General features: G+C 38.9%; 3 protein-coding genes and 1 pseudogene across 8 annotated transcripts in view; 2 read left to right on the forward strand and 2 right to left on the reverse strand.

Moving 5' to 3' along the window:
* The first annotated feature begins 361 nt into the window (after positions 1–361).
* On the forward strand, positions 362–76,752 carry RHOJ (ras homolog family member J). Its single transcript, XM_016141795.2, has 5 exons — positions 362–1,191; positions 52,568–52,626; positions 62,289–62,453; positions 64,307–64,402; positions 72,192–76,752. Exons 1-5 carry the CDS (start codon positions 948–950, stop codon positions 72,336–72,338), a joined length of 711 nt encoding a protein of 236 aa, XP_015997281.2. The 5' UTR covers positions 362–947; the 3' UTR covers positions 72,339–76,752.
* Positions 47,717–47,835, forward strand: LOC118600882 (annotated as a pseudogene).
* A 9,411-nt stretch (positions 76,753–86,163) lies between the features above and the next one.
* GPHB5 (glycoprotein hormone subunit beta 5) lies at positions 86,164–91,500 on the reverse strand. Its single transcript, XM_016141796.2, has 2 exons — positions 89,867–91,500; positions 86,164–86,478 (listed from the first exon to the last, which is right to left on the reverse strand). Exons 1-2 carry the CDS (start codon positions 90,068–90,070, stop codon positions 86,290–86,292), a joined length of 393 nt encoding a protein of 130 aa, XP_015997282.1. The 5' UTR covers positions 90,071–91,500; the 3' UTR covers positions 86,164–86,289.
* A 32,874-nt stretch (positions 91,501–124,374) lies between these two features.
* Positions 124,375–144,179, reverse strand: part of PPP2R5E (protein phosphatase 2 regulatory subunit B'epsilon) — a 128,133-nt gene continuing 108,328 nt past the window's right edge. For 3 of the 6 annotated variants that reach the window (XR_001596505.2, XM_016141789.2, XM_016141788.2), the window contains 8 exons: positions 144,060–144,119; positions 142,963–143,071; positions 141,476–141,529; positions 141,329–141,379; positions 139,509–139,628; positions 135,187–135,314; positions 132,978–133,079; positions 124,375–129,046 (listed from right to left, as the gene is read on the reverse strand). Coding sequence is in view for 5 of the 6 variants with exons in the window: in XM_016141789.2 (XP_015997275.1) it covers positions 128,947–129,046; positions 132,978–133,079; positions 135,187–135,314; positions 139,509–139,628; positions 141,329–141,379; positions 141,476–141,529; positions 142,963–143,071; positions 144,060–144,119 (724 nt within the window). In the remaining variant the exon portion in view is untranslated. The remainder of the gene's footprint in view (positions 129,047–132,977; positions 133,080–135,186; positions 135,315–139,508; positions 139,629–141,328; positions 141,380–141,475; positions 141,530–142,962; positions 143,072–144,059; positions 144,120–144,179) is intronic. The other 3 variants (XM_016141790.2, XM_016141792.2, XM_016141791.2) reach the window with 3 other exon arrangements.

The raw sequence follows: 144,179 nt of genomic DNA on the forward strand, positions 1-144,179 counted from the left end.
GAATACATGTTTGAGTGTTGTGCTCAACTGTGGCAATTCATAAACCTGATCACACATTTTACACCTCGATCTACAGGAATGTCTCCCTTTGAAATAATATAACTCTGGAAGGTTTTCTTCTTCATCAAAGGGACGATTGCTCAAGGTTTCTCATTTAAGTATGTGAAGAACTGTCCATTTTTAATTTGCAGAGCTTTTAGCTGGTGACTCAGTGAGGGATGATGTCATATGTTATCCTACAACGGCTGGTGTGGTTCTCTCTGCTCACTTAAACCATTCCCATTTCTGTGGCAGACAGTACTCCCCAGTTTTCATCCTTTCGTCAGCCCCTTCCCAGCCAGCCACAGGCAAACAGCCTCCCCAGCAGTGGATGAAACAGGAAGTCTGACAGCTTGAGTCTGCAGTGGGACCCCTAGTGTTTTCCCACTCCATGTCCTGGCAGCGTTCCCCAGAAGTACAAACACACACACACAGAGCTCCCATTGTTGCAGCCTTCCCCAGCCCACTGATCCTAATATGGAATGCAGCAGGAAACCCATGATTTCCTGACACTCGCAAGCTGAAGGAAGCAAGGGGAAAACTCCATTAAAAAGCCCAGCTTTCCTCCATGTTAGATGTGAAGTGGAAAATGGGGAAGATTCAGCAATATTCCACCGTGTCTTCAGCCAGGCTGGAGAGGGGGAGAGCGGAGTGAAACCCTCAGGCTGTTGAAGTTTCCAGACTGCGAGGAAGCCCCTAGAATTCGGTGAAGATGAGGGTTTCTTAACTCAAACTGATAGGGAAAAGGGACAGACCCTTTTAATAATCCTCCCAAGTGTGTTACCTTTCTTTACCAGTATGGTAAGCAAGAGGGTACACGCCAGCTTCCTCGGACAAGTCAGTATGATCCCAGGTACCCAAAGTAAGGCAAAGTGATCTCAAGCCTGCCACTGGCTTCCCACTGCTTCATGGGCTTTGGGAGAAGCAGGAGAAGCAACAGCATCAGCACAGTCACAGCAGCTGGAGCGGCAAGAATGAACTGCAAGGAAGGAAATGACAGCAGCTGCAGCTGCGGTGACAGCAAGGAGAAGAAGATGTTGAAGTGTGTGGTGGTGGGGGACGGTGCGGTGGGGAAAACCTGCCTGCTCATGAGCTACGCCAATGATGCCTTCCCAGAGGAATACGTGCCCACTGTGTTCGACCACTATGCAGGTAAGAAAATGTGGGAAACCTGTTGCTGCATACGGGGTGAGTGATGCGGGAGGTGACACCCCGACTTCACAGGGGCCTGGCTTATGTCTAATGTCAGTAGTGGGTGCAGGCCTGGACATAGTTAGGTAGCTTAGCATAACTTACAACGAAGGACTTTGCTGGTATTATTAGGAGAACAATTTGTACATCAATTTGTATTGTCACACTTTTGTTTTCTCCCTTAAATCGAATGAATAACACTGGGAGATACCCTGAAATATCCCTCTTGGCTTTGAGGACAGAGATTTTACTAAACATTTGCCTGAGATTCATCATTTTTTTTATTGTGAACATTTTAAAATGTAGAGTAATTGTATCACAGTTCTTTTTTACAAAAAAAAAAAAAAATCACTAATCACAGAATGGTGAAAGGGTTCCTGCCACTTTTGCTATATTCATTTCACACCACCCATAGATGAAAATGCTAAGATGAATAAATATTACAACCTTCATTTTTCTATAACAATGGGTATTGTACTACTATATTTAATTTTCCTGGGGTTGTGGGTCGGGGGAAAGTATTAAAAGGTTTTAAATATCCATTAGACAATCTGTACCTTGAAGGAAAAGAAACGTTTTAATTGATAGTTTTTAAAAAGTAAAAATAAAGGTAAAAGTACTATTGAAACATTGTAAAGTATGTTCCAAAATTGGGGATAAAATATTTTAAAGTATGACAGTCAAGATACTGTATTCACAACTTAATTCTTTCGAGTTTATATCTTTTTGAGTATTCTAAAGTTTGTGGTATGATAGCTCATCAGTGTGATAGCTTATCTAAATTCTTCCACTATGACTCTTAACTTTTTCTCTTCATTTCCAAATATTATTAAATTTCTTAAAAGTTCATGAAATTTTTCAGAAATTCACAATAGCCTAGATTTTATAACTTTTGAACACAGTGAGTGGCTTGATAAGTTATCTGAGATTTGAGATTTTCATAGGAGGAAAATTTCTCTTCCTTTACCTTGGCTTTGGGTCAGATTCAGCAAAGGGGAAATGGCCCACAGGAAACCTGTGTGAGTGTTGGCTTTGTTATGTGGCCATTTGAAATCCTCTTTCTGCAGGAAGTAGCTTCTTTTCCAGAGCTGAACAATCACCTAAGTCCCCTCCGCCTACAGTCACATGATTTATGACAATATTACACAGCCGGCAGGAAGAGAACCACCATATCCATTTCCCAGCAGCTTTTTCTATTTGTAGAAATGAAGAGCAAATTTAAATGCGGGCTCCCTTAAGCTTTTCTGAAAATATAATGACTATGCCCGGAGAAGAAAATTTTTATGAGAACAGAATAAAGTGAACAGGTAGACTTTCGCCTTCAGAACAAAAAAAAAGAAAAAAGAAAAAACAATAATAAAACTAGGGGGTCTGTGACTTAAGAAAGTTACTAGGGTACTGACCTGTAAACATCTTAGCAGAGGTTTTTTATTCTATGCCCTCTTTCTGTCAGGAAAGGGAAACTAGATGGTATCTATTTTCAAAAACTTTTAGATCAAAGATGGAACCTAAAATCTACTAATAGAGGTTTCAAGCGCTTTTGAAAATTATGTATCTCATTCCCATCTGCGGGCGAAGCAATTACAGTGTAGTATCAGGACGAGAGAGAATAAAACCATCTTTAGAGATAAAGTAGGCCTATTAAAAGATCAAAGGCTGAATCACCACTAGATTCCACTAGCGTCAAATTATTTTATATTTCAATTGTGTACATACTATTGGAGCATCAAATCATCTTAAAGATTTTGGCTACTCTATAATTTTAGCTCTCAAGAAATCACAGCCATTATACCCAAAGCAATACTTGGCACATAGGAACATTATTGCTTTGATTTATACTTTGTACCTTTTAAGTATGCAGTCTTTTCATGTCCTTTCAATCAGGTTTTTAAGGAAATGAAGACATGACCCACATACATCTAGGACGGTAACGAAGTGGACATTTCCATTAGTAGAGGGATCTTCTCCATCACAAAGACTCTAGCTCCTTTTTCCCACCATCTTTCCCGTAAATGAGCTAATTGAACATAAATCCTTATACAGTCACATGAGAATCTACAACTAATTATAAAAAAAAATAACAAGAAAAAAAAAAACACAAATGTTTTCTTCTCCATGTGGCGAAGTATCCTGTATCCAGTCCCTGGGTCCTACCAGCCCATTCTAAAATGACAACCTACAACCGGTTTACTGAGTCTTTAGGAAATTGTGGTTCAAGTCAAAGGGAGCCTATCTCTTGAAGAAGTTTCCTAATAAGCTGCTGACCCCAGGAAGGTAAAGATATATCAGTAGGAATGGAAGAACAGCACACCGCTCAAGAGTACGAGCTCTGAAGCCAGAAAGCCCAGTTCCAATACTGTCTCTACCATTACCATGCGGCCTTGAGCAAGTTACTTAATGACTCTGTGCCTCAATTATCATAAATGGGAAATAAAGGAAAATAGAGTTTTTAGGATCACTTGTGAGAACAAAATAAATACATGTAGGTCTTAGAACAGTGCTTTACACATGATAAGTATTAGATACAGAGTAGCTATTAAGAAGGGGGTCTCTACACTTATTCACAGCCCTAAATACTCCAATCCCTTCATACTCGGATCCCATCATTTATCGTGATGTACAAGGCACTCCATGATTTGGTCCCCGTTACCTCTTAAACCTCCTCTAACTCTCTTCAGTATTTCTGCTCCAGCCACACCAGCCATTATCAAACACTCCCAACTCCTTCCTCCCTTGAAGACTTTATACTTGCTTTTCTTCCAGACTGACACTATTTCTCCAGATCCTTCTCAGCTTCCATTAACCATGTTATTTAACACATTCGCACACGCAAACGCGGAGTCACTCTTTAACCTTTATATCTTTATGTTTTATCCTGCCATATCTTTCTTTATAACATTTAACACTACTGGCACTGTGCTCACATTTATTTGCCTACCATTTTTATCCCACACTGGAATGTAAATTCCATGAGGAGAAGGACCTTGTCTAGTTCTACCCCCAGCTTCTAAAACAGGCCCAACAGATAATAAACTCTTGACAGTCACTGAACAAATGAATTAGTATATTTTAATTATCTTAGTCCCTCCAGTGCTGAGATAATTCTTGATCCATTAAAATTTTGATGACTCAATGAACAAATTGTTGGTCCAGCAGGTATCTCGTTAGGAGGGAACATATAAAAATATTTAATAAATTTATTATGTTTTTGAACCATTTTGTTCACATCTTATTTTATCTCTACTGGAATTATAATACATCATTGAATTTTCTTGGCCAGTATCTAAATGTGTATATTTCATTTTTAAACAAATGGAATGTACTCAAATGCCCCCATTTGTATTATATCCAAAATCCTGCCTAAATTTTAGGTGGCACACTCAAACACTTAAGTTCTTATATAAATAGTATATTCCAGAATAGCCCCAAGTTCAACTAAGGGCTAAGACTAAAAAGTGAGGGCAGTAGAATGAAGGTAAAAATTGTCGCTATGTTTTTTACAAGTATGCCTAAGAAATATCTCTGGGCCTTTCTTCCTACTGCCTTCTAGGATGACTGAAGGTGTCCTAATAACCTCTGGAGACTTCACAACTACCATGGAGCAACCATATCTCTTTTCCCATCCTATCTTTATCCTACATTTAGCTTTGAGTTGTATAGCAGACCCCTCATTGATAAATTATTGTTAATTAATGTTTCACATGAAATATGACATAAGGATAACACTTCCAGAGTTTAGTCAGATTGTATGTTGTCAGATTATGTCTGTGGTTTGTACGTTTATACGCATATGTATAAAATAAGCCCATTCGAAGTGAAACCTGTGCGTGACATACTTCATTCATCATTTCCATCATCCTCAAAATTTAAATAGATTTTTTAAAATTTCATTAAATTCATTGGGGTGACATTGGACAATTATATAGATTTAAGTGTAAAATTCTATAATAAATTATCTGTTAACTGCATTATGTTCACCACCCAAAGTTAAATCTTCCATCACCATATTTCTGACCCCCTTTTTATCCTTTTCCACTTCCCCCCACCCCACTTTCCCTCTGGTAACCACCATACTGTTGTTTGTATCTAAGTTTTTGATTTTTGTTTGTATTGTCTGTGCATTTGTTGCTTTCAGTTTTACATCTCCCATGAATAATCTATGGTTCTTGACTTTTTCCATCTTATTTCTCTTAGCATTATGTTCTCAGGATCTATCCACATTGTTGCAAACAGCATTATTTTGTCTTTTCTTATGGCTGAGTAGCATTCCATTGTATATATGTACCACACCCTCTTTATCCAAACATCTATTGAAGGACTCTTTGGTTGTTTCCATGTTTTGGCCACTATAAATAATGCTGCAATGAACATAAAGGTGTATATGTGTGTGTGTGTGTGTGTGTGTGTGTGTGTGTGTGTGTGTGTGTGTGTGTATATCTTTTTGAATAAATGTTTTCACATTTTTTGGTGTAGATACCGAAAAGAAGGATTTCTGGGTCATATGGTAACTCTATTCTTAATTTTTTGAAGAATCTCCATACTGTTCTCCATACTGGCTATATCAATTTATATTCCTACCAGCAGTGTATGAGGGTTCCTTTTTCTCCGCATCCTCTCTAACACTTATTACTTGTCCTGTTGATAAAAGCCATTCTAACAGATTTGAGATGGTATCTCATTCTAGTTTTGATTTGCATTTCCCTAATAGCTAATGAAGGTAAGCATCTTTTCATACATCTGTTGGCCATTTGTATGTCTTCCTGAGAGAAGTGTTCAGGTCCTCTACCCATTTTTTAGTTAAATTGTTTGTTTGTTGTTGTTGCTGTTGAGTTGTGACTTTATATATTTTGGATCTTAACTCCTTGGCGAAGGTGTTGTTTGTAAATATTTTCTCCCACTCAGTTGGTTGCCTTTTTATTTTGTTGGTGGTTTCTTTTGCTGTGCAGAAGCTTTTCAGTTTGATGTGGTCCCATTCATTTATTTTTACTTTTACTTCGCTTGCCTTTACGGTCAAATTTATAAAATTCCTCTAAGACCAAGGTCCATAAGTTTAATACCTGTTTTCTGTTAGGTATTTTACTGTTTCATATCTTATATTTAGTTATTTGATTCACTTTCAGATAATCTTTGTGTATTATGACAAACAGAAGTCTAGTTTCACTCTTTGCATGTGGCTTCCCAATTTTCCCAACATCGTTTATTGAAGAGGCTTTCCTTTCTCCACTGGATTGTTTTTGGCTTTTTTCTCAAAAATTATTTGCCTGTATAAACATGAGTTTACTTCTGGACCCTCAATTCTGTTCCACTGGTCTGTGTGTCTGTTTTTCAGTCAATACCATGCCGTTTTGATCATTGTCACTTTGTAGTATAATTTGAAGTCAGAGAGTGTGATACCTCTAGCTTTGTTCTTTTTTCTTGGGTTTCCTCTGGCTATTTGGGGTATTTTGTGATTCCATACAAATCTGATGGTTTTTGTTCTATTTCTTTTAAAAATTCCATTGTGATTTTGATGGAGATTATATTAAATCTGTATACTGCTTTGGGTAATATAGCTATTTTAATTATATTGATCCTTCGAATACAAGAACACAGAATATCTTTCCATTGGATAAATTTGATTTTGTCTGCAGCTCTTTCTTCTGTCGCCATCCCTCCTACAGTTTGTCGAAAACCACCCGTGTTTGCAAACTCATTTTAAGTCACTATTTGCAAACCCAGGCTGCCTATGCAGGAAATTAACATAATTTATGGAAAGGGGGGGCAGGAGGAAGCAGAGATGGTAAACTGGGAGCTGCTTCTCTTAGGAGTAAGAAAAAAGAAAAAGAAAAAAAGAAAATTAAGTATCTGTGACCAAAGTGACCCAAGAAAAGCCATGCTCCCAGGAGTAGAAACTGTACCTGCAGTACATAACCATCCTGCATCCCAGCTTGGGCAAGCAACAAACCAAACTGTAACCAATTCAGGCTTCAGTGGACAGGCTCCCACTGACCAAGACTTTTAGTTCCACATGCCTGGCTCCCTTCACTGTCCAGGAGAGGAAATGCTTCATAAATTTTACTACTTAACTGCCCATTGAGGTTGGGCTTCAAGTAGATAATACTTTATTTCTGGGGCAGCTTTTTAAAAAATCTTCTTCTTATGGAGTAAATAGCAAATACGGCTCCAAGATGACTCAGTACATTGGATGTCTATGTTTTGGGATATAGTTGGCCTATTCTACAAAGGCAGCATAAAGATGGGCAACAAGGCCTCTCAGGAAAGAACAGGGGAAAAAAACTCAACAAAACTATCTCCTTCATCAGTCCTGAATACAAGATTGCAAGGATCTATGGTAAGGATTCAGGTTCTAATAAGGCTGAAAATTTACATTTCCACAAACAAAAATCTACACTGCCCTTTTGGTTAGTTAGCAGAATCCAAACAGTTGATTTTCTGGGTATAACAGTCATGATAAATCTCATCATGAATGTAATAGGGACTGACTGTGAGTTGCAGGGTGGCCTGGCATCATTCCTGAATACTCTGAAGGCCACCAACGTTTTCAATGTGTCCAATTTTCACAAAACAAAAAGAGCTGATTCATGTATATTCACTCAGCATTTTGTCTTGGTTCAAGACACAGCTTTTACTCATGGTGTTCTTCATTTCCAATCTCAGTAGTATCAATTATGAAACTTGAATGCCATAAGAATATGTATTAACCAAAAATTAACAATAGCTATATACTTCCATAGTCCTTCAGGCATATATGAAGAATTTTCATACATCAATTCATTGCCACCTCACAATGATCCTATGAGGTGCTATTATTTTTCCAATTTTACTAATGGGGAAATCAAGGCACAAAGGTATTAAACAATTTTCCCAAGGTTAAATACCTTGTAATGGAGTTAGTGGAGGTCATGAAACAGTAAACAAACAATATAAGCAGCATATAGGTTTTTCACCAACAACTTTAATCAAAAAGGTAATGTTAGGGTACACTAACCTGCTATAAAAAAGAGACACAAACATATATATAATTAACACCATGGCTGGTGTTGCTTGCTAATATTATGGTCCTGAGCAGGTATTCAAGTCAGTGGGGCTGCTTTCCTGTATGTGGTAATTTAGGGGACCTGGGCTCTGTCCATCTTGTGACCCTGCTACCCCCTAGGATCTCACAGTCTTGCATCCTACCTGCCTAATGAGAAAGATCACGGAGAAACCTAAATAGAAATTTTTATGGGCCAGGATTAGAAGTGTCACATATCATTTCCAGTCATGTTCCACAGGAGATAACAGTCACAATGCCACATCTCACCCAAAGAGAGGCTGGGAAATAAAGCCCACCTATGTGGGAAGAATGGATTTTGATGGAAACTAGCCACCCCTGCCTCCATCAGTCTCTCCAGCCATCAAATATCCCTCCATTATTTTTCCCACATATAAAATAAATTCAAAATAAATTTAAAATAAATTTTTCCCAAAAGGGACTATCCAGAGTCCCATTCTGTCACTGAACCAGGTCAAAGTTGAACATCTACAAGTGATGCACGGTCCTTTCCATTTCATGGAGATGTGGCTTCTTATGGTCCAACAGAAGATTACTTATATTATCTGCCCTACATATACAAGTTCCCCTTAGACAATAGGGATAGGATAACCAAAATATTCAAACATCCCTTCCGAAATGGGAAGAATGGGAGACACACAGCAGTAACAGACTCTTGATGGCAAACATTGGAAAGACGCCCTGCCCTGGCAGTGGGAAAAGTTTCTTTAACTGATCCTTATGCTGTTCTCTAGAGGAGATTCCTCCATTCACTATTCTTGACTTTCCTTGGCTAGACTCTCCAGGTTTTTCTTCCTCATCCATTATCCTCCAGGATACACATCTGAATTGGCCCTGAGAGTATGCCTTTCTTGGGGGCTATACAGTTTCAGGGTCTGCTACTTGCCTGTGCAACTAGGGGAGCTCAAGTGTTTTTTACAGTCATAAACATCATATTAGTCCAAGCTTGGAATTTCATTGGAAATAACAACTCTCCAAAACTTAACAGGCATCTGCTAAGTTCCATGTGTCAGCAACCACATCCAAGACTGAAGTATGTGTTTCCCAGACATATTTATTAAATATGCTTTTTCTGCTTCTTCTAGCCAATGCCTTTTGCTCTCAGATTAACAATAGCTACCTGGAGGCCACATGAAGCAGTAGGCTTAGATGGGAGGGCAATATGCTGGATCTAATCTTTGTCACAGAGCTGATCCTACTGTTTAAACAAAGAAATGAATGTTTGTTGCTCAAAATTTTTTTTAATTGTATCTCCTATTTTTGGAATACAAAATAATCAATTGCCAACTCTATAAGGTTATTAATATCTGTGTCCTATCAATTTCTGCTTAAAAAAGACAAACGATTCATCTTCTTTCTTGTAACATCTTGCGAAACACAGTAACGATTAACATATATCAACATTATGGCATTTCCCAATCTTCTGAGTGCGCTAGACTCTGTGGGAACTAGGTTTACCTTTCAGGTTTCACAGACAATCATTTTGTAAATATCGTTTCATAGTATGACATAGATCTTAATCTTTCCGGTCTGTTCTGTTTTTTTACCACCTACCACTTAACAGCAAACCAACACTTTTTTATATTTTTGTAATGGCAGCACATGAGATAGGACAGGATGCTGTAACAAATAGGTTCGAATATAAAATTATTTAAACTATCGGCATTCTGTTTCTTGCTCCTGTAATAGACCTGAGCAAGTATTTATGTTGGTAACATGGGTCTGTTCCATGTGGTCGCTCAAGGATCTATTTTTTCCATCTTGTTTCCTTGCTATTGCCTAGGGCTTTGTAGTGCTCTGTATCTAGACAGTGAAAGATGAAAGAATATGGAGAAGTAAAGGCAAGGAGTGGTGGTGCAATTCAAGTCTATAAGTGCACACGTCACTTCGGTTTACATTTCACTGCACAGAAGTTAGGCTCTTAGCCACATATGATTGTAAGAGAGCTCAGCTATATGCCCCCCCAAAAAAGAGTGAACAGATTTTAGTGGATTTAATAGTAATCTTTACCACAATTACTAAATTGAAATTTCCTACATTAAACACAATAGACCCACATAAACAATATAAACTTCCCTAAGCACCATATTTGGTTAGGTGTTTATTCAACTATAAATGGCATACCTGTATTTCTTAAGTTTGCCTGGTCATCAGAAAAACCTCTTGTTAAAAATGTAGATTCTTTGGTCTGTGCTAAGAGGAAGAGCTGTAAATACAAATTTCAACAAGCATGCTAGGCATTTCATTTTAATGGAACCTATGAAACTTCCATTTTATAGTTCAAAACCATTTGGATATCAAAAGTTCATACACAATTTTTTGTACTCTAGCAAGTTCAGAAAATACTTTCTTATGCTATAAAGGTGCCTATAAATCAGGTTAAGAGGAACAATTCTATAATCAACCATCAATCAGTAAAAAGCAATTTTAAAATAGGTACACATATTTAATTTCTTGACTTGGAAGTTTCTAACAGGAGAAACTATGTAAAACTAGAGGAGGCCTTCAGAGCAGCTCAAAAACAGCTAGCAAATCCCTAAATGAGGAACTAGCAAATTCCTAAATGAGGATCTGTACCCATAGCTGGGACATAGAGAGACCCTGGAAGAAAGAAAATACACACGGCTGAGCATCATAAAGTGTTAGGAGACGGCTGGTGTGAGGTGGGGAGCGAAGCCTCGAAGACTCAAAATAGAGGTAAGTGGGAACAGTAAAACATAGCAGAAAGGAGGCTGACTAGGCAAACGTGGGTACACCAAGTACCAGCTGCTGGGAGAAAAGACTCAGATGTGACTGGTAAAGCTTCATACGTATGAACTGCTGTTGGCTGAGCTTGCTGCCTGTATACAATAATCAGCATGGCTGTAAGACCTTCAGAGGGGTTAATGAGGAAAATTAGGGAACACCTACTCTCATGGGAAGAAGCAAAGGAGTCTTAAAAAACAGGAAAGAGCCTGGAATCCTTGGGGTGGTTTTGGTGTGTCTTGGACGCTATTATTATTCTTCCATATCCATCCAGCCCTACGATTATGAAATGAACATAAACATCTGTTTCCCTTCTGCAAATCTTTCTGTTCTTCTTCAAGCTTTGACCTAACATTTGGGGAAAAGGAGAAAAAAAATGGAAAGTTGCCTAAAATTCAATTTTTCAGAGTCCAAAAAGTTTCTACTTGGGCTAGAATCTGGTTCATGAAAGAGACAGCATGTAACTTCTGGGAGAGGCAGAAATTTTGTAACTGGGACTCAGGCACTCTTATCTGAACAACCAATTGAAAAGCACTCTTGCTAGTGAGGACCAAGCCTTCCTTTGGAGCTTCTCCAGCACCACCTTGTAAATCGGGACTCAGAATGTGATTCTACTTGCCAACAAGAGACAAACAATGTTCTGTGTGGCCTACACAGAATGCACCATAATAAATAAAACTGCTTCCTGATCCTTTTGCAGTGGTATTTAGTTTATTAATAAAAATAGTAATTAGCTAAGTATTTAATATGTGTCAAGTCCAGTGTTACCTTTGCTATCTTCCTTGAGCTTCACATTATCTCCAAGTAATAAGTATCATCATTTCACAGCCAAGAAAAGTAAAACTCAGAAAAGTAACTTGTCCAGTATCATAATCATATGGCTAAGAAGTGTCAGAATTGATATTCAAGTCTATCTGGCTCAAATGTTACCTCCTCAATTAGGCTACACCGCCCTAATTAATCTGACTCTCTTTCAAACCTGCTTATTTCCTCTATAGTTATTATCTTATTTGTCCATTGCTTACCTTTCCCTAGAATATGCATTTCATGAAGGCAAGGTTCTTTCTGTCTCATTTACCTTTATGTCCCTAACACCTGGGACTGAGCCTGCAACACAAGAGACACCCAGAAATGTCTACTAAATAAATGACTGAATAAATAAATAAATAAATAAATAAGTAAATGACATCCAAGCATCTCACAGTCTTAACCACTACACTACATGAAAGTTAACATCCTGTATGTATGAAGAGTCAGAGTAATTTTCTTTGTTGAAGTTTGACCCTTCCCCACCCTAAAAGGATATATCCTAAGCATCATGAACATACACTCATAAATATTGCATTGGCTTTGTTTAAAACTTATAAAACCATTTTATTTTTCTAGGACAAAAAATTCCAAAAGGTTTTGCTTTCAGTCAAATTTCAAACTTGTGTGTTATGAGTGACTTAACTACAAAAAAATTTGTTTTTCCAATGAAAGATTTCTGTTTTAAATCTGTTTTTCAGATGCCATACACTAGAGGCAAAAAGAAAAAATTAAATTCCTTAAAGTATGTACGGTGTAAATTTTTTTCAAATGAGATTAATCAGGAGAAAAAACAATAAGTCAATAATCTCCTTAGTGTATACAAATGTAAACCTCTTAAGAATCATGAATGAGGTCTACAGCCATGCCATTCTGAACAAGCCCAATGTCTGATCTCAGAAGCTAAGAAGGGTCAGGCCTAGTTAGTACTTGGATGGGAGACCACCTAGGAAGACCAGGTGCTATAAGCATAAATAATAAGAAAGAGAAGAGAAGAGAAGAGAAGAGAAAGAATCATAACACTATGACACTATGACACCTGCAATAGTTTGAGATGGTAAAAGCCTTAATTATTTTCAATAATAAACAGGTTTTTAACCAAACTTTTCAAAAAAGACAGAGAATGAAGACAGAGAATGAATGTTAAATCTTGTCAATATTAGGCACAAACTTTGCTGGAGAGGTTTTACCCTATTCATTTCATTCATTTACCCTCCTAAGAACTCTCCCTTTTAGACAATCTGTCAGGCTGAAAATCAAAGCCACTTCCTCTCACTCAAGTTTAGCAAAGATAGAGAAATTCTCATTATCATCCTCAGAAGAATGGGTCTTAATGTATTTGAAGATGAAGAAAATTTTCACCCTTGTCATCTTCGGATAACACACCCAGATTTTTCCCACTTCCTTTAAATATTTTACCTATTCTTTCCCCGTTTTTAATGGGCAGCTTCTCAAGAATTCACTTCAAGTCAATCATGAACAATTTGTATTTCAAAGTCATAGCCAGCACACATTGGCTTTTGTAACTTTTGTGGTAGGAATGGGTGTCTTGTCAACATGGTTAGGTGCAATTCTAACAGGATGTGGAAGTCTAGATCAAATAATCTTTTAGATCACCTCTATCTTACGTGTTTCTCCCCCTGCAATTAGGGAAATAATATGTCCTTAGGTTGACACATGCTTTGGTATTACAGGAAACACATTGGTCCCTGTGGTTATCACAGATCGCTGTGTTTTACAGTACTAAATACTGTCACTGTAACAGATATGCTAGTCTTACTAGGATTTGGTATGTAGTAGATTACAAATTACCCTAAGTGACGCTTATGTTTCATTCACCTCCTACCAGTTAACACGTTAAAAGCTTTTTAAGAGTAGTGCACATCAGCCAAACATCCCATTTAGCAAACTCACCAATTACTACAGATTGAATTCCAGTTTCACAAAACACATTCTGTTCCAGGCTAATCTAAAACTCAATGGATTTTTCTGGACATGGGAAGAAATCTTAGGCACCAGGCTATAAACAAACCCTGAAGTACCTATAAGAAATCATAAGTGCTTTTAGACCCTACTACATTATCAACTAACCTTAAGTATAATAATTTATGCAGTAAATCACTTCACATTGTGTCTATTTAAATGTATGGTCCTATTTAAATGTGCTGTCCAAAATTTCAACTAATGGCCAATTTCAACTAATGGTGGGGAAGAAATAAAAGGGGTTGGTAATAGAGATTAATAGATGTAAAGCTTTCAAAGATTCACACAATATTTAGAGAAAAAACACATTTTATTTGCTTTCAAGATAACAAAGAGTTAAATCTATTATGCTTTTTCCTATCTGATATCATCACTGCTTCAGCTTTCCTATCTTTCACCATGTCATGAAGAGTTTAAAAGCCTGTTTCCTGTGAAATGAGGAAGAGAATTTCTATTCCATTGACCGAGACACTTAGTTCCACTTTTACGGCCAATATCTGGTTACTCCCACAAATCCTGCAATTAACTCAAAGCCCAGAGGAAAAGAATGCCATAAAGCATTTTGAGGGTGAGAAAACTCAGACCACAGAATGATGCATTAAGTCCATTAAAAATTATTAACATTTTTTCTATTTATTTGTAAATGGGCACCAACAACCTTTAAACAAGTGACTGCAAATGGTGACTCCAGAGGATTTAATGCACAATTTTTTCTTTTCATGATTCTTAAAATAGATAATCTGCTACTGAAAGATATAGGAAATAAGAAAGAGATCCAGAAAAAATTGTTCTTGTTCTTAGTCTTCTTGTGTTCTCCTACGTTTTTTTTTAAAGACCCTAAACTTTCTTTGGTATGTGAAGTTTTCCTCCCCTTCTCAAGCACCTTTATCTGGTGAAAGAGAGGCACATCTTCCAAAAGCAAGGCAGTGGTATATTAACTTGACGAGCAGCTTCTGATTAGCCAAATTTCATGCTAATACTATTTAAATGTTATCCTTTATTAAGGAATAAAATACTTAAGAAATATTTAAATGGTATGTGTGAGATTCACAGAAATTCACTTATGGAAATTACACTGTGATGCAAAAAAAAAATGAGGAAGGACTGAATATATCTTCCTTGGTGAAGTAATCAGTGATTCAGAAGGAATAATACAAGTCTACCCCTGAGCAATGTCTATCAAATCTATGGAAAGAAAAAATTAAGTAAAATTTTTCTTTGTGCCTCTTCAAGGGCAATGGTCTTTCAGTCCCAAACCCTTGGTATTTTTCCACTAGAATCCATTAGGATCCTTTCTTAGGCATGGTCAGTGATCGCTCTCTGTCACTCTCCAAATCTCTGCTTTTTTCTCATTGTAACATCATCTAAGAAACAAGAAGGTTCTTGTATTCTAGGGATGAAGACTAGAAGAGGAAACACCTCGTCCCTGGAATCCCTGACTAGGTGACTCCAACTCATTCCCCAAAGAGGTACTATTTGAAAGCAGGATCTGCCTGGACTCCTGCTCTAGTAAACCAGAGCAGGTGCCTAATGTAAGAGAGCTGCATACTCTTAGAAAAGAACTGTGCATGTGCATGCGTGCGTGCTAAAGGAGAGACAGAGAGACAGAAAAAGAGAGAGACACCCCAAATCTCTTGGTAGGAAAAAGAAGGATGTATATTAATATATTCTTGAGGTATTGTGCTTACACAATACTGCTTTTTCAGATTAGGGTTCAGTCGCATCCCTACAAGATGACTTCAACATGTTTTGTTTTTAAGAAAAGATAGTATTATATATAAATGGTCTTTAAAAGTTTCCATAGTATTATTTCATAGTCCAATGTTACTCTATCCTGAGAGCCTCCGAAAATATCTTGTTGAGCAAATTTATTCCCACTATAACTCTAACATGTAATTCTGCATTAAAACTAGGTGTCTAGAAAGTAACCTGTCTTTTGATAACACAATGTTGTAGGTTTCCCCAGGCAACTTATCTGTATTACCCAAACATCTTCAAGAAATTACAAATTATATAATGTACATAAAAGCATTTTATGTGTTGGAAAACACTTTCAAATGTTACTGTTACCTACTAGCAATAAATCACTTTATTTATTAAATGCACTACTAGTATAGAATGGCATAAGATGTAATTACATACAAGGTACAGTAAAGGCATAAAACCAGACATATCCTCTTTCCCCAGAACTGCATCTCTAAGACTGCATTTAATTCTTATTTGTTCCTTCACACATGCATAAGCAATATGGATGCGTGAGTGCTAGAAATAGGGCTCAGAACCAGAGGTCTCCGCTTCGTGTACTGTAACTCGTGCACACAGCCTGCTTGTTCCTTTTATGGGTGGAAATGCCTCAGAACTGTTGGCATTAACTCAGCAGCAGATGTGGGAAGGGGACAGGGGGGTGGTTCTCCACAGCCCAGATCATCCAGCTGCAGTACCACAAGAATCGTTTCTAATCAAGCATGTAAATCTATTTTTATGACCTTAAAAAGACTCAAAATAAGAACATTTAGAGCGTAAAACACTCTAAAGGCATAATTGTAATTTTACGGTTTACTGTTTGTAATATACCTTAAACAATTTACTGCCTAATGAAAAATCCAGGAATATTTTATACCAAATTCAGAGTAGTTAACAAGTGCAATTAGTCCCTACTAGGGCAGATTCAGAAATTGGTTGTTTGAAAGATTTTGTCCATTTCCTGATTTTCCTAGCATTCTCTGACTTCTGAAGTTAGAGAATCTAACTTATCTCCCACCCCCACCCTGGGGGCTTCTTACTAATTCCCAGCCTTGTTTCTCTGCCACCCAATTCCACCAAATTTTGGAAGTAATTGAGGTCGATCTTTAGTGTAAAGCATTTTCCCCAACTGCTTCCAACTATCACTTAAACAACTCTTATTACTTATACAACTATCATTTATACATTTTTAAGCTATAGTCTGAAGCTGATGGAGCAGAAAAAATTTCCCTTGGAGCAATATAAATTGCCTTTAGCTTTCCAAGAGAGAGTTATTTCCTATCCCCAAAAAAGAAGCTAAATAATTAACTTGTGGTAATCTCATCCCTAGTCCCATAAATATTGAAATCTTTCACTTCTCAAGCAATTTTAACTCTAAAATGTCTATTGAGAGTTTGCAAAAATCAATTTAATATTTTTATGTTTACTTCTGTAAAAATATTTCACTGGGAATTCTGATACAACCATAATTGCATAAATCCAGTTTTCTCCTCTTCCTGAAAATCATCCAAAAGAAAAAAATGGAAAACAAAAATATAAACTATATTTTCATTAAAACCAGGACAGAGACTCCAAAATATTTTGAAAAGAATGTCAAAAATAACAGAATTCACAAAAGAAACAAAGGAAAGAAATAGAAAGAAGCTGAGGAGACAGAGCCCAAAGGTGACAAGTTGCAAAAACTTCCAACAAAAATATAATTTTTGAAGGTGAGGGACACACCTGGAAAAGAAAAGATCTATACCTCATGTATATATAAGAGTACAGAAAAGAAAATAATCTGAAGGTGTTAGACGCCTCCATAGACCTGATTCAGATCACAGAAGCTAAGGACCTCCTCATTAAGAATGAAGCCACGTGCAAGGGAGGTTCATTAAATATTTAAGGATTGTTCAATATTACAAAATCTAGTAAGAAAATTCGTTTCATTAATAGGTCTAAGGAGAAAAACAGTTTAATCATCTTCATCAAGGTTGAAAAAGCAATAATTAATCATTACAATTTGATTTAAATAACAAAATAGAGAATTGATTATATGACAGCCTGCAAAGATGACCATTGCAAATTTCACCCTTCCCTGAATAAATATGTCACTCCTCCATCAAAAGGTGGAGTTCCCCAAACCAAGAGAATAAAGAAATTGTGGGACATGGGGGCCCAACAATTCCTTCCCCTTAGAACCCAGCTGTCAATGCTGTGAAGCCTAAGCCTTATGGAAAGACCAAAACGAGAACTAAGGCACTCTGGTCAACTGACCCGGCTGAGCTCCCAGACAAATCAGCACCAACTACCACATGAATGAGCAAGCCATCTTGGAAGCTTCAACCTAATCATTCTTCCAGACAATGGCAGCCCAAGTTGGTATATTGTAAAGCAGAAAAACTGCCCAACCAAGCCTATCGACCCACAGAAATATGAGAGAATGATTATTGTTTTAAGTCACTAAATTTTGGTGTGGCTTCTTATGCAGCAATAGACCTCTTAAACACATAAGTATTAGGTTTCTCTTTCTATGTGTCTGTGTCTGTCTGTCTGTCTGTCTGTCTATCCATCCATCCATCCAAAATCTAGGATCATGCTTAATGGGGAAAAGCTAGAAATATTTTCACTACAGTCAGAAATAAGGCAAGAGTTCCTATATTACCACTATTATTTAACATTTTATGAGAGGTATAAGATGATGCACTTGAATAAGAAAAAATATTAGAGGTATTTAAAAAAAAAAAAAACAAGGTTTACTGGTTTACTCTCTCCTCTTCATTCATTCTGGTCTCTTTGCTATTTCTTATAAGCAAATTCTACTTTTAGAGATTTTGCTCTTACTGTTCCCACTGCCTGGCACTTATGCTCCTAACAGCCTATATGACTGGCTTGCTCACTTCCTTCAGGGATCCATTCAAATGTCACTTTATCAGCACAGTCTTCTCCAATCACACTAATAACGAACAACTTTCCACTTATCCAGCTTTATTTTTCCATAGAATTTATGACCACCTAATATATTGCACATACATATGGATGCACTCAAACATATGGATGCACTCGTCTATTAAGATGAGGAGCTACATAGCTGGCATCGAGAAGAACGTTTGGCACTTAATAAATATATTTTGAGTGAATGAATGAAAATTTACAAGGGTACAATGCTTTCACTTTCTAGTTATTATTGCGTCTTGGTTCTTCCTTAATGCTAACAATTTTTTGTATTCATCTCTACCCTTTCCCTCTGGTTTTACGAGTCTTTTATAGTAGCTATTAGAGCACACTTATGAATAAGCACAGAAAATCTGACCAGTTCCATAATTCAGTGAATCCAACCATCTTATCAGTTCCATAATTCAGTGAATCCAACAAGCTGACATTACCAACTAATTAAGTAAATCCAAATTACTTTATTTATAATGCTATGCTTGAACTATTGTTTTTCCTGGTTATGTGGGCAAAGAAGGAGTCATGGTTCTGCAAAGTGTCATCTTATAATTATGTTGCATAGCCATGTTAGGAATGGATGCACACACGTAGTCAAATATACCTAAATTAGACACTCGGCTCTGCCATTCAGTGGTGGTTTGATCTTAGCCAAGTCACTTAAACTCTCTAAGCTATAACTTCTTAGCCAAGTCACTTAAACTCTCCAAGCTATAACTATCATTTGTGAAATGAGAGTATAATAGGACTTATTTTACCTCGGACATATGAGTGTTGAATAATTGTCAGTGGCTTTTGCTATTGTTGTTTTTGTTCATATGGGAGAGATATTTGATACAACTTCTTTGTCCTTCTGTAACATCTGATCTCATAGACTGTATCTTCCCTAACTATGGTCAATTTCCAACATCCATGGAAGAAGACAGAAAATGTCCACAGATTAAACCAGTATAGAGTAATGTTGGTCTGGTTCATAAGACACTGAAATGAGGATGGGAGTTATGGAGTATACATTTATGAAGATCTCTTCATAAAGAGAACAGAAAGCCATGGTACATGGGTGCGTTGGACACTGGCATGTCCAAGTCAGTGGGTGACTGAAAAGACCTCCCAGTGTCCCTTCTAGACCTACATTTTATTTTTCTTGGTAAAGCCTTCCTACACTGTGGGTTTCATCAAATCATCTTCAACTAGGGAATTATTACAGCCACCCTCATATAAATTCTTAAATTTTTAGGTATTCGGCAATACTTTCTTCATTTCTGATACTTGAAAAGATTAGTAATTTTCATGAGTGCTTATTAAATTTAAAATCAGGAAAGAGAAAGGTATCTTACTTCCCTAAAACTATACTTTGCTCTACTATCATCTCAAGGATTATCCAGACAATGGAAGGGAGAAAGGTTTATGAGGGTGTCTGGGAAATAGGCAACAAGGAAAGCAGTATTTCTTAGAGCCACTTCACTGCCTGTCTAAGGAAGTTTGCTAAAATGTAGAACCCACACATGGTGCACAATTGGCCCCCTGTGGACAGCTCTTCAGCACAGTCTATATCCAAACTCAATAAACTATAGCTGGTTTAACATTAAGTCAGATTATCCTGTTTCTTGTAAACAATGAGAAGAAATAATAAAACATGATTTCTATAATCGTAATAATTATATTGATGCCTGTACTTTTCAAGTAGTGAGTCTTACCCATTTGGCTGAGTAATTAAATGGAAATTATCCTGACTCCCTTTGACAACAAAGTTTACCCCCAAACCCATCTACAGGATGGGGAAACAATAAGATTCTTGGTCCTACAAGCAATATGTCTGACCAAGAAGTAAGGAAAACATATTTTCATGAGTTTTCTTAATTCTTTAAACAGTGAGGTCAGGAGCCAAAGGACAGGTAAGGCATTCCAAGTTGAGGAAAATATGAAGATTATGAAAAGTGGTATATAAAAGAGAAATGGGAAAATTACCTGGGGGGAAAAAATAGGATGCTTTGTATTCTCTCCCAGTAGTCAAAAACATGGCTTTTGAGCTCATACAAAGTGGAATATAAAATGAGTCACTTGCCTAATCCTTCATTTCCTCACCTGTACAAAAGTTAAATACCTACCTCATGCATGTATCATAAGGAATAAGTGAGCTAATGTACATACAGCAGCTAACAAATATTTAATGCATTAATACATATTTAATAATAATTGAGAAGTAGCATCATTACTGAAAAGTGTTTATCTCTATCTGACCTCTTACACAGCTCCAAGCAACTGTACCTTCTCTTGGAACTCCACAGTCTTCAGAGGGGAAAGAATCTCAAAGGAGTTCTCCATTTCTCAGTCCATTCCCAATTCCCTGGCTCTAATCATGAGCAAACATGAAGATAGTAGCCAGTGGCAAAAGACAACATATTGTTAGATTCAGTTATATGAAATGTCCAGAATAGGGGAATCCATAGAGACAGAAAGTAGATTGGCGGTTTCCAGGGATTGGGAAAAGGAGTAAATGGGGAGTGACGGCTAAATTGCACAAGGTTTCTTTTTGAAACAAAAAAGTAATAATCTAAAATTGATTGTGGTAATAGTTAAACAACCCTGTGATTATACTAGGAAAACCATAGAATTGTACACTTTTAATAGATGAATCATATGGTATATGAATTATTTCTCAATTTTTAAAGCTGTAAAAAAATAATGGGGAATAGAAAAAAAGTAAAAATAGTAATGTGATCTCTTTGCTTATAGAAGTCAACTGAAACTGGATAATAACTAATATCTGAAATAACGAGAGATTTTTGCTTCTGACCCTCAGAAAAATTCATCAAAATTCTCAGTTTCTGAATACATATGCAGAGTTCTACTGAATAGCTAGGGTAACAACTGGCTACCAGGCCAAATCGTTCTTGAATCTATCCTCATTTCCAATTCTCCTGACACTGATTTATTCACTGCCTCTTCTCTGATTATAAGAGCCTTTTAACCAGTCTGACTTCTCTCTTTCAACTCATTCTCCACACCACAACCAGAGAGGTTTAAAAAAAAAAAAAAATCCAAGTATGTCAATCCTCTAGTCCAGAAGCCCCCAACCTTTGTGGCACCAGGGACAGGTGCTCCTATGAGAATGTAATGCTTGATGATCTGAGATAGAGCTGAGGCAGTGATGCTAGTGCTGGGGAGCGGCTACAAACACAGACAAAGCTTCTTTGCTAGCTTACTCACCGCTCACCTCCTGCTGTGTGGCCCGGTTCCTAACAGACCACAGGATCTGTAGTGGTCCAAGGCCTGGAGGTTTGGGACCTCTGCTCTATTCAGTATCATTCAGTGGCTCTCAACCATTTCCAGAATAGTTAGAAACCTCTAAAAAGGCTTTAAATGCCCTCATTTTCTTCACTGTGACTCCATACCCCCTCCCCTTCACTGCCCTGCTATGTGAACCCTGAGATTGGGCCAAACCGAACTATGTATAGTCCCCATACTCTTGTTTCCACGATTGTAAAATACACCAGATATGTCCAACCACCCTTGTCCACTTGGAAAACTCCTGTACCAACTTCAAGACACAGCTTAAAGTCTACCTTCTTCTTAAAATCTTCTATTCCTCCAAATGTTCTACTCTGTGATTCCTACTGTACAATTCTTTCATTCATACAGTTAGTCAACAAATATTTATTGAATAGATGCTGTGGGTCAAGCACATAGCGCCTCGACTGTCTCTTCATCGTACCAGGTCTCACATAGCTCTAACTTTTGACAGTTCTGTCTCCTCCCACTACACTATGATGTCTCAAGGAGAGTATATCTTTGCCTCCATGGCCTGAGTATATTGTTTGATACATTGTTAAGTGCTTAATAATTCTTCAAATATTGTCGATATTACTTACAAACCATCCTTTCACTTCAATATAAAATATCTGATATAAAAGAGATAAGTTTCATTGGTGTAACAGTAATGCCAGCTTTATGGCTGCTCAGATCTAAACTTGTTGGACATGCACCCACACACACATACACGCACATATAATTGCATATATTCTTTCATATTTGAACATGAAAGAGTTTAGAAGAGATGAAATAAACCATTCAAATATGATGATTTTTCTCATTTCTGACTTCTCATTTTTTTTCTAAAACTCATAAATGAATGCGAAGTTCCCTGTCCCCCTAGATCTCCATCCACACTACTACACATGCAATTGTTTTTCTTTAATCACAATTTCTTATGCAGGCTGCAAACTGGCATTCCCAGCCATTTGCTAAACATATCCACTGAGGAATGATGACCTGCTAAAGAAATTAGTTCCCTTTCTTTTGATTTTAGAATATTTAAAAACCAGAAAACTTGGAAACATCGTGGTCCAAAAATACTATTATGCTTCTTGCCAAATTTATTCTTTCTTATCTAAATCTCCTGGGGTTTCTATATTATGAAAGCATTCACCACTTTGGCAACTATCTCTACTAATACACTAGGCTGCTTCTTTGGTGATTCTAAATTATTGAAAGGCATATCAAAACTATAACTAGTTCCAGAATGTGATACATTGCATAAAAAAGCTGGCCTGAACTAAAAAAACAAACAAACAAACAAAAAAATCAATATCATAGGGAGAGAAAAAATGGTAGAGATCTCTTTAGATTAAACGCTATGTTTTAACTTGATTGGAACCTGACTTCAAAAAAATAAGGACATTTTAATATGGAGTAATTTAGATTCTATTAGGAAATTAATGTTAATTTTATTGGGTATTATAACAGTGCTGTGGTTATTTGGAAAATGTCATTATTTTTAGGAGAGGTTGCTGAAGTATTGATGGGTAAAATGTCACCATTTCTGCAATTCACTTTCAAATGGTTCAAGAGGGGGAAAATAGTGCACATAGAGAGAGAAAGCCTATGCAACATAATGTTAACATTGTTGAATCTAAGTGAGGGATAAAGGGTGTTCATATCATTCTTTCGACTTTTCGGTATGTTTCAAATTTTTCAAAACAATAAATTGAGATAAAATCTTTGAAGAAAGTTTTTTTTTAATGATAATTGTGCCCTTTTTCATACACTTTTTCAAACTGAGATGGTTATCTGGTACTAGACGTAAGTAAGGCTGTTATTGAAATTGATACTAAAGTGCTTTTTTCTGATTATTAACACTGGAACTGTGTTTAAATTAGGAGATTAAATTCTCTAAGCCTACTCTTGAACCTACCAAAAGTCTTGAGGTTAGAATTATTTTCACACAGAAAAAGAAATATCAAAAAGCAAATTTATTACTTTCTTTTTAATTTTTTTTTTTTTTTTGCTCGGGTAAATAGTTCCCCAGGAGAAACTATGCATATGGGACACGTGGAAGAATTTTCCCTTCACAAATACATTTCTTCATCATTCTAATGTTTTGAAAGCTAACCACAGCACATACAAAAAGTTTAAATTGTTTCTGCATTTTTCTACACATATCAAATCTCCCCCTTCTATATCTTTTCTCCTTACTCTGGCTCCAGAAAGTCTGTTAAATGGCCAGCAGGCTACAAGACAGGCTGCAGGTTCTAAGAGAGGATGCAAGTATTATGAATCAATTGACATAGTACCTTTGCTTCTAACAAAGCCTTGTCAACAAAACTTGCTATGTGAACCAGCTGTGGTGGTAGATGACCCAGCTGAATGCCATTTGGGACATTCTTTCCAAAGTCCATATGTGGCATGGAATGTTTTCTAGTGGCCAAAAAGCAATGAAGGGTCCATAATGCTCTCTTTGTACAAAGAAGTTTGAAATACACGTGCATGTGTACACACCCACACATATAATGCAGGAAACTTTATTTCAGTGAACATTTAGATGAAAGAGGGTGTTCCGTGATATGTAGTTTGCCTACAGAAATAAAAAGAAAAAAAAAAATGAGAGTTTATTGTTAAGAAAGAGCTTGACGCTAGCAGGAAACAAGATGACATAACCTAGAAAGCATGATCCAACAAAACATTAACAGTTCGGTTTATCTCATGAGAAAAAACTTTAAAACATAAAAAGAATAATTGTCTTTAGTTTCCTAAGTAGTCTGCACAACACTTGAAACAGTATGAATCTCAGATCAATACCAGTTTAATTTTAAACATTAAAACCTATCTGCTCTTGAGAGTCATTTTTATTTCTTAAACTCTCCTGGTTTCACTATTAGGCCAATAGCAGGAGAGTGGTGTGGAGCGTGGCATTGTGTTAGTGATCAGTCAAAACTCCTGGTACACACTTGTCAAGTTTGAGCTGAAGTACAGCTCCAAAGGGTAACTTCTTGTTCAGTTTTCCAAACGTTATCTAAACATGGACAAACAAGAAATATAACTGAGAAATGCTGATGGAAATGTAGGAATACATTTTGTAAGTCAGATTTTATTATGAGCTTCTACTGTACTTGAAAGTTAGGCTGAATTAATTAATATGTACCATCGGACCATCCCCATCACACCTGGTCTTGTTATCACAGCACAGTGAGATCAGGGATTTTTCACATGCTTCTCATTCTTTAGCAAGTACAACTTAGGTGTGAAAGGAATTTTCCTTGCCACTTAAGCCTGTTCCGCCATCCTGCTGTCCTACTGGCCCTGCAGTTTCCAAGTGTTACCAAGCTTCTGACCACATTCGGCATGCTCTAGATTCACTCTAATGGGTTCAACTCTTGGCCTTGGGTTCCAGCAGCAGCAGATTATGGCTTAACAGGACAAATCTCTCTTGTAGGGAAAAAAATTTTCTTGATAATGCAAAAGTAAGACATGAGGGGAAAAATACAGAGTTCAAGTATAGTTAAGAAGCTGAAGTTAAATACATTTTAGAAGTGTCATTAAAGGTAACACTAATGTTTTGCTTGCTTGTTTATTTTCTTGGGGGATTTGGGTGTTCTGGTTTTTGTTTTTTGTTTTCCTCAAGCATAGGGAAAAAATATAGTTCAGACCAGACGCAATAGTCATCAACAGCATTGTATAAAATTAGCTTTCAAAAATCAGGGCCAGGGGAAGTATACTTTTAGTCATGCTTAGAATGAGAATACAGGCAGCCTGGAGTTTTTGGAATACTGCTTATGCTTCAGGAACTATGCTGAGGATCCTGGGTGGTAACTCATTTTCTGGAGGTGAGGACAGTATAACACAATTAAGAAACATGCCATGGTCACATGCATGAGCAGACAGCTGAGTTGATATTCCATCCCATACTTAGAACCATAAAACCACAGTACCTTATCACACCCGAGGCTGGATGCTAGGGGTATGGGAGCCCAAACTCAGCCCTTGGTCTTTCTAGGTCATTATACACTGTTGATCATAACTTATTCAAAAGAATAACAAATATTTTTAAAGTAGAAATAGAAATAAAGAGTTCATCCAACAAATTTGACCTGTGTTACCAGAGAAACTTTGGGGGAGCCTGACAGAATTTCTGTGGTTCCCATGTCATTTTAAGAACATTAGAAGTCAGCAATCCAAATACTTTTACTGACTCCTTTGGGAAATTAAAATGGCTTCGAGTTGTTTCTGAAAGTTGCTTTGACCAGAACCGCTAATTGAGTTGTCAGAACCTGATTTGACTGACCTACTGCCCCGTTCAAGGGCTTTCCTCTATTTCAGCATCAGGTCAGGTGCTCTGGATGTAATTCTGTGCAGGTCACTGCTGACTACTAACAGGACAGAGACACATGAAAGCAGACTTCTCTCAAGATGAGCAGAGGAAGAGAAGGTTCTTTGCCTTTCTGTGTGTGATACTTTTTGGGACTAAGGGCAGCAGGAGAGAAGTCAGCTCTATGCTAAACAGCCAGAGATGAAATTCTGAAGAACTAAAGTAGCAACCTTTGTGGCTCTATGAATGTCGCCATTTCCAGTCCCCAGGGGCAATGGCCTTGATTTGCAGTTCCTTTATAAAGTGTCATAAAATTTTATATTTTAGTCTATATGGTAAGTACTCACAAAGTATAGTAGAATGATAAAATGAATAATTTATAATATTGCCAATAGGGCTGTTGAGAAAACCCTAAAGGAGGTAGATTTGGTTAATAGAAGAAACAAAGGCTGGAAGGTCACGTATGGTTAAACAAATACATAAAATGTTTTAATATTAAGAGTATGTGAATATACTTTCTTCCTAAAATAGTCTAAGTATATTTGTGTTTAAAAGAAAGTAAATATCTCATCCTTTTCTATGGCATGTATTTATTATTGTTATCAAAACCATTAAGTAGTTTTGGGTGTAAAATATTACTATATCAGTTGCCATGCAGAGCAATTTGGACTGAAATCTTCCCCATCCTTCTAGGAATTATAGCTTAATTCCTGCAAAGCCTATTACAGCAACAATATAACAAATACTTGCTGGTTGATTGATCTCAGAGGGGAAAAAAATGATATGGCTGGAGATGTGGAGGGCTCCAAGCAGCAGAAGTGAAATAGCGAATAAACAGAAAGATATTGGAATATTTACATCAACACATTGCAGAAGCAGTGAGGGAGGAAGCAGGTGATCAATGCCCAGCAGAAGCGGCCAAGAAGAAACAATCAAGCTCATAGACTGTAAGACCACTCTAGAATCTTGTTATTAAGTCTCACAGTGGCTACTTAAAAAATACCTACTGGCTTTATAGAACAAGTAAAAAAAATAATGAAATCAAGTTATGGCAGGATTTTCCCCATGAAATTAGATTTTTCAAGGAAAACTATTCAACTCATTCGATGTAACTAAAACATTTATAATGGAATTCCAATGTATTTGTTTTCCCATTTGTGATCATGGTTTCATGTAATGGAAACTGTATTTGTTAAGAATGTGTTCATCAGTGGGCCAAGTAAAGCTTTTGATTTCCAATTCCTCCCATGGCAAGTCCTCTCTCAATATTTCACTTGCTTTCTTCCCAGAGCACTCATGAGAAATAACGACTAATATATATAAATTCCAGATATCAAAGACATTGCTCACAGAAGTTCCTTTGAAGTTATTATCAGTACCAGAGTGGCTCACAAAATGCCCCTCAAGGACAGATCAAGCACAACGGGAGACCATGCCATACATGCATTCATTCCATGGTCACTGGACATCTACATTTTTTAAAAAATGTGGATTTTAAACAGCAAGTCAAAAATGCAATGCCATCCTAATAGTATTGATCCTTTATCTTCCAAAATTTCTGGGATAGTGAGGACCAAAAATCATTAGCATCCTCCCAAGTCTCTGATACAGCCATAAATACTTGAGAGACAGAGAGAGAGAAGAGATTTCTAATCTCCTCAACCACTTCCCAGCTTTACAGGCATATTTTAAACAAATACTTGTTCCCTCTGTCTCTGGATACACATTCAGAAAAATGACTTGCCAGTCATTTTTGGTCAGTTTGAAAGGAGGGTTTAGGATTTATTGATATAAGAAAAGCAAGTATAAACAAAAAACATATTAACTACCTTTATACACTTTCTTCAGCTTTGCAAATGACAGGGACATCAATACCCTGTTAACTTTGCAGAGCGGTTAGTTATGTTGTTAAGGGCTTAAGAGGAAAAATGTGCAGGCTGGCACCCAGGGCCAACTGGGAAGTCAGCCTGAGGCCTACAGGGTGTCTGCAGGAGCAGAGCCCCTGTCAGCACTGGTTGACCCAGAAGCTGAATGTCGAGCTAATTTATATTCAGGCCAGAACATTCCATGGTATCAAGATAAATGAATAAATGGTATAAGGAAACCATTTTTTAAAGACCACATTACCCTGACGTGAATTAAAGGGTAATGGTAGAATCACCAGCGCCTCTCGAAATTTTCCACCAGCACTGACAGTTGAGACGACCCTGAAATTTTGGTGGAAATGACTATAAAATAAATCCTTTGGTGGAAAGCCCAAAGTTGAAGTGAGCAACTTGGAAACAGTAGGGTGAAGGTGGAGATGTAATATAGGGGAGTATATCGAGCAATGACAAGTAAAAAATTTCTCTGAAGTTCCGTTTTTTCTCTAATGCCCTTATGAATTTGGCATTCTAGCCATAATATATCCTTCTTTGCTTTAAGGTGAAAATTAAGTGTTGCTTGTTTCATTGGGTGTTGACCCTACAGAAAGAAGTACCCCTCTTCTCTCTGTGCCTTGTTACTTACACCCAGTTTGAGAAGCCTGGCCCTGATGGAAAGGAACACATTGGCAATCACCTAAGCTTTTTTGCCATAGTTCTCTTTAAACAGGCCAGTCCCCACTCCCGTTCTGTGAGAAAAATCCATAAGCTCTTATCCAAACTAAATACAATTGTCAACAAACTCATGCAAACAGTTATGTTATACGGTTAGTTATACAAGGGAGCTAACTCAGAGATACAAAATGAAGTGGCTGCAATTATTTGCTACACGCATTATTTTTATATAAATGAAAAACTCTGAAAAATAATTCAAAAATAAAGCTTCATTTTCTATTGAGTTTTATAGTTCAGACCAATTAAGGGCATACGCCGTGTCATCCACATTGTACCAAACACAAGGAACTGACCAGATTCCAGGGGCCATGGGATGTATACTGTGGGCACAGAAATATTCAAAATGATAGGGTGGCCAAATAGAAAACTATAGTACTCGTATCTTCTTGTAATTTTATTGTAATTTAAACTAAAAGCAAATTGAAGAAACACTTCCAAGGACAAAAGGTGATAAAATATACCTTCGGTCTCTTCCCACTTCCAATCTGAACGAGTCCTTCTAAAAGCCAAGGAACAGAAAGTATTTCTACCCTTCATGTCTCGAGGTAACCCAGATGGCATCATTAATTGGTCTCTCAATTGCAATGTTCCACCCATGAGAACCAAAGCTAGCTCCTCCTATTCCCCTGTTCTTTGGAACAGCATGGTGGCATGAAATTTGGTATTTCTGTTGTATCAGCAAAGGATCTGACCCAATGACTCACATCATGTTTTCCACAAATGGCAAAGGTACCCTGAAAAGTACTGCCATTAAACAACTCTCCAGCAACCAAGGAAGGCTTAACTCATGACTCCTTAAAACATGATGTGGGAAACAATAACAGTAACTACTCTGGAGTGTGGTGATGTTTTGAATTAGGCTGTGAGAGCCGCAGATTCTTTCAAGACAATAGCAGTCATTTACACAGTGGTATAAACAGCTGTCTCTGATGTGATGTTAAAGGGGTAGTATCATAACGAGCATATTTTCTAGATGAACTCCTATGACTAATATTCATTGATTAACAGCACCTATTTCTACTTAGAACATGTACAATGTTCCTTTCTGAAACAGACGGTTCTATTAACTTCTCATCCTTAGTCTCATTGTCTCTAAGATGGGGATGATAGACATAGGCTATTCAGGAGGAATACATGAGCTACAACATGCTCAGAAAAACTGCTCTGCTGTTGGCACATTAAAAGAAGGCAATAAAATTTAACTATTATTGCTATTATTATTGGTGAAACTGTTAGAGACATCACCTTACCAAGGTAAGGTACCCAGTTATAAATGAGCAGCTTTGGAACTTAACAATGGCTGCCATTTTTTAACACCTGTCAAATCTCAAGCATTATATTAGTGATTTATATATTCTTTAATCCTTACAACGGTAACACAAAGGTATTAAGATCCCAATTTCAAAAACAAGAAAACAGACTGAAATGCATCAATTAATTTCCTGAAGGTCATAAAACTACATTAAAAAACTATGCTCACTTCAGTAGCACATATACTAAAATAGAGCTAAATAAAAAAATAATTTTCAACAAAGGAGTTTTTAGGCAAGCAAAGCCTTAGCTTTATACTTGTCTCTGACCAAGGCCACTCACACATGGGTATCTGTGTATACACAAAAGTAGTCCAGCTTACTGAAAACTGCATGAGCTTTGGAGTCAGACAGACACAGACTTAAACAAAATGTCCAGCATTTACTAGCTGTGTGTCCCTCTTTGCACATCGGCATCCTTAACTATAAAATGCACTAATACAAATGTTGCGAGTCAGCCTAATATCTTCTTTACATCGGCTATGGAAAATGCAGGACCAAATTCATGTCTGCCTCTCATGAGTCAGTATACAGGAGCTAAGATGGCACCTTTTGTATAATAACATCATCTTTACCTTTGCTTAATTTTCCTTCATTAGTTTTATTTTCACCCTGATTTCCTCACTTCAAAAAATCTTATATTTGCCCTTTCTGAAAAAGTATATTTAACACATAAGGAACAAAACTGAGTAATTTATCAATTATTGATAAACTGATCCTGCACAACATAGTATCAAGTCACTTAATAACTACAAATGAAACCTTTCTTCATCATTTCAATCATTTCTATGGAAATATTAACCCAAAGTGTTTCCATCTAGTTGTAAAAAACTCTGTATGCATTAAGGTACTGAATCAACTTAAACTCTTTTGATGCTACCGTTTCTCAACATTACTTTGCCCTATCTTTGAGTCATCACATTATAAACTCAATAATTGAAAAAGTTCAAGATTGCTTTGCTTCATTGAAAAGAAAATCAGAAGACTCAATTGGCTACATTATTATGTATGGTAGATTATTTATAAAAATATGTATTTTTTAAACTGTGCAAACCTGACCTAAGTGTAAATCAATGTATGAATCTGGGACTGTGATCGCTTAATGAGTAAATGCTTACAAACTGAAAACTCTGGAAATCTGGTAAGACCCATAACCACTGCTGGCAGGGATATCACAGAAGACATCCACAGTCACACACAGCAGCTCAGACCATCGGAGACATCAAAAGAAGGAAATAGTCAGAGCCCAGCCTTTAAATTCATGCAGACCTGGATTCTAATCCTGATTTAATCGATTAACTGTGTAGCTAATGTTAGTATTAGATGATTCATAACCATTTCACAAACCCAAAGGAGACTCCATAGTTAGTGCAAGGATTCCTGATGCTTCAAAGACCCAGTTTAGGGGCATCTCACACTTCCCTCTACCCCAATCCTTACTGGACTGGACCCCGGGGAGGGCCCAAACCCATGTCTGTTCCTCATCACCTTCTCAAAATCTCACTTTCTCCTCCTCCCTCCTCCTTATGTTCTTAACTTCTCACCACTCCTCTCTAACCCCCACCTTTCACTTTGGTCTTCAAAATATTTCTTTTAGTCTCTCTTCTCCCATTTCATGTGTAAGCTAAAAGCAAAACATGCAACATAAAAATCAAAAAAGTCTTGAGCATTTAGGAAAATTGGGCTTAATAATAAGCCAGTGACATTAAGAGCCTGGTTAAGTTTCCAGAAGTTTCTTCAGAATCTCTACAAAAACCACATGGTGGGTAAAGCCTGTGCTTTGAAATCGGACCAATCTACATTCCACTTCCAGCTCTGACTCTTACTACTACAGTGTTCTTGGAAAAATCATATAACCTGAGACTCTTTTTTCCTTAACTGTTAAAGGGAGAAATTAAATGAGATAATTCAGGTAAAGCACTTAGCACAACACCTATGTGGCAAGTATGCAGGGAATGTTAGCTCTTATTAATCCTGCTATTCTCCTCCCATTTCTTGCATCTAGCATGTCTTTCACCACTAAGATTCAAGACACATTTTTAACAATCTTTTTCTGTAACAGTGCATAGAATAAGAAAACTTTCCACTGTTTTTACATACATGTATAAGAATTCAGCTTTATTATGTGCTATTGTGGGCTAGCCTAGAAACCTGGCCACTGAGGGGTGACAGGGAATATATTCCACGTTGCTAATTCAGTTTGACAAATTTAGATCACAGTCTGTGTACGAGTTTATAAGAGAATACCTTAGAGTCGGCCCTTAGTGGAAACAGACTCATTAATTCCTTTTAACTATTCCCTGGGTTGCTACCCAGCTCCATGCCACAGGTCTGGAAACAGAATTGGAAGGGAGTGCAGAACAAGGCTGGGATCAGAAAGAAGTGGTGATAACCAGAGAGGCTCCCAAGAGACACATGGCTCTTAGCCCTCAGTGTTAGATGAAGTGAAGAATGGAGTAGCCAGATCAAAGACTAAGCAAAAGTCTGTGTAACTGTGTTGAAATAATACACTGAGGTTCTCTCAGTGTAGATAGATACTTAGGATTACATTGGTTCCTTAGACCCTCAACAAGTCTCTTAAGCAGTGAACTTGGAAGGATACATTCTATAGCTAGTATATAGCTGTAAAGCAGCAACTCCAAAGGCAGTTCCTGCTTACCAAATGTATCTAAATTTCTAAAGCATGAAACTGGAAATCAAACCTTTTCCCCTTTGCAGACTCTACCCTCTTTTTATCATTGTTTCTGCTTCCCTTCTTTCTGCAGCCCTAGAATCTAGTGTGTTACAGTGAGTAGGTGAAGAAAAAAAATAGAGAGAAAAATAGAGAAAAAAATAGAGAAAAAATGATGAAAATGTTCACTGCATATTGTCTGAGAAGAGACTATATAAGCATCTATTGGCAAATGCATACTATCTCTTTCTCTCATTTACAAAAGTGAACTGTCTCTTTCTCATATGTGAATATGTCCTTTGGGTAAAAATCATCATAGAAGTCACTGGTAGATCTTTCTTTTGCTGTCTTCTCAAGCACGTGCTGTGTGTGAAATGACATAGATTCCTTATGTAAGATGTCTTTGTAGACCCCAATAAAGTATTAAATGACAAACTGTGATGTGGATCGTTGAGTAGGTATGTTTATCTTTTGATTAGTGTATTGAAAAAGTAATATATTCCTTCATTGTCAAGTGATTCTAAAATTTCAAATATGGACAAAATTTTGAAAATTTAAGTCAAAGTAAAAGTGATTAAATGATGTGAACCATTTGTAAAGCTAAAGAAATAATAGTTTGGGGACTTAATGACTTACATGCCTTAAATCTGAGTCAGATTTCTCTCGATACTAGTGTTATGGAAAAAGGATTTGCTGCTTCCCATCGGTCCCACGGCCAGATTTATTATTTATTACTGCTCTCTTCCATTTTAGCTCCCTTTGTCACTGTAAAGTAATCAAAAGGAAATTCCATATTTTTCTATGTTAAGTAGATTTCAGAGTCAGAAAAATGATGGGAGTTTTGCCTCTTAGGTAATGGGCTTTTCTTCTGCAATTACAAAAACTAAATACTGATTTCTATTTCCGAACATTGTTCTCTTTCTTCTGTCTACCACTTATTCACTCGACAAATATTTATTGTCATGCTGGAGCAATAGCGAACAAGGCAGACATAGTCCCTGTATCACTGCAGGTTACACAGGTGATCCTGGCTTCAGATGAAGCTTTATACATGACTCACACAACACCATTCAACTCTGCCTTCTTAGGACTGGTTCCATTCTCAGATTTCTTTTCACAGTTCCAAAAGGGCTACCAGCATCTCCTGGAGCTATCCCACTCACTTCCAGCCAGAAAGAGGATCCATTCCCCTATAGGTCAAATAAAGAACCTGGAACTGAGTCTTGTTGGTCTCAGTTAATCTGACCTGGGTCATGTGCCAACTCCCAACCAATCAACGTGACCAGGACTATGGGATATATAATGGGCTTACGATAAACACATCTCACCCTTGCATTCAGTCAGAGCTCACTGAATGATGTTGAGAAGTTCAGGACACTTTTTAAGAAACAAAGGAAGGCATGAAATTGATACTGGAAGAAACAACACACATCCACTACACTCCCTGCCATTACACAGCTAATAGCTTCTGAAGAATTGGCAAGATGATAGGAACCCACCAACTCAGTTCATGCATAAACTAGTTCTAATACATAAGGACTAACAACAATGTGTAGCCCTGGTAATCTTCCCATAGCAACAGGATGCAGGCCAACTGTCGTGTTAAAAACTACCACTGAGCAACCACCTATGCTCAAAACTGCTGACCTCTGGCAGTGATTTAGAGATGAAATCTTTCACTTCCAATTAGCCCATACTTTTATACATTCAGTGCTTAAGAATTCACGTTTATTTATAAAGTTCAAAGGTGCAGATAAATTTGACAAGAGATGCTGAACGTGTTTTCAAGAATGTTTTTTTTCCCTCGGCTAATCGTGATTTCGTTCACCCCATAGAGCTGATTAGAAAAATCTATAAATATCTGGCTCCATCCAAACCTCACATTAGTAGAAATATTCCTTCTCCACCTTGTTTACAACCTTGAATGTAGGATTTAACTCTAACCTCACATGTCATACTTCACCATCCATCTAATGGTCTCAGTCAGCGGTTCTTAATCTTAGCTGCGCAATGGAATCGCTTGGGAGCTTTAAAATATGTCTATGCCTAGGCCTCCGCCCTAGAGATTCTGTTATCATTGGTCCAGGGTGTGGCCAAGGTTAAGGACAGTTTCTCTAAACAGAACCTTGTTAGAGAGGAAGATGTGTCTCTCCTAGAAAAAAATGCCCAATTTGTACATGCAACTAATTTAAATGCTAGTCAGTTAAGAAACAGTTAAAATTGACTTAGGATTAAATCAAGTTCCGAAATAGGGGGAAATGTTTTCTAGATCAACAGCACGCCACCTATCTGTGCCTGCTTTTGCCCCCACTGCTACAGACACATTTCCACATCTCTAATGTCACCACCTGGTCTAAGCCACCATCTTCTCCATGGGCCACTGCAACAGGCTCCCAGTTCTCCCTTGCCTGCTGTCACACAGCAGCCAGAGTGAGCTCCTTAAAATATAAATTGGAACATGTCATGTCCTTCCTCAAATACCTTGAAAAGCTTCCCACTGCTTATGCTACGAAGTACTTAAGCTCTCCAGTCCACTTTCTGCCCAAACCCACCCCTACCTCAGTCACTACGTGTTGCCTACACTGACCTTTCATTTCCACTTCTTTTCCCTCTCAGGGCTTCTTTGTGCTCTTCCTTCTGCCTGGAATGTTCTACACACGCGCGCGCGCGCGCACACACACACACACACACACACACCTGATCTCCTCCCACTACATACATAAACATTCTTTACCTTGCTCACTTCACTTATTGCTAAGGTCACAGCTTACATGTCACTTACTCAGAGGTTGTCCCTGACCCTAAAGTGAGCCCCATGTTATTACTCTCTCAGCACCCTATTTTTTATCTTCCTAGTATGGCATTACTTGTATAGTCTAGATGCTCCCTTCTCTAGACTATAAGCTCCCTGAAGACATGGACAATTCTGTTTTGCTCGCCCATGAATGCCCCAGCACTGAACCCTGCCCTGACCCAGAGGAGATTCTCAATAAATACTCGGCGTAAATGGAAGACATGTATTTTTATTTTACCATTTACTTACACTGAGGAATAGCTTATGAAGTACATAGCTGTACTTAAGATGGTGTTTAGAATCCTGGTCACTACACTCTGTAAGTGTTCTCTTTCCAAGGACCTGCAGAAGAGTTTTTCAGTCTCAGTTCTAGGAACACTTATGTTTCTTCTGAGTAACCAGTTGATGGTTTGCTACCATATTCCATAAATCATTTGACTTTGATTCTATAATGATTCTATAAATTATTAGTCGACTATGCTTCCCTCTTTGCTTTGACTGATAAGAAACTCAGAGGCAAATTTGTGACCCTCCCCAAGCTCACCCGCTGCCAGCACCAGAACAGACTCTCATGATATGTGTATTTCACATTCTAACCTCACTCTAGTTTCATCTAATCAATCCTTTCTCCATTTTCCCTCTCCTCCTCATTTTTAACTATAATGTGTTTATAAGCCATCTTAAATACTCTCTGGAACTAAGCAAGACATAATAAATAAGTTAAATAATGACAACTCAGTTCTTCAACGAAAAGGGAACGAATATCTATGCAAAGAGTTGTGTTTCCGAGGATTCAATAAATAACACCTCTTTTCTCTGCTTAAGAGAAAGAAAGGAGCGTCACAAAGAAAAGGACTAGAATGGACTCAGGCACATGGATAATGGCGGGCTCCCTGATCCATCACAAAAATCAAGGAAAACAAAGGCCTGTGTAACTAGAGAAAGAGAGAGAGAGCAGAGCTTTTACTTCTCTGGGCAGACAGACTCCGAAGGGAAAGCGGCGAGGGCGGAGCAACGTGCGCCCCGTTACTGCTCTCAGTTTACCAAGCAGATCACTCTCCACTCTCGCCACGCCCCTGGGGAGCATCGACACTAAGTGACACTCCTCACGTGGAAACACTAAGCCAACAGAAAGGATGTCCCATCTCCCCAATATCAGACTTCAAAGCATTTATTTCAGCTAGTAGATATTTTATAACAAAGTTACTGCTGCTGTAACAAATTACCACAGTTTATTATATTTCTGGAGGTCAGAAATATATCTCACGAAGCCAAAATCAAGAGGTCGACAGAGCTGCATTCCTGCAGGCTCTCGGAGGGAATCTATTCCTTGATTCTTCCAGGTCCTGGGCTGCCTGCAGTCCTCGGCTCATGGCCCCCTTTGCATCACTCCAACCTCCACGACCGTTTGGACCACCAGGTAACCTAGGATCATCTCCCCAACTCAAAATCCTCAACTTGATCAGATCTGCAAAGTCCCTTTTGCCACACAAGGTAACATATTCACAGGTTTTGGGAATTGGAAGGTGGATTGGATGGGTGGAGCATTATCCTGTCTACCATTATTACATGAACTAATTAGATGTCCGAGGTATGAATTTGGGACGTGCTTAAAGCCATATCAACTGTAGGCAGTATCAGGTGCCATCCATCCAAGCCAATTCATGTATTCCAACTGTTCAGTCCAAAGACATGATATAAAATACTTTTTCACCGTGGAAAAATAGTCCAGGGATATTTCTAAAGCTGATTTTAACCCTGAGAAAACTATCACTTCTTCCTAATCGATAGCCCTCTAGCATGCAGCTATGTTAAAGAAGCTAGATTATTATTCCTCCTACCAGGAATTCACCACCCTCTCTGTGGTCCCCCGAACCCCCACTGCCCATTCCACACACACTCCTAACATTTCCTCCTTTCTCTTCATGGCCCCACTCCCATGCCCAGAAACATAACGGCATCAGAACCAGGACATGAAGATAAGAAGCATCTCTTCAAAACAGGAAGGGGAAGATGAGGTAATATTCGACAGAAATTAGGAAATTCCCCAAAACTATTGAAGAATTTGGCTGAATTTTTAGACAGTTTTTCTAGCTCTGCTGCTGGCTCTGGATTTTTTTTACTATATACCGTTTATTCCTCTTATTTTTCCTTACTCTTGACCAAAAGGTATACTTCTCAAGGCGAAAGCTCTTCAGAAACCAGGGTAGTGTCATACAAAGGGACAGTCAATAGATACTTCATTATTAATCATGAGCAACCAGCCATTATTTGCCTACAACTGCCAATTCCTAATTTCCTCATCATCTAAAAGAAAATGCACCTGAAAACAGTTGTCTCTTGAACAAAATGGTTTGAATTGCACGGGTCCACTTACATGCAGATTTTTTCCAATGAATACAGTTGGCCCTTTACATCCACAGGTTTTGCATCCTCAAATTCAACCAACCACAGATGGAAAACAGTATCTTCACATTCCCAAGCTCAGATTCCCAACTGCAGAACAAAAACACTGTTTTCTATCCACAGTTGGTTGAATACTAAATGTGAAGGGTCAACTGCAGAGTCAAGTCATACGCAGATTTTTGCCTTGGCGAGGGTCAGTGTCCCTAGTCCTGCGTTGTTCAAGGGTCAACTGCACTTCAAAAGCACGCAGGTGTTAGATATTTTAAACCATCTGTTTAGTATTTTCTTTCACTGGATTAGGCCACTACTCCCTTCTCACCTACCTCTCCTTTCCTCCAGCCATTTATATTTTCAGTGGGGGTCAGCACTTACTTTGTAAGGCCAGTCCCTTCTCACTCCTCCTGGGCTCATGTAGCAAAAACAATGAATTACAAATGCCATACCTCATGGAGAGCCAGAAGACATGATCCTCCGACCAAAGTTTAAAAAAGAAAACTTTTTGCTGATCGTCGAAGGGTTGGTTAGCCAATGTGATAACTAAAAAGAAACAACAACAAAAAACTAAATTAGTCTGAAGAGGTTAGTTAGTTCATTTATTCTATTTTTAAAAAATACCTGAAACATAATTAGTGGTATTTTTCTCTCTGCTGCTTGGCTAAGAAGTCAGATTTGGAAGCAGATCAGCAGCTCCAGCACCATTTCCCACCATCCTCCCAGGCAGCACGGTGATTGGAATGCTGATGGAACCAGTCAGTGGCAGAGGTTAGGGCCAAGGGCTTGGTCAGCTCCCCCAAGTCCCTCGATGTCTGCTTTATTGTTATTCAAGACTGGATCAGGGTTGCCTCCACTGTCAGTGCTGGGAACTAGACAAATACTCCATCACTGTCTATTTTGGAGTGTGCCCAAGTCATGGGCTCAATAGTTTTCCTTGTTTTCTGGAACTGATCGCTTTCAATTTGACAATTGTGTCTCCTGGCACCCACGCCAGAAAGTATCACCAAGATCTCCTGCTCTGATTTCCTGAATGCTAGGAAAGCTGCAAGTCTCCCGGAACTCAGGCTACGCCGGCCTACCAGATGCTCCTGAGATCCCAGTTAGAGTTTATCAGTTTGGCATGATCCTCTTTAAAATGTAAACTCTCCATGGAGTAGGGAATGAACATTATAAGCTATCCGTTCATTCAACAAATACTCATTTATTGAATGCCCATTACTTCAAGTTACTATGCTGGGCCCTAGAAGTTTGTCTTTGTATAAGTAGTTCACACTCTAATCAGTTATTAATCATTTATAGAACCTCGGTGTGTGGAGAAAAGCAAAGGGGATAGAGAGAAGGGGAAAGGAGGATAACAATTACTGTGCGAGAGGGGAGAAATGAGGGCGAGGGAAGCACGTCCAAAGGAGGTAAACTAATCTGACTTCACCAGCAGCTCCTAAAGCCACGTCTGCAGGCCGTCATGGAGGACAGACAGCAATAGTCAGTACTTCCTAAAGCCCAGAAGCACACTTTTGTAAATTCCAGAACTTCAGAGAGATACTCAGAAATCCCCATATGATAATGCCCATTAGTTGTTCTTATGCTCCAAGTTGTTGGGTATAATCTACAAAAATACTGAAATAAATAACTGAGAAAACCAGCCCTTTTTATGGTCTCCTGGCCCAAATTGCTTGCTTCCCTCCCTTTACCCAGGCTCTCACATGCTGAGGTCAATTTCCCCTCAGTGATGACCCAGGGGAGTGAGACAACATTTTCCAAGCTTGGAGATTACTTGTTTATAATTTCATGTTTAATACAGTCCTCTTTTTTGGCCGCAGTCCCTTCCAGGCCTCAAATCCCCACTGAGGAAACTGGCAGCCCCCTCTGGAGGCTCCCCTGAGAGCAGATGCTTTCAGCTCTTTGGAGGCCTTATAATGTGATTATACCCCCACCTCCTGAATTTCCGAAGACCAGTGAGTGGATAGGTGAGAGTGAACATCCCTGCTGCTGTCCAGACCCTGGTCCTTTCTGCATTTCTTTAGTGGAATATACCTCCCTTTCATATATGTCTGTCAACCACCTGAGGGACTCAAAGAAGCCACATTTAAAGAAAGGATGAGAACCTTGTCTCTTAAGCGTGGCCTGCAGACCAGAAGCAAGGGCACCACCTAGAAGCTTATTAGAAATGTAGAGTTTCAAGCCCCATCCACTTTAACATGAACCGCCATCACCACCCAACCCCACCTCCCCACCCTTACCCACCATCCTTGTGATTGAAATGTGCTTTCAAATGACAGTAGGGGATGAGACAGCTCCAGCCCTGCTCTCTCCCGTCTCATACTCAACTGAAGGGACACTGCTCCACGTGCTATCTTTTCTATCTCTATGTTGGAGCCACATGGCTCTTGCCTTGACTTTGACCACGGTATCTCTTCCACCATCAATAGACTGGTCTGTGTCATTGGTGAGCAAAGCATTGGCAAATCCTTTATTCATTAACCTCATGCTTCTATACCTCATGCCTGTGTCCCTTACCTACCGCGATGTACACCTAATAAACTCTGTGACTAGAAATATCCTTTTACTTATTACCCGTTTGTTAAATCCCTATAGCTAAGAGCTTATACATCATAAAGCTCTTATATTAGTCAGGATTCTCCAGAAAAACAAAACCAATAGGATGTGAATGTACGTAGAGATTTTTATTATAAGGAATTGGCTCACATGTTTATGGAAACTGGGAGGTCCAAATCTGCAGTGTGGGTCAGAAGACTCCAGACACAATGCAATAGTGGTTACTAGTGGGGTGGGGGAGTAGATGAGATAAAGGGGGTCAAATATAGGCGATGATGGGGTAGGTGAAGTGGGTAAAGGGGATCAAATATATGGTAGCTGAAGAAAATTGGACTTTGGGTGATGAACACACAACAGAATATACAGATGTCAAATGATAATGTAAAACTGAAAATTATATGATTGTATTGACAATGCTACCCCAATAAACTTAATTATAAAAAAAAGAAGAAGAAGATTCCAGACACAGGAAAGCTGATGATACAAATGGAGTTCAAAACTTTCTGTTGGAGAATTCTCTACTACTTAGGGGAGAGTCAGGATTTTTATTCTACGCAGGCCCTCAACTAATAGGATGAGGCCCACCCACATTATGGAGGGCCATCTGCTTTACTAATTAAAATGCTGATCTCATCCAAAAACGCCCTCACAGAGACACCCAAAATGTTTGACCAAATATCTAGACATCCCATGGCCTAGTCAAGTTGACATATAAAATTACCCATAATCGCCCTTAGAAATTCATGACGAGAGGGGAGGGAGAAGCACAAGAGCTACAAGGTGGATCACCAGAGCTGCAGGAAAGGTAACAGACATGTCGGCGCAGCCTTCCCGACTGTGCCAACAGTGTTGTCCTCGGCAACATCCTTGGTCCGCCCTTTTCCCTTCACCAGTGCGCTCATAGAGGACAGGGCTCAGCAGCATATAATTTCATGCAGAAAAGAACAGGCCGGACAGAGTGACAAGAGTCTCTTTACCGGCCTTCCCTCCACCCCATTCCAGGCACCACCGACAGCTATTCACTTAAGAGCCAAGCCCAGGCCCGAACGCCCTTTCTGCCACAGCCGACTCGAATCTAGAGCTTAATAATCCTTTAGAACAGATTTGGGTTATCCCAGTTGAAGGGTCACAGGTCAAGATTGAGAGAAATAGAGAGAGACCACAGACAGTGCAATCTGGGCAACAAGGCCAGGTTAGGACAGCCCTGGAGATGCCATGGAAGCTCTGAGCTAGACCCGAAGAGCCTATCTCAACTGAACCAGCTCCTGGAATCTGCCCTGGAATGGAGCCCACACTGGGGTACCAAAGATTGGTTCCAATTAGAGTAAGCCACCCCCTCCCCAAGTCCCCTTTCTTTCCTCTCCAACTTCTTCCTCATTCCTCCCACCAATCTTTGTCTCCAGCAAATTTGACCTCTTTTTCTCCTCTTTGATATTGTAATTTCTCTGTAACTACTGACAAAGCCTCTGAATACCCCTCCTCCACAGCTCCACTGCCATGCCAGGTCCCGAATGCCTAACTTCGCCAGGATGGTGCTGGTTTAGTGAAGACGATTTCACCGCCTCCACACATGCAGTCCCGATCTCATGTCCTCATGCCTTCCACTAGTTCAATCTCATTTTGCTTCTGACCAACTAGTGGTGACTCAGCAGGGCCATCGAATTATCTCTTATTCCCCTTTGTACCCTCAGCCTTTAACCTTCTGATCTAGCAGGGATTGCAGTTCCAACTACCAGAGGTGTACTTGACAATGTGGTAATTTAAACTACTGAACATCTCTAGGTTCCAAGAGAAAGACATGATGCTACTATCCTAACAATTTGGCAAACAACCCCTTGAGCTGTCAAATAAGTACCTGTATTATACGTGTGTCGGGACACAAGAAAGGTTATTAAATTACAAGTGTTTATACTCTTTCCCTCTTTCTGTATCCCCGCCCCCCTACTCCCCCCCCCCCGCCCCCACCCCAGGAAAGAAAGCACCTTTGGCTATTCAGCTTCTCTCTTCCAAAGCCCACAGGAGGGGCCAGTAAAGCTCTGGGCATTCTTGTGCTGGCAGAAAGGAGACTGAAATATTTATAGAAGGTGGGCTGGTCAAGAATGGACAATAGGGACAAAGCCTCAAGGCTGGAAGAGGGTATAAAAAATATTGAGAAGATGATTTTAAGAAGTAGTGCTATGGTTTATGATTTAAATACTCCTTTGGTGTCTTCATCTTTCACTTAAAAGCCAAAATGGTCTATTAAAGACTTTGGGTTGTTAGTGTTTTGTGTCCTTATTGAGACCGTACCACATGGTTCCCTGCTTATTTGTTATACTTTTTAAAGCTTTGAAAATACACAGAAACTCAACTAGATTAAATGTGCCTCGTATAAAATATGACGGAAAAGCATCAGCAAAGCCAGCAATAAGAATTCAAAGCCTCAGATTACTAATTCATTGACACCGTTGACCCCAGAGGCCAAGCGCTGCATGAGGCTTCTTTCTTGTTTTGAGAGGCAATACAAACCACAGGTTCTGATGATAACGAAAACTTGGTGCATCCCTTTACTGGCTCTCCTTAATAGGACTGGCTAGCCATGAACTTCACATTGCTGATAAGCATCCTCACAATTATACCTTTATACTTAGATGTTGTAGTGAAAAACAATTGGGGAAAAATTATGTGGACAAGAACATAAAATTGGTAGATATTACCTTATAAAAATTCGGAGAAAATTCTTAATAAAGTTACAAGATAAGCTTCCATTCATTCATTTAAGAAATGATTCAAGAACTGTTTTATCTCAAATTGTCATACATACATCTTCTTTTAATCATTAATTAACCAGCAAATATTAATGTTTCTTGACAGTTGTTATGAAGTTAAAAAAAAAAAAAAGTTGTTACCTGAAAAGAACCCCTATCCTGGTTAGGGATATTAGACTAAGATAAATAGAGGGAAAACCCCACAAATACATAAAATTCTAGGATCCTGAATAACAATGAGGCAGAAGAGTAAACATAATCTGGGACAACCACCACAGACAAAAGTAGAAAACGGAAAAATCACTTAATGTTTTCCAAGTTATCTTGTACTGCTTTGGAAAAGAATTACTGGTAGCAGAAACACACCCTCTAAATAGTCACCTAGCTAGTTTATTTCACCAAGCCTAGACATTGTTAATAAAAGGCTGTGTTTAGAACCAATTTACTGCTGTTGTCTTTACAGCTCATATACTTCTTTTGGTTTACAATGAATAGGTGTTGGCAGATTCCAGCATCTTCAAATGCATAATATTTTCTTGGTGCCTTCAAAAAGCAAGTGTAGGTAAAGCATTAGTGGTTCATCATAATTCTCTGAAAAAGATCAGCTGTTCTGCAATACACAATTTATAAACTTCCACTGCAGATCTATTCATCACATGCTCCTACTCATTAAAGTATAAGCTTAGTCCTACAGCTTAAAACAAATCTAGGCAAGCCTAAGACAAAAATCAGAGTGACCAAGAAGAAATGGTAGAATTTAAGTGACAGGAGACAACTCAGATGACATTTAATCCAATCAGTATGTAACAGTAATAATAGCAACATAACCGCAATTGTTGAGTACCCAAATATCTTTTGTTTCCCCCATTTACATGGTAACAAATTATGGGAAAAAAATTAAGTGTTTTCTATAAAAATTTTTACATCTGCAATGTAGAATTTTATCTCCTACCATCTAGCATTATACCCTCAATATTTTACCACATTCCTCAATATCCTTTAAAAAGTTACATTGTCAGGTTGCTCCGTAACTGATGAGGACCAATCCTCAACGACTGACCATGCAGGTTGTTTCCAACTGTCTTCTATTATAAACACTTTGGTGATGAACAGTCTTCTATGTATATAGTGGTGTACCCATGCATAACTACTCCTGGGAACACACTGCAGAAGTACGATTGCTGAGTTAGAAGTAGACCCATGTTTAGGCTTCTGATCTATACTGCCCAATGGCTTGCCAGGAAACTTGAGCCAATTGACATGTCCTGCTGCATTGGGTGCCATATCATCACGTATTCACCAACTCTGGGCATCATTACCTTTGTCAATTTGATAGGTCAAAGATTGCATCTTGTCTAATTTGCATTTTTGTACTCCAATATTCAATGGCCCTTTATTTACAAATTGCCTATATTCTTTATTTTCTTTTGCATTATTATTCTTATTGCTTAGAAAGCACCCTTACGTGTCAAAGATACGCACTCCGTCATGTTTCCAACTCAAAACTCCTCCTGGAATTACTTTAAACTTATTAAATTGTGGCGGTATAACATCTTTACAATCAGAGCTTCCCACCCAAGATCATGAGCTGTTTCCCATCTGTCTTCTTTTATGTATCTTGGCAAAGTGCTTCCTGTGCTTCTTTTCATAAAAGTCTTGCAGATTACTAGACACATTATAGTGTTTGTTGTTGTTGTGAAGATATTTCCATCATATTTTCTAACTAGTTATAGCTGGTACCTGATAGAATTTTTATGAGCCTAATAATTCTTTGAAAACTCTTAACAGGAACACACTATTCCACTTTTATCATCACCTAGGTGTTTGAATATCCTTAGTGACTATTTCCAGACAAGGAGGGGAGAGCGCTGTTACAGACTGCCTTGTTCCAGCTTCGTGTGTCAGATATGACAGGAAAGCAAACATCTGTGTAGCATTTTATAAATTTATTTTCCTTGACATTACTTCATCTGCTATTCACAAAACCTGTCTTAAGTGGATGGGATACTCTAGAGTAATCGAAATATTATATTCTTGTAATAAAAGATGAGGAAACTGAGTTTCCAATATGAATCACTCCCCTGGGGAGCTTTGTAAAAATGTAGACTTCTGGGCCCCACCCCAGATGTATTTCCTCAGAATCTTAAGGGTGGGTAAAGGGAACCTGTGTTTTTAACTAGCTCCCCCTGGTGGCTACCATGAAACATTTAGATCACCAAGTCAAAGTCAAGGCTAAAATTCAAAGTTTCTGCCTCTAAATTAGGTATTTATTCTACCGTACCTCAATCAGGGCTTGATTATTGTGAGTTTCTAGTGATGTATAAATATAACTAAAGAGTAAGCATTTTTTCTTTACACAGGGGATCTGCAAAAATGTATGCTCTGGTTTGCCGAACACAAGTCTCCATGTGCAGGCTTCACTTGTAATTCAGTCACTTCTTCCCAAAATCTTAATTAAAAGACAGCTCCCCTGCACTCTAGGAGTAATGCCAGGTTGCCTAGCTACTATAACTTACACAGCCACATGAACCTTGGGACACCTTGGCAGTGGCCCTGCCCCACCAGCCTGGAGTTTAGGAACCCTATAGCTGGTGAAAGTTGCCTAGAAAAGGGGAAGAGTGCCCTAAGCACAGACCCCACCCAGGGGAGCCAGGTTTCCATGGCATCCCCCACAACAAGAAGGACAGCTCTAGCGTAAGTTGTCACTGCTCAGGACCCCATCCTGCCACTTAGTGTTCAGAAAAGTTCATGGTGACCCTTCAGGATATGCCAAAGATTCATCTAGAGAAAACGGATGGCTCAGAGAAAACCTCCAGTTTGGTTGGGAGTTTAATGCACTTTTCAGTCACTCAACCAATATTTATGGAGCTATATGCCAGGCCTATGCTAGCTGTTAGGACATGAGAATAAATAACACACAGCAGTTTATGGCCCAGTGGGCAAGTAAGCATGGAAGAGAAGCTGAAGGTATTTGGCGGCCATCAAGGAGGAGTAATGGAAGTGAGTTTTCCAGGTTATGTGAGTTTTCCAGGATGACAGGTATGGGGAAAGCATTCTGGAATTTCTTTTCCAGAATTCCAGATGGAACAGCTTAAGCAAAAGCATTATAAGTACAATAGATTGCAAGAAGTTTGGATTGTAGGAGGGTAAAAAATAGAAGATGTGAAAGGTAAACCAGAGGCCAGATTACAAGGACCTTGTACATTCCTGGAAGGTATCTGAAATTTATCTTGGAGATGGCTGGAGACACAGCTGCGTGAACTGGTTGCAGTAAGGAAAAGGCATCACAGAAGATGGAGCCTGGAGGATGGATGTGGATTAGGAGGAGCCTTTTGCAATAGACAAGGTTGGGGGTGAGGGGCTGCACTGAGATGGCTACAAGGATGGTAAAGAGGGATCAGATTCCAGAGGAACTTAGCTGGTAAAACTGGCAGGATGTGGAGACTAAACAAATGTTGGGGAAGGATGGGTGAGACCAAGCAAGACTCTGAAATTCTAGGATGTGGATGTCACGAAATCATGGGTCTGTCTTTGATTTGGCCCCATCCCCAGTCAGTTCCAAGAGTTCTCCCCAACCCTCCTCTTCCATCAGCAAACAAGTACTGACAAGGGAAGGCCTTTCCTGCCACCCAACACCCAGAAGCAGTACAACTTCATTCCAGCAAGCTCTGCTGCCTAAAATATTATTTTAAAAGCCATTTGCTCAGTGATGCCACCTTACGTTTGTGTAAGCTTTGGTGTACAAAATTTTCATATTCATAATCTCCTTTGCCAGTAAAAAAAAAAAAAAAAAAAAAAATGAGACAGGGAAGCTGTGGTTTGCTCAAGGTCCCAGAGTTCTTTCACAGTGAGTCAAGGGCTCTAAGTTCTTCTGCCTTAAAATTTGGGGCAGTTACAACTTGGAATAACTACAAACCAAGTCTCCTATCACAATAGGCATACCTAAAGAATGAAAGAGAAAGGACCAGCAATGGAAGATGCACAGCAGATACATTAACCTGTTCAAATGGACTCCTGTTACTGTAGGACAACTATATAGACCTCACAAAAGGAAGTCCTCAACTCAGAGTCCTAACATTTTCAGGAAGCCTATTTGGTTTTCTCCTCAGTCATTATTCTACAGAAACAGGATCTCATGCCGGTACATCAAATAACAGACTTTCCCAAGCAACTTTTTCTTTCTCTTTCTCAATCTCTCTCTCAATTTCTCTCTCTTTCTCTCCCTCTCTCACCCCCCCCTTTCTTTCTCTCTCTCTCTCTCTCACACACACAAACACCCACACACACAGAGACTACTGCTCAAGAAGCAAGAAGCATTCTTTGCAAAGAAGTGTAACAAGCAGGCTGAGGTGAGCCATGTAGATGAATGAGAAGGATTTCATACCACACTAAAAGAGCCATGTATATTAGAAGGATGGAACCTCACCAGGAAGGAATTCACCATCATTGATATTTATGAAAATGTATTGTTTACTTGTAGTTTCATACTGTTTTTTAACTTTTTTTAATTTTAGGGGAATCTTATCCCAGATGCTTCTGAGTTGGTTCCTTATAAAACATATGTGCATCTACGGCCATGCCACCCTGAACAAGCCCGATCCCATCTGATCCCGGAAGCTAAGCAGGGTCGGGCCTGGTTAGTGCTTGGATGGGAGACCACCTAGGAAGACCAGGTGCTATAGGTGTAAAAACTTTAAAAAAAAAAAAAAAAAAAAGGATTGTAAGCTGACAAGTTCCTTGCAATCTGTGAGGTCAACCAAGGGTTGCCTCACCTAAAATATACACATACACACACACACACACACACACACGCACATTTGCAAAGTTTAAACTACGTCACAAGCACACACGAGCAGCCCCGAAAGTGAGCACTGGAGCTAGGTGAGTCACTGTCCCAGACAAGATTTTTCAGAAAGAAGAGCAGGGAATAAGAGTCAGTTCAGAGAGGGAAAAGGTCAGTATATGCTGCTGAAAATACCCAGTCAGCAAGCATGATGAGGGTCAGAATTGTGAATTTTGATTTAAACCCTTCATTTCTTGTAGTCTCCTAGACATAGATAAACTGCTATGATGATTACCCTCAACTTCTGAAAAGCTCATAAAGAATTTTTATGACCCTTTTGGGTAAACACAATGTGTTCATTTTTCAGGTGAGAGGGATAGACCGTTATCCAACATCTCACCAAATGAGTAGCAAAGTGTGGACCTGAATTCAGGCATAAAGAAAAATTATCTGAAACTTGGCTATAAAGCAAAGAGCATCATGCTGAAGCAGTGTTTAACACTTTCCCCAAGGGTTAATAATTGAGGAGACACAGCTTTGTGAGGTGACAGAAATGATGCAGGGAGTAAACTCAGGTCCTGCCTGGGACATTTTCTCTCTAGGTGAAACCGACCTTTAAGAAATCGAGCCCACTACTTAGATCTCACTAGCACCTCACTCCAACTCACAAAATTAACCACTTCAATCTACGCAAAGAAGAAACACAGGGAAGCAGGTTTAATGGATTTGGAGAAGAAGGCCTTCATTTTACATTCTTAACAGGTCACTGACACTTTTCACACTTTACTGAGAGAACCATCTGAACCATTAGCAGGTCATTTGACCCACTCTCTTTAAAACCTATCTCAACCCAGAAAAAAAACCCTAATAGCTCTAAGAATAGAAGGTGATCTGGGATTTCAGCCTGACCACTGTCTATCAAGCAGATTTGCTGGCTACAGGCACTTCCCAGCAGTTAGTGTCTTACGAGGGAGCTTCAAGCTGCAGCTTTGCACATTTTGAAGAACTTTCTTCTGCCTGAATTGTCCCTGGTGTCCCATTTCTATACTATGTAGTCAGCATCTACTGTGTTTGCCAGGAACTGTGCAGGACGTGGGGTATGGAGATTCTTTCCTCAAGGGTCTTCCTGTCCAGTGGGAGATAAAAAAAACACAGACCTAAATAGCTATCATTTAGGGTAGAAAGTGATGAGTAATTCACAAATATTAAGATCCCTGATGTGCCAGTCAATGTGCACTAGGTATACAGTGGAGAGCAAGAGAGAACGGGCCTGTCCCTAGACAAGGTTCAACAAGCATTTCTTGAAGGAGGGAAAGTAACGATTGTCCAGCACCTACTACGGGCCAGGCTATGTGCCAGGCATTTTCTTATTTAATTTTCTCCTCACAAGTACTCACTTCGGTAGGTAATGTTATCACCATTTTTAACAAATAAGGAAAGAGGTACTCAGAGATATTAGGTGACTTTCCCAAGGTGACTCAGATAGTGACTAGCAAAGACAGGACTGGAGCGTGGAACCACCTGACTTAAAAGATCCAGCTCTATCAACCTTGCTACATTTACTATTAGCATGTTAGAGCATACCTGCCTTCTGCGCTATTGTGACTGATTCATTTCCAAACTGAGAGGTCTCCCAGGACATTGCAGCCTGTTGGCAAGCAATAAGGCATCCGCTGCTAGCCCAAGATAAGGACTCACAAAGCCATTTGTACAACCCACAATCTGTGATTAATGCTTGGATCTGTCTCTAACTGTCCCTAGAGATTCTCTATCATCAACAATGTGATCCACTTATCTTATCCTTCCGATAAAACAGGAAAATAAAAAAGACAGAGAAGAGGGAATAAAAGTGATTTCCAGAGATAGGGGCGCAAGCTCTGCCTCCTTCCTTTCCAATCCCTCCAGCATGGCTGGCCAAACACAGAGTAGACTACCACTACACAGCCAAACTGAGAACCGATGTGGCTTCCACCCTGACAGTGTCATACTTCTGCCTGCCATTTTGCCTTAAACCAAGGAAATTATTTTAGTTCTTCCTCTTTCACTTCTCTTCGGGGGGGGGGGGGGGGGGGTAGAGAGAATTCAGGACTTTCACAGCTTAAAAAAGCCTTCAGAATAAAGTCCAAATTAGTGGTTTAGGGCAGCCTAACCCTGAATGTCCAGCTCTTCTGCCCCATCTCCCCATGCACCCCTGGCAGCTCATGAACCACCCTTGTCCTGCCCCCAGTGCACCCTAGGTAGTTTGTGAACCACCTTTGTCCCACCTGCCAATGCACCTTGGGTAACTTTTGTCCATCGTCGGGACTCAGCTCAGACACGTCCTCCTGTAAGCCTTCTCTAACCGCGACCCAGCCGTGCGTGTGCGCAGACACAGTAGGACCCCGCTGCGTGTTCCCAGGCCCCACCGGCACCCACACGCACGTACGCGCACGCACAGTGATACCCCCGCCACACCCCTCCACGGCGCGCAGGCGTAGCGTTTACTACGCTGTGTAGTGCTTAGGCTTTGCTAATAAACCCATCCTCTCCACACCCTACGACAAGATTGAAAGTGCGTCTGGTCTTTCTGCTCCCAGGACTGAGCAGTCCGGGAAGCCAGTAAACCCTGGAGGAACGCAAGGCCGAAGGGAAGGGAAGGCTGTGCCCAGACTCAGCCCACAGCCCACCCTTCCTGGGCTGGCACTTGCCTCAGGCCTGGTACAGTTCTCTGTAGTCAAAGCTGCCAAGGAAGAAAAGGGTGAGGCCTGAGGACGAGCAGGCCGGAGGGAATGGTTGTTCTCTGACAAAACTCAAACAGTAGTTTCAGGGCTCCAGTGACAAAGGTCAGATCCATTTCTTAGAAACATTTGCATTGCCTAGTGGAGACGTGAGGATGACTAAGCTTCTAGCGCTCACTCCATAGTGGCCCTGGGCCTGTAGGTCATGGCACCATGCAACAGAGTCTCCGGAACAGCTGCCCCTAACCTGCATGTACTGGGTTGCCAGAGTTGGATGGAGTCGGGTTCCCCACTTAAAAATACACATTTAAAAGCTCATCTGAGTAGCTGTAGCTATGTTATCAAGCTGAATTCATGTTGATCGCTAGAGGCAGGAAATTCTATATATAATGGCTGAATTGATTCCCTTCATTTCTGATCAGTGATTAGGTAGTGAATTGGTCACAAAGGAAACCATTTAGACAGATTTCAGGAACATCTGATTAGACTCGAGCAGAAGCATACAGGAAGAGGAAAACAATAGGACAAAGAGCTCTGGGCCACACGGTCTCACCTTCATTTCCGTGGCTAGCCTGATGTTGGAAAGGAATAAAAACGTTTAAATGTCCCTCTTCTGTCAGTGTTGTTGCCAGGGTTGGATGGAGTCGGGTTCCCCACTTGAAAATACACATTTAAAAGCTCATCTGAGTAGCCGTAGCTACGTTATCAAGCTGAATTCATGTTGATCTGAGTAGACAGAAATTATGTTCTAAGTGTCTGGGGAAGCTGTGCTTTTAAACAAGTGCTTTTCATAGAATGAGCCATTAAGAAGCACTTTGCATACATGTAGCCCATGAACCTGAAAACAAAAGTAAAATCATTTTCGAATCAGCAACTCTGAGCAGCGGACTAGAGAATTTGGCTGACGTATGTTGGAGATATGGTCATAAAAGGTTGCTATTCAGTTTATCTTTTAATTCCTTAACAGCTAGTGGTAGGAGGAATCAAAAATGAGCTTTACATTTGCACTTGCACATTTTTTAATCAACTACTAAAAACACATTCTTCTTCATGTTTTACTTCCTTTATCCAAAAAGAGATTAAATTTTGGGAGGAATTTAAATTCGCTCTTTCCACTCACCAAGAGAATTGTCTTACTCTTGCGTTCAATCTGTTCAATCTCAGTTTAGTTTCAAGTAGAGATTTCATTTCCAGACATGTACAGAGTAGTCGGTATCCTTCTTTTACTTCTCACTTTCAGACACAATTGCTTGGCAAAGCAGTAAGCCTGCTGGGTACATCAAATTCTCCACTTTCCATGCTGTATATATCCTTGAGGTATGTGAAACCAAACCTGTACATGTTCTCCTGCAACTAAGTTTGAAAACTGTAATGAATCAATTGAGCAAAAGCACAGGAATATTCGAAAAAGAAAAACTTTTAAAAATAAACATTGTCTGACTTGTTTCATTATTAGCTTTGCCTCATAGATTACAAAATATGCAAGTGGGTTAATATTCTTTGTTTTCAGGGTTTTATTTACATTTCAAGGACAGATTAAAAACAGATTTCTAACAGGGAAATTGCTTGCACAATTCTGCACCTGAAAGGTGGCTCAAACAAAGGAAGAAAATAACCTAACCAAGAAAGGGTCCAGCAATCTTTTCCTTCAGGAGCTTGATATTCTAAAGCCTAATAAGGATCAATGAGCAGCCTACAGAGGGCCTTTAGTGGCACCAATACTATTCACCTCATTTGAGAAATTTGGACTTGGCTCAGCCCATCCACTCTCACTGCAGCCCAGGGTTGCCTTTCATTTGGAAATCATGCTGTCAGCTTGGTTTAGAATATACATGGATGAGGCAGATGCTTATCCTTGCTGCCCAGGGAGATGTTGGAGCTTGTATTTATGGACTCTCCTCTCCTTTTCTTTCCTAGTTACCGTGACGGTGGGAGGCAAGCAACACTTGCTCGGACTGTATGACACCGCAGGACAGGTATATTTTTATTACCTTGATTTATTTTTATTATCTTGATTCATTCAATAGATATTACCTCTTCTAATCATTTGGGGCAAATTTGCACATTTGACAACCAAAAGGACATTCTTAAGATCGTAAAAATATTTGTAATTACAAAAAACTGATTACATGATTCAATGTGTTGATAGGCAAATAATGATTGATTGATTGATTGATTAATGACTAACAATAACCAAAATAATATATTTGACCAAGACTTTCAATATTTTTCTACTCTATCATTTCCAGATCTAGGATTACTGAGTCAATTTCGTAAATTCGAATTTCACCCATTATTTTTTCCCTGTTACGTTATTTGCCCAACCTTTTTTGAATTGCCTAATGAGCTGAGAAAGGTCCAAAAAGAGATAGGGGATGGGGAACTGGTGTGGTTGGAAGAAGATGGAGTAAGTGTTGGAAGGAAGAAAAGCCAAGACTAAATGTTTTCTAAAAATGAGGATCAACCTTTGAATAACTAGGAGTTGACTCTAAATTCTCTAAGATTCTTGAAATATGTTCACTCTGTCAGATATGTTTCTTCGACTTGGAAAACATAGCCAACCAGTAATGTGAGGCAATGAACTAGAACTCTCAACACTTAATCAATTAGCACATGCTCTACTTGGGTGAAAATACCACTTTATCTTCCCTTCCTCACACTACATGCTCCATTACGAAAAGTTTCTAATGTTACAAGTTCATGGGTTAGAGGGGAAGAGGTTTAAGCAATTGATAGCTGTAGCCCAATTCTTTTGTTAGAGCTTTTGTTACCATATGTCTTGGGTCATTTATTTAGGTCAAAACCAGCGGTTGTTTAGTCTGTCCAAACTCATACATCCTAAGTCCTTCGACCTGAGCATTTGACCATGCTCTTTCCCACTGTGCGTTTCCTGGTAATTGTTATCTGTAGTTACACATTTGTTGAGGCCTTTATTCACGATCATCAACTTAAAATATCTATACTAGAAAAAACAATAATAAATAGCATTTTCTTTGGGATTTCTGTGTGCATTTGCAAGGCCCAATGCATACGTGTCTGTGAGACATCAAAGGCTGTTGTTGGGTAAGCCTGGGAGGTGGGGAACCTTGAAAATCTAGCACCAGACTCAAGGCATCCAGTTTCCCCTCATTGTTAGATGACTATTTGAGCCAGCTACTCTCATAAACAGGGGAGTTCACATCAATACCAAGACAGATAACTAGGAAAGGATGCCTCCAGGTGCCCAAATGGGAAAATTGGTTTGGCTGCTCGAACCTAAGTACAAGGGCCTCAGTGCAGCTCGAAGTGGGCTACTCCTATACCAGAAAGCATTCCAGCAATAGGGGTACACTGCTCTTTGGGCTAGAGTTGCCTAATTTAATCATGTACTCTTTGGGGTGTCTCCATTCATCAGGAATTCACAGCCTTAAAGAGAGAGGAGTTTATACCCTTCTGCCTTGTAATCAGATTTTACAAATATAATTCAGTTTGAAAAGTTCAGTACAGCAAGAGCTATTGCCTAACTCTGAAACCTCGCTCCCTTGCCTTCTAAAACGCTCTCTGTGCCTATCACGCCCACCCAGCTCTCCCCTCTTCTACAGCAATCCATGATGGTTGTAAGCTTCTGTGCGTTAATTGCCCCCAGAACAATCCCCTCACCCTCCCCAGGCCTCTATTAAATTTCAAATTCAATAAAACCATTTAAAACCTATGGTAGTGTTTAATTTTTCTCTCCTACTGCCCTTTCTTTTTGGAATAAATAAACAAACAAACAAACAAATAAATAATAATATAGGAATTGAAGCTCTAAGGCAGTGTAAAAGTATCTTTAAACTCCAGATGGAAGAAAGCAGAATAACCCAAACCTCTGAAACAGGAGAAAGTGATAAGCACTGGCAAAATATAATAAATAGGTTAGAGGTATTTCTTCAATTTAACTTTCACTTTAATGCTTTCCAGCAGCTATTTGAAAGCTCAGAGGTAGACAGGTTCATAGTCGTGCATGGGGAAAAGGAATCAGAACACATCTTAAGTTTTCTTCTAGGCCTCAAATTCTATGATTAGGACCTTTAAAAGATGACTTTCAAGAAAGTCTAAAAGAACTGAAGTAATTAAACAAAATGACTTGAGGCTACACCTAAGGGAGAGCTTTTACCAGGAACGGATTATTAAATATTGGTATTTGTTATACCAAAGTATGACATATAATTCATTTTTGTAGACCAGAGGTTCTCAGACTTGATCAGGCACCAGAATCGCCATAGGCCTTGTTAAAAACCAGCTGCTGGGCCCTAGCCACAGAGATTTTTATTCTATAGGTGGGGCCCAAGAATTTGCAGAATTTGCATTTCTAACAGTTTCCTGATGATGCTGCTATTAGTCTGCACACCATACATTGAGAACCACTGTTCTAGAACCTTGTCACTCCAAGTGTCATCCACTGACCAGCAGCATCAGCATCACCAGGGACTTATTAGAAATGCAGATCTCAGATCCCACCTCCAGCCTATTGAATTTAAAAATTTATTTTTTTAAGGTCCCCAGGTGATTTGTAGGTGCATTAAAATTTGAGAAACACTACTCTAGAAGCCTTCAATGGTTGAAGTGCCTTCCCAGCATTACCAGGAGGCGGTGGAAAATGACCATCACCCTAGTTGATTTCCATGGTTCTACAACTCTGTGAATAAGGCTTTGTATCAAATTTAATTTAAAGCATCTTCCCAAAATTTCCATTCCCTGCCTCAGGTAGAATAGTCCACTCTCCATAGTTATATTCTAGCAACGTTGCTGCAGCCACATGCCTAAGGAGCATCTATAACTAACTCAAAAATACTCATTTGGCCAGAGTTACTTCTAAGAAAGAGAGGTGATCTCAAACTTTGATTGCTCCTCGAACCGCAGAAGAGAAATGAGTCTCCAAACCCAGCTACAGAGTCTATCATGCTATGAATAATTAGATTTTTTTCTTATATGAATAAGCAAGGAGCAGTGCCCTTTCCTTTAACTTTGTCTGGAGCTACCTGTGGGTCAGACTTGATGAAAACAACCTTGAGAAACACATGTGTTCTGAAGGGTTAAGTGATAGGATTTTAGTATTTCTATCTTCAAAGTCACCCCTGAACAAAATCGTTTGACCTGGTTCCCACCTAGTCAGCCTTGGGCACAACAGCAGCCTGACCGGCCCTGCCTGAGACTCACTTCCAGCCCTTTACAAGCCAGCCAAGCATTCGCTAAAGACAGTTTATAATGAAGTCACATGCATACACTGCCAGCACATGACAGCTATTAAGCACTAACTTTCTCCCCAAACCCCTGAAACAAACTAATATTTGAAATTTGAATGGGAGTCCTTTGCATACAGAGTCTTTAGAACTCTGGTTCATCTGTTAAGTAGAATTCCAAACATTAGGTTAGGCAATAAAGTGAGGGCTTTTTCTCAGGGTGACTCTGCATGTTACCCCTTGGCTCACACCGAGGAGGCTGCAAGGCCAGGCCTGTAAGCCAGATCTCTTTAGGTCCTGCCAACTCATCCTGTTCAGCACATGCCCCTAATAGTATATTACTGAAAGTCTCTCTGAAACGGATCTCTAGAGTTCAGATCTTTGGCTCAGCTACAAAGGGCCTGAGAGCCAACTTTTCCATGACGTGCTTGCAGGCCAGTTTGTTTAGAGTGCGTCATGGGGAGCGAGATGTGGGGTGGGGATGCTGCAGCAAAGCCTGGGCATTCACTGCCTGAGGACTGCCAAACTGGGAGAGGGGTCTTTCCCAGGTCATGGCTGTGAGCCAAGCATCCTTTCACTCACTGCCGGCCACCAGAGTGGAGCCAGCGAGGGTACTAAGACATCTTGCCTCCTTCTCTGAGTGGGTCCTGGCTTACATGAGCAGTGTGGGGAAAGACCTGTTCAGATTGTGGCCACTCAGGCCAAACTCCAGAATGGACATATCACAAAGGTAACATTTGCAAAAGTGGCAGTTAGTGGCACTGCCAAGGAGGAACAAGAATCTTCTAGTGTCAGAAGCCTGGCTTCTCAACAGGGTAAACCCCTGAGTTCTCTAAGCACAGAATGGTGTCTGTCACTGAGAAACCACAGCTCACAGCAGCTCAGCTGTCACCAGTGACCGTGAGAGTGTGGGAGCAGGAAGGCCATCAGCTGCACCCCTCAGCCAGGGCTGCACAACACATGTCTTTACCGACCTTGATCCCTGAAGCTGCCTTTTCCCAATAGGCTGAAGAAAGAGCCATGAGGCAGGGAGGCAAGTACAGCTGGAGTTCATTAATGGCAACCCAAGGTTCACTTGGAAAGATGCCAGTCTTCCCCTTTGCTATTGGCTGACCCAATAGGATCATCTGGAGCACAAAATCTGGCATCAACACTCTATGGAAAGTTTGCCTAAAACCTCAAAATAAATGTTTTTTCTCAATAAGCAATTCGAACTTTCTTGCTCACATGCATCTTAATGTGGTTTTAGAAGTGTACAAATTGTGGAAAGTGGGGGCTTAGGAGGAAGTTTGCCCACATGACAAGTTATTTGCAAAAGCAACCCTAGGACATGATGTTAATTCTGAAATCATAGAAAAAAAAAATGGAGCTATAGGGACATTAATTCAGAGGATCAATCAGAGTATGCAGACATTTGGATCTCGTTACTACTCACTTTAGAAAAAGTTCATTTCAGATTCAGCCCTGGTATCCGAAGAGGGTAGGAACTGCAGCTGTTGCTGATATGGGAGGACAGACTCTTGGCCAATAAAGAACTTACTATGTTCAAGACACCGTTCTAAGTGGCCTACAAATACTAACACATTTTATCCTCATAACAACCCTACGAGGCCAGCGCGATCAACCTCACTTTAAATAAGGAAACCGAGCAGAGAAAACTCACCCAAGATCACATGCAGTCGCTGACAGGGCTGGGATCTGAAGCCAGAGAATGTGCCTCCCTGGCCCGTGCTCTTAAGCACGATGCTACAATCTCACCCTATACTTTTTGCCAGATTTTCCAACCCAAGCCTGATGGATATGAATGTATTTATGGGAGAATATGAAAATGAGACATGCTAGGAATCTGGAATAAATGTCACTAATCCCAAGAAGACTTGGAAGCAGGATTCTGTTTCCAGTTGAATGTGGGTATGGGGAGCGGGGAGGGTAGAGGGAGTGCTCAGTGCACCTCTCCTTGCCACTCAGTGTGTTCTCTGGACCAGCAGAGTCAGCATGACCTGGAAACTTTCTAGAAACGTAAATTCTTGGGCTTTATCCCAGACCTGCTGCTGAAAAAGAAGCTGCACTTTAACAAGATCCCAAAGGATTCAAATGTACATAAAGTCTGAAAAGAGCTGGCCTAATGGTTTCACTTACTCACCACCACCTGCACCATCTGATGCTGAGGCTGTCCCTGAACATTTCTAATGGTCACCCACAGTCACCCCAGAACTCTAGATTTGCCTTCAAACCAAACACTCTCCTGCCTGCAGAGTTAACTCGAGTGGGAAGTACTCAAAAGCCTACCTTGCCCCAAATCCCACCCTGCCCCTCGACTTCCCCATCCTTTCCCAAGCCTCACCCCAGCCTCCTTCTCCACTTTAACCCTCCACAGCCCCATTTCAGACACTCTTTTAGATTAAAACATTGTCTATTCAGAGAACACTCCAATGCTGGTCTTCTATTCTCAATTTCACATACCAGCTAAACTATTTATCTACACTTCATAGCCCCTTTACACCATCTCAACATGTGATCCTCCAATCTAGGTTCCAAACGTGCTCCATCATTCACACACACACACACACACACACACACACACACACACACTCCCTTAAGTTATCAGCTGGTACAAATTCAAATTCCTCAACCTCCTACTGGCCACCCCACAGTCCCAAGGGGACACTTTCTTTTATTAATCCTGAACCCCCCACCATATTTCATTGCTGCAGCCAGTGGCAAACGGAGGCTGGAAGGAGTCCACCGCCCCAGGTGTGAGCCTTATTTAAAGGTACCTTTGCTCTGTGGTTCCAATTTAATCACTTAATCTGTCTAGACTTCAGTTGCCTAAAACTATAAAATTGGCTGAGATGGTGCGGCCCCTCCCTCTCCCAGAGCCTTGGCCGCTGGGAGCCTGAGGGGAGGGCTGGGCAGGGCCTGACAGAGTACTTCACAAGCTCCCAGGTGATGCAGAAGCTGCTGGTCAGAGTCCCTGTACAGAATGACCTATCTGTAAGACCTCTCTCAGCCTTAAAATTATATCTTTCCAATTCAGTCAAATAAATGTTCTACATTATCAGAGAGCTAACAAAGAACAAAAGAAATTTCACCTGTCTTGCATAAATCAAGTTGTTTCCCACATTTTCATTTCTTTCCGTAAACTGGATTGCCAATTCTTATTCACCTTACCTAGTTCATATAACATCTTTAACAGTGCAAGACATTCAGGAGACAATTAATAATTTTTTAAATGGAATTACACAGCAAGACTAAGGTTTACACAGAACAGAGAGATCCAGAATATAGTGTAGGACAAAGCCCAGTGAAGAACACAGAAGTCACTCAGCAGGACAACCTTGGCTACCCTGCCAGGAGGGTAAATCATCAAAAACAAACAAACAAAAACTCTTTTTTTCCCAGCTACAGTCTGTCCAGCAACCCACCGCCTTTCTAAATATTCCATAATGTAAGCAGAACTGCTTTGATAGCTTCTGGATAAAGAATCAAATAAACATGATCCTTTCAGACTGCCAGTTACTTGCTCCTACCTTATCTAGTTGTGACATTTCTCCTGATTGTGTTTTGGCTCTGAGGTTTTAAATATACAGTGTCTGCTGCCATCTGGTGGTAATTTCTAATAGATGCAGGCCATGAAACAAATACTATACCCAGGTGGTCTAACATTTCTTTTCTCAGATCCCTGGATAAAGCATGAATCTAGATTACTGAATTTTCAGGAAAATTCTTCATCTGTGACTTAAAATTCTGGCCAAACCAAGTAGTGTGGTCACAATTACAAGCTAGAGCTGGATTCAGGCTAAATACCCTATCCTGGTATTTAATAGTTTTGCAACATTTGTCCATTAGTGAACTTCTCTCAAGTTTACCTTCCTCTTCTATGAAACGTGGATGTAGGTAATGCCATCTTTGTGAGACTTCAAGAGGATAATACATGTAAGTGCTTGAAAAACTGCCTGGCCCTTAGTTATAAGCCCTCGATATATCCTTGGTTGATGGTGAAGATGATGATGACATAAATCATTTGTTCTCAGCTCCGGGCCAATAAAATCAGAATGCACAGATACTCAAGCCCACTCTCCAGAGATTCTGATTTAATGGGTCTAAGAGTAGGACAGTGGGTAGAGATAGGTAGTTGGCTAGCAGTGCATCAAGATAGTCTTAAAATTCCCCAGGTGATTTGAATAAAAAGTACTATAGTAAATGACCCACAGAGAAGCCATACGCTCATTTGCAGGTCACTCCAGACCCAGTGCCATCCAATCAGTCAATCACATTTATGGAATATTTGCCATGGACAGAGTATAAGTGGGTCATGAGAAAAACAATCAACATGGCTCCTGCTCCATGTATGACAATCTAAAAGGGAGGAGGAAGTAGCAGAGGGCAGGCGGTGTCATGAATAGTTGTAGATCATAGCCTGGAAAGGAGAGCTCTTAGTGCGTGGGCCTCACAGCCACTCACAGAGAGAAGGGAGAGAGGCGGAGAGACCATGGGAGAGAAAGTTGGGTTTTCACGGCTAGTCGTGTAAAGAGGAGGGGGTGACAACAACAGAAGAACTGTTCCCTTCTTCTGTCCCCTACCACCACCCTCCACACAGACACACAGACATGGGCACAGCTCGGCTGAGGTGCAGCCAGTAGGCCTGGCCCAATTGCCCAGCAGGACCAGTGTTTGATCAGCAATGCGCCCAACTCCCACTTATTCGCTTTAATAGAAATGTGGTAAATGACCCACAATAACCGATTTTTTTTAATCCTTTTGTTCATTTCTTAGGATTTTAGGATTTTTCAGCATCCTTTCCATCTTGATTCGCATTCTGTTTAGGTGGCTAAAAACCTTGGCTTGAGTTTTAGTAGCACTAGCAGTCAGAAGAGTAGCGGGCATGCGCAACGAGCACCTGTGTGCTGGGTACTTGGAGCAGCTAAACAGTAGATTAACTACATGCCGGTCAACCAGAGATGACCACACCTAACATGCTAAGGGACTTCCTTCCAGTCATGTGTGTACATGTATGTGCATACCCCCGGTTTAAAAAGACAGTAATAGAGTCAATAGAAACATGGTGAGGTTGATATTTTAAAATATCTATGACATAGTAAGTTTTTAAAAAGTGGCACAATCATATGAACTATATAATCAATTTATATTTTTAAAACTAAATATGTGTATATTACATATGCAAATGTATATTTAATATTTGGAAGGATGCTCTGGGAAGAGAGGAAAAACTATTAGAGATCACATAGGGGATGAAAACAAAGTTTCACTTCTACTCTATGTACTTGTGTCATGTTGGAATTTTTGCAAAGAGCATATATGAGTTTTATTTTTTAAATGTTAGGAACAGTAGTTAGGACCTTAATAAGTAAATTCATATGTTGCCCCTGTCTATGTACAAATGTATGTGATAAGTGTGAACATATTGGTGTGGCTGCACCTATGTGCATGTAGTATGCCTGTGTGTACAGTATATATACATATATTAAGTATATGTGGTATGTGTGAACACATAGGTCATATTGTGGTGTATGAGGAAATGTAGGTATACATAGTATAAGTATACACACATACACATAAAATTACTTTTGGCTTATGTGTTACTAAATTTATGAAAATATATAAAATCTTCTATTGAAACTAGATTTTATCTTCGAAATTCCTAGAATATTTTACATGTAATAAAATGTACTTGCTGACATTTTCCCAAAGTTGAGATGATCCATTTTACTTTGTCTTTATCATCTCCCCCTGAAACGGCACATACATAAACATCTTACTTAACTAGGAACTCTTCAACCAGAGCATATTCTGGTCTTAAAAGGCTTTCAGAAAAAATAATAATTAAGCAGGCATTTTATTCATTAGACCACACTATGGCCTTTAGTTAGACGTAGAAACAAATCCCAAAGTCTGAGCTCTAAACCCTCACACAATATATGTCTTCAACTTTTATGGTGTCTGATTTGGCAACAACTCTTCGGTTTGCATTTTTGTTAGCTTATTCTAAATTAAATTTGAATGCATTTTTTTTAATTGTATAAGAAGAAAATTTCTGTGCCTTGGCCCATGGCCCACTAATTTAAATCCATATTGAACACGACAGAGTTCCAATGTGACAGGACAACTGCAATAATCATTGCTGAATTAAAGACATTAAGCGGGTAAAATTTATGAAGTGTAAATTATGTCACTAAAAGCTATTAAAATTTTTGTTTAAAGTTCATTTTAAAAGGGAGCAATTCATAATCTCCATATACAACAAAAAGGTATTTTCCTGACTGATGGCTTCTTTATTTCTAGTAATATCGGGAAGTACCAGATTCCAGGGGAAAGAATAGGGTCACAGCGTGCTGCAACAGAATCTTGTCCCTGGCACTCTCTGGAATCACAAGAGACCCAGCTCACCCAGGCTGAACTCTTTGCTCTTCCCACAGGAGGACTACAACCAGCTGAGGCCTCTCTCCTACCCCAACACTGATGTGTTTTTGATCTGCTTCTCCGTCGTAAATCCTGCCTCTTACCACAATGTCCAGGAGGAATGGGTCCCGGAGCTGAAGGACTGCATGCCTCACGTGCCTTACATCCTCATAGGCACCCAGGTTAACAGACGGGTGATGGCAGGGCGGGGTGGGTAGGGCAAGAGGGTGGCCAAAAAGGAAAGATGGTTTGTGTATCTCTTGAACATCCTATTCTATCAAACACTGTATAAGAGTATCTCAGATATATCAATCCTATGAACAGCTGTTCTTAATATCTGCATGATTATTTAGCCACAATTGAAAAAATAGAGCTATTTGATGTGGCCTTTGAAAATTAATCTCAGCTTTTTATTTTTAAATAACGTACTAATTTGAAATAGATGCCCATCTCCAGCCATAAGCCAGAGGAATGACGTGGGGATGTCAATTATACTTATTAGGCAATATTTTTTATATATAAAATCCATGATTGTTTGAAAGTCACAAAATAGGTGTGAATGTCAAAATGACTTCAACAATCAGAATAGCCACATTATGATAGAAACTCCTTAATAATACTCCTGGAGAAGGAAGACAGAAATTTTACTCTTTTCTATTTTCTTTAAGCCCATGGTCTTCTAAATTTTAGAAAAAAAGTTAAAGCAGATACACCAGATAAACAAACCTGTGATTACAAAGGCCTTTGAAATGTTTTGAAAGCTAGCGAAGTTCATAGTTTGAATTTCCAACAGCAATTGCACAGAGGTGTTAAATATTGTTCCAACTTTCTAGTTGTAAATAGATTTTGTTCTTTGCTATATTAAACTGAAGTTACTATCCCAGAGACACAGAAATGAATAATACTGAAGGATTTTATTGTTACCTGTTTTATTTGCTGCTGCTTTCCTTTTCTCATTTTACATTCTGCTTAACAAAGAGAAATTTTTAAAAACATAAAGGTAGAAAAATATTTCCCAGAGAAGATATGAACATATAATTAACACATCCATAAATCAGAATACAGTTAATGCTTTTGCTCTGAAAGTTGTTTGTTTAAATTAAGTCTTTTGCCTTAATCCCAGATGATAATGTTTGACCATATTGATAGAGTCCTGATCCCTGCTGCCAAAATATGTGGTGGGATATGCAAAATTCTCTGTGTAATTCAAGACTAATTTATAACAAATGGGCACTGAGCAGAACGATGAAGGCCAAAATCAAAAACATAATGAAAAACAAAAACTACACGAATTAGTAAAGCCGCACAATGCTTATAAATGAAATCCTAACATATAAATTTAATATATGAATATTTTGGTTTTTCTTTAAAACACAAGCTTATGTGTGCCTACATTCATTCCCATTCATATATGCATGGGTTCACATACACAATGAGATTTTAAGGCAATTAAAATATTTAATCAAATTATAAAACCTAATCTATGCTATTTTCAAAGTAGTTCTACCTTTGAAAAGGTTAATCCTTATTCCTGGAACAAATCCTTTGGCAATTCCTCTCTAGAACTTGCCTTCAGAACCTATAGTACATTCGATAAAATATTTTCATGACAGCTCTTTGAGGGATGAGGATTTGGTTTGGAAAAGGCAAAATTATCTATTTTTCTAGGAAATAAATTATTAAAAATGACTAACCTAATTTGGTATCAAATGAGCATCACTGTAAGGTAGTTAAGACTTATCAATTATTTTAATGTCCCATAAGGGTTCTAGAAATAAATGGGAATTTTCAAAAACATTTGAACAGCCACAGAATCATTGGAGTAAGCTAGGGGAAATATAAGAAAAGCCTCATGTATACATTTACAAAAAAATTATTTTAATTCTTAGACATAATATGGGTATCTGTATGTGCTTCTTTAAAGAACATTTGGCAACTTCATAGATGTCAAAGGGAAAAAAAATCTCTTTTATGTCACAGTTTATGGTAATGCCTGAAAAAATAAATGACCTTATCACATGTATGTTTTTGCCAGATTGATCTCCGTGATGACCCCAAAACCTTGGCCCGTTTGCTGTATATGAAAGAGAAACCTCTCACTTACGAGCATGGCGTGAAGCTTGCAAAAGCGGTACAGTCAGATTTGAATTTAATTTTAAATGTATGCTGAAAGAAGAGTTTGGTGCATGCTTCAGAATGAGTGAGCTACACAGGCTTTTGCTTTAAAGTGCAATGTGTTCAGAATCTTCTCCCTGCCTTATATTCTCCCCTCTATTCTAGTCAGACCAGCAGGGACCATTTGGTTAGCATTTTTGTCAGCCAGCATTATCTGTTTTTCATTAAGAAAGAAACTTGGTGAATTTAAACAGCTGGGACACTTAGCATTTGATTTAGCAACCTCTAGAATATCCACTTGCCATATTTAGTATGAATAAAGAGAGTCATTAGATATGTATTTATAAATCTCACTGCTTATTATCGGTGTAACTCATTTAAATGACCCCATAAAAGGCATTGTGTGATTTGGGGGGTGGGGGGGCACTTAGCTTAGCATCTGGCAGGGTTATATTTGTTCAGTATTTCTCACCATATAATGCATGGCCACTTAGAGAGGCTGGCTTATGTCACAAACAGCTTCTGGAAGAGTAATGCAGACCAAAACGTAACTAGTTGGAGAATCCAAGCTGCAGATAATAGCAACTTGCTCACAGCTGGTTATTTTCACAGACCTTTCTTCATTCTTGAGAGCTTAACATGAATAGTGATGGGGGCAGGGTGTGGTGCAGATACTTAGAAAGTATTTGCCAGACACCAAATCTTTGTCGCCCAATTACCACCAAGATGTGTGTAAAAGCAGCCAGTAAAATGGACACAAGAGGACGAGGTACTTTATGTAAGAGAAGGCTTATAAATCATATTTTCAGAATCTGAATCCACTCCTCACTGATTTAGTCACAAATTCTTTGACACAAGCCAGAGGTTTCAGAAATTTCTTTTACTTTCTAAACTAACCCTGCAAAAGGCATGCCCCAAGCAGAATTAGTAGTCACCCTTTACACTGGTCAAGAATAATATTAATTGCAAATTCTTCATTAACAAAACATATGAATTCCTCTTATTAAAATTATAGGCACCAAAACTAAATAGGGTACACTTAAATAGAAATGAATTTAATAAAAATTACATTTTTATGGGTTCAACCCATGAGACATCTCACAAATGTTTGAGAGACCGAAAGCGTCCTACTTCTGTGAATAGTAATGTCAGGACCATCGTTACAATACCATGCACTTTACAAACTCTTGTCTCATTCCAGCCTCATAACCTTCCTAGGCAGACAGTGTTTGTCTCATCTTATAGTTGAGGAAGCAGAGTCATAGAGAGATAAATATATTTGATTCGCCAGCTGATAATAACAGAAACAATTCTAATCCAGCCTTGGGGACATCACTCCACTGCACCTGACCGCTGTGTAAATTGTCTCATGCTACCTTTATTTTCCCTCCTGTAAAATGGATACATGTCAATACATTCTTCTTTCTTTTCCTCAGATATCCAGCTTAAATTATCTCACTAAGGTGCATAAATATATACCTCCATCAATAATTGTACATGATTCCCAGCTGTACATTTTTCATAACCAAAAAAGGTCCAGGAGACTCAGCACTAGCTTTTTGCAGAAACGTGGTTTCTATGTCCCTTGCTTCTGGTCTATCCTCCACCAGCATCCTGTCAGTGTCCTCACCTGACTTCTCATTTGGGAGGTTATTCTTTCCCTCTAAAAAAAAAAAAAAAAAAAAAAAAAAGTCATTCCAAAGCCTCCCATCTCATTTCATACTTATTTTAGGAACAATGACTGAGTTCACCACTTTATTGCCTTTTGCCAGTTTCTCCTAGCAACTGCTCCTAGGTACAGAGAGAATCATGTTTAGCTTACAAAATCCAATTTAGAAGAAAACGAAGCAAGATTTTAACTTGTTTCATCACAATTCATGTAATTATAGAGTTGCTTTAAGTTTCTCTGCTCCTTGGCTTTCCTGTCAAGTAGTTTATAATAACAGCTGGCATTTATGGAGTGTTTGCAGCGTGCTAGGCTTGGCGTCAAGCGCTTACATGCCTCGTCTTAATTAATCCTCACAGCAACCCCCTAGGGTGCTGATATCATATCTCCACTTTCCTGGAGGAAACTGAGGTTCAGAGAAGTTACGTCACAGAGCTAGAAAGTGGCAGAGCCGAGATGTGACTGTGGGCTTTAACCACAACACTCTTCTGCCCCTCCCATAATCTGAGAAGAAGCCTTCAGGTTCGGGCATCTTGTTTATATGCTGAAGCCCCATATTTTAATGTGCATATTCTCACTTTGCAAGTTCATATTTCTCTTATCTAATTCCTTTTGTTCAGTACTTTTCAATTTCCAAAGCATTTTTTATCTATCATCTCTTTATGGTCTCAAAGGGCATTTGATTTTTAAGGGGCATCTTCAGGTCATACATATTTATGATTCTTTATACTCCAAAGTAAACTATATTTACATAAATATTTTGTATCAATTTATGATATTCATTGTTAGCCTTTTACTTGTTATCCCTCTTCATTTCATCATTTTTTAACTTTCAGCCTACTTTTCTCATTCCTTGTTCATTTGTGTATGTCCATATTGCTAGCTTTATTCCACAATAATTGACTGAACACCCAATATGTGCCAGGCGTTATGCTATACCTTAGCTCTAAGATTATAATTCTTTGCACATTCTCTTTCCCAATTCCAGTTGATACAACCTAAACATAATTTCCTAAGTTCAGACTCCCTAAGGTATTTCTTAATAAAACATCACCATTTTTCCTTTTTCAGTCTTTGGCCTCTTTTTGACTACACCTGCCATCTCCTTCTCCTGCTTGTGCCTTGTCTATTGTCGTTCTCACTCTTTGTCTTAGCACCTGTTTCCTGCTGGGTTTGGAACAGGCACCAGTGGGGTATAAAGCAGCAAAATTGATGCAAAAATCCTGTAATCAATGCTCAGCCATGTTAATCAGCTGCAGCCTTCGATACCCTCCTCCTGACTGCAAAAGTCACCATTAACCTCCTTGTTTTGTGTACCAACAATTTCTTCTTTCTTCCGTGGTCATGAACACCTGTCACCTCATCGCTGGGATCTGAGTTATAGAGATGAGTGAGAGAGAGACAGCTCTGCTCTCAAAAGGCCCATAGGCTAGAAGAGGAGAGAGGCAAACAAAAGCATGCCAGCTGAATAAATACAACACGTGTGTGCAGAGCACTGAGGCAGCAGAGGAAAGGGAGTGACGGACACATTCAGGAGAGAAGGATTCAGAGAAAATTTCTTGGAGCAGTTGACATCTGAGCCAGGACTATAGGATAAGGATATTTGTCAGGTGGACCGAGTTAGGGGTCTGGGGAGAAAAATGTCTCAAATTGGGAGACCAGACCAGTACATACAAAGGCATCCTTTAAAGCATAAGGAGCACACGGGCAAGTGATGGGTCAAATTTCACCTACAAATGTTTTGATCAGTCCACACAGGTGTTTTTAATGTGATTTGGTGACCAACATTAAACAATTTGGACACTTTACATAAACACACACATCTCTGACATCTAAAAAAAAAATCAGACATCTGGCAACACTAGCCAGCATTTCCACATCAGCTACAAATTTTAAACAGTCTTTGAGACAAGGCATGTACCCTTCGGTTTGCCACAGTCCCCACCACCCCATATCAACCTACACTCAAGCAACGCACTCACATTATCCACCCTTGGGCTGGCAATCTCTACAGTCTTAAAAAATTCCACAGCAAATACATCCAGCTTACACATGTTTTTCCTCTTTCAGCAATTCGATCATAATGCCGATTTGTGGAGAGAGGATTTCTTTTACGAGCCATTCGGTTTTCATTCTCTTGGCTCTCAGGTTGCACTCTCTGTGTGCCTTTCCCAATTCCTAAATAAGGAATAAAGAACTTCCTTGCTATTCGCCATTTCTTTAGATACCAGCTTATTCTGTTTATTGCACTAACATCTTCTCTTCTCTCCATTTATAGGAAATGTCTCTTCCTTTTCATGTTCTCTCATCATCCTCACTAAGTTCATGACAACTTTGTTCATTACTTTTGCTCTTTCAGCCCCATTTCTTCACATTTGCTGTTAAGAGTAGCTAAGACTCTGGCTCTGGAGACAAATTCAAATCTCTGCCATGTTCTTAGTTGTGCAGCCTTAGGGACGTTACTTACCCCTCTGGGCATCAGTTTTCTGAGCTGCAAATGAGGATGGTTATAGAGTTACCTCATAAAGTTCTTGTGACATTTTAATGAGCCAGAGTACCAAGAGTTCTAGCTCAGCAAACTATAGTGGCTGTTAATTCTGTGTGCCCTCTCAGGATTTCTACAGCAGGGGAGATCTCTTTGCCTCTATTCCTTCATGTTACACTCTATCTTATCTGTGTGTGTCCTACTTCTAGGAGGGGGACCTGGAAGAAGTACTAGACTTTTTTCCATTTGAATAGTCATTGTAGATTTGTTTCTTTGTTCATTAATTTCATCTTTTCAGACTCATTATGTTCTCTATAGCTCTGATAAATATACCAGCTACTTTGGGGCAATAAATTTTAGCTACTATTACAAAGTTAATAGAAAAGTATTCTCTCAGTTTACAATTCCTCGGTCTCTATTTTTTTCTTGAAAATAAATCTTTTTTTTTTTTTTTTTTTTTTTTTTTGCCAGATGAGATGGGGTTGGGGGGCTGGATGAAAAGGGGAAGGGATTAAGAAGTACATATTGGTAGTTACAAAATAGTCATGGTATATAAAATAGAGCATAGGGAATATAGGGAATAATATTACAGGGAGCATAGGTAATATAGTTAATAATATTATAATAACTAAGTATTGTGCCAGGTGGGTACTAGACTAATTGAAGGGATCTCTTCGTAAATTATATAAATATCTAAACACTATTCTGTACACCTGAAACTAATATAAAATAATGTTGAATGTCAACTCTAATTGAGAAATAAAAATTTTAGAAAAATAAATCATTTTGTTAAAGCATGTGGCAGATTGCTAACATGTGTATCTGAACAAGGATCTGTGAATCCTGAGCTCATACAGACTAGTTCTAAATGTTCGGCTGTGTGGGTCAATTTCTGCAAGAGGCAGAGAAAGTTGCTGCTGTAAGAAAAGCCATATTTCCTTGAGACAGTTTTCCATTTCACATCTTCATGGGCACAAGTAGGTTTTTGTTTAGGTTTGGTTTTAGCAATCGCTGTAATGTGGCTATGCCTTTCCCCTGCATAAGAATGATGAATTCTTCTCTCTGACCCTGCAAGCACTTGATATGTTGTTGACAATACTTACCTCGTAACTGGGTTCTATTTCTCACACATATTTCCCAAATCACACCCAAAATCTGTTTGCTACTTTTCTTGGAACTATGAGTATAAACTGATGTCATGTTAACCCTGCTACACAATAATTTCTTGATAGACTGTTTCATGATCTTCAGTATTGTCTGAATTGAGAAAGATAAGTTTGGGCTCCTCCTGCACCATTGAAAGACAAACTCTGACATGCTGTCAGCAGCACTCTGCAGGGAGGACAAGGAGAGAGCGCACTGGCTCATCTTGCAGGACCAGACGGCCCAGAACCCCTTGTGTGAGCTGAGCTCAGCCCAGCTCTCCCGTAATTTGCCAAATCAGCTGAGGCTTGTGATTGTTAGTGGGGAGGTATTCTGGGTACAACGGTCCCCTAGTACTTTCCAGGTATTTTTTTCAGGATGACTGACAAGAGCTAGCACATTACAAGCAGCCATTCAGTTGACACATTACATTAGAGTAGCATGCTTTGCACATGTGTTCATATCAAGCATTGGACACAATCTCAAAATGTAATAGATGACATTTTATGACATTATTAGAAAAATTTTCTCTACTTTCTATCTCTATCTTGCATCCGACTGTTTTTAAGTTTTGAAAAAAATGTTATGTTCTAATCTAAAAGCCAAGTTGTGGTCAAAATGAAAGCCATAAAACAGATTTTCAACATTCAATATCTTTTCTTTGGGTATTTTCCTTTGGCTCATACTCTAACCATTCTTCACACACACACACACACACACACACACACACACACACACACACACAAAGTGCATAATATCTGGACCCAACCAGGACAATTTTATTTCATGCTTAGTTTTTATATCTGTGGGCTTTCAAATGAGTGGACAACCTCATTTCATTAATTGCCCAGTTGACCAGCTTTTTGCAGAGTTGAGTGATAAGGGTCACAGTTACTGTCATGGAACAAGGAAAAGAACCCACTTCAAGAGACCCACATTCTGGTTCTAGTTATTTCACTTTCTATTTGGATGTCCTTAAACAATTCATTTTACCTTTGGGGGCTCTTCCCACTCCATTCTAAGCTAAACTGCCAGTTTCCTTAGTCCACGCATTACAAACTGGCTGCCTGCTGACAAAGATATTCCACATCGGTGTTTTGTTTGGCCCACAGAGTATTTTAAAATTTGGCAAATATTAACTTTCGTTAAAATGCAGATGTCCAACTCCTCTTGAAAAATACAAAGCTGAGCAACAGTGAGCCAACATTCTTACATGACAAGAATTATCCGAAGCTGAGTAAGACTGCGTCTCTCGTCTCTCGAGGTGGTATGCACGTCACAGCCCACCGCAATCCCTGCCTCTCCATGTTGTCTGGCACCAGCTCTGCTTTACTCATTTGCATAAATTACTAGCCCTAATAGGCATATGGTTTTGCTACCCCGATTTAGGCATTTATCTGCTGTGGTTTCCAGGAGCTCCCCAACCAGCCACCCTCTTCTAAATTTGCTTTAATTTTTCAAAGTTATTCTTATAATCTGAAGCATATAATAGAAGAATTTCTCCAGATGTCCTTAATATTAAAAGGCCCACATCAAAGTGTTGGCTGATTATACTGAGTTTGTGAGCAATTAAAATCCCAGGTCTCCCTCTCATGAATTATTTTGTGAAGTTGACTGCCAAACACGTCTGCTCTGCCCTGCAGTTTTTCTAATGTGAACCTATAGTTCTGGCCTGAATTTTTATATTTCTCATAGGGATTTTGTGATTATCAAATATATCATAGCATGAAATCATCAAAAGCTTTGAAATAAAGCCATAAGGAAGCACAAAATATTTTATCATTTAAATATGCATCGACTGTATACTGACAAGGAGGTGTCTCTGTCAATAAATGCATTTTATGATTGATTGTTATTTTTACATGTTTAGGGGTTTTTAGCTACTTAAAAATATACCTCTTAAAATATGTTAAACCCAAATAATGACACTAATTGTATATTACTTTGCTGAGAGATACCTTATCGGGAATGCATTTTATTCAAGAATGACCTATAAAACCATATCGCCCACTTTCTATATGGTTTATCAACTAAGTTAACACTTTGTCTACTACATACAGAAGGAGATAAGATACATTTCATTTGTACCAGATTTACACATTCTGCATACAAATGAGAAGGTACTAAAAACAACATCATGTAGTCCTGTTCTTCACAAAATATATTTAAACTTGTATCGCTGCTTTTGAATCCTCTCTTAGTTTTTATATTGTTGTGTTCTCATATTAGAAATAAATGGTTATGGATCACTTTCAGAATTTATTGCTTATCAAAAGTGATCCACAACTATTTATTGTTAGTATCAGAAAGTAAAAAATATAAAAATACAAAAGATGAGGATAGCAGATGCAAATAGAAATGCGAAAAAAAAAAAGAAAAGAACATAATCTAAACCACTCCCAGACTGTTCATGGGACAAGCAGCAGCATCACTTGGTTGGGCAGAGGGCTGACTCCACTGTGCTTTTCTCCGTTTTTTTTCTCATGCCTTTCTCTTTTTTTTGTATTTAAGATCGGTGCACAGTGCTACTTGGAATGCTCTGCCCTGACTCAGAAAGGTCTCAAAGCTGTGTTTGATGAAGCAATCCTCACCATTTTCCACCCCAAGAAAAAGAAGAAACACTGCTCCGAATGTCACAGCTGCTGTTCAATTATCTGAGGTGGCTTGAGACCTATCTCCACCCCATCTAAGGGTGAGAATGGCAGCCAGCCTTTGCGACCTAGCTCAAGCCAGTATGACTAGAGGGGAAGTCCCTTCACACAGAGGCTTCTTCTCTACCCTGTGAGCCCCCAAAGCACAGCACACTAGCCAGCCAACTGCCACATCCTCCCTACCAGCCGGAAGCATCCACGTTGCACACTCTATGAGAATGCTGAGCCCAGGTTTCAGCCAGTGTCGCTGTTGACCACGCTGGAAACAAAGTCGAAAACCATCTTGCATCTCCCCCTCCCATGAACGTGAAGCTGATAGGAAATCATCGCAGGAAAATCAAGAGGCACTCGGTTCCTGTACTGGTGGCCTTACTTGATGTCCTTTACGAAACATGGGAATACATTATTAATCTCTTTTTCTGAATCTGCTATTCTACCTATGTGTCTTACATTCATTTGTATTATTTTAAGAAATTACCAGTTTACTCAGGCCTTACAAATCTATACCAAATTAGCCTCAAGACAAAGTATTTTATATTCATTTCCATTTTCAACATGTTTCTACCAAAGTTATTAGAACCAACATGTACCTCTGAATACCTGACTACAAGAAGATACAAGAAAATGTTAAAACTTTTGGAAATTTTCAGAACCATGATTTTGGAAACTGGTTGAAAGAAAACACCATCTAAATTGGTACAGGTCCACGTTTTTGCCAAAGATTCACCCTGGAAATGCTTACATGATAGGCAGCTTTATTTTTTCCATATTATATTATCATGACAAATTACAAATGAATGGTGTTTAAGAAAACACTATCTCTGCTTTTCAATCAAATTGATTGGAGAGAGAATATGGCAGACCTAACTTTTAAAATATTCTTTATTCAGCAAAATGAACTTTCCTGCTCCTTCCCTTCCCTATTGCATGTTCTTTTCTTAACTTGATTTCACATTTTTTCTCATGCCAAGTAATAACCTGATCTAAAAGAAGGGTCTGACCATGGGGCATGAAAAAGCAAGTGTTCAAAAGTCCCCAAAAGTTAAGCAAAGTGCCTCAGTTTTTCCTCTTGCTTCAACTGAAAGTACAGTTATCCCCCCTTATCTGTGGTTTCCCTTTCTATGGTTTCAGTTACCCACAGTCAGCTCCAGTCTGAAAATATTAAATGGAAAATTGCTGAAACAAACAATTTATAAACTTTAAATTTTGTGTCCTTCTGCGTATCATGATGAGATCTCAGAACATCCCACTCTGTCCCACCCAGAACATGAACCATCCCTTTGTCCAGTGTATCCATGAAATAGATACCACCTGCCCCTCTCAGTAGCCATCTCAATTATCAGATTGACTGTCACAGTATCACAGTGCTTGTGTTCAAGTCACCCTTATTTTACTTAACAGTCGTCCAAAGTGCAAGATGGCAATTCAGATATGCCAAAGAGAAGCTGTAGAGTGCTTCCTTTAAGTGAAAGGTTTTGAGTATATAGGAAAAACCGTAGTATATATAGGATTTGGTGCTATCTGTGGTTTCAGGCATCTACTGGGGGGCTTGGAACTCTCACCCACAGATAAGGGGGACTACTGTACTTCTCAGCTTGCCCCATGTAAGCTCCCATCTATTTAAATGACATTTTCCAAGTACGACTGGTACTAAAATGTTGCCTCTCCCTATTTCGCATACTTGTTGTCCCAAATGTGTATTTAGGGACCAGATCTGTGAGTCCCAAGCTCTGGATCTATTTATCCTCTGCTTTCCAAAATTATGCACTCTGTTGAACAGGGACTTTGGCCTTGGGGAAGTTAAAACCCCAGTAAGTTTTTGTGTCCTTTTCGTATGACTCTTCCAAATATCCAGGGATTCTTTTATCACAGAGTGAGTTACTTCCTAGCTTTTAATTAGAGACTATGGAGGCTTCTAATTAGTCTTATGTGCTTACAATTACCCTAGAAACACCCAGGTAGGCACTTTATTCTTTATTTCAATTGCATAAGCAAAGTGCCTCTCTGCAGCATGAAATTACACCTATTTTAGTTTAAGAATTTCCAGATTCACACTCCTTCTGTTGGAAAAATCCAGCCTTTCTAGTCCCTTCTGCTCATGGAGGAAGCATACAGAAACAGAAGCATATGGCCTGGGTCTTTTCTGTTAAGTCCTTCTGTGACACCCCCTCAGTATTTTGGGTTTTGTTTGTTTGGAGCTTTTTTAGAATTTCTAAAATGTGTTTTCCCTTCTTCCTCATTTCAAATTCTATTTCCCTTCTCCCCCATTTAGTTACTAAACATTCTCTTAAATACACACACACACACACACACACACACACACACACACACACACCCCTACCTTAAAGAAAAACGGGAGTTTTGTAAGTCAGAGCTTGACGAGAAAACAAGGACTTTCTGCCTTTGTAAATGGAAATTGACCGTGTATAAACTGTAACTCTGCAGAGGTTATGAAAGCATCCTTTACAAACAATAATGAGCATTTAGCCCTGTAATAAATGAAGTACTGTTAGCCAGTTTTGTTACATTTTTACATAGTTACATCTCGCTAATGGACCACTCCTCACTTCTCATTGACATGGATGAAAAATTTAAATATGTTTGCTCAGCTAAGGAGAATTTTACAGATGTGTACACTCAATAGGCAAATGGTTCCCCAGGCCATCACCTCCCCAATGGGTCACAGGGATTAACTTGTTCACAGTGGGAAGATCACAGTGGAGCACAGGCTTCCAGAGGTCTTATGAGCTAATCATTGAATAAAATAATGAAGAACAAAGCAACTTAAATGAGCTAATGTCACTCCACCAAATTAATCATGTATTCCCCGTTTCATGGCAAGATGCAGTTCATTTCATTAAAAGGCGTTTTCTGCCATAAGATTGAATATCCTGAAACCAAAGAGACTTAGAAATCTGAAAAAGGGTCTTTTAATTATCTACACCATTTCCCAAAGTCAAAAAGGGACAGCTGAGCTCCACTTGAGTCTAGACTCAACTTTTCAGAGCTAGAAGAGACCTAAGAAACTATAGTCCAATGCCTTTATTATACAAATGAGGAAACTTAAGCCCAGGCGGATTAAAGAAAACACTTTGTGGCACAGCTAGGACAGATCTAAGCTTTTCTGCTTCCAGAGCCTTTCAACTCCATACTATATGCTTTATCGTGTATATTAAATTAGACTTTTGTAGGTGTATTATTGGAATAGCATCTGATTTCCCTATAAGTTCTAGCCACATTTCAAACACATGGCTTAAGAACACTATAAATAAGATAGTCCTTCAAACTAGTAATAACCTAGAGACAAGAATTTGTCCTACACATGCTATGCCAGGAATCCACAGTATACGATGTAATATAATCCCAATCTAACTGCACAGTATACAGCAACATAATCCTGACCCAACGGTTCAATCAAATAACTAGTTTGACAGATGTTTTTCAATCAGATGGTTGGTTGGTAGAATTAATGGACTATTTGGACTATTTTGGAAACACAAAAGTACTAAGACACAAGTCATAGTCATGTCAACAGTAAGAAATCTGGGCTGATTTCTTCCAAGGAAAGTTAGACTCAAAGAACAATTACTGAATGCAATAAGTATAGCAACCCTAAACCAAGAAGCACTAAATTGAGAAATCAAAAGACATGTTATACACATGTGACAGGAAGACAGTTTTGGTCCTGAGACTTCAATAACAATAAGTCTGATCATGGTGCACAAAGAACCATTTGGAAAATTCTAGTCCATAAGTGCCAGATGAAGTGGATATAACCATATAGAATTTTCATAGAACCACCAATAAGAAAATAAAACTTAAATGGTAGTAAAGGAGCAGTCACAACCACACTCACAATATCTGAAGAAAATTTTACAAGCTAAATCCAGAATTTGAAACCAAAAAAAAAAACCATTATTTAGAGTGAAAGTCTTAGAGTGCAATAACCTCATAAAATAGAGAGTCCTCAAGAAGAAATATTTGACTTGAGGTAAGCCTTTTATGATGCAGTATTACATACATAAAGGAAAAATCAACCATGAGACCAAAGTGATGGAAGGTTAGAAATTGAGGTTTTGCTTTAAAGGAATGTTTGACACCACGCTGGAAATGATTATCTCAGTCTTTGATTTAAATCTACCCCTAAGTTTAGATGCCCAAATGCAAATGTGTGTTCTCTCTCAGCAGAGAAAACCACAAGTCACCAGCTGCTCTCTTAAGAGCCATTAAGTAGACTGCCCAAGTCCAAATTAGGAAACTCAACAAAATATTTTCATTTCAAGGACCATTAGGAACAGAAAAGAGAAGGTCAGGAAAACTGAGTTTCTTACATTGGAAGTTAGGTGCTTTTTTAAAGGAAACACTTAGAGAATGGAGAGAAAACTAAATCAGATCCAAACACATACATTACAATTGTCCAAGAGAATTGTTAACTTCTGCCTCGTATAGGGAAGAAAGGAGAACTGTTAATGTAAAGAGCTTTTCATATTTCTCAGCGTCTAAGCAGAGTCAGCCAACAAGGTTATTTGTGTGATAATACTAGATAATTCCACCTCATGATTCATGAAAAATGGATGAAATACTGGACAATGCTCTTTGAGTCTTCCATAGCAGAGCGAATCATCACCCTCACACTTTCTCTGCTAATATGGAACAGGCTGTCAAGGGAAATTTACCAAGAAACATGAGTGAATAAATTATTTTAAAAGTTTCATTGAGAACGAACATGACTTAAAAACTGAAAAGAATGACTTTAGGATACCTGTAAAGACAGTTACTTGTATAAATGATATTTAATCATCTTTTGTGAAATTTCTCTAAGAAAGACTACATTTAAAATGCACAACAGGAATAATGGGATACAAAAATATGAGATGAAGGAAAAATTCATGGTGTTTCTGTGGTCAACAAAGACCAGAAAGGAAATTAAAGCATCCAGCTCTACACAGAGGCACTCCAGGCATCAGAGGCTCGGCCCTGCTCCTTGGAGATCTCTCTGTGGGTCTGGCTCATCTCTGAATTTGTGGGATGCAAGTTCAACAACAGTTCTTGGCTTTCAACTTCCACTACAGGAAATTAGAGTAAAAGATGCAGGATTAATCTTGGTCACGATCTATTTTTTTCTTCTCAGGGAATATTATTTCACAAACCAGGGTCGTTTTGTGCATGTATATGCTTTAAACATGTTCTACTCTGGTAATTTCATTTTGTTGTGAGTTCTGCAGTGACTCAGAAACTTCATGATACTATAGCTAGAGTAGTTTTGTTGCATTTGCAGCCATGTTCTCTAAACCTCTCAATATATGCAGTTATATTTCATGAACAGGTTCTGATCAGTGTTTAGGGGATATCTGAGGAGAGGGCCCCCATAAGTGTGTCCCACTTAAAAGCCATAGTAGCACACTTAGCCTCCCAGGGGTCCTGCACAAGCCAGTCGTTTGAGTTTATGTTAATTCTTTGGAGAAATAATAAAACATTTTTCATGGAGGGCAGTATGTTTAAGGCAGCTTTGTAAATCCATTCCTAAAAATATCACCACGTGCCATCTTTTAAATCAATTTTTTAAGCAATTGGATTTTTTTTCTCCTAGAGGAGCCATGGGCCAGAAGGTTAATAAATTCTACATTCTTCTCATCACCTGGCTTAAATTGTTTTTCACTCTAAGTAAGCAGTAATTGCTGTTTAAGTAGATCTCAGCAGATTTTATCCACACTCCTCTCCCGTGTAATCTCTACAGAATAAATGACAGACAAGGGAAGCACAGCTGACCTACTCACGGGTTGGCTTTCTTGCAATCTGCTTCTTATGTAATGACTAGTCTATGTATAGTTCTTACAAGTAAGGAAATATTATTTCATGTGCTCTTTAACCTTGCAATTTATTTTGTGCCATATTCTGACTTTTACGTCATTAAACAATCTTTTTCTCTCCTCTTATTTCTGGGTTATCTGAGGGTATTTCCATCAGCCACGCAAGAGCACTGCTTTCCCCAGGCTTCTGTTGGAAGAGGAAATTGTCTAGCCCTTTGCTACTCAGGATGTAATACAGGAACCAATAGCATGGGTATTTCCTGGGAGCCGGCTAGGACTATAGAATCTCAGGCCCAGCCCAGACCCAATGAATCCAAATTTGCATTATAATAAGACCCCCAGATGATTTGTGTGCACATTAAAATTTGAGAATACTGACCAAGTTCACCATCAGACTTTACGCCCAGACATGTAGCTGCCTGATGAAGACACCATCGGTTTTGCCTGTCTCTTGGGTGCTATATTTTGGGTATTCCTTTGGCAAATATTTGAGTGGTTCATATTTACTGAATGAATAAAAAGGCTTTCGGACGTCCTTTCTTTTTCTTGTCATATGCTTCCCAGCTGCAGTAAAGGAAATGGCATATTTTGGAATCAAAAAGCAGAAAAGTAGCATCTGGTTTGAAAGATCCACTAACTCTAAGTACTTCAGTTCTGAAAGTCTTTCTGGTGTTTACAAGGGAAACAAGCAAACAAAAAAAAATGCCCTCTAGAATTATTTTCCATGAAGAAATAAGAAAGATTCATATCACATAAAGTGATAAAAAAAATTTCTGAATTTGGTGAAGCTTCTGTGCTTTTTATTTGTTTGACAGTAGTTATGATTTGCCTTCAGAACTTCTTAAGCTTTGCTTAAGACATAGTGCTCTAGGTACCAAAATAAGGATTGACTGCAAACAACTTGTCTTCTACACAGGACATTTCACAGATTTCTATTTTTATTGTCCTAAGCACAGACTGGAGGTGTATTCACTTATTTAACATGTTTGTACTTAACATCACAGGGGACCAGGCTTTGTTCTCCCTGCCTACACCCTACCTTGTGTATAAGAGTCCCCCCGCACCCCCTCCACGCGCACACACACAGAAGCCTATGTAGTCTTATTCAAATCCAAGACTGCTAAAGAAGTTCTGAAGGCAAATCATAACTACTGTCAAACAAATAAAAAGCACAAGGATTATCACTTCCCTTGTACCTGCAAATGGCAAAATAAGGACCTGATGTCATCATACTCATAGTCATTAAGGGGCCATCTCCTCTGTGAAGGGCCACCTTCTGCTTCCAGGCTTCCCTTTACACGGTCCACAGAGTTCTGATTTTGGTACTTTCAATCAGGTGTCTTTCTTCCCACTCTAGGCTGCTTGTGTTCCACGATACCCTTAAACTGAAAAGTTTGTAAACAGGGACAAATTTACGTCTGGGAGCAGATTGTCTATCCAAAGCGGCTAGCCTTCTTGGAAGGGTTTTGTCAAATCCAAAAACAGAATCTTATCAAATATTATTTGCTTTACTGCACATGCATCCCTGATTTCTTGCTCATAACCACCGGCACGAGCTCCCAAAAAGTGTTTCTTACAGCAGGGACTGCCTGTCCTCCCACAGCCTGCCATGGCACTGCACATTCAATTCCTTTCCCAGGCCACAGAATAAAGTCTATTTCATCTTCTTCATAAGAAACTTACAGGGCAAGAAAACTGGCATGAACAACCAATCTCTCTTCAAGAATCCATTTACTTGTAGTTTTTAGATGTTTGACTCTCAGTCCCTGTACTACAAGAGTAACTTGAAATCCCAGCCCAAGAAATCTGAAAGCTTCTCTTCATTTGAAAAACAAAAAATTTTCTACTAAATTAAGTACTTTGACAAGTGCTAAAGAAGAGGGACCCCCTGACCAGAGCCTACTTGCTGCTACTCCTCCACCTGTCTGCCGCTTTGCAGCGTGGAGACTGGCATCAGTGAATTGATGGTACAGGAGTTACTTTTGGCTTTGTCCTGAAGTTGGCTCAGATTTGGTTAATGCTGAATTTGCAGCCAATTTTCATTGGACTTTGTTTCTCATTAACTGGTGCTTAAGTTTCAATGGGGAGATGTTTCAGCCTTAGTTTCTGAGCTTGCTCAAACAGGAGCCAAAAACTGAACGAAATCTTCTTAAACACATTTCCAACACATTTTAAAATGTCAGATGTCTTAATTCCACGCAGTAACATTAGTCCCCTGAAATATTTTCATTTCAATATGCAGATTCCACAAGGGAAATGAAAGGTGGAGGTCAAAACTGCCTGAAAGTTTCAATCGCCCTCCTCTGGTGTGTACCTCGCCATGTTGTAGACATCTTAGGGATCTCCATGAGCAATGCAATGAGACCAAAAAAGCAGGACCTGTTCATGCATTTCCTGTACAAAGAACCTGCAAACTAACAGAATTAAATTTCTATTTTAAGTGCATAATTTTGCATGTATACTTCCATGAGATAATGACTGTTGATAATTCATCAGTATCTTGTATTGTGTGTATAGTTTTTTTTAAGTGAAGAAATGCATTTGCAAATGATTTTAAGTTCTATAATATTATTTGTGACTTGAGGATATTTACATTTATTCCTCACTAGTAATCTTATCTTCAACATTGCCTACCCCCCCCAAAAAAATTACTATTCTGATCTTGGTGATATTCACATTCTTTGTTAAAGCGAACTGTTTTTTCTCTTTGCAGGAATGTTTTTTGGTTGGTCATTTTGGAAAGTGGTTTTTGAGGGAGTTAAATGACTTTTCCAGAAGCCCCAATTTTTTAGCAATCGCGGTCGAAGCATCTAATTGATTCTGTGTTTCAGGAAGCCTTTTTTGTTAACTCAATTATTCAGTATGCTAAGGAAATTGTACAGCCAGAGGAACTTAAAGTCAAATATAAAGCCAAAAAAGCTTAAGGGATATTTACTTTATTCCTGATAATGAGGACCTGGAACAGAGACCAGAATAATCCCTCTAAATTCTTTACCATTGGAGACAAGTCTCTGCCTTACGCTACCAATTATAGTGCTTTGCACCTGCTCCTCTTCCCCCCACCCCTTTTTCTCATCCCTTCCCTATTTTTTCTTCCTTTATCATACATTACGTCCTTGGAGGTCTGTAGCACCCCCTTCAGATACTCCAGGGTCACAACGACCGGCCATTAATCCTAGATCTCCCTGCACACAATTTCAAACAATCCCATTCATTAAAACAAAGGGAGACCATTGTAAAAGAAATGCCAGAAGATTCATCTTGCAAAAGGACCGAAATACTTCTAATCCAGTAAATTGTTTCACTAGTGGAAATTTTCAACGAAAATAAAGTTTGCAGAATTTGTTGAAGAATGGTTTAAAAGTTACTTCTTAATAATTTATTTTACTGTTTTGAAGAAAACCAAAAAGGATAAGCTGCACATTTAAAAAAAAAAAAAAAAAAAAGTTCTCCTGAACGAAGAAGACAAGCAGTCCTTCTTGGAGAACTTTATGAAATACAGCTTGTTTTACCAAGGCTATATTATTTTCAATTATAAATACAGTTCCTTTGTTATCTCTGAAATGCTTTCATTATGTTAAAAATCTAATTAATTTGAAGAGTTAATTGGGTCACTGCAGCAGAATTTGATACTTTCCTGGTGCCTCAGTTAGTTCCTAACCAATGCAAGAAGGAAAACATGAATTATCATTTCAATCAATGGAGCTAATAAACCCAGAAGTAGAATGAGTTGAGAAAATCTATATTCTTCATTCAAAAGTGCTCCCATGAGGGAGGAGGGAATCTGGGAAATTCACCCTCTCCTTACCTTTTGTTAATTGCAAAATAAACATTTCAAAGAGTAAGGAGTTGCTGCAAGTTAGTTTTAGGCAGAGCTCCTCTAAAAGGCCCTGGATCATCTCTGCCCTGCAGCCACGTTCACATACCCAGGAAATGAGTTGAGAGCATTCAGCCTTCCGGAATCGCCACAGCAGTCTCTGGATTTCCCTGTGAGGCTCTGCTCCTTTTCTCCCTCACACTCTCCTGTTGTAAGCTTTGATTTGAGCAACAGCAAAGTATTATCTTCCTAGAGGTTACATAGGAAACTAGAGAAAAAGTACAGTCTTCATAAAACAACCTGAGTCTGTAGTGAGTCACCTCCAGAAGACACCACAAACATGCTAATCAATAATGAGACAGTCTTTCACCAGTAAAACCAAAGACCTCCGGGCAGGAATGACTTGAAGGAGCACCCCGTAAAAGCATCATGCTCCAACCGAAAGAGTTTGGTTTTGGGTCAGAGAAACCTGGCACATGCTGCTTGTCAGCTGTCTGATCCTGGGAAGGTCACTTTACCCCTCTGAGCTTTCATCGTCTGTGGAATGGTAATAAGTGTCTACGAGCATGGTTGACACAAGAATTACAAAAAATTAATACGAAAGATCCTATTCATAGTCAGAAATCCATAAATGGTAGCAATATTTATATCTTTATTTCCCAAATATTGTGCCTTGCACAAAATTAGAGTCACTAGATAGTTGTGGAAGTGAGGGAAGGAGAGAGGGAGAAGGGGAGAGGAGGGAAAGGAAGAGGAAAGAGAGAGAGGTGGAAAAGATTCAAGTTCAGCACTGAGAAGAGGTAATTTCCTCTTTCTAATTAATAACGTCTCTGATTATAACGTGTATTTATCGTGGAAGTTTTTTGAATATCGTGGACTAGGAATACTATGGACCAGCACCACGGATCTGCAGCTCAGAGTCCTCTGGTTACCACTGCAGCTTGGCGGCTTGTTACAGCAATTACGTTCACCTTGCCTCTTACAGCTACAGGCTATCACCTGGTCTCTGTTAGTCCAGACCCCTCTCACTTCCACTGACACCAGGGAGCACAGTTTCATGGCACTTTGTCCTGCCATCAGCCCCGGTCTTCACGGGACAGCCCCTACCCAGGTGTTCCACGGTGCAGGTGCCCCCACTACTGCCTTCCTTACTGCTTTATTGAAGAAAGCGTCCACCGAACCCTCCAGGAGAACATAGCCAGCTGGCGCCTTCTCTGCTCTTATGCGATGAGTCCATTCTAGAAGGTCCACATTTCTGAGCCTTTTATCTTTAAACAGGACAGTTCTAGCGCTTTCTCTTAACGTAAGCCACCGTTTTCCCTAAGCATTAAAGAGTCATCCAACAGCACACTGGGACTGGAGCCAGGTGCCCTTGTGAGGCTGTTGAATCCTGAGTCATGGGAGAATGACCCCATGTGAATAAACTCTTATCCAGTCTCATACTCTGCCACCCAGCTCCTCTCATCCCAGTCCAACACCCTCAAGACCCATTTCCAAGCACATTCTTCTGATCCCTATTTAAACTAGTAAAGCCATGAGCCAGCTTCAGTAGAGAATCTTATTCCTCCCACCACAGGGAAAGGCCTTCTCTAGCCAGGTCATCCTGAGACTTGACCCTAATCATCCAAGTAAACCTGATGAGGGGTTGTGGATAATGTCTGAGAAGGGCAAGTATTAGCTCATAAAGCATCCTCCTCAACACAGGGCTTCTGCCTGGTCTCCAGGCGAGGGAGGCTGATCTTCTCCAAGGAGGAGGAGCAGCCCCCGTCTGCAAGGGAAGCTCAAGCTCATCACTAATTGTCCACATTCCAGGCCTCCGTGTCCCACTCCTTCCCTATGAGGGCCTTGATTTAAGTCTAGGAGACTGCTAGGGTGGTGGAGCCAGCCTTTTAAGCAATTCAGCTGTTCTCTCAATTAGGTCCGAAGCCTGATTTTCAGCACAGTCTGCCCTCTAGCTTCTCCTGCGGCTTTCACACCGTGCCATGAGTGCTTCGATGGCACTCAACGACCAGCTAATCCCATTGTCCTGCTATTACCATTGTTCCCACACCACTCGACTGGAGTTGATATTGTATTAGCCAGAACGTGCCTTTCCATGTGTGTCACATCGTGATTCATCACAGCAGGGGAGTCTTTAGTCATCGTGTTGCTACAGCATGTCATCGTTCTCACAGCCCACAGCACTACTATGGCATGCTGGCTAAGCTTCCCCAAAGATAGCGACGCTGGCTTTCACCCATTTGCCCATTAAATCTGCTCTCCACCCTTTTGCTAGCTGCTTCCCAAGAGGCCGGCATTTACGGACTGTATCAATGAGCCCTCTCACTCTCTGCCTTCCCATTTGATTTGGCATGGAACGGACATGGGAGCCAAGTGCGGTTGAGGCATTTGCTCCCCCCCCCCTTCCCTCCCCACCAGACCTCAGTTTGGGGATGGCTGCATCTCCTTATGAAAAGTTGCAGCTCCTGGCAGGCATCCCTCTCCTGCGGTTCTCTTTGGGACCTGATAATCAGCTCTTCGTCCTGCTCCTTCAGCCTAGGGTTGACCTTCGCTTCTAAATGTTTCACACCCATTGTTGGTTTCCCTAACTCTGCCCACCCATTTGTAGTCTCTTCATTGAACTCTCCCACAGCAGTGTATCATGATTCCTGCCAGGAACCTTACTGATGCTGTGGTCTATTCCCAAATTCTGGCAAGCCTTTACTGCCTCTGCCTTTTCCCCCAAAGTTTCCTTAAGAAGCAGCTCTTTCTCTCAAAAAATCCTGAGGGAAGTCCTTCGGGATGGGTTGAAAATATTTGAGTGGTACCCGGCAGCATAATTTTCAATCACCACCACTGTCCCAGCAGAGACCCCAGGCAGTCAACTACTTTTCATGTTAGAGTGACTTTCTGATCTACCAAAACAGATCTCACTACAGATCGGGGTAGATTTTGCTCACGTTCATTGCAGACGTCTACCTCAGCATTCCAGTCCTTGACCATCAACCCCAAATTTTGCTTTACTGTTTTTACGGGGATTTGTAGATCCCTCACTCCAGGAGGACACCTGGCTCCCAGCTGCGATATGCCAGGGGCAGGAACACAGACGGAGCCACTTTGGGGATTCGTGATGACCCAACCATCTGTCTGTGTCCCTTACTCACCGGGACGTCCTAAATTAATGTGTAAGTAAAAATAATCTCGTAGTTCATTTTAAGGGTGATTGGTAATGTTATTTCAAGAGTATTAAAAACTAAAAAGACTTTTTCGAAAGTTTTCATGAATTCAAAAGAGGGCACGCTTTATTGGCACTAATAGGATTCTCCTGGCATATTGTGAAAAAGGAACGACGTTAATTTCAACCCCCAAAATGTCAGAATTAAAGACACTGGCACAGCGTTAGAGTTTTTTTTAAAGTCAGAGAGAATCAGCTGCTGTAAGGTTTTACAGAGGGCAAAAGCTAGGCGAGCACAGACTTTTCTTCTGAGACAGCAGTGCAGTTTTACCCCTTACAAACATGTTAAGTTTCTGAGTTTAAAAATTACAATTTAAATTTAAAATATGCTAAATGGGAAATAATATGTATTCATCGTTTTGGGCATAACTTTGGGAGAGCATCACATGAGCGTGAAAACATGAGTTTAATTTTGTAAGTTTTTAAGCATAAATGATAGCTCTAGTTATATACTTTTTCTGAGATTATTGCTTAAAGGGGACTTTTTATTAAGGATCTTAAGGAGACTTAGAGAATATTGCTTGGGAAAAGAATCACCTAAATCTAGACTCCTTTCAATTTGAGCTACCTCTTCCTTTTCTTTTAATCCAAGCATTCTCTATTCTTGTGTAGGTAATTGCTCAGTTAAAAGAAGAAAGTATTTTCTCTAAGGACACTTGCAGTTGGCTGGGGAGAGGGTGAGGGCATGATGAATAAAGCATTGGTTTTTTTGATTTCTGGCCCTTTGGTCACAAATCTCGTTGGAGCCTGGTCAATAAAGAGGACATGATAATTAAAAGGCTTTCTAGCCCCATTTCCTAATTATGCCCAATGTGTTTAAACCATTAGCAAGATTGTGATACACGAATTATATTCTGAGCTTCAAGGTAAAGAAAAATTAATTTGCGGGTGTGTGAATCAGAGAAAGTATTTTAGCGAAGGCACAAATATCGTTTTACACTTTTAGCAGAAGCATGCTGCCTCTGGGGCTTGCGCCTGAGACAGGTCACCTTCTCCACAGGTGTGGTCAAAATTAAACAGTCCTTGAATCCAGGGGGTAATAGCTGCTTGTGCTGCCCTTGCTGGTGGGTCTGTGAGGCTCAAGGTTGCCAGCTATGCTCTGCAGGCCACGCCAGCTTCAGATGGTCTCACACTCGGTGGTGTCCGTGGAGCAGGCCCCGCAGTCACAGCGGACAGCCACAGGGTAGGTGTAGAAAGGGTCGACTCCCGGGGCACAGTTGGGCAGCTTGACCGTCACCTGTTTGGTCTCGTTGTAGGTACAGACTCGATGATGGGCTTCAATGTAGGGGGGTTCTAGAATGGGTTTCTGTCCCCATGGGTAGAAAATAGGGAACCCGTTAGAACATACCATCCTGCTTCATTTTTTTTTTTTTTGGTACCATTTATCACTATTAGAAATTAACTTGTTTTCATTTATTGTTCACCTCTCTCCTCCCAGTAGAAAGCAGGAAACTTGATTTTGGTTGCTACCATATCCTGAGCTCTCAGAAGAGCCATGGCACACAGTAAGTATTCAATAAATAGTTAGCAAACTAATAATAGCCTTCTAACTGGTCTCCTCTCTTCTCCCATTACCCTCTACAGTCTATTTAGAACACAGCAGCCCCAAGTGATTCCTTTAAAATAAAAGCTAGATCCTATCTCTCCTCTGCTCAGAACCCCAGTGATTTCCCATCTCACTCAGCAGAGTAAAAGGCGAAGCCCTCAAAACCTTACATCGTCTTCCACACACTTTCACCTCTGATCTGTCTCCAACAGCCCTGTCTTGCTGGCTTCCTCATTCTGTTCCAGCCACAACCGTCTCCTGATTATCCTCAACCCCATCAGGGCCAGACCTTCCCCTTATGGTTCACTCCTTCACCAACCTTAGGTTTTTGTTCAAACGTCACCTTCTCAGGGAAGCCTTTCCTGACCATGATATTTAAATTGCAACATCCTGCCTTCACGCTTTGCCACTTCGTCTCCCTCTTCCTGCTTTCTTATTCTCCATAGCAATTGTCAGTACCATGTGACATACATTTTATTTATTCGTGTTGTGTTTTTCCTACTCTAGAGACCCAGCTCCATTAGAACAGGGATTTTTGCTCATTTTACCCACTGCTGTGCCTCTACTACCTAGAGAAGTACCTGGCACCCAGGAGGTTCTCAGTCACTGTCAAATCGATGAAAGAAAACAGAGCAAGGCAGTTTTCCAAATGCCCCGTAAATTCACTCTCTTCCTTCTTCACCTTTGATAAAACTTGAATTCAGAATTAATTTTGATAAACAGAGAATTTCGATCATAAAATCAGCACAAAGAAATAGTTAAAATCTTAAACCCTATAGTCAGACCTCTTGAGCTCGAGTCCCTGTTCTGCTACTAGCTAGAGACCTGGGAAAAATCCACTAAACTTCTGACGCATCATTTACCTCATCTGTAAAATAAAATATCAACTTCACGGCATCATGATGGAGATAAAGTTTGCTTCATGTCCTCTTACTGTCAGTAGTCTGGAATTTCAGGCAGGGTCTCCAAATAAAATATAGACACCCAATAATATTTGAATTTCAAATTAACGACAAAAATTTTTTAATGTATGTATGTCCCAAATATTGCACGAAACAGACATTTAAAACCTGGTCATTTATCTAACATCCAAATTTAATTGGCATCCTAATTTTGCTTTGTTTTGTTTTTTGGCTAAACCTGGCAACCCTACCCAGGCCATGAGCAAACGCTCTTTTCAGCAACAGTTTCACCTTCAAAGTAAATGCAGCCACCTTGCCATCATGAACATCCTTATTTCCAAACATGCTCCTCAGTTAAGTTACCAAAAATCAGCGATATATATCTCAGAAACTTTCAGATTGCTAGGAAAATAAATCTCACTTATTTTCTACAGGTAGCCTCCCTTTCATGGCGCAGTAGAGGCATAAACAAAGCTGACTGACGTTAAGGGAAATCCTGTTTCCTAATGGTCTTGGTGCTTCCATTTCTCCAGTGAGAACACTGTCCCTGACCTCCTGTGGGGGACCATGACCCAAATAAAGACATTCATCAATTTATAAGGATAAGAGAAAGTGGCTGAATTGAAGGAAGTGGTGGTTTCAGACTTGGGCCCAGAAATAACTCTGAATAGCCCAAAAATAAACTCCGAGCACCAGGAGGCACATGGGAAGCACCACCAGGCCAAGCCCCAAACACAAAGACATGCCAAAGTTCCATGGGCACTTTTGATGTCAAGTCACAGCCTTGGTATCCTTAGCAACATATTTTCATTTGGCTATTAGGTCTCGAGCCCCTGAGTGATGCAAAAATAAAGCTAATTTTGTAGAGTAGTTTCCTTTAATTTGGAGATTTCATCACCGTAACCCAATTCCATTCATAGGGCCATAACTTAATTTAAGTGATAGCAGGTTGCTCTCTGAGTCCTTGAACAGAAGGATATTTTTCTAAATGGTAGTGTCCTCTCATGGTGCTCAAGGCCTTCTAAATTGGCATCTACTAGGCTAGAGAACGTACATTGTAACTCCAGCTAGAGGTTGATCCAATATAATTCAACAAGTATTTATCAACCGTACTTGACTTTGACAAGAGCTGCGAAAGGTGCAGAAAAATGAATCTCTGCCCTCAAAAAACCTTAAAATCTAGTGTTGTGTGGTAAGTGAGGAAGTAAGACAAAAGGTTAGCTAGAATAATGGGGTAACCAGGGAGTTAGAAAACCCTTGGGGATGGAGTCAGCTCTGGAGACAGGCAAAAAATAGGATAAATTGGATGATAGATGGGAATGAGAAGGGATACTAGTAAAAGACCGAAAGTGAAATTTCATGAAGAGTGTTTAACAAAACTTTTTAAAAGCCGGAATATGTATATTCACTGGGAAAACAGGCAGATGTCTTATTGCTAAAGACCTTGAAAGTGGCTTATTGAATTTGCAGTAGTAGGTAGTCATTAAAGATTCTTGAGCCGGGTGACAAGATCAGAGCTGGTACTTCATCACTAACCAACTCTTCAGTGCGAAGAGTCAACAGTCACTCTACGGTGTGATTTGACAGGGTGCTGAATAGCCCTTTCTTCCCACCTTTGGCAAACATTTCCTCATCTCAGGCCAATAGGATTCTAACTTGGTTTGAGATTTTTATCCCCATTTTAAATGTTATGTGTCTTAAAAACCTGAATTGAAACTAAAAGGACATAACAGATCTGTCAGTGATAATCCCTGAGACCCCTCATCATTTCCACTAGAGGGGAGGGCAGGGCTGTGGAAGGGCTGAGGACCTGCCCTCATCTGCTTCTCTCTTGGTAACCAACTGGTTTTATCACCACCGGTGGAAGAACACAGGGAAGAGTTTTGGTTATATCCTTTGAAGCAAGAATTTATTCCCAACTTTCCATCTTTCTCTACATAACTTTGCAGTCACTCACCCCTTGAATCTCCATGTTATCTGTAAAGTGAATAGAACAATAGCACATCCTAACCTTACAGAGATGATACCCAAATACACAGATGCCATGCAAGTAAATTGTTAATTTTATCAATGCTTTGTTAGAGGAGCAAGATCATTTTTCTTTCAAAATTTTTTGAAGCATGCCAAATAATTATCATTTTCAAAAATCCACAGAATAGAACAAATCCCCCAGTTCTTCCTCATTTCATCAACATTGAACATTTGGGAATCAGGAAACATGTCTGACCCTGAAGTCATTGACTCACCTCCCAGGTTTCACAGCGGCCCCAGCAGGCATCCGTGGTAATCCGAAGGCCCCTGCAGCCAGGCTTCTTGGCCAGGAAAGTAAACTCCCTCACAGCACAGCCCACGAAGGTACGCAGGTTCCCGCTGGAGGTGCTGAGAACACAGCAGCAGCCAGCCAGAAGGAGGAGGGCCATGGGGCCGAGGAAAAGGCATGCCAGCTTCATGCTGTTCCTCCAGAGAGGGAAAGGAAACAGAATTTATTAACAGATCCGCTGCCTGCCCCCCATTGGGGCAGCCAACAATGTGTCAATTGCTATCAAAGGGACCTTGTTCTTAGAATTTCAGAATAGGCCAAGAAATTGCAGATGTCCATAAACTCCAATGCAGGTACCCAACGTTTCCTCTAACTAACTTCAGCATAGATTCCATGGACCCATTGTGCTCACTAGACACCCAACCCTCCAAGGGCATCCTCAGGCTTTTCCTTATTGTGCCTCGACTGCTGGACTTGACCTGTGTGTAAAAGAAATTTGTTCCAATGGTATCTTCCAAATGAACACGAAACATGAGTCACACCAAAAGTAATGCATATCCTGACATAATACATAAATACACAAAAATTATTTTTATTCAGATCCAGTATATTTGATGTCATGTTGCATGTTTGCTTAAAATTATATTTTCAATGTCATGAAAGGGGAATCAAGGGGGGAGATAGATAAATAATAATTGTAGGTATTGTTACTAACCCAATCCTCCACAAAACATGGATATACACAAGATACTGTGAAACTTAGCATCTGACTTTGTGGCCTCTTACAAAAATATGCCCTACTTGCTACAGATTGTCTCTGCTCTATGCCTCCACTATAATAGATACCTAGTTGTGATTCAATGTAAGTCTAAATGATGGAAAACATCAGAGGCATTTAAAACATAATCCTAATCTACTGTCAAATCTATTCTCTCTGGGTCTTGGTTATTTCCTGTGCTTTTTTAGGAAACAGAATCACTCCCTTCATGTAGGCCCACTAGACAGAGCATACCTGGATGTTGAAGTGAGGATGGACATTTCATTTGTGGAATGCCCCCAATTCATTATCACTTTCCACAGGCTGGAAAGTAATTTATTTCCAAATCTGATCTCCCGGATCCTACTTCTAATCTGTCACCTTAGTAGGGCTCTTTGGACCTCAGCCCAAAAAGAATGAAGTTACGAATATGGAAAAGCACTTACCTGATTTTATTGGAGCTAACTCTTCTCTTAGAGCTCACACTTGCACCCAAATTTTCAGAAATTCACAATGAGTGGTGGAAGTTTGCTCTGGGTAAATGTCTCTGCCCTCTGTTACTGGGCTGCTTGACTGCTCAAATATATAGGAAAGGTCTTGTCAATCAAAACAAAAGAGAGGCAGATCCTTACAGGAACCACTAAACACATCAAAGACCTGAGATATAAAGCAGGTCTCTATTTTCCAAAACTGATTAACTGAAAGGGTGTTGTTTTGTTTCTTAACATCACCTACTGAAACAGAAAGTTACCTTGGTGGGTGACATAATCCTAGGGAAACAGTCAAAGGTAGTTCACCTAGCTCTCAGGAGAACAAATGCGTTGGGGCAAGATGGATTAAATTTTCCTTCATGGTAACCACAACTTTCCTTCGAAACAGGCATCAGCCACTAGGAACACATGGCAAACCCCTTGACTCACAACTCGTTTGATACATTGAAAAATAACAAAACAATAATTCTACCTGGAAAAAAACATGGAATCACTAATTGAAAGGATGAAAATCACAGAGAGAAGAAACATTTTGAAAGCCTTAAAATTAGTCAAGGATTGGATAATATTAATAACACTCTAAAATGAATCATATAGGAAAAAAATACCAAGATGTTCAAAGTGATTATCTTCCAGCATGGAAATTAAAAATAACTTTTCATGTCTTCTATGTATTTTTCACATTTTCTACATTGAGCAGGTTTTTATAAGAGAAAGTCAGTTAATATCGATACTTTAAAAATTAAAAACCAGTAAGTATACATTGGTGCTGCATGTAATGGCATTCAATGTTGTTCTAATGGAAATGTTTCATTGAACTTCTGGTTCTTAAAAGTCTAAAGAATAAAATACTATTCTTTATGAGTATGGGATACAGTTTACTTTCCAATCTGCAACAGCAGCATACGAAGTTTAAAAATCTCATGTTCATGGCATTATTCTGGGTGCTCCAAAAACTAAATGAAACAGACATCATCCTTGCCCTTAATTTACATATCATAGCAAATAATAACATAGCCAGACACATTTAAGATACACATTAAGTAGAATTATGATATGAAATAAAGATGTTAAAACATTTCCATTTTCTGCCAAAAAAAAAAAAGTGTTAAATAAACAAGCTACTCATTAAGGGTTTGATTTTTTCAAAACATATAGCAACCCTCAATGAATCTATCACTATACCATCAATATATATATTTCTAGAGTCACGGTTTTCACAGAAAATTGAACTAGACTTGGAATAAAGGACTTTCTTCAACCCTCTGGCCTGTGACTAGCATAAGCAGAACTGGGGTACCATGGGGACAGATTGCTTACCTGGTGTGATCTTTCAAACTTACTGGGTCTAGAGCCAGCCAATCATCCGTGAGCCCCCATCTGAGCTGTGTCAGTGAAGAAGACTAGTTAACCCTTTTGGATTCGACCTGAAACACACACTGTGTCTGCAATGTCATAAGGTAAAGAAAAACAAGAGAGATGCCAAGAGTACCTTTCTTTCACAATCCCTAACTTCCTTATAATGCAGAGCATCAGCATTAACCTTATAATAATGACAATTTATAGTCACTGAGCACCTACTGTGTACCAGGCTCCATGAAATCTGCTGTGCTCTTCTATATGTTTTCTCTAAATTTTACAACAATTCTGTAAATCCATGATTATTTTCTCCTTTTTCCATTGGGAGAAATGGGGGCGCAGTTATTTTATAATCCACTTGCCTCCAAAGCCTTTAACTATGCTGAGGATAGCAAATAGGTTTGTTTTATCTCTGCAGCCAACTGCAGCCAATTGGAAGGTGCTGCCTGGAACAGTGATGAAGACCTCTGAATCCATTCCCAATGCAGAGGGCAGTGGCCCATCAGCTCCACTGTGAGTATAAAAAAGGGGAATGGTATATGGACGCCACTTTTGTACAGTCCTTCCACTATGCCATGCCATTTGCTCTTTTATAGGCAGAGTGACAGGTTGCTGTGTGATTTCAAAGGCTAGTTAAGGCCCTGATACCTACAGAATATCGCAGCACCATAGTTCGTGCATTTGCCACCTTCCCTTCTACCTCCAGTGACATTCCTACCATTAAGTCACTCTCTTGAGGTAACGAGCAAAAATGTAGGCAATGTCTCCAAGAATGGGCCTTAGAGAATCTTCTCTCGTCTTGTTTCACTACCACCTTCAGGTGGATACACCATCGCCTTGAGGGATGAGTCTCAAGATGCAGGTTTACTAGGGGTAAGGAGAGAGGAGAGGTGAGCAATCATCTAGAGGTCTAGGGGAGCATGACAGCAGAGGTAGAGCTGAGTGTCAGTGCCTCGAAGAGGTGACTGAACAAAGGTAGCCTGGTCGAGGGAGGGCAGCCCCAGACAAGGAGGACCTGGGAGTTCACACTATGTGCAGGATATAAACACAATGCCAGAGCCTGGAGACTTCCTTCCTTGACTTGGCCATGCTGACTCTCAGTAGCATAACTTCCTGTGACTGCCTCGGGCAAGTCACTTCTCTCAGACTCAGTTCCCTTGTCTGTAACATGATGGGGTCGGACCCTATGACTCATAAGTTTCTTCCCAGCACCAGAATTTAAAGGTTTGCTATTTTATGAATAAAACAAGCTAAAGGCAAGTCAGATGGAGAATCTGAAGGTTCATATTCCAATAAAGTCATCCAGATTTATGTCCAAATCTTGACTCTGACACTTGCCAACTTGTGGTTCTGGACAAGTCTCATACCCCCCTGAGTCTCAGCTTCCTGTCAAACTGAAAATGCCTCCTTCACGGGGTTTGCGTGAGGATTCTATAAATTACTTATCTCAGTACTTGATACATGATAAGCAGGTAATAAATATTTTTCTTTCCAATCATTATTGTATATACACCTAAGAATTGAAAAGCTGTCAATAAAAAGTACCATGCCATTAATTATTAGGCATATACTAATTTCAAAGCTATTAAATGGGGGCGGGGGGATGTGAGTCTGTGAAGAGAGGAAGCTGGGGGCTATGAGACCTTACCGGCATTCTGAACCGAGGAGATATGGGTGGGCACCCACAGTGCTTCCCCAGCCAGCCTATGGCACTTGGATCTCACACTGTTTTTGCAATAGGAAAAAATGCCTGAAGTGTCATATATAATTTTTAAGTTCTGAATCTCACACTGTGGGGGTACAAGCTTTACCACAGTTTCAAAATTCAATATGTTAATATATCTGTATGAATACTTCCAAAAGTTTCGGTTCTGACCAAAAATGGAGTCAATTAACTGGGCCAACAACCAATGTGTACTGAGTCTTCCCTCTCTGTTCCACAGGTACCAAGGATCCACAGACCTAAGCAGTTTGCTTCATCACTTACAATGATCTCCTGAGAGCTGAGAAAAGATGCACACGCTCCCCATATGTTTTTCCGATTGTCCTCTCAGAATACACAGTGCTCTGTCCAAGGTCAAATTAATTAGCATTATACCCCCTGTGGATGAAGAAAAAAGCCACAAATGAAGTTATGTGTTTCAAGGAAGCAGTAGAAATAATGATTCTCTGCAAATAGATACCGGAAAGGTCAGCCTTGGGTTGTTGCCTTTACTATCCCGTATTTATAGGGGGCAAAAATTCTGGGATTATGAATGAAGTGAAAGGTGAAGTCTTAGAAGAAATTAATTTTATTGGAAAGTCATTTCTTCCTTTCAAAACACTGGGTATTTGTGGGACAGCTCCTCATTTTATTGACTTAAAGAGATAACATTTCCCTTAGATGATAGTATAGTTGCTATGGTAACTTTTTTAACGAGACTAAAAATAATGAAGCCTGTGTCTGATTTACTAGGACAAGTCAAGCCTTTCTCCGCGACTGTCTGAAAGAAATATCTGTCAATTGTCACAGATTTATTTCAGATTAAGGGGCACATGGTTTAGACGCTGAAGTGGAATGTTTTTATTTCCGCCTGACTCTTCCACTTTTGAATGTCATGGCTTTGCAGGGCATGGCAGACACATGCCTAATAGAGAGGAACAGAGAAGAGCTTAATGAATCACAAAGAAGCATTCTTTATTTCAAATGCATCCCGTATTCTCATTGGAATGAGTCCACAAAGCCGCTGGGTCCCCACTCTTTCATTTGTAATTCCCCAGGCAGCAGCACAGACAAGGCCAAGTTGTTGTTAGCTAAGCTACAAAGCAACAGCACCTCATTTGTTAGCCATAGGCTTTGTTCCGGAAAAAGATTCCTATTTTTCCTAGGATTATGGCCCCCGAGTGCGAGCGTGTGTCTGTGTGTGCCCGCACTTGTGCTTGACTGAAGGAGCAAGTTGATGGGAGGGTGGAGAGACGCAGAGAGCTGTTCTACTCTCCAGAGTATTCATTACATAATTTAACACATATTTATTAAGCAACTACTGTGTGCCAGGCACTGTCTAGCACTGGAGTCAATCACTGGGTTCATTTTTTAAAAAAAAAAGATAATGTTGGGAGGCGTGGGGGTAGAATAGATAACAAAAGACAGTAATGATAGATTTCTTTCCTCCTTCCCTTTATTTTATTTATCTCTTCTTCCTTCCATACATATTTTATTGAGTGTTACCATATGTCAGATACACACGAAGTACACGTGATGCAAATATAAATAGAGCTACCTGCCCTTGAAGGATCAATAGTCTAGTGAGGAAGATAAATAAACCAACATGCATATAACCCAGAAATTGCAGTCTTGGGATTTATCCCAGAGAAATGGAAATTTATGCTCACACAAATGTACTCAAATGTTCATAGCAGCCGAATTCATTATAGCCTCAAACCGGAAGCAACTCACATGTCCTGCAACCAGGGAATGGTTTGACAAACTGTGGCACAATTCACAACATGGAATACTACTCAGCAGTAAAAAGGAAATGAACACACACCAACTGGGACAATCTCCAGAGAATCATACTGAGGGAAAAAAAGCCGATCACAGACAGTTATGTTCTATAACTTTCCATTTATTATTCTATTTATATAACATTCTTGATGGGACAAAATTATAGAAATGTTTAACAGATTAGTGGTTGCCAGGGAAAGAAAGTGAGTATGGTTATAAAGGGGCAGCGTGAGGGACTTCTGCAATGATACAAATATTCTGACTCTTGACTATAGCAAACATGAACACTCATGAATATTAGTAAAACTGGGTAAATATAAACAAGATGGGTGATTATATCAACCTCAATGTTATGGTTATGATACTGTGCTATAGTTTTAAGTATAAAAAAGGAAACTGGATAAAAGGTACCTGGATGTCTCTTTCTTATATCTTACAACTACCTACAAATCTACAGTTGTCTCAAAATAAAAAGTTTCATTAAAAAATAAATCCACATTTTATTTAGGAGATAGACAAAATGGGTGAAGGTGGTCAAAAGGTACAGACTTCTAGCTACAAGATAAGTCCTGGGGATGTAACTTACAGCACAGTGACCACAGTTAATACCACTATGTTGTATATTTGAAAATTGCTAAGAGAGCAGATCTTAGCGAGAAAAAAAAAAAGTGTAACTATGTGTGGCGATGGGTGGTAACTGAACATAATTTGGTGATCGTTTTGCAATATGTACATATATCAAATCATTATTTTGTACACCTAAAACTAATACAGTATGTCAATTTTATCTCAATTTTTTAAATGATAAAAAATAATTCTCCCATATTAAGAACAAGATAAAGTTTATTTTTAAATATTACTGTTAAGAAACTGAATTAAAACAACTAGAAGCTTAAAAAATGAATAAACAACATTAAATGGCATAGGATGCTATGAGAGCCTAGACTATGGGGTGCTGTCAGGGGAGAATTCTTAGAGAAATGATTCCAGAGTGTTAGGAGAGAATTCATTCCAGGCAGAAGAACTCACACACATTGACTTCTCCATTGGAATTTGGAGAAGAATCTTTGTCTTATTCACCCCTATTTCCTCATTGACTAAAATACTGCCTGGCTTGCAGTTAATTACAAAGAACTGCTTGTTGAATGAATAACTAAAGACATGGAAAAAGGTGAGGTGAGTTTGGGAAGCTACAAGGAGTCTTCATGGTTGAGCACAGAGTGTGTTCAGGAAAAGATAGTCAGGAGATAGATTAGAGCAAAGACACCAGCGGGGGAGGTGGCTGAGGTGATACAGGTGAGTACTTTGCTTACAACCTCCAGGTGAGTACTTTGCTTACAACCTCAGACTTTGGAAATCCTTCAGGGTACGTCCTATGTCCAATACAGAGGTGTCTGGTAAAAATGGAATTCAAGCCACATACACGATATCAAATTTTCCAGTAGTCACACTAAGAAAGTAAAGGGAAACAGATGAGGTTAATTTTAATAATAATTCCCAGTGTGCTAGAAATAAAATATTCTGTTTAACCCAGTATTATCCAAAATGTGTATATTTAAACATGTAATCAATTTAAAACATTGTTAATAAAATATCTTATATTCTTTTTACATTTTTTCTTATATTAAGTCTTTGGAATCTTGATCTGTATTGATAGCACATATAATTGACAACACAATCTCAATTCAAACAAACCACATTTCAAGTATTCAAGAGCTACAGGTGGTGGCGACCATATTGTACGGTGCAGGTCTGATATGTAGATGGTGCTACCTAGTAGCAAGGAGTAATTACTTGAACTCCTTCTAGCCCCTTTTCATGTGGTATGCCTATTAATTCTCACAACAATATTCTACGAAGTACTTACTGCCCTTTATGATGAAGAAATAGAGATCCAAGAAGTCGATTGATTAACCAGTGATGGAGCTAGGATTCAAATTCAGCTCAGACTGATTTTTACTGAATCTAGCTGCATTAGCCAGTTGTTATGTGCTTTCAGTGAGAAGCCATGGCCTACAGTGAGGGAATCATTGGGTCAGCCTGATAGAAATCTCTAAGCCCTCGCCAGCCAAGCCCGTGTTGGCCGATGCATGGGAAATTTCGAAGCTTAAAGCAGCTAAGAGTCCATAAGAGAGATTTCTCTCTCTCTCTCTCTCTCTCTTTGTATTTTAAAAACTGCTTATTTATCCAGAACCTGATTTCTGATCTGCTAAGCCTAATTACTTGATTCAAGAATATCAATCTTTGGAAATGTATGATTTGCCTGACTGAATGACAGCATCTTACCTTTAAGTCATTGAAGAGTCTGCATCAAAATAAATTACAAGGAGAAATTTCTCCGAAGGAGAGATGGCCCTGACCTTTAGTGAACAATGAAGCCAGGATAGTCATCAGGTCCAGAGAAGGGAGACTAAGATAATCAAGAGGATGGAGGAATTTCATAACAAAGTATAGGCTGACCTCAGACCCAATTCTCTCTGTAGCTGTGGCCCCTGAGTCCTGAGTATTTCTCAGAACCCAGTGGCTCTGGAAACCAGTGACCCACCTTTGCAAAATGCTGGCCAAGCATTAGAAATGTCATTTGAGACTTAAGAGCTAAGTAAAGTAAAAGTCTCAAACTTTTTGAGTTAAGAAGCCATGGATAGAAAGCCAACAAGGCTCAGAACATAAGGCCAAAACAGTCTGAGTATTAAATACATAAACATCTAATATGATTTCATTGATTTCCTCACTGTCTACATGACCTCTTTATTTGAATGTCACAGAAACACTCCAACTTCATTATGTCCCAAACAAGTTCATTATCTTTCTCTCCAAGATCCTTCCCGCCCCCTTCACTTGGCATTTCTCATCTCTGTAAATGAAACTCCTCAAGATTCATTCTAGATATCTCCCTGCCCCACACCCTACTCCCTCCCTACATGCACAATTCTGTTGGTTCTAATCTCCCAAACACCTTGTGACTCAGTTTCCTATTCAGAACCCTTGAAGGCCCTTCTTACTGATGCCTCTGACTCCTTCCTCTCTGTTCACAGAAGCTGGAAAGGTCCTTTGTAAATGTCGGCCTAATCCCGATTTGAATATTCTAGTTGAAAATCCACTGGTACCCAGGCTACAGTAAAAACTCTTAACAGAGCCCTCCCCTTAACCCCACTGCCTCTTCTCCCGCCCCTGCCCATTCCCACTCCAAGCTCAAGACTTGCAGCTTGAGCCAAGCACCACTCTCTCTCCCATCAGGCCCTTGCCCTTGCCCTTTCCTCTTCCCAACCTCTACCTCTCCTTCGCCTCCCCCCCCCCATCCTTTATGACTTGGCTTAGCTCCTGCTCCCTCCAGGAAGCCTTCTCTGAGGTGAGTGTCCAAGACATGTACTTCCATCACGCCTTGTGCCTCCCCTGTTGCAGCTCCTTCCCACTTGTCTCTGACCCCTGAGAGATGTCGGCTCCAAGAAGCTGCACTGTGACTCTTCTGTCCATCCTTACGTGTGCACATGACAGGCGATCAATCCTTAAGTAAATGGCTAAACAACTGAATGATCATGGAGAACAACAAATATCACTTATTTTCATTTTCTCCCAATGCAAAACTTTGTCAGTGTCCATTAAAGTTTGGCCAAACGGTCAATTCAATAAGACTTGCCTTCCCAAGAGATCTCAGTAGACCAGTGCAGGTATCATCATGAAATGTCTCGAGCTTCAAGTTAGCACAGTGTGGGGCCCACACATGGGGGTGTGTGGCCACAAGCTATTCTGGAAGCATTAGGCCCAGGGAGCAGGGTTGGTGTCCACTTTCCCATTGTCTTTTTCCCATCACAGGACATTAAACCTGATGGTTTCCACTCCCCTTCCCCATCAATTTGAACAAGTTCCTCCATGTGAGTGGTCTGGCAGGGCACACAATCTTGGCATCCCTTGGCACCCCTTGGCACCTCAGTCTGATTGGGCTTTATGACTAACTTCAATTACTTGGAGGGGAAAAACATTTTCCCTCTTTGCAGCTTGAAAGATCTCATCAAAGAAATGTGGAGTATGGAAATTAGATTTGATTGGCGGCTGGCTATTCACTTCAATCACTTCTGCTAGTCTGTAGGTCTTTTTTGGAAAAAGGAGTTAGGGCTCTTCTGACAGCCTGATGGATAATGAAATAATTTTAATAATCTTCCCTGCTCAGGGTCAAAAGTAAAGAAGGAAACTTCATAATGAGATTACTGTGCCACAAAGATGTCGTCATTAGGTTCATCCTTCTTGCACTGTTCACATCCAGGACTCTGGAAACGAGATGCGTATCCTAGGCCTGCCTAACACCGCTGTGGATGCTCTGTCTTCTGAACTGCTTTGAAGATTGCTGGGGCCTACAGCAGGCTGAGGCAAAGGTGTGAAGCTTTAGAAGTACTATCAGAATACACATACACTCAGTTCAACTCCGTTCATCACACACAATTACGGGTTTAATTCCTCAATTAAAAAAAAAATTATAAGATCTTTTTATCTTTAGATCCAGTCTAATCTAATCTTTTCCTTCCACGTTATAACTAGGGTTGGCTGGGGGGAAGTGGTGTTTATCTCCTATGCTTGCTTTTTCATTGTGGGCAAAAAGGGAAAGTATGGATAGAACACTCAGGTGTCTCTCTACTCCACACTCCCACCCTGACTCTCTTCTCCGATTGATTGATAAGACTGGGCAGTAAACATGATGGATCGATATCTTAGAGGGTTAGAGTTCAAAGAGATTTATCAGTTAGGATGATCTGGCTGCAAATGACAAGTCCAAACCACTGAAGGTGGCATAAGTACTTAAGCCTACATAACAGAAAGCCCAGAATCAGGGAGGTCTGGCTTTGGCACAACCACTCAACAGCATCAAATACCCAGGCATTTCTCATCATTCTGGTCTGCTGTCCTCAGCATGCTCATGTGCCTTTCTCTGTGAGCTACCCCTGCCCCAGCCTGAGTATCGCTAAGTAACAATGTTTAGGAGCAGAGAGAGAGAGAGAGAGAGAGAGAGTATAAGGATAGGGAAGTATCTTGCCACAGCATATCTCCTTTAAGAGAGGAAAGGTCTTATAGAAGTTTCTCGCCAATTTCTTCTTTAATCACATTGGGCAGAATGAGGCCACATGATCATATCCTAGCTGTAAGGAAGACTGAGAATGGGAACCTCAGGCATTTTCAGCCTCGATAGTGAAAGACCAGCTCTGCTGGCAAGAGAAAAAGGCAAGGAATATCTCTGTGTAGACAGCCACCAGTGTCTGTCAGCTGTGTCGATGCAATTCAAAGCAAAGGTCACTTCACTACATGGCAAGTTGTGCTCTCTAATTTAACTTAATTCAGTAAGAAAGCCAATATTTTTACCTTCTCCTCTCAGATTCCTGTGTCTTATTTTTCTATTAGTTCCAAGCTCAGCACAAGGAAAAGGTTATGATTACTTCTCACCCCCAAACACTAAGAATTACCCCCCAGGAGCACTGTTGACTGTAGAAAAATCAATCACTACCACCCCTGTGGATCTCAGTTTCCTTGTCTGGAAACCAAGGGATAAGAGCATCTCCAAGTCTCTTTCCAGCACTGACAGTCTATGGCTCTATGATGGGGCATTCAAATGTCTCCAAGCAGTGAATCAAATGTTATGAAAGGAAGAAATTTGACTCACATTGACTCTCATGGCCTTAGGAAATCAAAGCTAGTGTATGATGAAATAATAATAAACTTTGAAGCCAGCGTCAGTTTAATAAAAGAACTTGTGAATGTGCCTTAGGCATGCTATTGAGGGTAGCCACGTAATGGGCTTACAAGAGTTTAGGAAAATTGCTTCTCCCTTGAAATTGAGTTTTGTAAGGCAAATAGAATGGCAACGCACTAAAACTGAATCTCTTCCTCATCTCTGTATTGAAAGAATCTTTAATGTTTACAGGGTACAGTTCAAATGCCTTGACATAGCTTATAAATGTTCCTTCCCAGCCGAGCATCAGCCTACACCTACACACCACCACCACCACCACCATCATCATCACAATAACAATATCTGATTTTTAAAAAATCTTTTTCTATGCTCAATACATATTAAGCGCTTTATATTTCACTGTCTCTTTAACCCTCACAAGACTATCGTTATAATGTTATCTCCATTTTACTTATGAAGAAACTAAAGTTAAGTAATTTGTCCAAGGTCATACATCTAAAAGTGGTGGAGCCAGATTTGAACGTAGGCAACCTGTGTCCAGAGCCTTGCCCTTAACCACTATGTGATATTTCTATGACAGTACTTAAATATTATTTTATAAGTTTTTGTTTATATTTCTATTTCTACTACTAATCCACAGGGGCTGTATTAGTCCTCTATCCCCTAGTATTGTACTTGACAGGTAACAGACACTCCATACTAAACGAATGAATGAATGAATGATTTCCTGTGTAGACTTTTCAGTGTTCCTCAAGCACACACCACCATGTCCTAGCTTATACTGTTCCTCCTGCCCAGCAGACACCTGCTCCTCCTTCTGAAATGTGCTCATATATCATGTCCTTCCTGTGTTCTTCCCACCCCACTACTAGAGAGAAAAATAGGTCACCCAGAAAACAAGTCACATAATTAGAATGACATAGGATTTGCTTCTTAGTAAAAGGCAGCTAACAGCAGTCTTCAAATCTCAATGACTTAACGCAATAAAATCACTCACAGTCAGCAGAAGCAGAGCAGGGCTCTGTAATCATTAAGAGACAGAGATCCATCTGGTGGTGTCACCATCTTCAAGGTGCGGCCTATTAAGACCACCATGGAAAGGGAAGAGAAAGTTCAGAGGACTGTGTAAGCCTGAAGTGGGTACTTCACTTCCACCCATAGCCATTGGCTATGACCCAGTCTTATGACTCCAACTTACCTGCAAATGAGGCTGAGGAACAAGGTTGTCCTGTATGCCAAAGAAGAAAATGAAATAAATTTGGTGAACATATGATATTGTTGCCACCACAGCTTCTTCTCAGGAATATGGAACAATGCCTTCAAAATTCTAATGAAAATTATTTTCACCTTAGAAAATTCTATACCCAAATTTCCAATCAAGCATGAGCAAAGAATAAAGAAATGTTCAGACATGCAAAATCTCAGGAAGCTACCAAGGAATGTAAACAGGGAAGTAAATTAAAGAAGAAAAAAACATTGAACCTAGAATGCAGGGTAACCGCATTTGAAGGACGTGGAAAGGAGGAGGCGGGTGAGATGTATGCTCTATTACACCGCCATGCCTGGCTTGTATTGCCCCCTCATCTTCCATAATTCAAAGTCAACAAAGAATTCCTGAGATGTATGCATCTTCAAATATCAATAGAGGTAGAGTACTTGGAAATGGAGACGTTACAAAAGAAACAGCTAAAAAGAGTCGAAAATGGTTGTTTCAGGAGAGTTGAACTTGGCATGAGGTAGGATAGAGCAAGAAAATGCCATTTTCCATTATAGCTCTTGGTATAGTATTTGACTTTTTAACCATGAAATGCGTTTCTCTGTTAAGAATTTTAAATATAAAGAGACAAGAGGGAGAAAGAAGTTTTTATAATCTTTTCCTTTGTCCTACCCAAAGTTCTCACCAAGGACCTTATCACGGCCTTAAAAGGTAAAGGAGGGTAGAATGGGATGTGGCAAATGTGCACAAATATGACACTTTCTTTGAACCCAAAGCAGAGTATTTCCTCTCTGATTCAATTCTTTTTAAAAATACTGATCAATGGGGGAAAAAAATACTGGTCAATGATCCCACCTTCCTGAATAGTTTCAAGGAGAGAAGGGGAAAGGTTGGAAACGGCAGATGGGGCCATGAAGAGAGCCCCAAGATTATCGCTATGAACAACCACCGATGATGGGTCTCTCCTCCGTCTTGCCCCCAAAATAAGATGTGTTAGACAGTTTTCTGAAATCAATATACTCTCTATCTTCCTTATCTAGTGGCTTCAGAAACCTCTCAAAAAAATTTTTTTTTAGTTGGACATGACTTTTTTTATAAGCTCATTTTGATCACCAATATGTATTGCCTTCCTAAATACACGGGCACCTATCAATCTTACTGGTCTATTTTCAATAATTTACCTTTGTTTGTTTGGGCAGTATTTGCTGACCTCTGGGCTCTCTTGTTGCCCTCCATGCTTCCAAAAGTTCTCTAGCAGTCGTTCTGCTATCAGTTCTGTAAGCTCTGTTAGAATGTTATTTACTTGGTCCTAAGTACTTGACCACGACGTTTGAACCATCTGCAATGCACACTGGGACAGTGGAAGCCCATGGGGATGAACAAAATCTCCCAGGAAAGATGTGTAGCAAATAAAAGGGGCAAGAAGTCAAATAAGAAACCTCATAACTTATTACTCAGCTCATTTGGACCAAAGTATTTATCTCCTCAGGGGTCCCGCAGCACCTTGACCTAACATCCATCATCAAAGTGCTTTTCTTTTTCCTTCACTAGATACAGTTAACTTGAAACCAGGAACAAAATCTTATTTGATTTAATGTCCCTGGAATCAAAAACACAACTAAAAATATTCTACATGTTCAATAAATGCTTATTAAACAATGATTGATATTCGGAGTTTATGGAGGAAGCAAAAATAATAATAACAACAACACATCTGGTTGTGCTTCAAACTCAGGAAAGCACCAGGCTCTCACACGTCGCTCAAGAGGAATTCTAAGCTAAGAACACATCTCTTCTCTCTGCTCCCTCATTCTCTTAACTCATTGAGAGCAGAAATCTGGTTTCTAGATTACCATTTGCTTCCTTTTGGCACTACAAAAACAGGGATATTTTATTTTTCTGGTATTTTATGTTTCTGGCTTGTGTTTAAAACTATATTTTAAAACCATAGTAATTATCTAGATTGGCTTCTGCTCTCTGGTTAATCCTTCTCTGAGTCCCTGGCAGATGGGGTGAGATCAGGCTCCCTCTGGGAGACACCACCAGTGTGACAATTCCGCTTGAGGAAAAGCAAGCACGGTTATACTACGTGAGGATTTGGTAACCAGAACCTCTCCCTGGGGACAGTTTACGGACATTGGGGATTCGTCATGGTTACAAAGTACTTTGATTTCACAAAAATAAGGCATCTTCTCTGCTGAGGTGGCAAGTAGTGTTTTGTTTCTTACAGATTAACTACGTAAGAACCACAGGTTTAGTGTCAAAGAGCCAAGATTTTTTTTTCTCCCCTCCCTAAGCCAGGAGGCTACCAGCCTCCTTAGAAGGTGATGAAGTTACTACTTGTGTTTATAGTCACCAAACGAGAGCGTCCAAGAGGAAGCAAAGACGAAAGCATTTTGTCTTTGAAAAGAGGCCACCAGATAGATGCAGGTCTTACTCTGCTGCCTGTGGAATTCCTCATGCTCCCAACCACTGTGTCCTGCTTGGTAACTAACCAAGCAAATGTAGTTAAGATTTTGTACTTGGCATGTAGTAAGAGCTCAACCAATGCTAACGAAAAAGCAAAACAAAAACAAAAAGGTGACAAAGTCTGAGTTCTGAGCTTCGACTTCAGAACAGAGACCAAGAGCTGGGGCCGGGGTCCCACAAAGGGCTCAGGACCAAAGCTTACTACACCTGAGAAATGACAGCAACTAAATACACTCCAGAATCAGTGAGACAGGCAGTGCTTAATGGAAAGCTCTCTCCTTATTCCCGAGACTGGAGACTAGATGCTCATAGTGCCATTTGATAGCTAATAACAGAAATGTGTATAGACATAATAACCAACACTGACAAAAGTTGTGCAAATGAGGTACCCAAATTCTGGAGTCCTCAGAAATTGGTACAAACCTTTTGGGGAATAATTTTCCCACACATCTCAAAAGTCATAGAAAGGTTTCTACCCTTCCATGCCTAGAAAGTTATCCTGAAGCAAAAATATCTAAAACAAGAGTACAGCTTATGCAAAATATATTTATTGCAGCAGTAGTTTACAAAAATAGCAACAGGAAACATTTGATTATGCAAGGATAGGAAATTATTAAATTATGGTCCATCCACACAATGGAATAGTATTTACCAACTGAAATTATTATAAAGATTGTAGCATGTGGGAAAGCATTTGAAATAAGTTTAAAGGAAAAAATCAATATGTAAATTATCTATAATAAATCATATAACTACATCTGTTTAACAATTATGCAAATATATGGACGAAAAATGGAAAGTCAAATGAAAAATATTTTTAAGGTGACTAAATTGTGTTAATCCTAAAAACTAAATTTTTTAAATCTCCAGGAAAAGAAAATTATGACACTATTTAAATAATCCCAGAGAGAGAAGGAAAATACCCTTCTTTTTACAAAGACACTAATACTAAAACCAGAACATGAAAGCACCAGAAAACTATAATTTTACTTTTCTTATGAATACTGATGTAAAAATGATAAGTTACATATTTGCAAATTGAATCCAGCATTACATTAAACAAATAATATACCATGGCCCAGTTGGGTTTATTCCAGAAATACAAGGATGATTCAGTAACAGGAAAACTGTTCATATAATTCTCTGTATTAATAGATCAAAAGAGGAAAAACACATGATGTCATTTCAACAGAGGCCACAAAAGCATGTGTTTAAACAAATACAACAGTTATTCCAGATGTAAAATAATATTTAAATTCTTAATAAAATAGGTAATTTCTTGTTATCATGTGTATATCCACACATACGTACGTATGCGGTTCTACTGAACTTCAGTTACTCAAAACTATAAAAATCCAGCACCAGTTAATTGATCTGAAGAGTTCCTTGAAGACTAAGTAGTTGTAATAACCATTCCCAGGCCCAAAGGCAGACTTGCTTTCAGAGAGTCCTGGTCTTTGCAGATTCTATATTTAGGTCCAAGTTACTTTATCTCTGTACCCATGAGGATGCTTTGAGCCGCAAAAAACTCCCATTCACGGTATTCTCCAATAGTTTCCCATCATGTAGAAAGGCAATTCCAAGTTCTTACTGTAGCTGTAGGAACCCGTTTTTCTCACCACTGCCTCCCTCTGGCTTCCAATCTCCACTTCACTCCACTGTGCCAGCCTCCTGTTAGTTAGTTAGTTAGTTAGTTAGTTAGTTAGTTAGTTAGTTAGTTAGTTCCCTGTCCTGGGAACTTTGAACGGCTATATTCCCGCTGCCTGGTATGTTCTTTCCTCAAGAATTTTAATGGCTCACTCCCTCACTTTATTCACTTCTCTGACCACATCGTTTCAAATAGCACACCTCTCAGATGCAGGACTCCTCCACCAACACCCCCTACCTCCTTACCTTGCTCGATTACCTGACATCACATTACATATTAATATGTGCGTTGTTTTCTTCACTACTAGGTAATGTGCTTCATGAGGGTAGACACTTTGACCACCATACTGCTGCTCACTGTTGCACAACCAGTACCTAGGACAGCACCTGGCTCAGAGCAGCTGCTAAGTAGGCATAGACGAAATATGCTGTTGAAGCCAGAGAAAACTTAATACAAATTTAAACAATTAAGAGACTTATTATTTCACGTAGCTCTGAGGTGGGACAGGCTCCGGGAAGAAGCAGGCCTTTTTCTTTCTCTGCAATCCCCCCTGTTCTTCCCTCATTAGCATGCCGGCTTTGTCCTCACCCAGAGGCCTCCCTCCTGGTCACAGGATGGCTACAGCAGCAACTGGGGCAACTGGAGCAACCTGTTCTCTGACTTTTAATGTCCATTGAGAGAGAGCAAGACACTCTCTCTCTCTGTGTGTTAGTCAGAATTCTCTCAAGTCAACACATAAAATTCCCGCACCACCTATCATGGAATAAAGTCATTCCCTTCGGTCTGAATGAGCTCCGTCACTTCGCCTGCCCACCCTGAACCGATGACTGCGAAGAATGGCTGAATTCCATGGTTGGAATGGCTGGTGTGAATCAGGACCCATCCCTGGTAAAGGGCCGGCGCCAGCTTCCTCTGCCTCTCATGGGTTGCATGAAGAAGTGGGTGCATGCTCAACCTGGATAGACAACCGACCATGATCATTACACTCTCCAATTGCAGAGGAACCCCTAACGTCCAGAGCGCCCTTGCTGGTACAGCAACTGGCCTCTTGGGATCGTGAGCCACAATCATTTCCTTGGGATATTTCTTGAGTTAAACCCCACTCTCAGGTTGGGGAGCTGCTTCAAACATTTTCCTTCTGGGAGAGCCTGAGCCCTGGGAGAAAGAGAGCCAAACACATCACTTTCTTGAGAGGGGTAAAATAACACCACCAACAACAACAACCAGAAACGACAATGCAAAACACATTTCACCAGAGAGCATATTTTTTTCTGCAAATCAATATCAAAACACAAAGCGTCTACAAAATATGATGTTCCTCCACATAAATTAAAAGTCATTAAATTCATATTCAGGCAATGTGAATAGAGGCAGCGATTCGGCACAGGAGAAAATATTTTGTCAGCAAACGGAGCAAAGCTATAAATTACTGAAAACATATCACCAGCTAGACAACCTAAACTGTCAAATAGTTTGACCAAAAAATTGCTCTGGGCACAATTCTTGCATTAAGGTGATATATTAGAAAGTAGAGCTACAAAAAGACATTGAAAACCATCTGAAGCATCATCTGCTCTTTGAACAATGTTACAATAACCTACTTCACCTGCTGCAAAAGCACAAACTGACTTTTCATGTATCACCCCTGAAAGATATTTGATCCATTTTTTTGTTTGCCACTCCTTCACTGAGATCCTTTAAATTACATATAATTTTTTAAAATTAGCTGTCGAAGTGTCACTTACTATACTAAGATATTTTGGGGTGACTATTTCACATGCCTTGAAAATGCTGCTTTTCTCAACATTGGATAAACCTACTCTGTTGTAATTTGGCCCTCTCTCCCCCCACCTCCAATGCTGGAAGCTGCATACAATGCATAGCTAAGATAAACTTTTTGTTTCTGTCATTGAAAGATAAACCTTCGAGTATAATTTTCTTGCTTCTTTCTAATTGTCCTGCTAGGGTAACTTTTTCAAAAGGGCTTCTGGTACATGACACAAGCCCCAACATTATCTAGCATTTATAAACTTTCATGGAAAACATCTACTGATTTTGCAATGAATGAGAGTGAACAGAAGATGCCCAATATTGCATTACTAGCCAGGAAAGTAAATACGAATTGCCCCACAACACATAACCAGCAAGGGAAAGCTGGGAGTAGACTCTGGGATGCCAACGCCAGCCACAGGCTCTTTGCACTACAGCAGTGGGGAGGGTCTCCCTCAATCAGGCAGCCGAATCCCTTTCTGGTGTGTCTTGCTGTGCACACAGTGGGCCCCTGCTTGTGTGCTAGTAAAGCACAAATTTAGCACTGAGTTTTCTTTCATCCAAAGGTCTAGAAAAGATTTAAATATCCATAAGGATGTATAGATATCTGAAATAAAGTTGCTCAAAAGAATCACAGCTGTTCCTGGCTCTGAGACCTGAGAGGATGTTTTCTAAGCGTGTGATGTAATGAACAGCAGCCCCGCACCATCTCCGTAGAAAGCACAAGACAAAGTAGTTAAACTGCGTCTCATGTTGTTGTTGTTTTCTTTCACTGTGGTAAGAATACTTAACGTGAGCTCTACCTTCCTAACAAAAGTTTAAGCGCACAGTACAGCATTAACTATCGGCACTACGGCAGATCTCCAGAACGTACTCACCTTGCACCACTGAAACTTTAGACCCATTGAACAACAACTCTTCACTTCCCTCTCCCTCCTTCCCCAGGCAACCTTGGCCTCTATGAGTTTGACTATCTTAGATATATCCATAAGTATCACGCACTATTTGTCCCGTGTCTTGCTTCTTTCACTTAGCATAATATCTCCCAGGTTCATCCACATTGTTGCATATGGTAGGATTTCCTTCTTTTTCAAGACTGAATAATATTCCATTGTATACATTGTATATATTCAATGTGTATATCTCATTTTCTCTATCCATGTGTTTGTTGGTGGACACTTAAGTTGTTTCCACATCTTAGCTATTATGAATAATGCTGTAATAAACACAGAAGTATAAATATCTCTTCAGGATCTTGATTTCAATTCTTTTGACTACATACCTAGAGATGAAATTGCTGGATCATATGCCAATTCTGTTTTTAATATTTCAAGGAACCTCCATATTTTTTTTCCAAAGTAGCTGCATCATTTTACATTCTCACCAGCAGCGTACAAGGGTTCCAATTTCTCCACATCCTTTCCAACACTTACCTTTTGTTTCTTTGAGAACAGCCATCCTAACAGGTATGAAATGAGAACTCATTGGGTTTTGATTCGCATTTCCCTGATGATTAGTGATTTTGAGCACTTTTTCATGTACTTGTTGGCCATTTGTATGTCTTCTTTGGAGAAATGTCTATTCAAGTCCTTTGCCCATTTTGTAAATGGGTTATTTGATTTTTTTTTTTTTTTTTTTTTTTTTTGCTGTTGAGTAGTTGGAGTAGGAGTAGTTTCTTACATTTTTAAAATAAATATTTACCCTTATTAGAAATAGGATTTGCAAGTATTTTCTCTCGTTATGTGGGTCGCCTTTTTGTTTTGTCGACGGTTTCCTTTGCTGCGCAGGAACCTTTCAGTTTGATGTAGTCCCACTTGTTCATTCATTGTTTTGCTGCTTGTGGTTTTGGTGTCACGTCCAAGAAATCACTGCCAAGGCCAGTGTCGAGAAGCTTTTCTCCTACGTTCTCTTTTGGAAGTTTACAGTTTCAGGTCCTACATTTAAGACTTTAATCCATTTTGAGTTGTTGGCTTTTGTGTCTGGTGTAAGATAAGAATCCAATTTAATTCTTTCACATGTGGATATCCAATTTTCCCAACGCCATTTATTGAAGAGAATATCCTTTTCCCATTTTGACTCCATTGTCAAAAGTCAGTTGACTATACACATATAGGTTAATTTCTGAGCTCTCTACTCTATTTTGTTGGTCTTTATGCCAGTATCATACTGTTTTGACTACTTTAACTTTGTAATATCTCAGGTTGTTTCTTATTGGGGGCCAATGACATGGTACCAAAGCAGGACTCAATAAAAGAGTGATTAAGTTTCCCAGAGAGGGACCAACAAGAAGTTTGGGAAGTTTAGATTTATGGTTTATGTTTTCTCTTTAAAATAGAAACCAAGTCAGAGAGAGGGAAAAAGTGAACTTGGGATCTATAGAAAGCTAGCAAGATTTTAAATAGTCACTGAGGAGAATGGAGACAGAGAGGTTTAAGCTGAGTAAGTAGACAATCAGGCTACAAAAAGGACTCAGATGAGCATGAAACTGCACATTTGCAGAAAAGCTAATCCCTAGGCCTACACGATTTTATTGAGCAGCAATCAGCAACCCATATCAACAAAACCGCAGTAGGCAGTGTTGCACTGAGGCAAGATTAGGAGGTCTCCAGGCCAGCTGAAAGGCAAGGGTTTGGGGAGTGTTCTCAACAAGAGTGAGGAAATAAAGCAGGATTCTGAACTAGACAGACAAAGCAGTAGGAAGAAGGGAAAGCTGACAGGCTGTGGGGTTCTTTGCAGCAAAAGCCATGTCACATTCATCTTTGAATCCCAGCATCCAATATACTAGATGCTCAGCACATACTGAATTTATGTATGAATAAAATGGATGAATTTATATATGACCATGAGTGTACACACATACACACACACACATGAGAGAGAGAGAGAGAGAGAGAGAGAGAGAGAGAGAGAGAGAGAGAGAGAGAGAGAGAACTTATATACTAGAAAACTAGAAAACCAGGGTAATCATTAGACAAAATTCACTATTATTTTGAATCCCTGTCAATCTTTGTTACCTCAGTTGGGTTCTTTTTTGCTTCCCTTTCTCTATCCTTTAAGATCTAAGACTTGGACTCTCAGGCTCAGCATTCTGGGAGACCTAAGCAAAGGCAGGTAAGTCTCCTGGGAGACTTCTGGGATAGAATTTCTTCTGAGATGAAAAGAAACCTAAAGAGAAAGTCTTCTTCCTTCTGGATGCAGTAACATGAGGACGTGACGCCTGGAGCTGTGGCAGCCACCTCACGAGAAGAAGGGGACAAGCTTGCAACTGAAAGCCAACAATGAGGATATCTGAGTGATAAGATGGAAGTCCCTGGCCTCCATTGTTCCACTAAATTAAGCAAACTTTGGACTTCTTATTATGTGAATTTATAAGCCACTGTCGGTCTGATTTTCTGTTCGTTTCAGCTCCACACCCCCTGGTAAAATTAAAACAACTTGACAAAATCCCTCGCCTACAGGCTGGAATTCACACAAGGCTGCTGAAAGAAGGGAAGTAACAATGGATTAATTTAAACTAAAATATTCATATAGGTAAGGAAGTTCAGAAGCATGATTAGTTCATGCGTATATTGTTGACAACACTTCTGACCAGCTAATTCAGGAGAGACTGATAGAAACAGATAAAATCTAGGCCTTATTTTAGCCAATAATTAGACCCTCTCTTCCTCTCAACAGAAAAAACTAATTCACATAAAATGGTTTGCAATTCATATCTTTTGATCTCACTTTGTATAAGGTACTGCGTTGAGTACACATCATTCTTTTTAATCCTCAGAACAATTTTATGAAGAAGGGAATGTTATTACTCTCATTTTATGACTGAGGAAACTCAAGTTGAACTTAACCATCAGAATTCAAACTTGCTGTATATTTCTTCTCTGGTATAATCTTCATCTTTTGGTGTAAATATTAATGAGTAATGAAATATACAAATACCAGGAAGTAAGAGAAAGAAGAAAGAAAAGCGTGTGACTCCAGTAACCCGAGATTAGGATAAATCTAGTCAGTGTTTAGGTAAATAAAGCCAATTTATTCAGAATTTAGAATAAAATAATGGAAAAGTCAACTTTTACATAAGTTTCTTCCAATTCTATTATTCTCTCCAGCAGGCTCTATGTGGATTTCTATCTCACCTCTCCCATGATTAGACACTGGGAAAGTTTCCTTAAAAAGGACACCTACCTGTTAATGAAACATTCTCCAGCCATTCTCAGAGTGAGAGAATTAATCTCCTTCCAAGGCATGGTCACAAGCTGTTGACCAGATGCCATCAACAATAATGAAATCCACATCATTAAAACATAGAAATTTTTAAAATGCATTTGTAAAGAGAAACCACAAAGACAACAAAGAGAAATGTTTGTTTACTTTAGAATAACATAGTAACTCTGTATTATTCAGTCAACTCTCCAACTAAACCAGGATTTCTATTATTCATAACCATGACATTTGATCAAAGAAAAATACTAGAAGGACTACATGTGGCTTATTTCTCCATGCCCTTTTCCCTAGTAGTTAAGCCAAACACAAATTTCATTATTTGGTTTCTAGCCACAATAATGAGCCAGATTGTTCCGAAATCTCAGACATCCCGGCAAGGATTTTTCAGAGGGGTTATAATAAAAAAAAAAAGAAAGAAAGAAAGAAAAAGAAAAACAAAATAGTAATAATGGCAATGGTTTTTAGGGATAGTTTGTCAAGTGGAAGAAAAAAGAAAAGGTTCTGAGTAGGGATTTTTCAGTGCACTAAAAGAATTCTGTAATCTCTCCTCTTAGGAACTTGCCACTCAAATTCACCAATGTTCCCCAATAGCTTTAGGATAAAGTGGTGTCATAGTGGGTTTTCCATAAAGAATATTCTGTAGCAGGCTTCATCACTTTTTCTGTTTAGAAAAGCAACAATCATTACATAGGAATTAGTAGTTGGATTCATTCTCTTTATTCAGCATGAAGAAAAGTATCTAAAGTATTCTTTATCTGAACGTTTCATTTGATGATGAGGGGAAACGCTGCAGGACTGCACATACCACATAAGAATGTGCTCGAAAAGCCACCAGAGAGGAATATGGCCCCCGGATAAAGTCAACATATTTAAGCATATTTATATATCCACTTGTCTAAGAGACAAGTGGAATCACACCATGCATTTTACATAAACCTTTTAATCCCAGCATTGACTACATGAAATTAATAACGTGAACCCCACTTTACAAGAAAAAAGAATAAACTACCGAGAGTATATTTAAAAATTTAAATATCTGAATCATTGTCTATCATATATACGTATTAGTTTGTGCTTCATTCCAACTGAGCATTTTGAAATTAGCTTTATCACATGAAATTATTGAGCACAACAATAATATCGAATGTGCACATGATCAAACATAAATAAGCTTTTTCTAGACCACAGTTCTCCAACTCTTTGGTTTCAGGATCCCTCTATTCCTTCAAAAATTATTAATCACTCCCAAGAGTTTTTGTTCATATAGATTCTATTCATAGATATTTCATTTGAAAATATAACCAAGGATTATTTTAAATATCTATAAATTAATTTTAAAATATATGTCCATTATATGTTAACATAAATAACACAGTTTTTTGTGAAAAAGTAATGTGTTCCAAAAGAATTAGTAAGAGAAACTTCTGTTTACACATTTACAAATTGCTTTAATAGCTGACATATGGAAACGTCTGGATTTTCAGAGGTATTTTTATCTTCAAGCTCTTGTGTTATATAATTTTGGTGATGCATAAGAAGAATGCCTCATAATGATACATATTTGGAAACAAGGGAACTATTTTACTAGTCTTTTCAGATAATGTTTGTTCTTTGGTACTAAACCGAAATGCGATAACAAGTGGTAGTTTCTAAGATGCTGATTGCAATGTGGGATCTGAAACCACACCAATAAACTTTTCATGGGTTACATTTAAATCCATCAGTCTATTCTGAATTTTGAATGGATTGTTTATCCATGCATGATACTGTAACATCCTGCATTGATCAGTTAGAAAACAATAGGTCACTGAAGTGGGCGAATCTTCAAGTGCTCACACATTTCATCACACAATATCAAAAACTCACATTCATTAACACCACTAGCACTCTCATCAGAGAAGTCTTTAAAATTTCAGAAGCTGACAAACTCATAGTAGTGGATACAAGTTTTCCAAAATTCTAATTTTCCCTTGAAATCTCAAATTTAATTTTGGCAACAAATACTGTCAGTTATTTTTCTTGAAGTGACAGGTTCGTTTGGTTCATCTGCTAGAAAATAACTGTCAAATATCTAATGATATTCTAAATGACCACGGTTTGTCTGTCAGTCATTCTTTCCAGTAAAAATGGTGTCTCACGAAAAAAGAATCAGCTAAGTCAGTCCTCAACTCAATCCCAAAAGTGCTTTTCCTCAAAACAATCATCATATTTCGATATGCCGCAGAAGTGCCATAGGCATACCTTCCACATCATCACACAAGTATTAAAATGATTCTGTTTTGGTAAAATTAATAATATTTACTATTTAATCAAGGACATTCTTACTTGAAACTAGTATATATTTTTTTTACTAAGAATGTATGGTGGTGGACATTGCGATGACTGCTTATGGTTCGATGATGCTGCCTTCATTCATGCTAAGTTTCCAGCACTCTCGTCTTCTATTGCCTTTACACTCCCAGGGGAAATGCCAATACAGAGAAAAGAGCAAGTGACATATTGATGTTCTTCTGAAAATAGCTTTTACCTTGCAAACTCCAAAAAGGGTCTTGGCATCACACTTTGAGAGGCACTGCCCTACAAAAAAAAAAAAAAAATAGATAAACTTTAACTAGAAAAAGAGAGGTAGGGGAAGAGAGAGAAAAAGAGAGAAATTTGATCTGGGGGTAACTCATGTCTTGAATCCACTATATATATTTTTTTACCTAAACGTATTCATGGTTGAACTAAAACAAATAAATCTCAATACATTTTCAGTAAGGTAATTATCAACTTTCGTTCGTGATCGTGAGCGCAATAACAGTGATTGGCACCAATTGTCAAGATTTCTTTCTGAATGCCAGAATTGAATTCCTATAGTTTTTAGAAAAAGGTGTTTTAACTGAAATAATGGTCTTCATATTAGATGATTAATCTGTTAACAATGCTAGGTTTTGTCAAAGTTTCAAAAAGTGTTTTGCCCTGTGATATGGTCAATTCATGGTGCTCTATCAGTGAAATGGCCGAATAACTGAGCGGTGAAATGTTGATATATAACAATTGTATTCAGTCCTTCCCCATCTTAAACCCCTCAGTAACTTTGGATTGCTGTTGAGACAAAATCCAAATGCTTTAATGAAGCCCGCAAGGCCATGTGTGATCCAGCCCCTGCCTACCTCACCAGCCTTGCTTTACGCTCTCCGCATCTGGACATCCATCTTCTAAATGCCTTACTCAAGGCCTTACTGCAGTAAGACTAAATTGTCATACTGAATAAAAAATTCTAGATAGAGAAATGATAGAGACGTAGCTAGATAGTTCTTTAAATTTTATAAATATCTTATGACATTATTTAAAAAGCAAACACACACACACACACACACCACAGTTTGCTCATCCATCCATCTGTCCATGGACACTTGAGTTGCTTCTACATTGTAGCTATTGTGAATAATGTGGCTGTGTACAAATACCTCTTTGAGACTCTGCTTTCAATTCTTTGGGGCATATACCCAGAAGTGGAATTGTTGGATCATATGGTAATTCTATTTTTAATATTTGGGAGAATTGCTATATTGTTTTCCACAGCATAGGCAGTGTTTCTTAATCCAAATATACACAGAATGAGCCTGGGTACCTCTTTTCTGACCTGCAGTACTGCCTAGAAGAGGAAAAGCTATGGAAATCTCCTCATGCCTGGGGACTCCTGGACTGACATGCAGCCATCTCAAGCTAGAGAACCACGAAGGACAAGTTCTTGATCAGGACATGGATCATGTCCCTTCTTTGGTGCATATACACACATGTAGTCCTTCTCATTCCCAGTTGGTGCTTCCTCGCCCTCCAGGCAACCTCATCCTTCCCATGAGGCTCAGGCTTCTGTCCTTATTTGTATGGGGTAAAATCCGGCATCTGCATAAACCAGATTTTAATGGACATTCCCTCTGCGCATATCCTTGAGGGCTCCGAAGCAGGGAAGGATATATTCTACCCCCTGAATGAAAGGAAAATGGTAATTTCTAATTCTAGTTTAGTTCAGGCAATGGCTGTGATCATTTTCCTCAAAACTTATCTAAGTGCAAATAAATGTTATCTCAGCAAGTGTTAATTTTCCACCCCTCGGCCAAATCCCTGGTGTTACAGAGTCAAGGAGGCTTCCGCCTCTGTCTTGGCTTTTGTTTTATTTTCAAAAGTCTTGTAATAGCCATTCTGGACCCATCACACCAGCTTCAAATAACCCTCTAGCCCTCAATTTTCTCTCTTGAAGGGAACTCTGATTATCCCATGACACTAAAAGACACTGCAAATCCTAACATCTCACATTCCTGCCACATGCCTTATGCATTAGTTTCCTGGGGCTGTCAAAATGAATTACAACCAAATAATTTCATCTTTCACAGTCTGGAGGCCAGAAGTCCAAAATCAAGGTGTTGGTAGGATTGATTCCTTCCAGAGTTCCTGAGGAAGAATCCATTCTGGTGGCCACCGGCAAGCAGTCCTTGGAGCCACGTAACTCCAGTCTCTTCCTGTCTTCATATCGCCTTCTCTGTGTGTCTTGTGTCTTTGTGTCTGTGGAAACATCTGTAAGAGTGGATGCTGCACATGCAGTAGAAATTTCCTATGCAGGAGAATGAGTAGCTCAGTTAACTGAGATCTAAAGACATCAAGATATAAGGACATGCCCATGGCATCCATGAGATCATGGTGAATAAAGCACATGCAATACTAAGTTAGACAAGCATGATCCTTAGGGCACTCAAATATCCATAGATTTGTCATCCTGGTATTTGCTATAGAGAAACATTCCGGATCAGTAGGGACCAAGCATGAATGCTAAGCAGCACTCTTGAGGCCCCCAGCTAGGACCCCAAGGCTCCTTTCCAGGGTATATCCCCAGAAGCGGACATGGGTCATGGAATCCTAATGCCAACTTGGCTCAGTGTTGCTGGGAGGGCCTTCTAGCCTGAAGCTTCTTTATCATGTGTCAGAATGTTTGGGTACCCCAGCTGCCACCCCAGCAGACAGCCATCATAGGAACTGCTTATCCTGCTCAAAGGTCAAACTGCTGGAGGACACATATGGGCAGTGGGCCAACTCTAAGGAATCCATGTTTTCAGATGGGATGGAGATTGCAAAGCAAAAACCCATCACCAAATGTTTCATCCCTAATACCCCACTAAGCCACTCTCACTGAGTTGTATCCTCATTGATGTTAATATTTCTGAGAAACCCCAAGCCCAGGCCCTATACCCAGTGGCTTGGCTTCAAGGGTATTTGCCCTACTCACTCAGCAGAAAGACTGAACCCCACAAGCACAGCAAGTGCAAAGGCCCCGAGGCATGAATAAAGAACAGGATGGCAGCCAGTGGAGCTAGGATCAGTGAGCTCAGCAGGACAGAAAGTTAGAGGATTGGACAGTGTCAGGTAATCTGCACTTTGTAGACCATGGTTGGGAGTCTAGTTTTTATCCCTAGTGTATCAAGTAATTATGGAAAGGTTTTAGGGAAGGGAGTGACATGACCTTAGATTCAGAGCAATCCTGAGGACTTTCTTTCACTTGTCTGAATCAGTGATGAGTCATGGGGTGGAAACAAACCCTGAGTTTCCTGGAAAAATCATAGCAACGTCTTTGTATTTATTCCCTTACTTGTTCACAGTCCTATTTCTTTTGGAGCCCAGAACCTGAAGACTTTTACTGCTTTCCCAAAGGTGGCTGGGTGCAACCCTGAAGTTGGTGGGATAGTGGTGGGTCGCCGTGGGCAACCCCACAGGAGGTCAAGCCTGAGGCAATTCTGATTGGCCCTTCGAGGAGCGGAGACAATTCAGGGAGATGCGGCCACACCCGGCCATCAGGCATACACCAGGGGCATCAGGCCACTTGTCACCAGATGGCGACAGAGCAGAATACTGTCTCTCCCAACCTGTCTTCTACTTCTCACTTTGGTTTCATGTTTTCATCTTTAAAAAGAAATAAGTAAAAACTCAGTGAGCTGGTCATATATGACACATGCACTTTTCTGCAAGGATATACTTCAACAAACAGTAAAAATGAAAGGGTACATGCAATTTCATAATGAAAATAAAGCCTCCAAAATTGACGTACTTTTTATTTATGAGCTTTTAAAAGGATTCTCTCCAGCACTTCCCTTTCCTCCCCCACTACTGTAATTTAGCTAAACCATTCGTGCTGTTTCATGGGTCTTCAGAGGTTTCTCTGATAATTCCTCATCAAATTACTAATAAGAGGAGTGCCTGATTACACGTCCACAAAGATGCCTCATGACCTTTGTGCCCTCAGATTTAGAGTCCGCAGAGGCCATAACGAAAGCTCCTCTCCCTTTCCTGACTGCCTCCTCTCAGGTCCATGCAGGTGGCCCCTTCCTGGCTCACTGGACCTCCGATAGCCTGCAGCGGGCTTTCTAAAGGGACAATGCCATACCAGAGTTCTAATAAGGAAATCGGCCTGCCTTTTCCACAAGCTCGATCTGTTCAATCATAATCACTTGACACTTCAGATTGCTCATTGTGTGAATTCGCTATTGTCTGAGACACTCCAGGTGCTGAAGTGCAATAGGGAGCAGTGATAATATTCTTTTTGTGTCAGTGAAATAGCCTGTAAATGCCTAACTAATTAATGCCATCTGATGCTCACATTTCCTCGTTCAAGCAAACTAGAATGCTATCTGTGCCAAGTTTCTTTCTAATCCAGGATGCAGTAAACAGGGGTACAGGTCAATTTCCAACCCTTATATTCTCAAAAGCTCAAGAAAAGAGTTACATATTTGGGAGGATATCAGCTCAACATGTTACTTCCTAATGCTTGACTTGGATCTGCTTTATCCTGATGTATTGCAATCACTCTGGTCTCAAAGAAAGCCTTTTTTATATCAACGGGCATGTTACAATCTGCAGCCGAGGTTGTCTAAGGTCTGTTGCACAGCGCTTTTTAAAAAAGAATGCACACTATTTATTTGACCTGTTTCTCGGGCATTGAGACTTTGGTAAAAAAATAGTCTTCCTTTGCATGATCACTCTCTTCTCTTTCCTTTTGACTACTTTTAGCTAATTTTTACTCCTAAAGCTGCCAGTAGTTATTCCCACATCTTCAATCACTTATACTGCTATTCCTTGATTTAGCAACTCTACAGACATTATCTAGTAAGGATTTAGCTTCCTTTTGTACAACCTACGCCTCCCCTCTCCTATCCTCCTAATACGTCACCATTTTAAAGTAAATCGATCATCAGGGATTGCATTAATATGACTGGTAATATTCTCCGCAACCCAGTAATATACAGTGATATCATATATCCCCTGATATCATGCACTGAGAGGAGAGCATCATCTCTGAAGCATTCTTCCAAATAATGCATAACTTCAACCTAATCATGAGAAAACAAAACTGAGGGACATTCTAAAAAATAAGTGGCCAGTACTGTTCGCAAAAGTATGAGTCATGAAAGATAAGGAAACACTGAGGAACTGTCACAGATTGGAAGAGACTAAGAAGACATAACAACAAATATAATATGGATCCTGAATTGGATGCTGGAAAAGGGACATTAATAGGGCTTTAGGCTGAGAGTCAACACTATGTGAAGGAGGAGGATGCAAACAGAGAAACGCTCTTTCTGACCTAAAGAACCAGAAAACATAGTTCAGGACAACCCCAGCCACTGGAAAGTAGGAAGGTAGCCCAGAAAAGAGAGTGCCAGAGAGGAGAAACCAAAATTTTGTGTATAACTTAGCCCAAATCTATAGCTAACACCTGACCCTCACATGCATGGAACAAACAGACTTGAGCTACTACACAAGAAAAGTTGTTTACAGTTTGAGTTCCTCCAAGTTAGTTTTTGCTAGAACAAAACAATTAATGCTCTTTAGAAGACTATTACATAACCCAGTATTCCTAAAACAAAATATTCAAAATATTACAGGAAAAAAATCCAAATTTACTCAACATATGAGGAACATGGAAAATGTAACAAATTCTTAAGACAAACACCATTTAAAAAGACAGATTCTTAGGTGACTTAGATGTTGCAATTTGCAAACAAGAATGTTATAACAACTATTATAATTATGCTCAGTGATATTAAGAAAAACATATAATAAATACAAAAACAGAAAATCTCAACTGAGAAGCTATAAAAATGAACTAAATGGAAATTCTAAAACCCCCAAAATACAGTATCTAAAAAAAAAATATTTATTATATGGGCATAACAGTTAATAGAGATGACAGAGGAAAGAGCCAGTGAACTTGAAGATGGATCAATAAAGGTTATCCAATTTAAGAACATTTGAAAAAAAATATTTAAAAAAAATAGATAGCACATCCACTAGGATGACCATAATAATAATAATAATAATAATAATAATAATAATAATAATAAAAAACAGGAAATAACAAGTATTAGTAAGGATATATATTGTTGCCAGGAATATAATAGTGCCACTGCTGTGGAAAACAGTTTGACAGTTCCTCAAAATGTTGAACATAGCATTACCATGTGACCCAGCAATTCCACTCCTAACTACATACCAAAGGAATTGAAAACAGCATCCAAACAAGAATTTGTAATGAATCTTTATAGCAGCACTATTCACAACAGCCATAAGGTAGAAACAACCTAAATGTTCATTAACTGAAGAATAAAGACGTGATATATCATACAATGGAATGTTATTCAGCCACAAAACGAGTTAAGTACTGATACATGATGCGACATGAATAAACTTCAGAAACACAATGCTAAGTAAAAGAAGCCAGACACAAAAAATCACATATTGAAAAATGACATTTATAGAAAATATCCAGAATAGGTAAATCCAGAAAGACAGAAAGCTGTTTAGTGGTTGTCAGGTTGGGGAGGGAGAAATGGGGAGTGATGCTTAAAGAGAGTATGGGGTTTCCTTTTGGGGCAATCAAAATTTTTTTAGAAGTAGATAGAAATGACGGTTGTACAAGATTGTGTATTAAATGTCACTAAATAGTATGAACATGGGTACATAAATATCTGAGGCTCTGCTTTCACTTCTTTGGGGTACGTACCCGGAAGTGGAATTGCTAGATCACATGGTTAATTCTATTTTTAATTTTTTAAGGAACTGTCATATAGTTTTCCAGTGGCTGTACCATTTTACATGCCCACAGTGCACAAGGGTTTCAGTTCATTCACATTCTAGTCAACACTTGTTCTGGGGTTGGTTGGTTGGTTTGTTTTTGAAGTTAAATTGGGACGTGGTTGTAATAACAGATTTGAAGAATGTGATGCAGAAGTTTGGGATGGCTCCTAGGAAGATAGATAGAATGGTGAATGGAAATGCAAAGATAAATGAAATAAGGCTCTTTCTTGCAACAATGGAGTAAATTTCAGTCTTTTAAGTTATGGGGAATAAAATCTCATGTGTATACTAAGAAGTAGTCGTTCTACTGTATAGTGACTACTATTCAGAGCAATTTGGAGTCAGAATCTTGCTTCAGTATTTGGTAGTTGTGTGACCTCAGAAAGATTACTAACATCTCTGAACCTGAGCTGTCTTATCCTTATCCGTGAAATAGGGATAACTTCTACCCTGGGATTGTGGTGAAAACTTAATGAATACAAAATTCTTACCACAATACAAGAGGCATACAGCATTTGATATGATAGCTATTCAAATTATGTCATTAATGTAAATAATAGCTAGTAAAAGAAGCATTACAAGTAATTAATATTAATTGCAGGTTACCATGTGCCAGGCCTTGTGCAAATTGTTTTACATATAATATTCAATCTAATATAACACTATGAATTAAGTACCATTTTACCGGCATTTTACGAGTGAACCTGAGGCTTAGATTAAGCAACTTTCCCAAAGTCAGACAGCTAATAAATAGCAGAACCTAAATCATCCCAAGGGTCTCTGATTTCCAGGTCCAAGGCCTTTGCCTCGGGTGACTCTGGCCAGAGACATCTTACCTGAAGAGCTTTAGTGAGGAAGAAGGGGGCCGTGGCTGAATTCCATCCTGGTTCTAGGCTTCATATCGCCTGGTAGCTGCAAACTTTGACTCCAAATTCTATGATTAATTCAGGCTATGACTTTAAGAAAGGTGAACTAAATGAGAGATTAAAGAGACAGAAAAGCTGATCATCAGAGAATAAGCAAGACTATGGATAGAGCCAATCAATAAACAATGATCCAATCAATGAAGGCACATCTTGTAGTGGACTTTTAGGTGTGGGGAGTGGCATGTAGCTACCCAACTTTTTTTTTCTTTTAATCTGTCTTTTCAAAAATAAATTATACAATGAACATGTATCATTTAAAAAATTCAAATTTTAATTCTCCTTGCTATCTCATAGTCTGTTCAGAAAAATCAAATATAAACTTGATCTACTAGACATCACCAGAATACACTATTACATAAAAATCTGAGAAATAGAAATTGGATGCTACATTTACTTTGCCTCCATTATCATAAATATTTATTTACAGGCAGAAGGCAATGTTATACAAAGGAATAGATATTCTGTTAAAATAAACTCAAATTTCTTTGACCTCTAGAATTCTTTGTTACAAGGTTCTTCTCCCTGTACCTTACCAAGAGGGTGATCTTTGGATGTTACATACAAATGGTTATCCTTCGAAATACAAAATTGCTGAGTTTAAAGGATTTTTCCCTTCCTGAAGTTAGCTGAACATGAAACATTGACTAGTTAACTCCATACAGTTCCAAGTTGGATATGATTTAATTAGCCACCTGAATCAAATGCTTTACAAAGCACCCTGTGGTTGATTAAAGATGATATCCCTCTCGCCACTTCACAGTAAGCTCTGCGTCCCCTCCACTTGAATCTGAACAAGCCCTATAACTATCTGACCAATAAAATACGACAGAAGTGATGCCATGACAGTTTCTGTACAAAGGTCTCAAAGAATTAGCAGCTTAAACTTCTGTCTCTTAGAACAAGTTCTTAGAATCTAGTCATCATGCTGTGAGGAAGCCAAAGAAGGAAGCCCCTAAAGAAGTCCATATCATGAACTGAGACTTCTCCGGCTGAACCCTAAGCCAATAAAAAGCCAGCCATATAAGTGAGCCATGTCGGAAGTGGATTCTCCTGCCCCACTTGATAAACCCAAGTTGACACTTGGAGAACAGAGACAAGAAGATCTTGCCAAGTCCTGCCCAAACTACATTTATGAAGAAAAACTAACTGTTGGATTCTGCCACTAAATTTTGGAGTGTGTTACACAGCAATAGATACTGGACAACTTCCCAACATTACATACCCCTAGTTGTGAACTGATTTTCTCAAGATGAAAGCCTAACAGACCAACCCCGTTATCTCACAGGTAAGTTGATCAAATCTATTATTTGTATAGTTCAAAAAGGCAACAGAGGTCACAAACAAACAAAACACAGCCAGGCACCTGAAAACTCTTCACTGCTTCTTTATTAGGATGCACCCACAGTACAGAACCTCTCACACATCCGTGAAAGGGGAAGGTTACATTTCTCTTTGGGAGCACCTTCATTTTTCCGTTACCACTTTGATGTAAATCATTTTCAAAGAAAGACATTTTTAATTCCAAGTATTTTAAGACTCAGCTTGCATTTCGTTGTGTTTGAAAAGGAAGTAGCATATTTTAGCCAGAGGTGGAAGATTGTTTTATGTCATTTAAACTTTGATGTGGATAAGAAGTCTTCACTGTCTGGTTGAACCAGTCTATAATTTTCATATGCAACTTTTCTTATCAAAAATGTTTCATTTTCACCTCTACCACAAACAGATGCTGTTTACACACACATACACACACACGCACACACAAACACACACACACTTTAAAACCAATCATGAACCACAGCATTTCTAACAGGGAAAATAAACTTTGCTGCCCTCTCCTGCTAAAACAATGAAATACTAACATACCAAAAGATTTATGAAGCTAAAGCAAAATCCTCAAACCAAAAGCAATGGCATGTCATTCTCATATACCTCAATCAAAAATCAGACAACAACCAGAAAAATGTATTGGTAATATTTATATTTGAAAGTTCCCCACTGATACATGAGGTTTGGATTACAACTTATTTACAATAAGTGATTTCTAAAAAAGTAAAGAAAAGAGAAGAAAGGGAGGGAGGAAAGGAGGGAAGGAAGGAGGAAGGGAGAGAAGGAGGGAGGGAAGAAAAAGGAAACCTATATTCATAGACATCATAATATGGGATGTTTATTTCCAAGAGAGATACTACTGCTGCTATCGTGCATAAGAAGCAGCACAAATGAACATTCCACTAGATCAAATTTTGCTCGACTTTCTCTCAAGATGCACAATTCTTTTAGATTTTCAAAATTAAATAGTGAGAAATATAAAATGCATTGCCAATATACCTACTACAAAAATCCTTTGTGGCTCATTCCTTAACTCCACTCAGAGAAGCAGCTGAGCCAGAATATAAAAATAAAAATATTGATGTGCAAATAAAATATCATGGATCGTGTCTGGTGCCACCTTTTTGCTGTAGGTGACTGTCACTTTGTGATAACATTGGTATTAGCATCAAGAGAGAGACTTCTCATTTCTTGGGCCAGGTCAGTGCATCCAATTAAAGGGAAAAAGCAAAACAGAGGGAGAAAAAAAGTTCTGAACAGTTAAAAATGCCAGTAACATCCACACATCTTCCCTTTCCCACCCCCCTAACCCCACAAAAAAATAAAAAAGCTTTTAAAGCTCTAAATATACTTTTTTTTTTTTCTTTCCATAGTGTGATTGAGCCTAGGGCTACACATTTAAGTATAGCAGGTGCAATTACAAGCAATTCCTGGCTCTGCACCCTGGACGTCCCACGCATAGGAGGAGGTACAAAATAAATTAAACCCTTCCATTTAGGCAAGCAAGCCCAAGATGAAGGACCATAACCCTGCTTGTGAGTATCCAGCGGCATTGAGGGTATTATTTATTTCTTACTTTTTAAATTTTTATTTTATTTTATAAAAAAGTCAGATGGCAGGGAGAGCAAAATATAATAAAATTTAAAAGGACGAAAACTAAACACTGAAGGAAAACAACCGGGACACTTGCACAATGAGAAAAAGGAATGCATGCTTGATTCAAAGGATGAGATGGGTCAATTCACTCACATGGTTTTTTCTAGGCCCACAGCCTAAGGCCTCAGCATCGCTCTAAACCACAGGGTTTTTGTTTTTTCTTCCAAAGATACTCTTAATCCTACCCCTGAAACCAATATGGTAGGGATAAGTTTGGAGTAATCATCACTCACTAACTACAATATTTGCTATTTAAAAAATAGATTTATATATAATTCTGGAAATTATGAAGCAAACAAAATATAACACAAAGATGCATTTGTCACAATGAACTCAAGTTGCAGCAACAGCAGAAATGTGGGGAAAAAAACAAAGAGAGGGCTGCTGCAAATGCAGCAAGTACATCCTTAAATGTGTCACATAGTGCAACAGTCAGATTACCTCAGTTCTCTGCGTCACCGGACACAACATGACAAATGTCACATTGTCACTTTCAATTAAAAAAGAAAAGACAGTGTTTCTTCTCAGAAGTTGCCCTATAAATTTTAGACAATTGCTTCTTTAAATATGTCTAAAATTTGGCTTCATTCTTCTCAGTTTGGAATGATCGACATACAAAATTGACATCAAGGATATCTGTGTAATGCTCACCTTAACTCTGAGGACAGGGTAAGGTGCAAAAAAAGGAGCCTGGTCTTTCTCATTTCAAATGACTGCATTTTATTCTAATGGGCAGAGATATTTCACAAACCTATGATTTTTAATGCCTTCTATCTAAGAAGATGAATTAATGGCAAACAAAAGTTTTTACTGTCAAAACTAAATGTAATGCAGAGTCAAACTAATGGGCTAAAATCAGAGATGATTTGTTACAAATTTATTTTTTATCTTTAGTAGTTGAAATTGCACCTTTGCTCCAGCACTTTTAAAAGAAGTTGTTTCATCTTTGGCAGCCTCTGCCAATTTTACATTGAATCCCCAAAAATGTTGTTATAAAAAAAATCTATGAATTCCATTAAACCATGTTGTGTTTGGTGTTGCATATTACTCTTTTACTGCTGTTTCTTTTTCAGAATTAACAATGCCAACTTTTGTTTCTATTTTATAGTTATTGAGATGACAATATCCATAATTAGTTGAATTTTACACACAAACTGTGACCTGATAATCCTGAAACACTTAATAGGGGAAAACGGTCAGCAGCTTTTTTTCCTTTTTCTTGGAAACCGTAACAACTGCATATTCTACTTTATATTTAAATGAAAGGAAGAAAACATACAAGCCCATGTTGGTATTATATTTCTACTAAGAGCAACAACAGTTCATATGTTCATGTTTGCTATCACGATTCAACACATGAACACAGAATCAGCTCTATACCATGACTACTGCTGAAGTGATGGTTTAGGATTATCAACTCACTGCTGCCATGTCCACACCAAGCAAAAGCATCCTGGAAATAAACCCCCAGACACATACCTTTCAGTACATAATAATGCAACAACATTAGGTAAGTACATACTGTACACAAGTTTTATCAGTACTTTTATCTCTCCAAGATGTAAGAGTCCTCTTTTAAATACAAAGCAGAGAGCCAATGAGATATATCAATGATATATATATATATAGCCCTACATTTTGTTTTGTTTTGTTTTGTTTTGTTAAACAATTTGGTCACGATGCACCTTTGATATAAAAGCATTTTTAAACTTTATTATTAATACTCAGGACATTAGGAATTTCCAGATTTTTTTCAGTAGCATTTGTAGAACCACTTTTGGTAACAAATACAGTAGTTAGGAATATGCATCCAATTCAGAATGCATAATGTTTATCCTGAATCCTTTCTGGCTAAAAACAGGGCTGGCGCTGTGATGAGATATAGAACGAGAATCTACAAAAAACAGTGTAACATGTTTGTTTTTTTCCCAGAGGCTACATCCTCTTTTGCTGGAATACTTTATAAATACATATTAAAAAGTAAGGCAACAACTCCAAACAGTCCAAGCTGTTTGCTCAACTCTCTTCCCAGCTAGATTCGCACTCTTGGCGATCAATTTCATGGTTGTAATTGTGTTTAGTGTTTGTCTTTCTGATTTCAAAATGGTCCGAAAGGATGTTTTCTGACATTTCTACAACATCTCTGGTATGTGTGTTCAGTGATGTACGCAACTAATACTGGTCAGGTACTGAAGCCTGTGATGTCCCAGTGCCTGTTTTCAAAGGATTCCAAGACATTGACTTGGATTCACCATGAACTCATGCATGAATCCAAAATTCCCTTCCCTACTATGTTTATCACCTCTTCTCTTTTACTCCTAATTTTAAAACTAAAGGAGTACCAGGACTACCTGGTTACTGGAAAGATGTTCGCACCAGTAAACAAAACATTTATCAGGGACCTATATAATTCATGGCCCCATTCCATGTGGGCATTCAATGCATGAATGTGCAAAAGGAAAAGATGTCAAATTACAGTCAAGTTATCCAGAGGAGGATGTTATACAAACTTATATGGAAATGACAGTCTTTTTTTTCTTCCTTTACTATAAATACATTTAACAGCTTAGCAGAAAGACAAGCTAAATTTAAGATTGTTCACATTTGAAAATTGTTTCATACTCTCTGCTAATGATAAATAAGGAACTCCCAATAATGAAATTTTAACAGCAATTTCATCAACAGATCTCTGAAGACTGCTCTTTTTTTTTTTTTAAGAAGGTTAGAACAATGATTATGTTTGCAAAGTTCTGAGAAGTCCATCTACTGTCCAAACTTTGGATTGAAGTCCTTATTTTTTTTCCTTTACTTAGAGACAGGTATATACAGTGCTGTTGTAATAATGAAACAAATGTGAAATCTACTGTAAAGTTGCACAATACAGAAAACTGTTGCTCCATCTTCTACTACATAAATGTGTGACTCCACAGGTTAGTAATGTTGTTGTCATTATTTTTGTTAGGTTGGAATTATCCCATCACGTCTAAGACCTCTCTTCAACTCCAGATCCTCCAGTTTTTTCCATAATTCTTCACGCTCCTTTTCTTTCTTTTTCTCACTGGGGAAGAAACAAAATATAAGGTAAACAACAGAGAAGGTTTAAGAAGTTATTCATCAATAACTGCCTCTTTGACATACCTCCCCCAGGTATATTTTTAAAGGTCTTTGAAGTTTGGCAATAAGCTTGTGGGTGTTTTCTTTTTGGTTTTTCTCTCTCTTGCTCTTTTTTTCTTTCTTTGACACTTACATAGATACAAAGTAGCATTAATGGTCATAGTAGGAGATGACAGAATATTTAAGATTTTACCTTAATACTCTTAATACTCAATTAGAAAATTAACTTCATATTACTGAGAAATAGAGACCATTTATATGTATCTGTTATCCTAAAACCAAGGGCACGTGAGTGATTTTTTACTTGGATTCTAATTAAAATCTAATTTTTAATTTGTCCCCAGTTTCTCAAAAGGGTTGCTAGAAACAACACTGATAAAGAAAATATTATAAATATCTATTTTTCCTATACTGTATATATTTAAACTCTTTAGCACTATTTTGTCCATACAAGTATTAATAAATCATAATTTATTTTATATATACAACCAAATTAAATAATCTTTCTGTTGTATTTCAGTTTTAATGATCTGGACAGAACTTTTTTGGTATCATTATATATTAAATTTTTAATGTTCCTAGCCTTCAAATTTAGTTTAGTGTCAATTTGGCTAGTGACTTCCAGACTTTTGGAGGAAATGGTAAAATTTACCAAAAATCTGGATGTCTAAAATAGGGTTAACAAATTTTATTTTGCCAAGGACATTTTTATAAAAGAATGTTAATTTTAACATCCACCAAGTTGGAAATACATAATCCAGGAATACATGACCATAATATAAATTAAATAAATTCACATTTATTAAAAGTAATTCACTGCACCATCCCTAGTTTTCTCATGTTGTGATGAATCAGCAAACCGCAGACCCAAATGACATTTGTGTATCCTGACAACAGGGCCTTCTGCCATCTCAGGGAAGGGGGTGCGGTCTTCATGCTACTTCACTTAGCAAGGATCTAACTTCGGTCATAGTACAATATTTACTCAGGAATATCCACATAGTTTAAGTGAAATTTGTATATAATTCCAATGCCTCATATTTTTTTATATCATCGCCCAATTTTAAAAATTAGATTGATATCTGTGGTAGCAGAAATTAACCTTCATTCCCCCACAAAAATCTCCACAAACAACCTATGTAATTTCATATTTCCATTCCACTAACGTCTTGAGGGACTATTCAGTTATGTAATATGGCAATTAATATTATCATTTCATAATTAATATTTTGGTAATTTAAGCCTTGTTTACTATAACTAGTTTCAGCTATCTAAAATATAACCTGCACAAATGAATTTCAGTGAGTTTAATAGTTTTTCAAACAATTGCCTACTGGGTAATTTTGACCCTGACATATTATATAGCGCAATGGGGGCAAGATTAGATAATTCCCTAATCATTATGAACTCCACATTCTTAACTGTAAAAGGAAGTGTTTGATAAATTATCAATTTTGTCTTCTCAGTACAATTTAAGGACAATACTAGGTCTAAATAAATGTTGTAAATTATAGAACACTGATTTGAGTACATTTAAATCAATTCTATAGATCCTTCTGAGTTTCGAAGCATATGACCTTTTATTTGGAGGAAAAATTGGTAAGCAAGGGCTTAGGAATCTTACTCAACTAAAAAGCAGTTTAAACATATGTTAGGTTCATATTGTCCTAATTTGTAGTTTAAATTAATGCTTGACATCATTAAAACACTCATCGTCTTGTTGCTGAAGTGTTTCATTCATATCTTTGATCAAAAGTTTTAAGGCATTCAATACAATTTGTCCTGTGGGGGCTTTTCTTCCAGATGAACTTTACACTGAGTTATCATACATCTTTATGCTGACAACTTTATCTTCAAAAATTCTAAATATTTCTGATAGTTAGTGTCACCCCCATTCTTTCCCACTTTTCTCTTTGCCTGTAGGTGGGAATTTAAAAACTTAACCACGTTGTCAAGCTAGGTATACTGTCAAATTCTCTCCCAATTTTAATTTTACATAACACTAATGTTGGCTGGCATATGTATCTAACAGTGTCAGTTATTTGTTCCACCCACCATTTTCAGATTTGTAATACTTAAAAATTTTATTTGAACTGAAACAGTTACTAACATCTTGCCATCCAGAAGTGAAATCCTCCATTCAGTTCTTCTGATAGTACCAAATAATTCTCTTTATTTTCTTTTCCTATTTCCCTATCTATGGAGAAATCGATGCTTCCATCTATTCAATAAAACTTTTTAAATATGAATTTAATTTAATCAAGCTCAATATTTTAGAAATAGGTCTTTAATACTCTTAATGGGATTCTATAGATTTAATCCTTACTCAAGTAGGATGATAATAATAATGAGCTTTTACTTATTATAAAAGAAAGAACATTTTGTACAACGTACTCTTTAATGATATACATCACAGTATAAAAATGTATATTTTATCTCCTTTATTTAAACAACATTCTAAAAACATTTTAAGTTTGAGACAAGAGTTATTATTAATTCAATGACTGGCAACAATTGTAAATATACTAAATTCCAAGTTCTTTAAATTGCAAGTGTGACACAAGGTATCGCATAATTGATATTTATTCCAGCATTGTATAAAAAAACCTCAGCCTCTTTTGTCTACAGTTAAACACTTGCAATATTTGATAATTAAGTTGCTTTTCAATATACCACATCCTGGAAATTTTAAAAAATGACTGTGATAGTGTTTGTACTCTGCCACCAAACCTTTCCCCTCATCAGTAAAATGCAAATAACACAATCAAAATAAAGCGAAGCAAAGAAGCAAAGGGTCCACAGATATCTTTGCTCAGGAGGTTCAGCAAGGTCCTGGGTATGTACACTCACAACCTGGGGGATCCTCTAAGGTCCATGGTTTCATAACTTACAAAGCTAGCATTTGCTTCTGGATGATCAAAGCTAAACCAGAGGTCCAACTACTAACAAACTTGCAAGACTTTCCTCAATTCTCTCCAAGTACACCAATGCCATGATCTGAACATGTACGTCCCTCCAAAATTCAGATGATGAAATTCTAACCCCCAAAGGTAATGGTATGAACCTGAAAAAGGGCCTTTATCCAAAAGTTCTGGAGGCTGACACCACGTCTTAGACCTCCGGCCTCCAGAACCGTGAGCAATAAATTTTGTTGAGTATAAGTCCCCATAAAATAACCATATGGGGTATTTTGTTATAGCAACCCAAATGGACCAACACAACTTCTTTTGGAAAGTTGGACATATTGAACAAGAAATAACAAAATTAAAGAATCTTGTAAAATGAAATCTAGAAGGGCTTTATTAAGCTAAAAGCATTTATTGTAAGAGTTCAACTGGTTATTGCTCCCTTTTGGTCTTAAACATTTCTAGGTTTGTATAATACCAGACTCTTCACCTCCAGGTTCTTTTCACTACACTTTAAGTTGTGATGCATTTGTTGGGTTCTAGAATAGAAAGTAAGTTCTGGGCCAAAGAGCTAAACAAAATGGTGCTTCATTCCTCCTGCTGCTGGAGTGAAATTTAAGATCAGCCCGATTCTAGTTCAAATAAGTTCAGAATGGGAGTGAAACCAGATGGCAAACTACCTGATGGTCCCCTTAAGCGGACTTGAAATACCAGCTATGTGCCAGACTGTTAACCCTGAGGCAGAAGAGAAACATTATTGAAGGGAAGCAAGAAAGCAGTCTTTTTCAAAATGATACTTTGTTGCCCAGTGGCACACTAATAAAGACAGCTAATGAGCATGCAAAAACGAACAGATAAATAAAATTGTGCTGCTTATGATTTCGGGTACAATTAGGCAATTTCAGCAAAGAGCTAGGAAAGAATTCAATAGTTTTCTGCACAGCTGACAAAAAAGCTTTAAAAAGTTACCGCTGACGATCTGACTTGTATGTGGCTGTCAGCTCATCAAACATGGCGCTGTTCATCTCCATAAACGCCTTCAACACATTGTAGACTAATGCCACGATAGCCCTGGGAAGCACACAGAGAAGGGGACGTGCTGGTTAGTCTTACACAATGGGATGCTGCATGAAGAAAGCGAAAGCACAATCTTTAAATGAGCTACACGTACTACATACTATCTCCATCCCTTTTTAGTTGAAACAACTAGAAATGACCTACAGTTTATCTTCACATCGAGAGTTACATTCTTTACTGTTCAAGGCAAGACATCTTTCTGAGGAACTGGCAGGATTAGAAAAAGAAAAATCTAATTTTGCCCTTCTAATTATTGGTACCCAGAATAGACTTGCCTGTGGGCACTTGTTAACTTCATTTACTAAAAAGGCAAGTATAAAAATAAAGCAACTTCACCCTAAAAAAGGAGCACCTGTGGTAGGATTAACCTGAGAGACCTGAATTTGCACAGAATTTTATTTTTAAAGTGATAATATACATAATTCAACAAAATCAAAAGCCGTTCCATGGAATGAATGAATATATATATATATGTATATATATATATGTGTGTATATATATATATACATATAAATTCATATTCAAAGATAAGATACTAAATCCCTGAGAGTTGGGCAGTTTAAAATGAACTTTGTGTATAATTATGATTTGCATCAGTCCATTCATGCCTCCTTAGCCCCCTTGCTGATGCAACATATATGCTGGTAAGGTAACTGGCAAGCTACCAGTAATGGCTGTTATTAGCTGTAGAACACTATATAGCTAAATAGCCAAAATGGTGGTCCATACTCATCAAGTGGAAGAATAAACTCCTGGGCAATGTGAAGGCTGCCCCATGATGGGCTTGATATCTTCAGACTGGAGTCTAAATAGCATTACCCTTTGCAAAAATATACAAAAGCACTTCCATTTTGCAATGACATGCTCCCAATACCTCTGAAAAGGCATGGGTAAATGTTAGGCCGTATGTTAAATAAACCATGGGTTTGATGTTTCCAAAGCATTTATAAGACAGTGTACTTGCTGTGATGCTGCTTCCTCTGTGTGCCCATTATTTAAAGGAAAACTTGAGCTGCCTTCTGCCAAGGGAAATGACATTCTCAAACCCAATGGGCAGAGCTGGAGAAGGGCCAAATACAGCACACCGAGAGGTTATAGACACTGGCTAAAACTACCCTCTAGGTTCTTAAGAGACCATGTGCATAAGGAGACTTAACTGTTTACCAGCTCTTTATTTTTACATGTTATTGAAATTCGTCAGAAAACTGTGATATTTTACAGTTGTATGCAATACTTTTAAAGATGAATATATTATGAATATACTGAATTATATCTGCTAGTTTTTAACTTTTCTTTCTAGTCCACAGAGAAATATGTAAAGCTATTCAAAAACAGAATGTTTTAGAAGGACTAGATGTTAAAGTTCTCTTTGGAAAGTTTAAACCCTTTCCCTAGAAAACATGTATAATGACTGAGTTGGTTTTCAAAATTGGATCTTGCTAAAATGCAAATCAGTTCAGGCCACTTCCCTCCTTACAACTTTTAGTGTTTTCTTATCATTCATTTGGTGGAGGCTCATGTGGGCCCCACTCCCTTTTCAAACCTTATCTTCCAGTATCCTCCCCAAAACACCTTGTGCTTTAACCCTCCTAAACTCAGAAGTCTCAGAATTTGATAGGTACTTTTTACATTTTTGTGCCTTTTTATGAATAGACCCACAGAAAGGGCTTCCCCCATCCCATCCAGCTACCAAATTTCTTTAAGATTTAATTAGTGCATTGCCACCAATGTCCACAAACCTCTGCTCTCACTCCAGAACATCCCCAAAATATCTCTGTCACATTCCTGGACGGGTCAGTCAGGAAGCCCTCAAGTAAAGAGACAGGTTAACACAACACACTTAAAACACAGTTTTATAAAGTATCTCTTTACTTGTGGTCTTCCCACCCAGTCAGTGAATTTTTAAAAGATATCTGTCTTCAGCAACAAGCATAGCATCTAACACATACCAAGTACTCAAGACATTTCAACAAAAAGAGAAGGAGGGAGGGAAAGAAGGCCAAAGGAAGAGAGCAAGAGAGGGAAGGAGGAAGAGAAGGAAAGGAGGGAAGGAGGGAAGGAGGGAAGGAAGGGAGGAAGGGAGAAAATTGTGTAAACCTACGGGTTCCAATGTTCTTTTGAAATCCTATAAAGACTGGAAAACATGATGGGAAGGATGACATTAGAGTTTTCTTCTATCAAACTCATGATGTATTCATTATTCCAATAATAGAGTGCCCTTTCTGCCACCTTTGCGAAAAGAAAAATAAAACGTTAAGAGAGAAAAAAGACAAAGGTAAAACATAATTATAAATCTCCAAACAAAAGTATTTTAAGACTATTTTTGTATCACTCGGTCAAATGTAAAATTAAATATTAATCACACTTTATACATTTTTGTGGATTTAAAATCTTTCAGGAAGTTCCAAAGTGGTTCATCAATTTGGGGAAGGAAAAGAAATTTCTCTATCTACTTCTACTCTCCTTTAATACTGCCTATTTCATCTGATTCCACATTTTCCCTGTATAGCTCCCAAGCCCAGACACATTTACCCTACTTTTATATGCCACACTGGTTTCCCCATCTCTAACTCTCTTCCTGGCTCACCTCTTTGATCCATACAGTAGTTCAGATCAACCACAGGGCCCAGCACAAGGCTGGCATTAGGTCAACAGTTGCTGAGAAAAACTCAGCTGTCTATCTCCGCAGAGCAATAACCTTTGCTAAGCACCTCCTACGGCAGGCCCTATGCTTGCACTGCAGATAGAATGTACCATCCTCACCACCACCCGAGGAGTAGGCACTACTGTGCTTATTGTACAGGTGCAGACACTGGGGTTCAGAGAGACTGGTAACCTGGCCAAGGCCGCATTGCTAATAAATGTTTTAAAAGCTAGGACTTCAGTCTAGTGTCCAGATTCTTTCCAGAGTTCATTTCTGTCTCCCTTCCTTTGAAATGGGTAAGCCAAGAGAAAGTCACTCATTTTCTAGACTCAGGGAAACTGGCTGTACATATGTTTGCTTGCAATCTATCTCAGATCCCTTTTCTCTGACTACCACACTATCAACTGACTCTATGAATTCAGAGAAACACCTCAAAAAATAATCAAAAAAAATTTAAAAAGTAATCTAAAATAACAGTAATCAAAATAAGCCAAAATCTCAAAAAAATAATCTAAAATCTCTAAAAAGTAGTTGTGTGGGTACGGGGGAAAAGGAGTGGCTGCTGTCATTTATACGGATTAAGAAATTATGTTTTAATTTAATAAATTAAATTTAAACTTAATTTTAATAAAATGGTACAAGATGTACCCACCAATAGCCTCTGAGAAATTAAAACCTTTCCATTTACATTATTCAACTTGGTTCAAAAAATATCCTGGGACTCATGAGGCACTAGATCCTGAGAGCACAAAGAAAATGATTAATCATTATCAAATGTTTACTTCATGCAGGCACTGTGCTGTTTCACACACGTATTATTTAAAACTGACAGAGTTAAGTGCCATTATTTCTATTTTGCAAATGAGGAAACTGAGGCTCAAGGTCACATTGCTAGCAAGTGGCAGACTCCAAAGTTCCTGCTCTTATCTTTTTTACTCCATTATCCCTACAAAGCTCATATGTGGGTGGGCAAAGGAGGACTCTATGAGCCCATCCAATGCAAACTGTGATGAATGCCTTATCAGACATAGAAATAAAGTGCTGGAGGAAAAGACAGAAAAAACCACTTAGATGACTTGGGGAAGAGGAAGACTGGCAGGATTATAACATAGGAGATAGTATCTAAGCAGGGCTTTGAAGGATGAAAGGGAAGGGCATTCCAGGCTGAGGGAATTATAGGAAGGGAGATACAGAGGCACCAACATGGACAATATGTCTAAAAACCATGAAGAATATGGTGTGGCTGAGACGGTCAGAACAGGAGGCAAGGAAAGGGAAAAAGGAGAGAGGAAGGAAGATGGGGCTGCTCTAAACCTTACAATGGAAAGGAGGAATTTTGAACCCATTTCCTGTTTGCCCCAAGAATACTCGCCGGCAGTGCTTGTAGCTACAGCGTTTGCCCAGAGATAACTTGCGGATTACAGTCCTAACCTTATCCCCAAAGTTTGCCACAAAATATCTCGCTTTTATTATTTTCACATCGCTCTAGGATATTGATAGTCTTTGGAAACAAATGACATCATTCTATTTACAGCATTCTGTTTTTAGTAGTGGTATTTCCATTTACAAAATATAGTAATTCTAGCTCTGAAAATGTCAAATCCTAGAAAACATAGCATTCCTATGCATGATGTTAAATTAATGCTGGCAGCGAGCTGCACATTTTTTTTCTGAACAGGAAAAGGGTTAAAAAGACCACAAGAGGATGCTGATAAAGAAGGAGGGATCTAGGCTTTTCCTACATTCAATTATGAGTCTAAAATTTACCTGCCACTTAACACTAACAAGTATCCCGATCTCAACATATCTATTTGTCGATATGTAAATCACAGAAAGTCAGTATCCAGTAAAGCCCCGTAAAGAGGAAAGGTGGCATTTATGCCAAGTAAAAATTAGCATGTCTGACACTAGAACAAAACTACTACTTTCCTGGGACCCACCGTCTTCCCATACACATGGTGGCAGTGTCTCTAGCTAGGAGCCTTCTAAGCCCAATGCCGTGCCTGGGGCAAGTAGTGACAGGCACCTGGCTACACAGAGGAGCACTGGATAAATGTTTGCTGGATGAACCAATGAACACTTAACAAATGAATAAAGAAGAACCTCTTTACTCTCTTTTGTTCTCAGTTTTACTTCTGTCAAAGAATTTAAAAAGTTTTTTCCTTTCTACTATGGTGTTATTCCCTCATTCCCTGCCAATTCATATGAGCCCTGATCACCAGTGCGAGAGTGTGTTTGGAAATAGAAGGTAATTAAGGTTAAGTGAGGTCATATGGAAGGGGTCCTAATGTGATAGTCTTGGTGACCTTATAAGGAGAGGAAGAGAGAGATCACTTCTCTCCACATGCACACACCAAGGAAAGGCCATGTGAGGACACAATGAGATGGTGGCCATCTGCAAGACAGAAAGAAAGCCCTCACCAGAAGCAGACCATGCTGGCACTCTGATCTCAGACTTCTAGCTCACAGAACTATGAGAAATAAACTTCTGTTGTTTAAGCCATGCAGTTTGTGGTGTTTTGTTATGGAACCTGCTATGGTCTAATTATTTGTCACCCCAAAACTCATATGCTGAGATCCTAACCTCCAAAGATGATGATACTTGCAGCTGAGGTCTTTGTCCTCATGAAAACTGAAATATAAGGTAAACAATCCAGATGTCTGAGCACCACAGGTCATGTGTAATATGTAAAATATCTACACAGTATCCTACAGTTTTTACTTTTATCTAGATATGTGGCATATCATCTGATTGTAATGGTTCACATAACGGTTTCCACTTTTCTTATTTTTGGCTTTGTGGTACGATCACAAGGTTGTCATTAGATCACTGACTTGACATACGAAGATGTCTTTAGATGACAGTCAGTGTCTCAAACTCTGCAGGATAATGACAGAGCAGGGGAAAAGTCTACTATGTTAGCAGTGTGGTTCTGTGCTGCCAGCTACAGTCTGAACAATCTCTTCAAATCAGCAAGCGGTCTATAAAGAGTAAATTTTCTAGTCTGTGATTTGGACCTTTGGTAAGATAACTAAGGATAAAACCTAATATGTTTTCACCAGATCACCCTCCTCCTTCCTGCATGGGTTCCTCAGTGCTGCTGCAAGGGCCCCAAATGAGAAAAGGGTTGCCAGGCTCACCTTCCCTGTGTTCTCCCAAAGTGGCCACAAGGAGGCAGAGCAGTGCCATGGGACGGTCTCAGGCTTTCTTCAAAAAACTACCTACTGATTCCACTCCCTATTAACTTGGGATCTTGGGCAAATCATTCTCATTTTTTTTTTTTTTTTCATCTAGAAGATGGGGAGCAGGGGAGACCTCACAGGACAATTTGACATTTAAATATAATGTATGTAAAGCATCTAGCATAGTATGGAATATTAGTTTTCTCTTTGGCTTTATTTTTAGCATTCTCTTACACACTAAAGGAACCAACCCTACCAGCCCACCTCTTATTCAGCTACTTTACTTGAGACGTGTTATTTTACCACTTTGAACTTCGGTGTTCACAACTGTAAAAATCATAATGCCCTCCTTGCAGGGCGGTCATGAGAATGAAAGTTACTGAGCAGAAAGCACCATCACAGTGGCTGTCATGGAGGAGGTGCTCAAGATAAAGGTGGTTATTGCTACAATTATTGTTACATGTGAGAAAATAGCAAGTAAATAACAACAGATAGCTAGCTAGTATCCACTATATTTTTTTCAATACAAATAAAATTTTAACAAAATAATAGATGTTGCATAGGCCACTCTGGCTCATGCCCTCTTTAGTACCAACCTGAAAATGGGGGCTAGATACACACTTGGCAATTTGTTTAAACAAAGGTTCTTGAATTTTAACAAACTGTGAAGGTTCAATCACATCCAATATCTCTTCCAGCTCCCCAAGGAACATGACCTGTAAGTATATGCAAAACACAAAATGTTAGGCACTTCTTTAAAAAAAAAAAAAAATACAAAGGAACAATGAGGATTAATGAGAGCTTGCACTGTTTTACGAAAAATTTACACATAAAACCAAACATGAGCAAATCAGGTATTAACTCATGTTAGGTGTTCATTTCACAAGGAACTTGCCAGAATGGATTTATTGAGAGCAAGTTCCCTACAGCATTGAAACGATTCAATTTACTTTGGCGAAAACACTCCACACTGTCCATCTACTTCACAGTCCCTGAGGAACGGGACTGTCCTGTGGGGCTCTCCTCTCTGTTGTTAACAACCCAGCTATTGCCTCCCTTCTTTTGTTAAACAATGGGGGAGTGGGCCTCCTGCACAGATGTCCATACTGGCACAAACAGATGTTTCCCAAATATTTACAGCCCTTGCTATATGCTAGATGCTACTCTAGGATATGCTAGTTAACAGAACACAGAGTCAGAGAGACACAAAGGAGAAAATTCACCCCACATAGGTACCACTTTAAAACCTTAGCACACACTGACCCAGTCTCCACACCTCCATACACACGTGCACATGTACACAACTGCTCACTACAGAGTGCAATGAATCATGTGGCCTCAGCACCAAGAAATAGCTTTAGATCACAAAATGGAGCCAAATCAATAGCACCATCACTTGGTTTAAATATAATAAAAAACCGACAGAGAAATAAAAACCAGTTACTTATTTGGGCACGAAAAAACAATTACTTTAGGAAAAAAATAAGTATGTAATTAAAATATATAAAAATGACAACGTTTTCATTTTCAATGCATTCGGGTAGCAATGAACAGTTTAATTTTACCTAATAGGTATTAAAAACTTAGATGATTTTCTGAAATTGTATAAAGTAGGGTTTTGGAGGATTGAAACTGATTTGAGAAAGAGGGTGTTTGTTAAAAACAAAATATGGTAGGTCCTTGCCATTTGTCAAGATACATCAATTCTCCCAAAATTCTTTCAAGATGTAAAACAGCTGACCTTTTTTTCTGAGCCATTCTGCACATGGTTTCTAACCTTTCGGAAGAGCGGGTGCAGATCTGGTACCCAGCTAGGCTCACCTCCAAGCTAAGAGAGTCACTCCCCTACCACAACCTTATATGGCACATGTTCCGTTAGGTGTCAGCAAAAGTAGAAATGATTATCAGTCAGAGGTTTCCAGGGCCACTTATGAGTGGCTGAACCTAAAGGTCTGTTATACAGTTCACGATTGTATATAGTTCTAAGATCCCATCTATACTATACTTTAAATTGGGTATTAGGACAGGTTGCTCTACCATCTATCTATACTGCAGCAAAACTTCCATACTATGAAGGAGGTCACTAGGAGGTGACATTAAGAGAGCTAGACAGTTAGATGCATGACAGGGGCCTCACTTGGCCTTCCATAGGGCTGAGTAGCACTGTGATAAAAGTTCCAGGGTTCACAAATCTGGGAGGTGAGTTTTGGTCTAATGACTTATACTTAGTATGCTTGGGTAGGCTACTTAATTTCTCTAGGCATCAATTTCATAAGCGGTAAAATGAGAATATTTACAGTCCTTCTTTACAGAGCTACAATGAGGATTAGATGAGATAATGCATTTTATATGTGTTTAGCCAAGTATTTAGTAGGCTATTAGCCTATTAGCACACTGACATTAAGTACTTACTTACCTCTTTTTGACTACATGTTTTGGGCCAAAATTTCATTAACCCTCTAATAACCTAAAGCAAAAAGGAGAAAAACAAATAACAGTTAATTTTTCATATATACTCCATGAAAAGTGACCCATAATTTGAAAATATAGGAAAAATGCTTACTGGTTCTGTTAGTGAAGGGTCTTTCTCCAGAAACTGTACTATGCAATACGCCAGCTGGAAAAACAAGAAACAAAAGACAAAATTGGAAATTCTATATACTAAGAGTTCAAAAAATATATTATTAAAACTTCCTAAAAAGTTTCCAGACTCTGGTTTTAGTAACTTCATATTCAATTCATTTTAAAAATAAAAAGTGTATAAAGCAAAACAAAAAGCTACTTTTTCCTATCAAAGACTGACATTAATAAGGCTCCAGGGGAATTTTTTAAAAAAGAATATTGGGACATGAAGTAGCCGGCTAATAAAAAGCAGAGGTGAAATATCATATTCAGTATATTCTGAAAGTATCTCATCTACATAGAGTTTGAGCTACAGCTCATGGGCTCCCTTTCTCTCTTTGCTAATGTCAACAGCACTGGGTTTTATTGTGGTTCCAGAAGAGTCTTACATGAGAAGTAGGCTCCTACTAAAAACTTTGCTGACTCCTTGAAATGGCAGAAGCTAATGAAAGCAGTTTCAGGAAGAGATAAAAGGTTATACCTGCCACAATTAGAACCTGAAGAAATATGAGTTTTACATCTGATACTAACTCATCTAGGTAAGAATTCTTTTAAATGAACATGAAATATAATATCCTATTTCAAAAACTAGAGGCGAGATTTGTAAAAGAGCTTGTAAAGATTCTTGGACAAGAAATCTACTCTTGCGAAACAACATTTTGACGGGTGTTCTAAATTAGAAGCATATGGACTAGTTTTTCTTCGAAATACAGAATTTCACATTTAAAGAGGAACACTGCTCAGAAAAATGTGTTACATTTTTATGCAAACTCAAAACATTCTCATTGGGGTAAGGGGGAGTTAGGTTGGAAATACTAAAATTAAAACACCACTTATCTACCCTCTAATGACATGCTTACCATGCCAGGCAGTGTTAGCACAGAAATTAATGTGGGAACAAGACAGGGTATGCTTTCTAAAGTAATGGAGGCTAAAAATAAAAAGATGTGAAAATATATTGATTGATTTGTTTACCTATGCAAGTATTTATTCATATGAAAAAGTGAGAAGAAAAAAAAAAAAGGTGAATGAACTGGAAGAAGGGGTAAAGGGCAACTAACAGACAAATGCAAAATGCAGATGAGACTAAATATTCAGGAACATTAAAAAATAATCACACATGTCCAAAGATGTAAATCTAAAAAGCCCACATACATATTATTATAAGCAACATGTTCAATATATAATTCTGTGAACTGGGCAGGTCTTCCAAGTTCTTTGAAAAATGAGATGACTAAATAAAGTCTCCTTCCACTTGAAAAATATTTCCATGAGTCTCTTATGGATAGTAAAAAAAAAAATACACATTTTTATTTTCCTTGGGGAGTAGTTTAAACTTTAACAAGTCTTTTTAAAAAATAATATTAATATCAAAAAAACATTAAGTTTACAAACTTTGCTTACACAAGTAGTTGTACAAAATTCTACCTGTGCATGGAAGAGTGATAAGCTCCTGACAGTGTGCAAAGGGATCAACACTTTCACCAGAAACTGTTTGTGTTCTGCCTTAAGAGGTAAAGCGAAGCCATTGATAATACTAGGAAAAAGAAAAGAGACATGAATTAGCAATGTTACCACAACAAGCTAAACTGAGACGAACTGTTCTTATGAAATCAGGTTAACCCTTAATCAGTTTGTGATTGGTCCAGAACAACCCTAAACCCATCCCAGTGGCAGTGGGGATTTCTTAGTTACTTCAAAGAATACATTCAAGTAGGAGGGAAATTTAAGAGAAGAAAATTTCTTTCTGATTACCCAGCACAGGCCCCTGTGCTCTTAAACCTAGTTGGATGGTCCCCAAATTTTTGGTATCGACAATTCTATTTTCCCTTCCCTCTTTCCCTTCCCAAAGTAATCGCCTGCCTTGCTCACTTATCACCCTTTTCATTTCCAGACACTATTCTCTGACAGCTGTTCAGACAAGAATATCATGGATATAGAGGCGCAGCCTAGAGAAATCACAGAGAAAACCATGTGACTCCACCTTCTTTTTCTCCTCATATTAGAAGGAGAAACTAAGTAATCAGATTGTCCAGTTACATTAGCTCCCTTGTGTGTAGAAACCTACACAACAGCTGTCTCTTTCCAATTCATTCCACTACGCCAGGCAGCAGCTGTTCAAGAACTATACCTGGGTACACGAGTCCTTTGAAAATGGCAATCTTCCCAATTTATTATAAACTTGCTTTCAAAAGATATAGCAAAGGACAGGTAGCCTAGAAACTAACAAGAATAAGATGTTTTGGAGCAAATGGTCTGACTGCAAGTAGATGTACTGTCTCTGTAGTAGGGAATAAATTGTTAGCTCCTTTAGTCATCACAGAATTAGCAATGCATAACTGTGGAACAAAGGGAACAAGAAATCATGTCTTCGAGTGTCAGTTGGGAAACACGCTAAAGCACCAATGAGAGTATCTGATATACACACAGCAAGAGATCTAGGTCAGTATTTCCCAGCACCACCTGAACCGAATTATCAGAATGATATTCACCGGAGATAAGAAATCCGAAGAAGATGTGCTTACCTTCCTAATATTTCCAGCAGTTCAGCTACACCATTGAAGTGTTCTGTTTCATAAACAAACCTTTACAAAAAAAATAAAAATAATAAAGTCAGTACACTACGTTCAAAAATTTGAGGTTTA

The sequence above is a fragment of the Rousettus aegyptiacus genome, unplaced genomic scaffold, assembly GCF_014176215.1.
Source record: "Rousettus aegyptiacus isolate mRouAeg1 unplaced genomic scaffold, mRouAeg1.p scaffold_m13_p_3, whole genome shotgun sequence".
In the NCBI taxonomy this organism is placed as follows: Eukaryota; Metazoa; Chordata; class Mammalia; order Chiroptera; family Pteropodidae; genus Rousettus; species Rousettus aegyptiacus.

What these genes read in the sequence shown, in the direction of transcription:
- GPHB5 (XM_016141796.2), bottom strand. Translation starts at nt 90,070, where the DNA reads ATGAAGCTGGCATGCCTTTTCCTCGGCCCCATGGCCCTCCTCCTTCTG. An exon ending in GCCGCTGTGAAACCTGGGAG is followed by an intron (nt 86,479 to 89,866) that starts GTGAGTCAATGA and finishes CCATGGGGACAG; the next exon opens with AAACCCATTCTAGAACCCCC.
- RHOJ (XM_016141795.2), top strand. Translation starts at nt 948, where the DNA reads ATGGGCTTTGGGAGAAGCAGGAGAAGCAACAGCATCAGCACAGTCACA. An exon ending in TGTATGACACCGCAGGACAG is followed by an intron (nt 52,627 to 62,288) that starts GTATATTTTTAT and finishes CTCTTCCCACAG; the next exon opens with GAGGACTACAACCAGCTGAG. An exon ending in GCGTGAAGCTTGCAAAAGCG is followed by an intron (nt 64,403 to 72,191) that starts GTACAGTCAGAT and finishes TTTGTATTTAAG; the next exon opens with ATCGGTGCACAGTGCTACTT.